Source organism: Mustela lutreola, chromosome 5 (assembly GCF_030435805.1).
Source record: "Mustela lutreola isolate mMusLut2 chromosome 5, mMusLut2.pri, whole genome shotgun sequence".
Taxonomy (NCBI): domain Eukaryota; kingdom Metazoa; phylum Chordata; class Mammalia; order Carnivora; family Mustelidae; genus Mustela; species Mustela lutreola.
The window spans coordinates 71401151-71544413 of record NC_081294.1 but is presented as its reverse complement, the minus strand read 5'-3'; the positions used below and the strand labels follow the sequence as shown (position 1 = coordinate 71544413).

Below are 143263 nucleotides of genomic sequence, written 5' to 3'. Positions count from 1 at the left end.
AAGCTTTTTGGAAAGAGGTATCATTTGTAGAAAAATCCTGATTTGGGCTAAATATGGGTTTTTAAAAATATGAATGTTGTCCCTTTTTATATTTTTATGAGAAGGTAGTAGAAAATTGCTTTTGAAAATGGGCTTCTAGGGCGCCTGGGTGGCTCAGTGGTTAAGCTGCTGCCTTTGGCTCAGGTCATGATCTCAGGGTCCTGAGATCGAGTCCCGCGTCGGGCTCTCTGCTCAGCAGGGAGCCTGCTTCCTCCTCTCTGCCTGCCTCTCTGCCTACTTGTGATTTCTCTCTGTCAAATAAATAAATAAAATCTTTAAAAAAAAAAAAAAAAAAAAAAAAAAAAAAAAGAAAATGGGCTTCTATTTAAATGTTGAAATATATGTAACAAATATTCTAAGTTTAAGGAGACTATAATTCCTTGTATGTTTTTTAGAACCATCTCCTTTCAATGATTGTAATAAATTCTCAAAACATCATTTCAAAGACTCTATACAGAATATATCAATTGACAGGTAAATTTAATAATTAATTAGACACATGTTACAATGTTGGTCATCTCCATCAGGATATTTTTAGCAGTAAAAAAAATGTGGAACAGAAAAGTGTACATAGATTGCAACACTTGGCAGTTAAATAAAACTCATCATTTGTGCTCATAGGCTAAAGCATCTATTATCTCTTTGCTGTCTTAAGATGAGCTCTTATTCTTTTTGAGGGTAAGGACATTTAAGCAAATTCTAATTATTTTTACTATTCTCTTATAAGGTATCCCTGGAGAAGTGCAGGAAGTAGGAATCCTATTCTTTTTTAGTCACACAGTTTAGTCATAACAGAATCAATGGCAAAGAAGAGTCCACAGAGTTTTTCCCTATCCTGCCAAAAAGCAAAAATGTGAAAGTTGAGTTCCTGACAAATATGTTAAATGTCTTTTTTCTCAACCACAACCATATCTTTTTTTTCTTTTTTTTTTTTTTTTTAAGATTTATTTATTTGACAGAGTTCATAAGTAGGCAGAAAGGGAGGCAGAAAGAGAGGGAGAAAGTAGGCTCCCTGCTGAGCAGAGAGACCAATGTGGGGCTCGATCCCAGGACCCTGAGATCAATGACCTGAGCCGAAGGCAGAGGCTTTCACCCACTGAGCCACCCAGGCACCCCTCAACCACAACCATATCAAGGAAAGTCATTAGATCATAGGTTTTCATTCCAAAACATTTCATTAGTATGTTCTCCTGGAATTAAAATATGGTTATAGGCCACACATTAGCCCTGGTAGTAGAAAAAAAGTACAAAGAAGGTATACTTCATGGTGCTATTTATTCTTTTAACTTTCTATTTTGAACTGATAGTAGGTTTGCAGAAATATTGCAAAAATAATTACTTTTCCATATATACCTCAACCAGCTTCCCCTTATGTTAGCATCTTCCATAACCATAGTTCACCAGCTTCCCCATTATTGTCCTTTTTCTGTCCCAGAATATCACCCAGAAAATACAGTTACTTGTAAGTCTACTATTGTCAATAGCAGTTCTTTAGTCTTCCTTGTCGTTCATACCCTTATCACTTTGAAAGACTGTTAATCAGTTGTTTTGTCTGATGTCCCTCAATTTGGGTTTATGTGGTTTTTTTTGTGATTGAACTGATACTTTCTGGAAGGATAGGACAACAATGAAGCTGTGTCCTCCATCTACCCTATCACAAGATTCCTAATGTCAATATGTCTTCTATATTAGTTGTTATGTTGACCTTGATTACTTGCTTAAGGTGGTTTCTGTCCCATTTCTCTATGTTAAAGTTCCCCTTTTACTTAATAGATACTTTGGGGGAGATGCTTTGAGACTATGCAAATTGTTCCTGCATACTCACCCACCAGTTTTAGTGGGTCTTGTCTCCAATTGTTACTGTGATGTTTTGCAAGTAGTGATGTTCTATTTCTCTCTCTCCTTCTACATTAATTGGAATCCTATAAGGTAGAGCTGTGTCTTCTCCCCCAATTTTAGAAAATTTTGTTTATCTTTATTTTTTAAAGATTTTATTAATTTGGGGCGCCTGGGTGGCTCAGTGGGTTAAGCCGCTGCCTTCGGCTCAGGTCATGAACTCAGGGTGCTGGGATCGAGTCCCACATCGGGCTCTCTGCTCAGCAGGAGCCTGCTTCCCTCTGTCTCTCTCTGCCATCTACTTGTGATTTCTCTCTGTCAAATAAATAAATAAATAAAATCTTTAAAAAAAAAAAAAGATTTTATTAATTTGAGGGGCGCCTGGGTGGCTCTGTTGGTTAGGGGTCTGCCTTTGGCTCAGGTCATGATCCCGGGGTCCTGGGATCAAATCTCATGTCCGGCTCCTTGCTCAACAGGGAACCTGCTTCTCCCTCTCCCTCTGCCCCACCCCTGCTTGTGCTCTCTCTCTTTCTCAAATAAATAAATAAATAAATAAATAAATGATTTTATTAATTTGAGAGAGAGAGAGTACACATGCTAGAGAGAGCATGAGGCGGGGGTTGGGGAGAGGGGGAGCAAGGTCAGAGGGAGAGGGGAAAGATTCCCTGCTGATCAGGGAACCTGATGTGGGGTTCCATCCCAAGACACTGGAATCATGATCTGAGCTGAAGACATACACTTAACCAACTGAGCCACCCAAGTACCTTTCTTCTCCCTCATTTTTTAATCTTAATTTGTTGAAGATGGAATTGGCTTTACTTTATTGTATTTATTTTTAAAGATTTTATTTATTTATTTGACAGACACAGCAAGATAAACACAAGAAGAGGGAGTGGGAGAGGGAGAAGCAGGTTTCCCCCAGATGCAGCCTTGATCCCAGGATCCTGAAATCATGACCTGAGCTGAATGAAGGCAGACAATCAACTGAGTCACCCAGGTGCCCCATCACTGTTTCTTTTGTTGTTCAAATTGTTCTACCTTTAGTTATGAGGAAAGCACCTTCAGGATGACTCCTTTATTCTTTTTTTTTCTTCTCTCTCTTTTTTTTTTTTTTTTTAAGATTTTATTTATTTATTTGACAAAGATCAGAAATAGGTAGAGAGGCAGGCAGAGAGAGAGGAGGAAGCAGGCTCCCTGCTGGGCAGAGAGCTGGATGTGGGGCTCCACCCCAGGACCCTGATACCATGACCGAGCTGAAGGCAGAGGCTTTAACCCACTGAGCCACCCAGGCACCCCACTACTTTATTCTTTAAACAAATCCTCATCAGTTTTCTTTTGTTTTCAGTATTTGTTTGTCTTTAGTATTAAATAAAGGGGGCTCCTATGCGGCTCAGTTGGTTAAGTGCCTGCATTCAGCTCAGGTCATGATCTAAAGATCTTGGAATCAAACCCTCTTTTGGGCTCCCTCCTCAGTGGCGAACCTGCTTCACCCTTTCCCTCTGCTGCTCCCCCTGATTGTTCTCTCTCTCTTCGGTCAAATAAATAAATAAAATTTTTAAAATAAATAAATAAAAGATGGTTTCTTTTAATATATTTTTTCTATTTAGATTTTCTATTTCTTTTATTATATATTTTCTGTTATTACTAGGCATATCCATAATAAAATCTAGGATCACAAAGCACATAAACCAATGTCATCAGATATTTGCACAATGCCAGGTGCCTGGGTGGCTCAGTCCTTAAGCATCTGTCTTTGGCTCAGGTCCTGATCTCAGGCTCCCAGGATCAAACCCCGCATGAGCTCCCTTCTTGGTGGGAAGCCCACTTCTCCCTCTCCTACTCGCCTTGCTTCTGTCCCTCTCTTGCTGTGTCTCGCTGTCAAATAAATAAAATCTTTTTTTTTCTAAAGATTTTTATTTATTTGACAGAGATCACGAGTAGACAGAGAGGCAGGCAGAGAGAGGGAAGAAAGCAGGCTCCCTGCTGAGCAGAGAGCCTGATGTGGGACTCGATCCCAGGACCCTGAGATCATGACCTGAGCCAAAGGCAACGGCTTAACCCACTGAGCCACCCAGGTGCCCCTTCAAATAAATAAAATCTTAAATGAAAAAAAAAAAGAAATAAAGAAAGAAAAGAAAAGATATTTGCATAATCCCTAACTAGTTAGCTATCTTGAAGGGAATAATGAGTGCGTGGACAAAGGAGAAAACACTTGTTATGCAAAATTTAACAGCTATCGATAAGTACCTGTCTCTGTCCTCCGAGAATTCCCAGGCTATTAATAAACAATTACAGATATTGCTTAAGTGCTACAAAGAATTTGCTGGAGAGCTTAGAGTCTGAAACAATTGCCAGAAAGAGTTTAGATAATAAGCCTTTCACGGGAGGTATGTTTTGACTGAGAAAGAATTGGTGGGAATGGCTGGAAGCCTGTTTGTGTGGGACACCAGCAGAGGTTGAGGCTGCAACGGGGGGATATATTCCCAAGACTATTCTTTTTTTTTTTTTTTTTAAAGATTTTATTTATTTATTTGACAGACAGAGATCATAAGTAGTCAGAGAGGCAGGCAGAGAGAGAGGGAGGGAAGCAGGCTCCCTGCTGAGCAGAGAGCCCGATGCGATCCCAGGACCCTGAGATCATAACCTGAGCTGAAAGCAGAGGCTTTAACCCACTGAGCCACCCAGGCGCCCCCCCCAAGTCTATTCTATGTCGGAGTAAGGAATTTGTATTTTATCTCACATTCAAAAAACATTTAAAATCTTTTTAAGAATGTTAAGACTGGAAGTAAAACCAATTGATTGACTTGATCTTAAGAAAAAGCCAAGCCCCAGAACTCCACTAAACCAAACTGTGACCCAAATTCTGTAATCTCAGTTTGTTTGAGATGGTTTACTGTTAGTGGGGTTTTTTTTTAAAGATTTTATTTTTAAATAATTTCTACACCCAAAGTGGGGCTCAAATTCGTGACCCTAAGATTAAGAGTCACATGCTCTACCAACTGAGTGAGCCAGGCACCCCTAATTTTACTTTTGTTACAGTAATATTAATGTAATTCTAGGAACAAATCAAAATATTATTAGGTCCTTCAAAAGATACCAAAAAGAAGAAAAGCATAGCAGTAGAGAGGGGATCAAAAATTAGGATAGAGATAACGAAGACATTAATAAAATCCATGATGTTAGTGTTGTGTATAAATATATATGTATGTGTGTACAATTAATACTCAATTATATGAAATGCATGGCTTCATTTAATTAATCGATCATCTTTTTTTTTAATTTTTTTTTAAGATTTTATTTATTTATTTGACAGAGGGAGATCACAAGTAGGCAGAGAGGCAGGCAGAGAGAGAGAGAGGAAGCAGTCTCCCTGCTGAGCAGAGAGCCCGATGTGGGACTTGATCCCAGGACCCTGAGATCATGACCTGAGCCGAAGGCAGCGGCTTAACCCACTGAGCCACCCAGGTGCCCTTAATCGATCATCTTTAACCAACATTTAAATGCTCAAGAAAAATTGTTTCTTCACATGTTATTAGATTTATTGGTTTATTTATTTATTTATTTTTAAAGATTTTATTTACTTATTTGTCAGAGAGTGGGAGAGAGAGAGCACAAGCAGGGGGAGGTACAGGCAGAGGGCTCAATGGGGAGCCCAACATGGGGCTGAGTTGAAGGCCGTTGCTTACCCGACTGAGCCACATAGGCATCCATAGATTTATTGTTAATACCTTTAACATTAAATTAAAAGAATGAGAGATGTTATTGCAGTTGTCCAGAAGAGAAATGAGGATCACTCCTGGGGACTTTGGTCCTCAGAACCTTGACACATCAACTTGTCCCCACCACTAAGTCCAGAGAGAATTCACCCCTTTACGGTAGAGTCTATATTGTGTGGGGTTTGTGCCCTTTCTTATAATCTATGCAAACCCAAATATTTACACACACCCAACACATTAATAATGATAGTGGAAAGGAGGGAAGCCTGGGTGGCTCAGTTTTTAAGCCTTTGGCTCAGGTCATGATCCCAGAGTCCTGGGTCCCACGTCAGGCTCCTTGGTCAGTGGGGACCCTGCTTCTCCCTCTCCCTCTCCCACTCCCCTGCTTGTGTTCCCTCTCTCGCTGTGTGTCCTCTCTCTGGCAAATAAATAAAATCTAAAAAAAAAAAATGATAGGGACGCCTGGGTGGCTCAGTGGGTAAATGCCTCTGCCTTCGGCTCAGGTCACAATCCCAGGGTCCTGGGATCGAGCCCCATGTCGGGCTCTCTGCTCTGTGGGGAGCCTGCTTCCCTCTGTCTCTGCCTGCCTGCCTCTCTGCCTACTTGTGATCTGTCAGATAAATAAATAAAATCTTTTTAAAAAAATGATAGTCAAAAGGAGGTGACAAATATTACAGAACTTAGTGATCAATTGATTACAGTGGAAAGGTATACCTGGAAGTTTCCAGTCAGATCTGTTGTTTGGATAAATATTGAAACAAAAATATCCATTCTAGTACAATAATAACAATAATAGCAACTACAATCTTCACAAATATAAATTGACCCTAGCAATGGGGGAAAGGTCAAAGTATTTTTTTTTTTTATATTTTATTTATTTGACAGTAGGATCACAAGTAGGCAGAGAGGTAGGCAGAGAGAGAAAGGAGGAAGCAGGCTCTCCGCCGAGCAGAGAACCCGATGCGGGGCTCGATCTGAGAACCCTGAGATCATGACCTGAGCCGAAGGCAGAGGCTTCAACCCACTGAGCCACCCAGGCGCCCCTCAGCATAATTATTTTGAGAACCATTCTTATACCCATCAAAGTCCCTTCCTTTTTAGCAATGACTAGTATTGCATTGTATGGGCATATGAAATTTGTTGATCTATTCATATATTAATGGACATTTAGATAGACTGTTTCTATTTGGAGGCTGGTACAAATAAAGTTGTTCTAAACATTCACGTACAGGTCTTTGCATGGCCATATGTTTTCATTTCTCCTGGCAAAAGTCCTAGGGAGGATAATGAAATATACTCTGAACCCTAAAGCAACCAAATAAAATGACAAAACAGAGAGCTATACTAATTACCAAACAAAGGAGATAAATGGAATTTTTTAAAAAGTAATTGATAAAAAAAAGACAACAAAAATCAAGTGGAACAATTGGACAAAAAATAAGATGATAGATTTAAACCTAAACACATCAATACTCTCATTAAATTTGAACGATCTAGGGCACCTGGGTGGCTCAGTGTGTTAAGCCTCTGCCTTCGGTTCAGGTCATGATCTTGGGGTCTTGGGATCGAGTCCCGCATCGGGCTCTCTGCTTGGCGGGGAGCCTGCTTCCCTCTCTCTCTTTCTCTGCCTGCCTCTCTACCTACTTGTGATTTCTCTCTCTCTCTGTGTCAAATAAACAAATAAATAAAATATTTAATAAAATAATTTTTTTGAATGATCTAAACATTCCAACTAAAAGGTATGGATTATCAGATTGGTAAAAAGAGCAAGACACGCTGCCAACCAGAAATCCACAAATAGATACACCAACGTTAGTAAACAGAAAACTAGAGAGCACATATTATATAACAGAGTAGAAATCAGAAGAACATATCACCAGGGCTAAAGAAGGTCATTTTGTATGATAATGGGGTCAATTCATCGAGAGGACATAACAATCCTAAGTATTGGTGCACTTTATACTGGATCTTGAAACTATATCAAGTAAAACTGATAGAAATAAAATAAGAAATAAACAAATTCAGGGCGCCTGGGTGGCTCAGTGGTTAAGCCGCTGCCTTCGGCTCAGGTCATGATCTCAGGGTCCTGGGATCGAGTCCCGCATCGGGCTCTCTGCTCAGCAGGGAGCCTGCTTCCTACTCTCTATCTCTCTCTGCCTGCCTCTCTGCCTACTTGTGATTTCTCTCTGTCAAATAAATAAATAAAATCTTAAAAAAAAAAAAAAGAAAGAAATTCATAGTATAGAGATTTCAATGTCCATAGTCAATAAGTGATAAAGCAAGTAGATGTAAAATCAGGAAGGATAAACAAACAATACAACCAACCAATTTGATATAAGTAGCATTTATAGAACACCAAACAATAGCAGAATACACAGTCTTTTCAAGGTACACCCAGAACATTTACTAAGGTATGTTTACCAAGGTTGCCCATATTCCTGATTATAAACCAATTCCTAATAAATAGAATTTAAGTCATGCAAGGTATATACAAGGCATATCTGACCACAGCAGAATTTAAGTAGAAATCAGTAACAGGAGCATCTTTAGAAAATCTCCCAGTGTGTGGAAACGGAATAATACACTTTTTCTTTTTTAAGAGTTTATTTATTTACCGGCGAGAGAGAGAGAGAAAGCATGAGCAGGGAGAATGAGTAGAGAGGAGTGGTACCTGCAGATTACACCCCTAACAGGGAGCCCAATGCAGGAATCTATCTCCTAGAACACTGAGATCATGACCTGAGCCCAAGTGAGAAGTTTAACCCCTAAGCCATCAAGGCACCCCTGAATAATACACTTTGATACAAACCCTGGATCAAAAAACTGTAAAGGAAAATTAGAAAATATTTTTCTAAGATGAAAGCAGAACATATCAGTATTTGTGAAATGCTCCTAAAGCAGTACTTCCAGCAAATTTATAGTGCAAATACTAGGAAAAAAAGAAAGTTCTCAATCCATGACTTTGGCTTGCACCTTAGAAAGCCAGAAAAAGAAAAAAGAAAGAAAGAAAGAAAGAAAGAAAGAAAGAAAGAAAGAAAGAAAGAAAGAAAGAAAGAAAGAAAATAATGAAGATCACAGCAGAAACCAATGAAATGGAAAATGGTACAAACAATAGAGAAAGTCAATAAGTCCAGAAGATGGTTATACAAGAAGAGCAGTCAAATTGATAAACCATTAGCCAGACTGCTCAGGATAGAACGAAAGAAGGTATAAATTACCAGTATCAGGAATGAGATGACATCACTGTAGATTCCACAGATATTAAAAAGACTATAAGGGAATATATGACTTATTCATTTAATAAATTAGTTGAAACAAAAATACTTGAAAGCCAAACTAACAAGTTTCACCCAAGATAAACAGATGACTCAAATACCCAATATTTTTTTAAATATTTTATTTATTTATTTGACACACAGATCACAAGCAGGCAGAGCAGCAGGCAGAGAGAGAGAGAAGGAAGCAGGCTCCCCGCAGAGCAGAGAGCCCGATGCGGGGCCCGATCCCAGGACCCCGAGACCACGACCTGAGCCGAAGGCAGAGGCCCAACCCACTGAGCCACCCAGGTGCCCGATTTTTAAAGAAATTAAAATTTCCCACAAACAAAAATCCATTCTTAAAGTGTTTTTGTACTTTTTTTTTTAAGATTTTATTTATTTATTTGATAGAGAGAGAGAGAGACCTCCAGTAGGCAGAGTGGAAGGGAGAGGGAGAAGTAGGCTCCCAACCGAGGAGGGAGCCTGATGTGGGGCTTGATTCCAGGACCCTGAGCTGATCATGACCTGAGCTGAAGAGAGCCAAGTGACTGAGCCATCCAGGCGCCCCATATATATATATATATATATTTTTTTGAAGATCTATTCATTTTAGAGAAAGACAGAGGGTATGTGAGCAGGGGGCAGGGAGGGGAAAGAAACTCAAGCCGACTCTGGACTCAATCCCATGACCTGAGGTCAAGCATCAGATGCTTAATCCACAGAACCACACAGGCATTCCTGGCCTGAATCCTTTTACACTTACTGAGACTTGTTTTATGATCTGGAGTATGGACTACCTTGGTAAATGTACCTTCATAGTGTACTTTGAAAAGAATGTATATTCTAGCATTGTTGGGTACAGTGTTCTATATGAATTTACACAGGTTATGCATGTGAATAAAGACTAGAAATGAAATTGGACCAATATAAAAAATTGATTTTCGTGTTCATTAATGGGTTTTTTTCCCCTCAGGTAAATGCTTAAGATCATATACAAGAGAAAACGATGATTTGTATTGGTATAATCAGCCTCTTAGATGGTTTGCAATGATCCACATTTCCTGTTATTAATGCCCTGTGTAGTCCCTACCCACAGTGAATCAGGGCTAATCTACGTGACCAGGTGAATAATACAAAAGTGACAGTGTGTGACTTCAGAGGCTAGGTCATAAAGGTATTACAGCTTCTGCCTTGCTCTTGTCTCTTGAAACACTCACTCCTTGGTATGAGGATACTCAGGCAGTCTTGTAGAGAGACCCCAGTGGAAAGGAACAGCATCTTCTATATGACAACTATGACAACCAGCAGCAACCTACAAGCCACGTCTGATGTTCCATCCCCAGTTAAGTCTTCCAATGACTACTACCTCTTCAGAGACCCCTAAGCCAGAGTTGCCTACCAAAGCCATATCTGCATTCCTGACCCACCGAAATCATGAAAGATAATAAATGGCTACTGCTCTTTTAAGCCACTAAGTTTTGAGCCATTTGTTATGCAGTAATTATGATTTAAAAACCCCAATGCTCGGGACGCCTGGGTGGCTCAGTTGGTTAAGCAGCTGCCTTCGGCTCAGGTCATGATCCCAGCGTCCTGGGATCGAGTCCCACATCGGGCTCCTTGCTCAGCAGGGAGCCTGCTTCTCCCTCTGCCTCTGCCTGCCATTCTGTCTGCCTGTGCTCGCTCTCTCCCCTTCTCTCTCTCTGATAAATAAATAAAATCTTTAAAAAAAAAAAAAAAAAAAACCCCAATGCTCAAGGGTGCCTGGGTGGCTCAGTGGGTTAAGGCCTCTGCCTTCGGCTCAGGTCATGATCTCAGGGTCCTGGAATCGAGCCCCGCGTCGGGCTCTCTGCTCGGCGGGGAGCCTGCTTCCTCCTCTCTCTCTGCCTGCCTCTATGCCTACTTGTGATCTCTCTCTGTCAAATAAATTAAAAAAAAATCTTAAAAAAAAAAAGACCATGTTTAAGTTTTTCCTTAATATTCATCTCCTTTGAGAGGTTTTTTCCTGGCCAACCTAGCTAAAATAGTATCTGTAGTCATTTTATCCCTTTTCCCTTTTTCCTCTTTGTATTTATACCTGAGAGTTGATCATATGTAAGTGTGTATTTGTGTGTCTGTGTCTTCCCTAAAATAGAAGCCCTATTAGAAAGAGAACTGTTGGGTGCCTGGGTGGCTCAGTGGGTTAAGCCGCTGCCTTCGGCTCAGGTCATGATCTCAGGGTTCTGGGATCGAGTCCCGCATCGGGCTCTCTGCTCAGCAGGGAGCCTGCTTCCCTCTCTCTCTCTCTCTGCCTGCCTCTCTGTCTACTGTGATCTCTCTCTGTCAAATAAATAAATAAAATCTTTAAAAAAAAAAAAAAAGAAAGAGAACTGTTTTGTTCACTACTGCCTCTACAGTCTAGAATGCTTATAATGTTATCTGGTAGACAATAGGCATTCAGTAGATAATTGTTAAGAGGATGAATAAATAAATGATAAATAAGATTGTTAGTATTCTCATTTGCCTTAATCGTTTACTTGGACTTCATTTCTGGGGTGAGGTGGGGTGGGGGCGATAGATATATGGAGACTATAAACCATGAGCAACTTTGTATTAACTACTTACTATTTGCATTATAATAATTACAACAAAACATGATTTATGAAATGAAAAATAATGATGACACTTGGGGTTTTTTATTGATTCAGTTAAAAGGACATTGTGGTAGGCAGCCTCTAAAATGGACTCAACTCACTCCTGACTTTTGATATTCATGTCCTTGTACATCCCTTCCCAGACTGAATAGTCCTGACTTATGCAACCAATAGAATACCATAGCCGTTGATGTGACTTCTGAGGCTGAATCATAAAAGGTATTGAAAATTTTAAATGGGGGGTGCCTCGATGGCTCAGTGGGTTAAGCCTCTGCCTTCAGCTCAGCTCTCTGCTCAGCAGGAAGCCTGCTTCCCCCTCTCTCTCTACCTGCCTCTCTGGCTCTATCCCAGGACCCTGGGATCATAACCTGAGCTGAAGGCAGAGGCTTTTTACCCACTGAGCCACCCGGGCGCCCCTGCTCTTAATTTTATTAATTTGCATTTCCCTAATGGCTTAGTGATGTTGAAGATCTTTTCATGTGCTTATTGACCATTTGCATATCTTCTTTAAAGAAATGTTGGGGCGCCTGGGCAGCTCAGTGGGTTAAGGCCTTTGCCTTCGGCTCAGCTCATGATCCCAGTCTCCTGAGATCGAGCCCCGCATCTGGCTCTCTGCTCCACAAGGAGCCTGCTCCTCCTCTCTCGCTCTCTCTGCCTGCCTCTCTCCCTACTTGTGATCTCTGTCTGTCAAATAAATAAAATCTTTAAAAAAAAAAATTCATTCAGATCTTCTGCCTACTTTTGAAAAACAGGGTATTTGTCTTCTCATTTTCTTTCTTTTTTTTTTTTTTTAAGATTTATTTATTTATTTATTTGACAGAGAGATCACAAGTAGACAGAGAGGCAGGCAGAGAGAGAAGCAGGCTCCCTGCTGAGCAGAGAGCCTGACATGGGACTCAATCCCATGATCCCGAGATCATGACCTGAGCCAAAGGCAGCGGCTTAACCCACTGAGCCACCCAGGCGCCTCTTCTCATTTTCTTGATGCTGTTCTTTGATGTACAAAAGTTTTTAATGTTGAAGAAGTCTATCTTTTTCTTTCACTGCTTGTCTTTTTGGTGTTGTATTCTTTTAAATTTCCTAGACCCGATTCCAATATGGGAGGGGTTCCCCCACACCAACACCAAGCCATTTTTGGATACCTGGTGGATGTCCAAGAATTCAGCTCAATTCTGACACTATCTACCCAGAGATAGCATCAGATTCCACACACTCAGGGCTCAGTCCTACAAGATGCCTTCTATCCCCCACTTCGGATGCCAGACACAAGCCCCAGGCTATAACTTGTGTTTCTGACCAACCAGCTACAGATTGTGGAGGGACTAAATAACCTCCTCCTTAGCTCACGGAACTCAGGGAAATAGTCGTGTTTACTGGTCTATTAAAGGATATGATAAAGGATATGACTCAACATGCAGATGAAGAGATATACAGAGCGAGGTATGGGGAAAGTGCACAGAGCTTCCACACCCTCTCCAAGTATGTAATTTTCCCCCAGAAGCTCTCAGAACCAGTACTTTTTGGTTTTTATGGAAGCTTCATTGCATAGTCATGATTGATTAAGTAACTGGCCACTGGCTTAGTCAACCTTTTCCCTTCTGGGAGGTTGGGGAGTAAGGGGTTGTGAATGGGACTGATAGTTTCAACCTTCCCATCACATAGTTGGTCTTCTTGGTAATCAGTCTCCATCCTTAGGTGAATCCCAGAAGTCACCCTATTAATAAAAGATGCCTTATCACTCTCAGCACTTAGGGAATCCCAAGGGTTTGGGAAGCTGTGAGCCAGAAATTGTGCACAAGCACCAAATATATAAGAAATACATTTGGTTATTCACATATAAATACACATTTAAATTATAAATCACAATATCACACCTTTCTAATAAACTATTGCCTAGTCTAAGTCTTAAAACTTATGCCTATGTTTTCTTTAAGAGTTTTACAGTTTTAGCTCTTAAAATTAGATCTTTGATTCATATTGAGCTGATTTTTGTATATGGCAAAAAGTAGGGGTCCAAATTCATTCTTTTGTATATGGCTATGCTGTTGCCCAGTACTCTTTGTTGAAAAGAGTATTGCTTGCCTATTGTATTACCTCGGAACCCATGTGGAAAACCAACTGATGATAAGTGTTAGGAATTATTTATAGTTTCTCAATTCTATTAATCCATGTTGTCTTCAACTCTTGATAAGCCCAGGGATGTTATGCCATTCTGTCAGTTGTTTATTCAAGGAATCAATGTTGATTTAGAAGTGACCGAAGAAATAGCCTCTAAGACTAGTCTGTGAGAATATTTTCTACGTGTGAGAATATTTTCAAAGAAATTGAGGAGACACTAATTCACTATAACTGGAAGTTGAGTGGGATAAGATGTGTTACAATCAATGGTACTAATATGTGAGAAGCAGAAAAAATTCGGTTGAACAGATTTATAAAGTTTTTGAAAATGTAAGGTGTCTAAAGCCAGCCTTAGGGCAAACATTTGAATTTATCACATGTTATTGAACCAATGGTGTCAACAATGAACTTCATTTGCTCCCTTAGATTTAACCATCATGAGTTCCAGGAATTTCTTTCAGAAATAAACCTGGTTATCCTGACTCTGCCACATTAGTTTCATGGCTTAGTAGGGGTTAAAGTATAGTCGTGATTGTTGGAGCTCAGGACATGGATGGAAATTTTTAAAAATGATGGTAAAATAGTAAAACGTAAAATTTAACATTCTAACCATTTTCAAGTGACCATTTCAGTGGTGTTAAGTACATGCACTTTGTTGTGAAACCATCTCCACCATTGTCAGTATCCATCTGCAAAACTCATCTCATCATGAGAAACAGAAACTCTATACCCATTAAACAAAGTTCCCATTCTCCTGCTCCCCGATATCCTGGCAACCATCATTCTACCTTCTGTCTTTATGAATTTGACTAGTCTTGGTACTCATAGAACTGGAATATTACAGTATTTGTCTGTTCTGTGACTGACTTATTTCACTGAGCATAACATCCTCAAGTTTCATCCATGTTACAGCATGTGTCAGAGTTTCCTTCCTTTTAAGGTTGAGTAATTAGCTCTTGTATGAGTGTACCACATTTTACTTATCCGTTCATTCATCGATGGACACTTGGGTTGCTTCCACCTTTTGGCGATCGTGAATACAAGGAGACAGAGGTTTTTATGAATGAGAATTGCCCTCATCTACTGTTGAACACGAAATAATTTGGAAATTAGCTTTTACTGAAGACTCAGTGTTGCGTCTTAATGAGTTCAACCTGGAATTACAAGGCAAACTGTTCATACGTGAAAACTTTTACCACAGTGAAGTTATTTCCGCAACAATAACTTTTTTTGAAGACAAATGATGTAAATTGCTTCACACACTTCCTGTGCTGTCAAAAGTCACAGCGAGAAGTAAAATGTGCATTACCACACAAATTTGCTGCGTATATCTTTTCTGAGTTCAGTGCCTACAGTGTTTTCTGGACTTCACTTCAGAAGTAAAGGAAATTTTCATATTTTAAAATCCACCTATCTATACAACTGAGGATCTCCCATTCAATCTTCAATTAGAGGTGATTGCCCTTCAAGGTAATGATTTGTCCTAAGGAATACATCAAGAAAAGAACTTAGTGAAATTCTATACATTTTTTTTCCAATAAATGAATATTCCTTTTTTTTTTTTTTTTTTTTTTTTTTTTTTTTTTAAAGATTTTTTTTATTTTTATTTATTTGACAGAACACAAGTAGGCAGAGAGGCAGGCAGAGAGAGAGGAGGAAGCAGGCTCCCTGCCGAGCAGAGAGCCCGACGCGGGACTCAATCCCAGGACCCTGAGATCATGACCTGAGCCGAAGGCAGTGGCTTAACCCACTGAGCCACCCAGGCGCCCCTCCTTTTTTTTTTTTTTAAAGATTTTATTTATTAGAAAGAGAGAGTGAGCATGAACTCTGAGATCAGGACCTGAGCCGAAGGCAAATGCTTATCAGACTGAGCCACCCAGGCACCCCAAGACATGCCTATTCTTAATTAATATCACATGCCAACAGATTGATATTAGTATTTGGCAGTACCCATCTGTGTGAAAAGATGTTTTCAAAAGTGAAATAGAATTTCATTACAGATAAGCATTAACAGATCAGTATTTGAAAGCACTTTTTAAAAAAATGTAAGCTCTAAAAATCAAACATGAGGTTTGAACTCAAGACCCCAAGATCAAGATTCCTATGCTCTACCACCTGAACCAGCCAGGCACCCCTGAATGCACTTCTGGTGACAGGAAACATTAATTCTGAATCCCAATCAAGTGAAATGTTATCTTCACTCCCTGCCAAAAAAGAAAAATTACTATCCTCATTAGTAGACTTGAATTACAGAGCTTACTCAAATTTTGAATTTTATCAAAAAAATTAATAGGAGCGCCTGGGTGGCTCAGTTGGTTAAGGCTCTGCCTTCGGCTCAGGTCATGATCTCGGGGTCCTGGGATCGAGCCCTGCATCGGGCTCTCTGCTTTGTGGGGAGCCTGCTTCCCCTTGCCTCTCTGCCTACTTGTGATCTCTCTCTCAAATGAATAAGTAAAATCTTTTTAAAAAAACTTAAAAAATTTAATGGAAAAAAATAAATCTATTGTTATATACCTACATAAAATCCTTGATTTTGCTGCTTGGCCTGCAATGCCTAAGCTATTTACTATCTTGCCTTTATAGAAAATGTTGGCCATCTCTGGATCTCTCCAGTGAAAGAGCTCAAAACCAAGTCTTAGGGTACTTGTATTCAGAAGTCAGAAAAAGGTAAAGGCTCTTCTGCAAATGAGCCTGAAAAGTAGCAACCAGGGGTTTTATTTTTATTTTATTTTATTTTATTTATTTATTTGACAGATAGAGATCACAAGTAGGCAGAGAAGCAGGTAGAGAGAGAGGAGGAAGCAGGCTCCCTGCTGAGCAGAGAGCCCGATGCGGGGCTCGATCCCAGGATCCTGGGATCATGACCTGAGCCGAAGGCAGAGGCTTTAACCCACTGAGCCACCCAGGCGCCCCGCAACCAGGGGTTTTAGAGAGAAATTCAATAGTGGGGCATCTCTAAAAAATACAGAAGTGTTTCAAACCAGGGGAAATGGTCAGCTGTATTAAATGTCAGTAAAGTAAAGACAAAGATTCAACTTTTGAATTTGGCAATGTGGTCATTGTTGGTGTTCTTGGTGAGTGGTTTCAGTGTCATGGTGGTAATGGACAAGACAGAGATGAAAAGGTTGGGAAGATGAAATAACACATTGAAAGTATTTAGCACTGGGGGGCCTCGATGGCTCAGTCAGTTGAGCAACTGACTCTTGGTTTCAGCTCAAGTCATGATCTCTGGGTTCAGAGATGGGGCTCCACACCCAAAGGAGAGTCTGCCTTAAGATTCTCTCCCTCAGCCCTTCCCCCACTCACAGGAGCATGCACACCCACTCTCTCTCTCTCAAATAAATAAATATTTTTTAAAAACCCCACTTATTTTATTTATATATTTTAAATTTTATTTTATTCATATATTATAAATATATATTTATATATTTTATTTTACTTATTTATTTGACAGACAGAGATCACAAGTAGGCAGAGAGGCAGGCAGAGAAGGAGGGGGGAAGCAGGTTCCCTGGAGCCCGATGCAAGGCTTGATCCCAGGATGCTGGGATTATGACCTGAGTTGAAGGCAGAGGCTTTAACCCACTGAGTCACCCAGGCACCCCTCAAAATCCCATTTAAATGAACATCAGACTGCTCAACTTTTCAGTAGATAACTTTATATTTTAACTTTTTTTTCTCTTAGTGCTGAATCTTTTCTATTTTTTCAGTAGATGACTTTAAATGACTGTGTACACTGTGGTAAACAAAATAGCAGCCCCCCAAAGTTGTGCATGTACTAATCCCTCGAAGCTTTGAATATGCTGTGTTACAGGACAAAGGGATATAGGGTGGCAGGTAGAATTAAGTTGTTAATTCAGGGGCGCCTGGGTGGCTCAGTGGGTTAAGCCACAGCCTTCGGCTCAGGTCATGATCTCAGGGTCCTGGGATCGAGTCCCGCATCGGGCTCTCTGCTTGGCAGGGAGCCTGCTTTCTCCTCTCTCTCTACCTGCCTCTCCGTCTACTTGTGATTTCTCTCTGTCAAATAAATAAATAAAATCTTTAAAAAAAAAAAAAAAAAAAAAAAAAAAAGTTGTTAATTCAGTCGACCTTAAAATAGATCTTTCTGGATTATCTGAATTGGCCCACAGTAATCACAGGGGTTCTCAAAAGTAGAAGAGGGAGCAGAAGAGAAAGTCAGAGTGCTGTGATTTAGGAAAGTACTCACCCAGCAATTGCTGACTCCGAAGATGAAAGGGGCTATAAGCTGAAGGATGTGGATAGCCTCTCCAAGCTGGAAAAGACAAAGAAAGGGATTGTCTCCTGGAGTGTCCAGAAGGATTCAATCTGCCAACAACTTGGTCTTAACCCAGCAAGATCAGTGTCAGACTTTGGACTTACAAAACTATAAGATGATAAATTTGTGCAATTTTAAGCCCCTAACTTTGTGTAGTTTGTTAGAGCAGCAATAATAGCTAATACGCTCTCCAAGACTCTTAAAACCCCCTTACTGTGTCTACTAATCCTAACCTATTATGTCATGATTGTCACCAAATCCTAATCAAACCTCCTGATTGAAGAGCCCCCTTAAACCAGACCCCAAAACCTTCCCTCTTGGAAATGTTACTGAGACTGTCAAAGTACTGATCCCTCTTACCAGTAAACAATAAAATTTTGCCTTATCACCATATTGTTTGGGTGTATTTTTTGGGAAGGGAATTTGACAATAGTTTTATCCATGTGCCTAGAATGGTACCTGCTATATACAGATGTTTAATAAATGTCAATGAATAAACTTTAAGCTTCTAAAATAATATGAAATGATATTTATGTCGATGAAGTTGTGACGTGGTATTTCCAACCTAGATGTGACTCTTAGAAAATAATTTTAGGGAAACCTGGCTGGCTCAGTAGAGCATAGAACTCTTGATCTTGGGATTGTAAGTTCAAGTCCCACACTGGATGAGCAGATTACTTAAAAATGAAATATTTTTTCTAAAAAAAACATTAATTAAAAAAACCCCTAAATTTAAAGCCTGAATGAAACTTTGCACATAGATGTTTATATCGGCTTTATTCATAATCACTACAAACTGGAAACTCAAATGTCTTTCACCTAATGAAGGGATGAACAAGCTGTGTTAAAGCCGTATAATAGATTGCCACTCAGCAATAAAAAGGAATAAATTACCGATACATGCAATGACAGTGGATGAATCTCAAAGGCATTATGCTAAGTGAAATAAGAGAGATTTAAAAGGCTACAAATTGTATGATTCCATTTATGTTATAGTCTGGAAATGGTAAAAGAATAGGGGAAGAAAGCATATCAGTGGTTGCCAGGAACTGGGGTTGAGGTGAGGTGTTTACTACAAAGGAGAATGAGGGAATGTTTTGGTGTAATGGAAATGTTATATGTCCTGATTATGGTGGTAGTTACACAACTGTACACATTTGTCTGAACTCATTAAGAAGGATGCATTTTTTTTTTAAAGATTTTATTTATTTATTTGACAGAGAGAAATCACAAGTAGATGGAGAGGCAGGCAGAGAGAGAGAGGGAAGCAGGCTCTCCGCTGAGCAGAGAGCCCGATGTGGGACTCTATCCCAGGACTCCGAGATCCTGACCTGAGCCGAAGGCAGCGGCTTAACCCACTGAGCCACCCAGGCGCCCCAAGAAGGATGCATTTTTTTTTTTTTTAAAGATTTTATTTATTTATTTGACAGAGATCACAAGTAGGCATAGAGGCACAGAGGCAGGCAGAGAGAGAGAGGAGGAAGCAGGCTCCCTGCCAAGCAGAGAGCCCGATGCGGGACTCGATCCCAGGACCCTGAGACCATGACCCGAGCCGAAGGCAGCGGCTTAACCCACTGAGCCACCCAGGCGCCCAAGAAGGATGCATTTTATTGTATGTGAATTATATCTCAAAAAATGACTTTAAAAAAAAAAACAGAACTCCGGGTGCCTGGGCAGCTCAGTTGATTGTCTGACTCTTGATTTTAGCTCAGGTCATGATCTCAGGGTCGTGAGATGGAGCCCTGAGTTGGGCTCTGCGCTGGGATTGGAGCCTGCTTAAGATTCTCTCTTCCTTTCCCTCTGCCTCTCCCCTTTCCTTCTTGCCCCCGACCTTCCCTCTTCCTCTGCCCCTCCCCCCTCTGAAAATTTTTTAAAAATAAAAATCTTAAAAACCAGAACTCTACTCAGAACTGCTACAGAACAATATATACTGAATACTTTGTTAAAATCTGGCATGTAAATATAACAATCATTTATTTCTTTGAGGTTTTTTTTCTTACAGCTCTGGTTGGTATTTTCTACTATTTCTCCATTCTGTGAAGTTGACTTACATTCTGGAACATAAAAATAGAGAAAATTCACTGTTAAAATGGATGCATCTGGGGGCGCCTGGGTGGCTCACTATGTTAAAGCCTCTGCCTTCCGCTCAGGTCCCAGGGTCCTGGGATAGAGCCCCACATCAGGCTCTCTGCTCAGCAGGGAGCCTGTTTCCCTTCCTCTGTGCCTGCCTCTCTGCTTGTGGTCTGTCTGTCAAATAAATAAATAAAATCTTAAAAAAAATGGATGCATCTGATCAAATAAAATGATGAGCTTTAAAATGTTATATATTGAGAAACAATTCTAGAAATTTTTCTTTCATTGCTGGTAGGGAAGAAAATTCTTATTTGCGGAATAATGCCAAGAAAAAGCCTCCATTTTTTAAAAAAGATTTTTATTTATGTATTTGAGAGAGAGATTGAGAGAACTAGTGGGAAGAGGGGCAGAGGGAGAAACAGACTCCCCACTGAGCAGGGAGCCAGACATGGGACTCCATCCCAGGACGCTAGGATCATGACCTGAGCCTAAGGTAGACGCTTAATTGACTGAGCCTACCAGGCACCGAAAAGTCTTCATTTTCTACTCTCAATCCCTCTTTTCTGTTTTTTAAGTAAGTTGCTCACTTTATAGTGAAAGGTTATCATGATCCTTTACAGGACAAAAAGCATCTCATCATTTGGTTAGCCAAACAATTTATTCCAAAATAAGTAAAGGAAACTTCTTGTAAAGTTTGTTTAGTATCAATTTGGCATCTTAATACTTCTTTAATTATGGTATAAAGTGATAATCTTTCTCTTACCCCTTATCATCCCTATTCTCTCCCAATATAGCCTTGTAAATCTTCCCAGGCAAAATTTGAAAGAAAGCAAATAAAATTGGTGCAACTTCTATGGAGAATAATTTTTTTTTAAAGATTTTATTTATTTATTTGATAGAGAGAGTCGCAAGTAGACGGAGAGGCAGGCAGAGAGAGAGAGAGAGGGAAGCAGGCTCCCTGCCGAACAGAGAGCCCGATGCGGGACTCGATCCCAGGACCCTGAGATCATGACCTGAACCAAAGGCAGCGGCTTAACCCACTGAGCCACCCAGGTGCCCATATGGAGAATAATTTTGCAATATCTACCAAAATTAAAAATACCTTTTGATCTAAAGCTTCCAGTCTAAGGATTTATTGGTATAGTTTCCCTTTGTGTGGTTTAATTAGTTATCAGTTGCTGCTTAGTTTGTGATGATATTGGCTTGGCAACAATCTAAATGTCCACCCACAGGCAATTGATTAAATATGATATTTGCATACAATGGAAAACTATACTGCCACTAGGAAGGATGAAGCAGTTCTTTATGCAGTGATATGCGATGATGTATAGAAGCAGAAAAATGTTCACCTTTAGCCCAGAGAGGTGATCTATAGCTTCCACAGTTTAGTTAAGTATCAAACATCGGCTGATTGCTACATTCTTAAAGGGTCTTATGACTGCCTGTAAAGCTCACTGATAGTTAATATCAGGCTGAACCATAAGCACCAGAGAAATCTTCCAAAACTAGTTTTACCAGTAGAATTTCGAGGAAGACATTTTTAATACTCGCTGCACATCCCCTCCCCCTTGAGCTCTAAGCAGATAACCACTGGCTTCATTCAGCAAAAGTGCAGCTCCTTCTGCCCACAGCTCCTGTTCTGGTGCTATAAGGTAAACACCTTTTTGCACCAAAAATGTCTCAAGAATTCTGAACTGTTTGCTTGTGGCTCAACATCAATAGGGAAGAATATCCAGGCTATTTTAAGAGAAAAAAGGAAGGAACTTAACAGTCTATATAGTACATTATCTTTCCTGTAAAAAGAAGTGTAACTATTATCATGTTTGTAACATTTCTTGGGAGGGATACATTAGGAAATGCTAAATGATTGCCTCTGAGACTATGGTAGTTGAAGGGCAAGGATGGGAGCGGGAATTATTTTTCATTCTATTTCATCATAGTCCTTTTTGGATTTTGAATTAATACACTTGTTCACTTTATAGACACATATAGATAAAATCTGTACAGATATATACAGTGAAGCTTAAAAAATAATAGGTGGTCAGTTCAGAATTTAAAAAAAATTATACTTCTATGGATGCTGGTGAATTACCATTTGTCAGGGCTGATAAAAACATTTTCTTTTTTTTTTTTTTTTTTTTTTTTTTTAAGATTTTATTTATTTACTTGTCAGAGATAGAGGGAGAGAGAGCGAGTGAGCACAGGCAGACAGAGAGGCAGGCAGAGGCAGAGGGAGAAGCAGGCTCCCTGCTGAGCAAGGAGCCCGATGTGGGACTCGATCCCAGGGTGCTGGGATCATGACCTGAGCCGAAGGCAGCTGCCCAACCAATGAGCCACCCAGGCGTCCCTGATAAAAACATTTTCGTACGCACATTCCTTATAATAGTTTATCACAAAGCTCCTTAAAAACCTTGAACCTTATCAAAAGCAATCTTTAAAATGCTTTTTTCTTCAAGTTAGTAGAAGGTAAAACAACGCAGCTTCCTGAGGCTTCTTCATAGAGGGGGAAAAAAAACCCAACAGGTAAGAGGTAGGAGATTATAAAGTGTTTTTCAAATGATGAGCTGGAGGTAGTTTCTCTGAACAGTTAACCAAACTGAGTTCTGTGAGACCCTTCGAAAATCCTGTCTGGTCTGTAACCATTATTTTACTCTCAATTAAATTACAGCTTGCCCTGACTAGCAGGATGTTAAAAGATGAAGGAAAGAGTTGAAAATGATATTCTGAAGAACAGTATTAGTGGCAGAAAACGTTTCGATGACGAACAAAAAAAGGGTTGGCGAGGTTTCATGGAGAAGTCCAAGGGAGGTTCCTAGCATCCTCCCGCGTGAGTCCTCGGAGACTTCCTTTCTCTGCCGACCTGTTGAGGGCTGCTGGACTCGGGGCATCGACGTCAGCACCGGGAAGCCGGTCCAGTGGGCTCAGGGTTCGGTTAGACCCCGGCCAGGGGCGGACAGCCTGAGCCCCGTCACCTGAGCCCCAGAACCGGTAGATCCGGCTAGGCCCGGCCCCGCCCTTCCGAACCTCGGTAGCGGCTACGTGCACAGGAGGGTGTGATCTGCAGGCCGGGTCCTGCCCGACCGCCCTGCGCCCCGCGGCCACGGGGCCCAGGAACTCGGGCCTAGGCCACCCGGGCCAGTGCTTCCGCCTGTCCCGGGTCGTCCGACCCGACAGCCGCGCAAGTCACCGCCCCGTGTCGCCTCCCGTCCCTGCAGGCCCCGCAGCCCCCAGCATTTCTGGCGGGGAGGGGCGCGGCGTCGCCACGTGACGCCTCGCCCCCGCCCGGCCCTGGTCACATGGGTGGCACGGCCGCTGCGTCAGTCGCAGTCCTGGCTGCGGGAGCCGAGTCGCCGTCGCCGCCGCCGCCTCCAGCGGACGGGGCGGGGATCCCGGTGCCAGGTCCTCGTCGGCCCGCCCCTGCCGCCTCAGTCGGCCGTCCCGGCCTGGGCCCGACCGTCATGGAGCGGGGCGGGACCTCCGCCTGTTCCGTGTGAGGCGCGTCGCCGCCGCCCCCGCCTGCTCCTTTCCAGACCTCCCGAACCTTCGCCGCCGCCCGGAGCCCCTCGCCCTTGGCAGCCTGTCGCCGCCCCCCGGGCGGGCTCGAATGCGCGTCCGGTGAAGGTGCAGGCCGGGTGCCGCCACTGCCGCAGCTGGGAGATGGTTCGGGCCTAGCGGAGCAGGGATTGGAGGTGAGAGGGGCTGACGGAACTGGCTGAGGGCCGGGCCTGGTTTGGCCGCCGGGTGGGGGTGGGGAGACGGAGAACCGGGTCCGCCTGGGGGCTCGGGGAGATCTTCCAGGCCCGGGCAGCTCGACCCGGCTTCGCCTCTCTTTTTTCCGTTTCACCGTCCCCCCTCCCCCGCCCTCGGACAAAAAAAAAAAATAAAAGGCTAACCCATCCTAACAAAAATTCCCAGAAATCCCTCTTTTCGCCGTTTCTCCTCTACGCTTTCGTTTCTTAATCCATTCCTTCCCTCAGGAATTCCAGCGACTGATTTGTTACTTTTTAATACCCTCTTCAATGGGAAGTTATTCCTAGTTAAAGAGAAAATAGGCCCAGATTCTAGCTATCATTACCCAACTAGTTCTCGCTTTCCTTCTCGCGATCCCGCGCACGTCTCCCCCCACCCCCACCTTCTCTGCAAAAAAAAAAAAAAAAAAAAAAAAGGAAAAAAAATTTTCCACCTTCGTCTAGGGAAGGGGATTGACTAGAAATGGGAATGTGGGGGGTGTAATACTTGAATACCCCCCATAACTTCGCAATCTGTCTGTTAGCTAGTTATCCCGATAGCCTGTATTTGGATATTGATGTTTAGGCCTTTCCTCCAGCTGCCTGTGCCCGGGGTTAATCTCGTAATTGACGTCAGTGCTTTGTTCCTTCCACTTTGCTGTTCTTCCACTCTTTGAGGATGGATCATGGGGTCTAGGACTTTGAGGAGTATCTTTATTGCTTTTTCTCTCACAATGGATATCATTTATAGGAAGTTGAAAGTACAAATCTGAAATGCTCGTGTATGGAGTTAAAGTGAGACGAAGAGTTCGATTTAGGGTTCTCGCAGTCAGTTGCAATTCAGAATTGTACCATCTCTTTCCTGATGGCCTTATGGAAATTTTAACCTAAGGCCAACCCCTTTTCCAGTGACCGGTATTTGTCTTGATGGCATCTAAGCTCGAAGAGTCTGTGAATAAGATGTTTTTAAATGTGACGTCTAAAATACGTGTTGATTTTTAGGACTCAGGTGTTAAAAGCTCAGAGCTTTGTCCATATTGATTCTGCAAAGCTTTGTAAAGTGCTTTTTTTATTTAACTGTACTTCGACTTATCAAAATTGAAATATTTATGAGAATTTTCTTAATTTGGCATTTGATAAAGAGCCTTTGTGGCCTGCGAATGTGCTTGGAATCATCTTTGGTCCTATGTGCATAAAGAAGTGTTGGCAGGTGGCCACTTGGTTTTTAACAAAGCTGGCTTCTTTAAATTTCTCAGGTTTATTTTCCTTATTCATCACTGCATCCTTAATTCTCTAAATATTAAAAAAATACCTCAAGAAATTAGTTTTACTTATCTTTTAGAGTCACTTTACCTGGATGCAATATATATACATATATATTTTTTAATATCAGTATTTTCATTCAGTTTGTGGTGGCTTGCATGCTGATAACTTTGGCTTTTTTGTTAGCTATGCAGGAACCGTAGGCAAATTCTACTTATAGTAAAATTTTGAGTCAGTTGGGGACAAGGTAGCAGGTCTGTGAATGGCCCAACCTTTACTGCCTGGGTAAAAAAAAAAAAAAAAGAGCTTAACTGTGTTAATTGGAAAGTGCTCAACAGTTTTGGGGTGTAAAGATGATTGTACAGTGCTTTGGTGAAGCTCTGTTATTAAGAATTACTAAAGATAGAATATTTTCATTCGATTCACTTTCTGCTTGTCAGATGACATAGATTATCTGTGTTCTTGAGCTATTGTATGGCTTTTGTAACAGTTGGTATGTTCTCCTTTTGTATTGTAATTTTCTTATAGGTCTTTTGTAGTGTGCTTAGAACAAGAACTATATTTATATTTCTCCTGTCCTCCCCAGTATTTTATACAACTATTAGATTGAATTTGAATATGATACCCAACCTAAGATTTCACAAAAGTGTAAAGAAAACTGTATGAACAAGTAAGTGATCAGTATTTGAAGGGGAAAATGTGACTTTCAGCTGCAGAAGATGACAGAAGATGAAGCCTTCTAAAAGTTCTTTATCTTACCTTTTTTGAAGAGTTAAGGTAAATGTCATGGCTTTATGTGTACCTGAGAGGAACAAAGAAAACAGGTATTTCTTCTTTTGTGGCCATCTACTGGTTTGGAATGAAGTCCAAAATGTATAAGGCCTTCTCTTCAAAGTATTTTTCATAAAATCAAAGAGGTGTTCTTATAGGTATTGAAGACACACCTGAACAATGATCCGGAAGTGCCATGTGTATTATAAGAGTTGAAGTTTTATTTTTTATTTTAGCTCTATGCTCCGGGTAGCTTACTATTAAAACTTTACTTGTGTCAAATATACTAAAAAAAAATTTTTTTTAAACTTTCCTATATAATGTACAGGTTTCCCAGCTTTTGAACTCCCAGTCCTCATTATATTTACTCATTTTCTTTTTCATTTCCTCTGATAAGTTGGAATGATTATGCTTGATTTCTGGGAGGGTGTGTGCCAGTCTCTGTTATTGTGAAATAAGGTGTAGTCAGTGATTAAAGACTGCTTAAAGGCCAACCTCACTTTGCTGCTTTTTCCTTTCATTTAAGAAAAGCACCTCTAGGGACGCCTGGGTGGCTCAGTTGGTTAAGCAGCTGCCTTCGGCTCAGGTCATGATTCCAGCGTCCTGGGATCGAGTCCCACATCGGGCTCCTTGCTCCGCAGGGAGCCTGCTTCTCCCTCTGACTCTGCCTGCCACTCTGCTTGTGCTCGCTCTTGCTCTCTCTCTCTCTCTGACAAATAAATAAATAAAATCTTTTAAAAAAAAGGCACCTCTACTTGTAGTAAGTTTTTATATTCATCTTGGTTGTTTGAAGTGATACTCTAGTACATGAGTAATGTAAGGATGAGAAGGATGTAATAAACATGACAGTTACTGAGTTTTGGCTGATCATCTGCATTCCTGTTTGTCTTTTTTTTTTTTTTTTTTAAAGATTTTATTTATTTATTTGACAGAGAGAAATCACAAGTAGATGGAGAGGCAGGCAGAGAGAGAGAGAGGGAAGCAGGCTCCCTGCTGAGCAGAGAGCCCGATGCGGGACTCGATCCCAGGACCCTGAGATCATGACCTGAGCCGAAGGCAGCGGCTTAACCCACTGAACCACCCAGGCGCCCTGCATTCCTGTTTGTCTTGATGTTCGTTTTCACTGGCATCAGATCTGAAGAATTTTAATGGTATTGGCATACAGAAAATATTAGAACCACTGAATTCATTTCCAAAATATTCCAGAAGCATTTTTAACTTTGAGACTTATTTATTGTTTTCTTTTATAGATTTTATTTATTTATTTGACAGAGAGAGAGATCACAAGTAGACAGGCAGGCAGAGAGAAAGGGGGAAGCAGGCTCCCTGCGGAGCAGGGATCCCAATGTGGGGCTGGATCCCAGGACCCTGAGATCATGACCTGAGCTGAAGGCAGAGACTTAACCCACTGAGCCACCCAGGTGCCCCATTAATTCTGTTTTTGAAGGAAAAAAATTACTCAAAATCTATCTTCATGTGGCTGAAATTCAAAAGTCGAGTGTTGGTGAAGATGTGGAAAAGGATGAACCCTTGTGTGCTGTTGGTGGGAATGCCAACTGGTATAGCCAATTAAAAGTAGAACTGTCCTACAATCCAGTAATCACACTACTAGGTATTTACCCAAAGAATATGAAAACACTGATTCAAAGAGATATATATATATACCCATTTATTTATTGCAGCATTATTTGCAATAGCCAAACTATGGAAGCAGCCCAAGTATCCATTGATATTCTCTCTCTCACACACACACACACACACAGGCGTATTACTTGGTCATAAAAAGGAATGAAATCTTGTCATTTGCAACATGGATGGAGCTAGAGAGGATAATGCTAAGCGAAATAAGTCAGAAAAAGACAAACACCATCTTATTTCACTTGTATGGAAATTAAGAAACAAAACAAATGAACAAAGGAAAGAAAAACAAAACAAAACCAAAATACAGACTTTTAACTCTGGAGAATAAATAGATGGTTACTAGAGGTGGGTTTCAGGAATGGGTAAAATAGGTGAAGGGGATTAGGAATGCACTTGTCTTTTTAAAACATTTTTATTTAATTCCAGTATAGTTAACATATAGTGCACTTGCACAGTGCACTCTGCAAGAGATGTGCACTTGCTTGATGAACACCTCAGTAATGTATAGAACTGTTTGATCACTTACTGTATACCTGAAACTAATACAACATTGTGTATTAAGTGCAGTAGAATTAAAAAAAGAAAAAGAACTAGTTGATACAATCAAAAAATAAAAATGAAATCTACCTGATTCATCAGTTATACTTTATTTTAAAAATCTGTAACCTGAGGAATGTTCTGAGGGAAGGTATTTCATGTAACTTTATCTGTGTTGGAGTGCCAAATCATGGTGATGGCTTTTAGACCAGTAGACAAAGCTTATTATTAGGTATCATTTTAAACTAATTTTTTCAATTATTTCCTAGGATGGGTTAAAGAACCTTATGCAGGGCGCCTGGGTGGCTCAGTAGTTAAGCGTCTGCCTTTGGCTCCAGTCATGATCCCAGTGTCCTGGGATCAAGCCCTGCATCCAGCTCCCTGCTCTGAGGGAAGCCTGCTTCTCCCCCTGCCACTTCTCCTGCCTGATCTCCTCTCTCAACGTCTCTCTCTGTCAAATAAATAAATAAAATCTTAAAAAAAAAACAAAGAAATTGTGCATTGTTTTTCCAAAGTTATGTGTGTGTGGCAGGAGATATCAGGGATTGACATGAATAGAGTGCCCTGGAAAGCCACTATGGTTTCGCTACCAGTTACTGTCATGATCTGTCCTGGGACTGTGTTCCCAGTGACTACTTAAGGGCTAAATGGCTGTAATCATTTTCTTAAGTTAGAGATGCCTAGTGGGTTATGATTTTTCACTTTGACTTTCCCGTTTCTTGTCATCTTATGGTAGCACCAGTTTTATGGAGTGGTGAGTGCTCTGTATTGACAGGCCTTCCCACCTCTTTGCAGTTGCTTCCATTTCTTCAATCTGAAATACCACTTTTCCTTTCTTGTTCCCTACCTGTTAAAATTTCACTGTTTTTTTAAGGCCTAGTGCAGGTACTATTGCCTTCCTAAAATTTTGCTTGACTCCTCTTGCTATCCCATTTGGCACCTACCCTCTTTGAATCTCTGCATCACTTTTTGTCATCTCTCTTGCTTGTTTTGTTAACTATGGGACTATATAGCCTGCTGGGTGACAGTCAGCACAGTCTCTCAGGGAAAACATCTTAGAGTTTTTAATACTACTACAAAATGTGTTTCTAAAGAATAAGGATTAAAATAATAATCCCACCTTTCACTGAAGAGATTTACACTAATTCCTTAGTCTCATCATGTATCTAGTCAGTGTGCAGATTTCCCTGATTACAGTTTTTGTTTTAACAGTTTGTGTGAATTAGGATCCAAATGAGATTGTATCTTTTTGTTCTTATTCTTGTTTATATTCAATTTGTTTGTTAAAGAAGCCACATTCTTCGCTCTGTGAGAATTCTCACAGTCCAGATTGTGCTGATTGCATCCCTGTGGTTTCATGTAATATGTTCCTCAGTCCCATTTTCCCTATATATTAGTAGTTACATACAGAAGCTTGATCCGATTGAGGCTTGGATTTTTATTTTTAAGTAAACTCTGTGCCCAACCTGGGGCTTGACTTCACGACCCTGTATCAAGAGTCACATGCACTACTAACTGAACCAGCCAGGCTTGAATTTTTTTTTAATGGCAAGAATACTTCATGGGTAGTGTTGTGTACTTCCTCTATACTCTTTTTTTTTTTTTTTTTTTTAAAGATTTTATTTATTTATTTGAGAGAGAGACAGTGAGAGAGAGCATGAGCGAGTCAGAGAGCGAAGCAGACTCCCCATGGAGCTGGGAGCCTGATGTGGGACTCGATCCCGGGACTCCGGGACCATGACCTGAGCAAAGGCAGTCGTCCAACCAACTGAGCCACCCAGGCGTCCCGACTTACTCTATACTCTTAAGCCTTCACTCTGGCTTATCATCCTGCCAGTGAAGTTGCTTATCAAGGCCACCTGTGACTTCTGTTTCCAAATTTTACAATCATCGCTTACTCCTTTACCTCTTCTCTACTTGCTTTTGTTTTGTTTTGTTGTAAAGATTTTATTATTTGAGAGAGAGAGAGAAAGAGAGGAGAGGGCACGAGTCGGGGGAGGGACAGAGGGGGCAGAAAGAGAAGCAGACTCCACTGAGCAGGGACTCCTACAATGACGACTACAACAGGCCTGATCCCCCAGAATCCCGGGATCCTGACCTGAGCTAAAGGCAGAAGCTTAACTGATTGAGCCACCCAGGTGCCCTCTACTTGCTTTTGTTAACCATTTTCTCCTTGATACTGTTTTCTTCTTTGACTTTTATGACTCTGTCCCTTTTCTGTCTTTCTGCCTACCAGTTGCTTTTTTACAGGCTGTTAATTCTGCTAATCCCTTGATAGATCTGGCTTTTAGCATTGGCATTCTTGTTTTCACTCTTGCGGATGATCTCACACATTTGTATTGCTTCAGGTACCATCTCTGAGTGTTGTTGTCTTTTTAAAGATTTTATTTATTTATTTGACAGAGATCACAAGTAGGCAGAGAGTCAGGTAGAGAAAGAGAGGGGGAAGCAGACTTTCCATGGAGCAGAGAGCCTGATGTGGGCCCAGCTCGATCCCAGGACCCTGGGATCATGACCTGAGCCGAAGGCAGAGGCTTTAACCCACTGAGCCACCCAGGCACCCCTATTTAGTATTTTTTTTTTTTAAAGATTTTATTTATTTCTTTGACAGACAGAGATCACAAGCAGGCAGAGAGGCAGGCAGAGAGAGAGAGAGGGAGAAGCAGGCTCCCCACTGAGCAGAGAGCCCAATGCAGGGCTCGAACCCAGGACGCTGAGACCATGACCCGAGCCTAAGGCAGAGGCTTTAACCCACTGAGCCACCCCAGCGCCCCAAGTATTTTAAAAACATAGTCTAACTATCTGTATATTTTAGCAGATACACCTAACTCTTTGATGGAGACAACCCAAATTCTATTTGGCTAACACGTCCAGAGATCATTGTTCTCTGGGTCCAGATTTGGCTGAAAATTATGGGCTAAATACTAAATTTAATCATCCCTGACATAGCTGATACACAGTTGTGGAAACAACAACAGCAACAAGAAAAGTAAAAATCTTCAGAGGGGATGGGAGGAGAGAGGAAAGTATCATTTCTCCAAAACTTGTACCCTATCTTGCTGGGTAGGTACAGTGTAAGGTAAATGATGGCAAAAGCAGCCAGTTATATCGGCCTTCGTTTGTTAACCTACTTCCTTCAAATGGAGTCAGTTCTTTGGTAAGCCAAATGAAGAATTTCAGTTTTGTCAACGAGGATTATTTTCCTTGTGTATTGTCTTAAATTATAATACTGAGGACATCTGGAAGGAGTTTTTTGGGAAGGCAGTTCTGTGTTGCCTTAGCATAAGGATTAGTTAACTATGTTTAGTAGGCCCCGTACATCCTTTTGTATGGCCTGTGAGGTGAAAATGGTTTTTACATTTTTATTTTATTTATTTATTTTTAAAGATTTTATTTATTTATTTGTCAGAGAGCGAGCGAGCGAGAGCGAGCACAGGCAGACAGAGTGGAAGGCAGAGTCAGAGGGAGAAGCAGGCTCCCTGCGGAGCAAGGAGCCCGATGTGAGACTCGATCCCAGGACGCTGGGATCATGACCTGAGCCGAAGGCAGCTGCTTAACCAACTGAGCCACCCAGGCGTCCCGGTTTTTACATTTTTAAATGGTGAGAAAAAAATCTCAATATTTTGTGGCCTGTGAAAATTACAGGAAAGTCAGATTTCAGTATCCATAAATAAAGTTTTATTGGGACACAGATTAGATACCCATTTGTTTCTATATTGTTTGTAGCTCCTTTTGTTGCTACCATGACAGAGTGTGGTGACTGTAGGGCCTACAAAACCTAAAATATTTATAGTGTCGCTTTAAAAAGGTTTGTCAACTTCTGTTTAAGCAGATTCATGGTGAATACATGGGTTTGAGGACTGTTTTAGGATTGAACATTTAGTTACACAGTCCTTGTTTACCATGGTGGTAGTTAGGGTTTTTTGATTGGAGAGAGAGAGAGAGAGAGTGTGTTTGTGTGTGTGTGTATGAGGAGATACGAATAAATTAAATATATACAGAGGGGTGTCTTGGTGGCTCAGTATATTGAGCATCTGACTCTTGATTTTGGCTCAGGTTGTAATCTCAGGATTAGGGATCGGGCCACAGCAGGGTCTTTGCTCAGTGGGGTGTCTGCGTGGGATTCTTTCTCTCTCTCTCCCTATGCCCTTTTCCTCTATCCCATGCACTCTGTCTCTCTCAAATAAATAAATCTTTAAAAAAAATATGTGTATCTATATGTATAAAGCAGGTATGGTCTGGACATTGGCTTAGCTTTAGTTATGGATTCAGCCTTTGTTAAATCTTTCAGCTGTACCCTGAAGGTAGGGTAAATGGGGAGCAAGAATATCCAGGAAAGCTGGGGAAGAGGTAAGGCTGGAAGCTGATCAGGTAGTTTATATACATGTTCATCATGTACAAATTAACTCTAGTTCTACTATTTCTCAATCCCCTAACCCTCAAATCCACTGCTTTTCCTGCCTTGGGGTACATAGCACTGTCATTGCTTTTTCCAGAAACCTGCAAAATGTCCTTGAATCCTCTGTTCTACTTCTCACATCTCTCTGGCTCCAAGATTCTACTTCCTTTAACATCTTTGAATCTAAACCCTTTCTCTACAGTATCTACATTCCTAGTATTAGTACCTTAATCCAGGCTTTCATTTCTCACCAGGATTGATTATTCCAATAGCCCTCTCGTTTGCTTCCTTACTTCTAGTAAAATAATCTACTCCACCCTGTATCATAGTAGTTTTTTCCTCTAAAATATGAATCTGATTTTGTCACTTGTTTTCTTTTTTTTTTTCTTTTCTAAAGAATTTATTTATTTGACAGAGAGTGAGAGAAGGAGAGAGAGCACAAGTGGGGGGAGTAGCAGAGGGAGGGGGGAAGCAGGCTCCCCGTTGAGCAGGGAGCCCGATGCAGGACTCGATCCCAGGATCCTGAGACCATGACCCGAGCTGAAGGCAGAGGCTCAACCCACTGAGCCACCCAGGTGCCCCTTGTCACTTGTTTTCTTAAAACTCCTTCGTAGTGTTTGATTTTCTGTAGTCCTCTTCTAACTAGGGATTCTTCCAACATTAATGAGTTTTATTCAGTGCTTTGTAGCCAGCTACTCCCTTAGGAGTTTGTTGCTGTGTTTAGATTTTGTTTATGATTGTGTTTGTGCCAAGTTATAATGCATTGTACTGGTGATTTTGCAGTGGCTCAGACAAGAAAAGATGGTAAGTAAAACTGGATCATGTCATAGTAGATCGTTAATACAGGCAGGCCAAACCCAAGAGAACCCTGGCATGTCCTTAGCCTCATGTTTTCAATGTGAAATGTATCTGCTGGATCCCATCTATGTAATTAACCAGTATGAAACAGTCTGTTTCCAGTGTCATGTTTTGTTCCAAACCTCAGCAGTGATCATATTAGACACACACTTAGTATAGATTTTAATAAGGTACTAAACTACAAAAGGACAAGTTTGCCAGAGTTAACAAGTGAAGCTTCCTTAAAATTGACATTTATGGACTGCAAGTTGGTATGGTAGTATATGGTTGTATTTCCCTAAACTAGGAAATAAACATTTGCAGTTCTTAAATCCATTTAGTATAACATATTTATAAGCATTTTCTGCACTAGTATTATTGAAGTCATGTTATAGAAGTGTTTTTTTTTTTTTAAGATTTTATTTATTTATTTGACAGAGAGAAATCACAAGTAGATGGAGAGGCAGGCAGAGAGAGAGGAAGGGAAGCAGGCTCCCTGCTGAGCAGAGAGCCCAATGCGGGACTCGATCCCAGGACCCTGAGATCATGACCTGAGCCGAAGGCAGCGGCTCAACCCACTGAGCCACCCAGTAACCCTCATCTCCAAGATTTGGTTGCAGCTAGCCTGACTAGAGTAAAGTGGCCAGAGGAAAGAAGGCAGGCAAGGTACGAAGAAGGGTATAGAAGGAGGGAGGTTGGTTCTAAGCAGAGAACAAGTGAACGGGCCAGAAGACAGAACTGCACACACGCACACACAAAGAAAAGAGGCAGATCAAGTGTAGTTGGAAAATAGGGTTGGGAGAGTGCAAAATAAAAGATAAGACTGGAGAGACACAAGGGATCGGAGTAGACTTGTGGGGTGTGTTACTCAGATCTGAAAGTTATAAAGATACCTTTTCAAAGAAAATGAACTTTCCTAGATCTTGAATGAGGACTTTATTCTGTTAATAGTAAAATATAAAATTAGGTATGAACTCATTATGTTTACAGCTCTTATGTAACTGTAAAACTGACACTTTATAAGTTAAATACACAGTAAATTTAAAATGTTACTGTAACAGATTATGTTGTTTTGCAGAAACTAGACCAATGAATGATACATTCAATCCCAGAAATATGCCATCTCAAATCTGGTTTTACATCATAAAACCACTTCTAGGGGCGCCTGGGTGGCTCAGTGGGTTGAGCCGCTGTCTTCGGCTCAGGTCATGGTCTCAGAGTCCTGGGATCGAGTCCCGCATCGGGCTCTCTGCTCAGCAGAGAGCCTGCTTCCCTGTCTCTCTCTCTGCCTGACTCTCCGTCTACTTGTGATTTCTCTCTGTCGGGTAAACAAATAAAATCTTAAAAAAAAAATATATATATATATATATAAATAAATAAAACCACTTCTAGGGGCGCCTGGGTGGCTCAGTGGGTTAAGCCGCTGCCTTCGGCTCAGGTCATGATCTCAGGGTCTTTAATTGTTGAATGAACTAGAATGTTAACATGTATTTTTATATATAGTATAGGCCTATACTGAAGAGATAGATTTTAAAATCAGGATTTTAAAGTTTTCAAAATTCTTTCTGGATTCTGTTTAAATATGTTACAAGTCTAAATTAGAAAATATTTTGAGGGGTGCCTGGGCAGCATAGTCGGTTAAGCATCCAACTGTTGTTTTAAGAATTTTTTCCTTTTTTTTTTAAAGATTTTATTTATTTGTTTGACAGAGAGAGATCACAAGTAGGCAGAGAGGCAGGCAGAGAGAGAGAGAGGAGGAAGCAGGCTCCCGCTGAGCAGAGAGCCCGATGTGGGACTCGATCCCAGGACCCTGAGATCATGACCTGAGCCGAAGGCAGCGGCTTAACCCACTGAGCCACCCAGGCACCCCTAGAATTTTTTTATTTTTTTTTTTAAATTATTTTTGCTGGGACGCCTGGGTGGCTCAGTTGGTTGGGCGGCTGCCTTCGGCTCAGGTCATGATCCCAGCGTCCTGGGATCGAGTCCCACATCAGGCTCCTTGCTCCGCCGGGAGCCTGCTTCTCCCTCTGACTGCCTTCCACTGTGTCTGCCTGTGCTCGCTCTCGCTCGCTCTCTCTCTGACAAATAAATAAATCTTTTAAAAAAAATTATTTTTGCTAACATAATGTATTATTTACCCCAAGGGTACAGGTCTGTGAATCCTCAGTTTTAAACATTTCACAGCACTTACCATAGCACATACCCTTCCAGGTGTCCATAACTCAGCCACCTCATCCCTACCCCCCAACCTTCCAGCAACCCTCAGTTTGTGAAATAAAGAGTTTCTTATGGTTTATCTCCCTCCCATTCCCATCTTGTTTCATTTTTTCCCTTCCCTACCCCAGACATCTGACTGTTTTAGCTCAGGTTGTGATCTCAGTGTTGTGAGCTCTCCCTTTCCCTCTGCCCCTCCCCACTGTGTGCATTCTGTGTCTCTCTCCCTCTCTCTTAAATAAATAAATCTTTATTAAAAAGTAGATTTAGGGGCAACTGGGTGGCTCAGTGGGTTAAAGCCTCTGCCTTCAGCTCGGCTCATGCTCCTAGGGTCCTGGGATCGAGCCCCACATTAGGCTCTCTGTTCAGCAGGGAGCCTGCTTCCTCCTCTCTGCTTGCTTGTGATGTCTGTCTGTCAAATCAAAATAAATAAATGAATAGATAAATAGATTTACTCTTATCACTCACAATTTGATCTTTCAAAGTAAATATTCTTGGTGCCATAATAAACAACTCATAATTTATGAGTTTCTATTCCAGTGATTAAAGAGCAGTCATTTAGTTAAATGATTAACCCTTAAATGGCCTTAAAGTTCTTAAAATAATGTTCCTGTGCATTTTAGTAGAACCTTATTAACAGGATATAGGTATGGGGGGTCCAATAATGGGGGTCCTGTTATTATCCAATAACAGGATATTGGGCCTGGGGCTGATTTAAATTCATAAGCCTTGAGTATTTTGCCTTCAACATTTTTTATAGTATTCTGAGGAACTAAATATATTTCAAGAAATCCAGGTACTGGGGCGCCTGGGTGGCTCAGTTGGTTAAGTGACTGCCTTTGTTTGGCTCAGCCCCACATTGGGCTCCCTGCTCTTTGGGGAACCTGCTTCTCCCTGTCCCTCATCTGTCACTCCCCCTGCTTGTGTTCTCTCTCTCTGTCAAATAAATAAATAAAACTTAAAAAAAAAAAGAAAAGAAAGAAATCCAGGATTTTGTTACCACCTGTCTTTCAGATGTGTGAATAATGATGATATTATTGAGGTAGTTCTTTTTATTGTAAACTCTAAGGAACCCTTGCTGTATAGTGTTTTTAAACTTTTGTTTAATGTGCTATCTGCATTTTTTTTTTTAAGATTTTATTTATTTATTTGACAGAGAGAAATCACAAGTAGATGGAGAGGCAGGCAGAGAGAGAGAGAGAGAGGGAAGCAGGCTCCCTGCTGAGCAGAGAGCCCAATGCGGGACTCGATCCCAGGACCCCGAGATCCTGACCTGAGCCGAAGGCAGCGGCTTAACCCACTGAGCCACCCAGGCGCCCCAACTATCTGCATTTTTAAGTAGAAAAAATGCTTTTATTTTGCAGTTTGGACTTGTATTACTTTCTTTTGGCTTCCTCAGGTACTACAAATCTAAGCAGCCTTATAGTGCTCTGTTGAACAATAATTTCTTTCTGGATGTTGTAGACTGAAACATTCAGTTTTTACACCTCAGTTTGCCAAGTATGATTCTGAGAATTTACAGTCTAGCACTTACATTTGGTGAACATTTCAGAGTACAGGGTTTAGTAAAAATAGAAATTGATCATTTCTGTACATGTGTTTTTTTTTCTTGAACATATGTTGTTTTCCTTTTTAGATAACTCCTGTAGAAAAATTGCTTTAAAAGGAACAGAATTCATTTAGTATCAATATTAATCCTTTTATTGGGTTGATAATATAGTGAATGCGGTAAAAAGAAGACCTACTCTTTTCTTGGTACCAGATATAACCAAAGTCTTAGGGAGGAAATGTGAGACTGACTGTGGGTAGAAAACGAGGGGCAACATCATCTTCTGAAACCCAGCGTTTAGTGAGTATTCACGCTGTTTGACTCTTGGGGCAGTAATGCAAGATCACAGTTGTAATCTTTATAAGATTCATCATGTTTTGAGTATCTGTTGTATGTCTGCCACTGTGTAAAGCACCGGAGAGGAAATGGTTAAGTCCAGTGATACCTATAGTTCTTACTCTCTGGAGGCTTATAATAAGGAGGTGACTAGGGAGGGCAGATAGAATAACAAAAAATAATCCCAATGTAAGGCAAGTGTTAAGTGCCAGATGAGATACAAAGAAATGCTTTGGGAAGTATATAACTTTAGTGACAAAGGAATCTCGGAGGACTTTATTTATTTATTTGACAGGCAAAGATCACAAGCAGGCGTGGCGGGCGGGGGGAGGGGGCGGCTGCCTGTTGAGCAGAGAGCCTGATGCCCGGGCTCAGTCCTGGGATCCTGGCATCATGACCTGAGCTGAAGGCAGAGGCTTAACCCACTGAGTCACCTGGCCATCCCTTGGAGGACTCTTGAAGGAAGTAGGATACGTGGTAGATTTTAAACGGTATGTATTTAGAAATGGGAAGAAGGAAGGACATTCTAATTAGAAGGACTAGTTTGAGTAAAGATCTGGGTCTGAATGTGTGTAGGTTATTTTCAGGTTCAGGTAAACCCTGAAGGTTTTATAGAAATGGCTGAGAATTGAACTGTGGATAGTTTTAAATCCTGGGATGAGAACTATGGACTTACATTTTTCATAGAGTTTGGAGTATTGATGACTTCTAAGCAGAAGAATGTCTTAAGTAGGTCCGTTTTATGAAGATAAAAAATTACCAATGCATACGTTACAGAGGTTGCCAATAAGAGACCTTTGTAGGTTTTAGATATTTGCTTGCTTTTAAAGAAACTGAATGAAAAGTTTGTTTTCTTCTTTATAAAAAGAGCTGTAAACTCTCAATTTTAACCGTTCTCTCCATCAATGTATTCATCTTCCAAGATGAAAATAGACTTCTCAATTTATTTATCCATATGCTTTTAGAATTTGTGGTAACCATTTTGAGATAAGTTTAAACTAGTTAAATTTTGTTTACATTTATCTCAAATATTAGTAAAAGAACAAGAAGTATATTTGATTTGGTTTTGATTCTGAAATAGCTACATGGCATGTAAAACAGTGCAGGACTACTGGGAGGAGGAGCTTTTAGAAGTAGTATTTAGAAAGGGAGGCAGTTTACAAGTAATATGAGATACTCATATTCTTATGTTTGCCCTTAAGTGTAAGCATATTTATGTATGTAATAAACATTTATTTTCTTCAATTAAGTCTTAAAATTGTCTAATATTTTTATTTTAAGTAGGCACCACACCCAACATAGGGCTTAAACCCACAGCCCTGATATTAAGAGTCATAGTGCTACCAACTGAGCCCGGGAGGTGCCCCTGTCTAGTGTTCAAAAAGAATAAGTTTATTAGTAATTAGTTTTAAAAATACTGTTTCAAATTAGTTGTTGAACAATCGGGTGTCTGCTTAAAGACATAGTAAACATTGATCATGGTATTGTTTGGTCCCTAAGGTGAGGAAATAAAGTTTTGCTGTATCAGTAAAAGTTTCAAGAGGAATTGAATTGAGTTATAGTTATAAAATCAGGTTGTATAGCTTGATAAATTAGTAAATGTGTTTCAATTCTGGTTGATCTAAAATAATGCAGATATGTTAAATGTCTGCTGAATTAAAATTTGTTGCAGATGGTGTCTGATTTTAGTGTAATATGAGTATTGGTTATTCCAGTTTTGAAATACTGGTATTTTGTGGTATTAGGTGAAGACTGTCATGATCTTTAGGTATTATTTTGTAGTAAATGAGATAACTCTTCCTTTCTAACTAGACTGTGAAGTTCATTAGTTTCCCTACTGAAGTGGTTGTCCACTATGTTATGTTCTAGGTATGCATTGCTGCACAAAACACACATTCCCTGATTTTCATCTAGTGGGAAAGGAAATATTAATGACCATCAAAAGAAGTGTGTAGTTAATTGTGATGAAGTACTATGAAGGAAAAGGGAATTGTCTACATGATTTTTCTGAGGCCAAAAAGAGCACTACAAGTTCAGAGAAGCAAAAAAAAAAAAAAGAAAGAAAGAAAGAAAGAAAAAATAAAGACCCTTGGTGGGAACTAGGAAAGGAGGGTAGTAAGATGTAAAATAAATATGATTGAGATAGGTGGGAGTCAAATCAAGTAGGAAGTCAGATCTTTGCTTTTGTAGGCCATACCGTATCAAGGACTTGAAGTTTATCCACAGATAAATGGAAAGCTTATTTAAAAAATTCTTAAGCAAGGGTTGGGTCACAAGATCTGGTTTGTGTTTTAAAAAGATTACTTTGGCTGCTGTATGAAATATGGATTAGTGAGATGAAATATGGATTAGGGAGAGGACAGGGGAACCAAGAATCTAATTAGAAGGCTGTAGCCTTTGTTCAAGCTGTAGATAAAGTGAAGACTTGTTTTGAACAGTGGCTGTGGAGAAAGTAGTATACATATATTTAGTAAATATATATTTAGTAAAAATATATTTAGGGAGGGGACTCCTGGGTAGCTTAGTTGGTTAAGTGTCTGCCTTTAGCTCAACTCATGATCCCAGGTCCTGGGATCAAGTCCCACATGGGGCTCCTTGCTTGGTGGGCAGTCTGTTTCTCCCTCTGCCTGCCACTCCTCCTGCTTGTGCTCTCTCTCTCTCTTTCTGGCAAATAAGTAAAATCTTAAAAAAAAAAAATTTCGTATATGTATTTTTTTTCTGGGGGGGTATGGTTATGGATTGGATGTGGAGAGCACTTAAAGGGAAGATTGAACAAAAGCAGTTGGCTTATACAATGAGGATTACTTTACCAGGAGTTGTTGTCAGTAGGGGAAAACAAATGAGGGAATCAATTTGGGATTTATTCAGATTGAGATCCCTCAAAGAACACGAGCAAACAGGTTCTCTATCTCAAAAGAGAAAGTGTGTTATGGTCCATATTTGGGTATTTGTATTAGAGGTATATAGATAGTATTTTAAGCCACAAGATTGTAGGGAAAGAATGTGGACAGAATCAAAATAAGAACCATGACTGAGCATAGAGAAGTACCAACTTCTAAGAAGTCTGGTGGGTAGAATGGGAGGAGACAGAGGTGATGGGATAACTGGGTGAGCTAGAGTTACAAAAGCCAAGAGTATATGAAGGAGGGAGCCTGGGTGTTTACACCCTGCCTTTGATGCTTTGTTGTGGTCCAAGTTGAGTGAGCTTCAGAGGTATCCAGAGGAATTCCAGTGTTTGGTGCACTAACCTCATCAGCCCACCAAGAGGGTGAACATTTGATTTCCACTTGAAATAAATTGGATTTTTTTTTTTAAGATTTTATTTATTGGGGCGCCTGGGTGGCTCAGTGAGTTAAGCTGCTGCCTTCGGCTCAGGTCATGATCTCAGGGTCCTGGGATCGAGTCCCGCATCGGGCTCTCTGCTCGGCGGGGAGCCTGCTTCCCTCTCTCTCTCTCTGCCTGCCTCTCCATCTACTTGTGATTTCTCTCTGTCAAATAAATAAATAAAATCTTTAAAAAAAAAGATTTTATTTATTTATTTGTGAGAGAAGGAGTACTAATGGCGGAGGGAGCAGAGTGAGAAGCAGACTCCCCACTGAGCAGGGAGCACAGCGTGGGGCTGCATCCCAGGACCTTGAGATCATCACCTGAGCCAAAGGCTGTTAACCAACTGAGCCACCCAGGCGCCCCAAAGTAAATTGGATTTTATACATAAGGAATTTGCCGTACAAAATTATAGCTGAAGAAATGTATGATATATATGGGAAATATGGACCTATTCTTCACATCGGAGTGGGGAACACACCCAAAACTAGAGGAACACCTTATGTAGTCTATAAAGATTTCTTTGATGCCAAGAATGTGTGTGATCACCTTTCAGAATTCAATGTTTGTAACAGATACTTGGTGGATTTGTACTATAATGCCAAGGGCAGTTCAGAGAAATGGACACAAAAAAGACCAGTTGAAGCTTCTTGAGGAGAAATATGGCATCAACACAAATCCACCAAATTAAATGTCTCCTGTATTTTCATTTCAGACTAAAACCCCATAAATGACTACTATCACCCTTTTTTTTTGTTTTTAATTAATACTGAATGTTACGATTTCTTTGAGATTCAGAACAACATGTGTAATCTTGGCAAAGTGGAGTGTGGGAAGTTGAAAACAGAAATGTTGGAAAGTTGGAAAAATAGAATGTTGAATAGTGGTTGGATACATTTTGGAAAGCAGTTTGTCTATATCTGTTATAATTGCAGATGCTCATATCCTGCACCCTAGTAATTCCACTTGTAGGTGTCTACTCTAGAAAAACTTTCACTCATTGGTATAATGAAAAATGCATAAAAATGATCATTACAGCACTGTAGTGGCAGAAAAAGGGGAAACTAAGCTAAATATCCATCAACTGGAGAGTGGTTCATAAGTTGTGTGGATACATAAATGAACTATAGCAGTAGGTATCAACATGGATGAACCTGGTAACGTAATGCTGGAAATTAAAAAGGCTCGTCTTGGGTCGCCTGGGTGGCTCAGTGGGTTAAAAGCCTCTGCCTTTGGCTCAGGTCATGATCCCAGGGTCCTGGGATCAGGTCCTGCATCGGGCTCTCTGCTCAGCGGGGAGAGTGCTTTCTCCTCTCTCTCTGCCTGCCTCTCTGCCTACTTGTGATCTCTATCTGTCAAATAAATAAATAAAATCTTAAAAAAAAAAAAAAAAGGGCTCAGTCTTTAGAACATACCCTTTTTAAAAATAAGCAGAAGAGTTCAGTGCCTTAAGGATGCATGCATAAATTATAAAAATATAAAGGGATTTATGAGAATGATTATTGCCAAAATCAGAAGAGCTGATACCACCAGTGATGTGGAAGGAGCACAGAAGATGTGGTCCGGGGAGGGTATGCAGTAGCCTTTCCCTATGTTGGCAGTGCTGTATTTCATAAGGTAGTTCATGGGTTACACCAGTGTTGACTGTATTGCTTCAGGTAGCTTTTATATGAATTGTTGGAGAGGAAGTAGAGAATCACCATGAACGAGAGCAGAGAACAGTTAGAGTGGTATCTGGAGAGAGATACAGGGTTAGGGAAGTCTTTTTATTTTTATAAAGAAGAATATGCTTTTTTTTTTTTTTCAAAGAAGAATATGTTTGAATGCTCTTGGAAAGGATTCACTAGAGAAGCAGAAGTTGAAGTTGCTAGAGAGAAATCAGTAATTGTTAAAAGTCTAGGAGAAGATAGCAAAATGGGCATTCTTGTTACTTGATAGGAAAGAGGTAAGTTCTCTCTCTCTCTATTTTTTTTTTATTTTTTTTTTTAAGATTTTACTTATTTATTTGAGAGAGAGAGAGAGACAGCATGAGAAAGGAGCGGTCCGGGGGAGAAGCAGACTCCCCACTGAGCAGGGAGCCTGATGAGGAACTTGATCCCAGGACTCTAGGATCATGACCTGAGCTGAAGACAGTTGCTTAACTGAGCTACCCAGGTGCCCTTAAGTTCTCTTTTTTAACCAAAGGAAAGAAGAGAATGGATGCAGATACTAGTAGTTCCAAAGTTGATGGTTGATTGCTGAGAGGATTTCTCTCTCCTTTTTTTTTTTTTCTTTTTTATGGAGAGAGAAGAGGAGAGGGGCAGATGGAGAGGGAGAGAAAGAGAAAATCTCAAGCAGGCTCCACATTCAGTATGGAATTTGACGCTGGGCTAAATCCCACAAACCTATCAGAGCATGACCTGAGTATGTATCAGGAGTCTGACACTTAACCAACTGCACCACCCAGGCATCCTTCTCTCTTTAATCTTTTTTTTTTTTTTTAAAGATTTTATTTATTTATTTGACAGAGAGAGATCACAAGTAGGCAGAGAGGCAGGCAGAGAGAGAGGAGGAAGCAGGCTCCCTGCTGAGCAGAGAGCCCGATGCGGGGCTCGATCCCAGGACCCTGAGATCATGACCTGAGCCGAAGGCAGCGGCTTAACCCACTGAGCCACCCAGGCGCCCCGAGTGGGGTCTTTAATCTTTAATATTCTATTTTTAGTCTTTGTTCAGTAGGACAAGGTCATTGTGGAATGCAAATAAGGAGAGAGAGTGCTAGGACTCCATGAAAATATTTGTGAGGAATAGAAAAGAGCATCCATCTGCAAAAGATAGTAAAATTTTGGGAAGCTTTGAGGGCCTAGTTGAGAGTGAATTATGAAAAATGATTATGGGAAATACAGATAATATATAAAGATACGATGAGGATAGCACAAGTCATTTGGAATTATCTTTGCTTCCATGTGTTTCCTGACAGTTTTTTTTTTTTTTTTTTTTTTTAAAGATTTTATTTTATTTATTTGACAGAGAGAAATCACAAGTACACTGAGAGGCAGGCAGAGAGAGAGGAGGAAGCAGGCTCCCTGCTGAGCAGAGAGCCCGATGCGGGACTCGATCCCAGGACCCTGAGATCATGACCTGAGCCGAAGGCAGCGGCGTAACCCACTGAGCCACCCAGGCGCCCCTTTTTTTTTTTTTTTTTTAAAGATTTTATTTATTTATCTGACAGAGAGAAATCACAAGTAGATGGAGAGGCAGGCAGAGAGAGAGAGGGAAGCAGGCTCTCTGCTGAGCAGAGAGCCCAATGCGGGACTCGATCCCAGGACTCCGAGATCACGACCTGAGCCGAAGGCAGCGGCCCAACCCACTGAGCCACCCAGGCGCCCCTCCTGACAGTTTTTTAAACCTAAAGGCTATGAAAGTCTCACTACTATTTGGGGGCAAAGGTCCTGCTCTGCAAAATAGTTTTGAGACCTGATATTTTGTTACTAGTGGCTTTGATCTCTGGTGTAGTATCTTTGTTTCCCTGCCTTTTAGGATTTAACCTCTTCAGATTTGTTGTGATCTTAGCTCAAGTCTCATTTATACTTTTGGAGTTTAAATTATTTGATAATCTGGTAGTGGAATGGCTTTGTTTGTCAGCAGTATAGTTGTTCTAAGACAGTAATTTAAAAAAAAAACAGCATTGTCAGTTCTGAACCACCTCTTGTAGGAAGCAAGTTAAAGGTCACATTTTACTTTTTAAATTTTTCAAAATAAGAAAATTTAAAGAATTCCTGGGTGGCTTAGTTGGTTAAATATATGACTCTTAATCTCAGCTCAGGTCTTAATCTCAGGGTTGTGAGCATGGAGGCTACTTAAAAAATTAAATTTGGGGTGCCTGGGTGTCTCAGTGGTTAAGTGGCTGGCTGCCTTTGGCTCTGGTGGGATTGAGCCCCGCATTGGGCTCTCTGCTTAGCGAAGAGACTGCTTCTCCCTCTCTCTCTCTGCCTGCTGCTCTGCCTACTTGTGCTCTCCCTCTCTGTCAGATAAATAAAATCTTTTTTTTTTAAATTATATTTACAGTGCTATAGACTAACACATGTATTTCTTTTTTTTTTTTTTTAAGATTTATTATTTATTTGACAGATCACAAGTAGGCAGAGAGGCAGGCATAGAGAGAGGAGGAAGCAGGCTCCCTGCTGAGCAGAGAGCCCAATGTGGGGCTCGATCCCAGGACCCTGGGATCACGACCTGAGCTGAAGGCAGAGGCTTTAACCCACTGAGCCACCCAAGCGCCCCAACACATGTATTTCTTAAGAGATTATAGAAGATGAATTTTTGGTTCATTGGGAATGTGCATTAAAATTTTACTGTGTGCTTACTGTAACTTTTGTTGTGGTAAAATATACATAACACAAAATTTATTATTTTAATCATTTTAAGTGTACAACTCAGTGGCATTAAATATATTCACAGTGTTGTGCAACCATCACCATTGTCTTTTTACAGAAAATTTTCATCATCCCAAACAGAAACTGTATTCCCATTAAACCTAATTCCCCATTTCTTCTTCTTCTTTTTTTTTTTTTTTTAAGATTTTATTTATTTATTTGACAGAGACCACAAGTAGGCAGAGAGGCAGGAAGAGACAGAGAGAGGAGGGGGAAACAGGCTCCCTGCTGAGCAGAGAGCCTGAAGTGGGGCTTGATCCCAGGACCCTGAGATCATGACCTGAGCCAAAGGCTCAGCCAAAGGCCCAGCCAAAGGCCAAAGGCTGAGGCTTTAACCCGCTGAGCCACCCATTTCTTTCTTTCTTTTTTTTTTTTTTTTTTAAGATTTTATTTATTTATTTGTCAGAGAGAGAGAGAGCAAGAGCGAGCACAGGCAGAGTGGCAGGCAGAGTCAGAGGGAGAAGCAGGCTCCCTTCGGAGCAAGGAGTCCGATGTGGGACTTGATCCCAGGACGCTGGGATCATGACCTGAGCCGAAGGCAGCTGCTTAACCAACTGAGCCACCCAGGCGTCCCCCACCCATTTCTTCTTACACCCAGCTCCTGGCAACCACAACTCTACTTCCTCTGAATTTGCCTTTTCTTTTAACCTCATATAATTGGGATCCTATAGTATTTATCTTTTTCTGACTGGCTCATTTCACTTTGTGTAATATTCTTAAGGTTTTCCATGTTGCAGCATGTCAAAATGTCATTCTTTTTTTAAGGCTGAATAATGTCCCGCATTTTGTTTATCCATTCATCTTTCAGTGGGTACTTGGGTTACTTCTGCCTATTGACTGTTGTGGATAGTGCCACTGTGAATATGGGTATACAAATACCTGAGTTCCTGCTTTCAGTTCTTTTGAGTATAGACTTAGGAGTGTGATTGCTGGGTCACACGAAATTCTATGGTATACGTTTGAGTAACCACCAAACTGTTTTTCCACTGCAACTGCACCATTTTACATTCCCACCAACAATGCACAGGGTTCCAGTTTCTCAACAGTTGAGTTCTTACCAACAGTTGTTATTTTTTTAATTTTAATTTTTGAAAATAGCCATCCTAATGGGGGGTTACATGGTAAACTATTGTGGTTTTGATTTAAGTCCTGTGTTCAGTTTTTTATTATCTTGGCACTCATTATAAATGTATGTTTCTGGACTCTCAGTTCTGTTTATTGACTTGTATGTTTGTAGTATGTTTTGAAATTGAGAAGTGTTTGTCTTCCAGCTTGCTCTTGCAAGAGTTGTTTAGTTTTGTTCTTTGAATTCCCATTGAGTTTTAGGATCAGATTGTCAGTTTCTGCGAAGAAGTTGGTTGGGATGATAGAGATTGTGTTGAATCTATAGATGAGTTTAGGAAATATGTCCATCCTAACAATAAATAAATCTGTTCCATGAATATGAGATGTCTTTCTAATTATTTAGGTCTTTTATTTCTTCGATTTTATAGTTTTCAGAGTATGGTTTCTTGTTTTTTGTTAAATATATTTCTGAGTATTTATTCCTTAAGATAATATCGTACTTGAGAAGAATGTATATTCTGTCATAGCAGAGTGTTGTATATGTATCTTTTAAGACTTGTTGGTTTATTGTAGTGTGTTCAAGTTTGATATATCAAATCTTGGGAGACTATAATGTTTGTCTTTATTTATATCCTTTATCTCTTGAGTAACACCAGATTTATTATTATTTTTTTTTTTAGATTTTATTTATTTATTTGACAGAGAGAGAGAGAGGGAGAGCACAAGCAGGGGGAGTGGCAGGGAGAGAGAGCAGCAGGCTCCCTGCTGAGCAAGGAGCCTGATGAGGGGTCTTGATCCCAGGACCCTGGGATCATGATCTGAGCTGAAGGTAGATGCTTATTTGACTGAGCCATCCAGGTGCCCCAACACCAGACTATTTTAATGATATGAGACCTCATTTGTTTCTAATAGGGAGACACACAGTTTAAGCAGGAGGTGAGGGGCCTGAATTATTTAAGGAAATGCTCTGGTCTTCAGCCCATCAGTAAGGTCTTGAAGATAGAGGAATAGTTGACGAATGGTAGTAATCAAGAATCCTTTTCAGGCTGTTAATATTTTTTTATTCTCTCTTAAAAACAGCTTTATAGAGATAAACTTTCATAAAGTTCACTTGTTTTTAAGTGTACAGTTGAGTGATTTTTAATCAGTTTGAGTATGCAGCTATCATCACAGTTTATTTTTAGAACATTTTCATCATCCCAGAATGATCTTTGTGCTCATTTGCAGTCACCCTTCATTCTTTGTTTTATAGAATTTTTTTATAGAGTTAAAAAAATTTTTTCATTTATTTATTTGACAGACAGAGATCACAAGTAGGCAGAGAGACAGGCAGAGAGAGGAGGAAGCAGGCTTGCTGCTGAGCAGAAAGCCTGATGTGGGGTTTGATCCCAGGACCCTGGGATCATGACCTGAGCTGAAGGCCTAGAGGCTTTAACCCACTGAGCCACCCATGTGCCCCCATTCTTTGTTTTAATCCTTTATTCTTGTGTACTGGTAAATACTCAGATACATTCAAATACTTCTTTCATTTAATCATTATCATCAGAGTAGTATGGATATTTTATAAAAGACAAAACTGAGATTTAGGGACATTACTTAACCTGAAACATACATCTAGTACATATATAACCAGAACTAAAAATCAGGTATCATTCTTGTCCCATTTACTAAATTATCATGCCTCAACTCTTTATAATTCAGTTGAAGTTTGGAATTTATATTACTTTATTAATGTATTTAAGGAGTAAATTAAGAAGTAATTGCCTGTGTTGGTTTTTGGTTAGTAGACATTTTATATTTGAGAATATTATTAACCAGGATATTACTCTACATCTAGATGATCAAATAGTCCTTACTTATAACTAAACCACCTGAATCACCTATGATTTGAGGTACTACGTGTTAGGAAATAAAGGCTCATCTTGAGAACTGATACCTTAACCCCTTGATGATGATTACAGAGAAATAAGGGAGGACCTCTCTTTGCCTCCAAATATTCATCCAGTAGGTGGTTATCACACACATATTGTATGTTCTGAATTGTTCTTGATACTCTTCTGAGATCGCTATTCTTTTTTTTTTTTTTTTTTAAGATTTTATTTATGTATTTGACAGAGATCACAAGGAGACAGAGAGGTAGGCAGAGAGAGAGAGAGGAGGAAGCAGGCTCCCTGTGCGGGGCTTGATCCCAGGACCCTGGCTGGGATCATGACCTGAGCTGAAGGCAGAGGCTTTAACCCACTGAGCCACCCAGGCATCCTGAGATCACTATTCTTTTTTTTTTTTTTTTTAAGATTTTATTTATTTTTTGACAGACAGAGATCACAAGTAGGCAGAGAGGCAGGCAGAGAGAAAGAGAGAAAGAGGGAAGCAGGCTCCCTGCGGAGCAGAGAGCCCGACGTGGGGCTCGATCCCAGAACCCTGAGATCATGACCTGAGCCGAAGGCAGCAGCTTAACCCACTGAGCCACCCAGGCGCCCTGAGATCGCTATTCTTAACCCCCCTTTCATTGCATACCTTTTTTCCCCAAGAGATCTTAAGGATCTTCAGAGAAATAGAAATGGCAGAGAAGTGACCTCTTTCTAATTTGCCTGCTTGCTCTAGAATTGGCTGGAGCTGCTAGTAGTGGGTGGATGAGACTTTTGTAGTAACTGTAGTGGGTGGCAGAGGCTGCTAATGAAAGCCAGCTGTTTCCTTCCTTCAGTACCCCACTCCCCCAATCCCATGTCGCCCCTAGTAGAACTCACTTTTTTTAAACTAAATAACTGAGAATTTAAGATACAGATAGCATAGTATCTATATTATTAGAATTTAAAATTCACTTAGATTAATTACAGTTAGCCCACAGAAATAAAGAATGGAAAACTCCAGAGAGGCTGAGCAATTGCAGATCAAGTTTATTTACTGTGAAGGGATTGAGGATAGTTTAGGCAGGGCTTGCCTGTAGAGTTTGAAAATGGTCTTCCAGGAGAAGAGGCAGGCAGAAGGCTTGAAAACAGGTAGTCAGAGTTGGGATGCTCACTTTGATTGAATCCTAACCTGATACTCCTCAGTTAAAATATGTGACAGATTGCGAGAGCATAGTTATCACATAATCAAAAAACTATCTCTTTAACAGAGAAACAGACAAAAGGTATGAAGACGCAGTTCACAAAAGGAGAAATATAAGTGGCTAACACACAAAATAGGTGCAATCTAACTATCAGGAAATTCAGTAGAATGCAATTGACTGTGAGGGACTATCTAAGTGTGATTCTCCATTTTATCCCTAGATTCTAGCATTGTGCCTAGCAATAGTAGATAGGCTCATATATTTGTTGGGTAGATGAAATAAACACATGAAATTAGGTTTTCCCCCTCCTAGATTGTTGGCATAACTTAAGAAGACTCCTAGTGCCTAGGATTGAAAATGGCATGATTAAAGGGCAGTCTTGTATTTTGTTGGTGGGTTGTCTATTGATACAGTCTTTTTGGAAAGCAGTCTAGTGATACACATTGAAAAGATATAGCATATACCCTTTGACACCAGAATTCCACATCTAGGAATTAATGTGAAGCTAAAATAGTTATATACAAAAGTTCACTGTAATGTTTGTAAAACTAAATTCTGGACATAACCTAATGTCTACCAGGTACTTTATGGTTAAATGAATACTATACAGTCAATAAAAGAAGGAAAATTCATATATATATTGATGTAGAATTATGTTCATTGTTTATTAAATGAAATGAGAATTATATGTGTAATAATTTTTGCATGTTTATGACCATATGTGACTCCTCACAGCATTGTTTATTTCAAGGGAGTGAAATTGTTGGTCACTTTGAATTTCTACTTGATATTAGCGATATTAGAGTTTTTGAGTGATGAGTATTGCTTTTATAGTTGGAAAAACAAAACCATTGAGGTTTATCTCTTTTGAAAAATGCATAGGTGGAAGAATACTCCTAATTCACACTTACAGGAATAGCCTAAACATTTACTGAGGGCTAAGAAAGAAGATACAGCTAAATAGGGAGACATCCTATTTCTCATGTATGAAAACTTCATATTCACATTTCCATTTTCTGGTGTTTAGCTTATGAGAGTTGAGTATTAGTTGTTACATTCTGATGTTAGTTGAGTTAGTTGTATCTAATTCTTTTTTTTTTTTTTTCTTTTAAAGATTTTATTTATTTATTTGACAGAGAGAGATCACAAGTAGGCAGAGACGCAGGCAGAGAGAGAGAGAGGAGGAAGCAGGCTCCCTGCCGAGCAGAGAGCCCGATGCGGGACTCGATCCCAGGACCCTGAGATCATGTGAGCCGAAGGCAGCGGCTTAACCCACTGAGCCACCCAGGCGCCCCAGTTGTATCTAATTCTTATCTATATCCTCAGCACCTCAACAATTCTACTTCTGAATTTATCCTAAAGAAATAGTGATCAGTCATATTACAAATGTTGTGTTCCATCTTCTTACTCTCATGTTACAGCAGTGATGGAAATTCCTCCAAGATCTTCGGCAAAGATCTGCCTTATTTGTTTTAATAAACTATGTTTTTTTTTTTTTTTAAGACTTTATTTATTTATTTGACAGAGAGATCACAAGTAGACAGAGAGGCAGGCAGAGAGGGGGAGGGGAAAGCATGGATCCCCATAAAGCAGGTAGCCCCATGTGGGGCTCTATCCCAGGACCCTGAGATCATGACCTGAGCCGAAGGCAGAAGCTTAACCCACTGAACTACCCAGGTGCCCCAGTAAACTATGGTGGAGTTTTTTTTGCTTTTGTTTTGTTTTATTTTTTTTAGAGATTTTATTTATTTATTTGACAGAGAGATCACAAGTAGATAGAGAGGCGGTAGCGTGCGGCCGGGGGTGGGGGTGCTGCGGGAAGCAGGCTCCCTGCTGAGCAGAGAGCCCAATGTAGGGCTCAGTCTCAGGACCCTGAGATCTTGACCTGAGCCCGAAGGCAGGGGCCCAACACACTGAGCCACCCAGGTGTCCCTAAACTATGGTTTTAATAAACTATTAACTCTTTTTTTCTATTCTTGGTCATCTAATTATTTTCAATTATTTTACCACTAGCAACAGTTTGTCAGTAAACATCTTTGTAACTTATGGAAATGTAAGCCATAAGCTTATAGGGTATAGCCCTGCAAGTAAGGCTGCTGGGTTGAAGGGCTTTTGGACTTATTTCTGAGTTTGGAAACACCACTTAACCATTTTAATGACTATGTCATTTTAGAGATTTTATTTATTTGAGAGAGAGAGAGAGCGAACACTCAAGCAGCATGAGGGGCAGAGGGAAAAGCAAAGTCCCTGCTGGACATGGAGCCCAGTGCGGGCCTGGATTCTGGGACTCCAGAATCACCATCTGAGCTGAAGGCAGATGCTTAACCAACTGAGCCACTCAGGCACCCCAGTGACTCTGTCATTTTAGAAAAATACTTGCTTCTTAACTGTTGTTATTAAATAGAACATTTTATTTTATTTATTTTCACATTATTATTTTTTAAATTTTTTATTTTTTAAAAGATTTTATTTGTCAGAGAGAGAGAGGGAGAGCGAGCACAGGCAGACAGAATGGCAGGCAGAGGCAGAGGGAGAAGCAGGCTCCCTGCTGAGCAAGGAGCCCGATGTGGGACTCGATCCCAGGAGGCTGGGATCATGACCTGAGCCGAAGGCAGCCGCTTAACCAACTGAGCCACCCAGGCGTCCCAAATTATTTTTATTTTTATTTTTTTAAAGTAATTTCTATACCCAGTGTGGGGCTCCAGCTCACAACCCTGAGATCAAGAGTTCCCTTCTCCACTGACTGAGTCAGCCAGACACCCTTAGAACTTTTTTTTTTCTTCAGATTTTATTTATTTGTTTGACAGAGATCATAAGTAGACAGAGAGACAGGCAGGGGGGGGGGGAAACAGGCTCCCCGCTGAGCAGTGAGCCCGATGTGGGACTTAATCCCAGGATCCTGGGATCGTGAGCTGAGCCGAAGGCAGAAGCTTTAACCCACTGAGCCACCCAGGCGCCCCACCCTTAGAACATTTTTAAAAAAATATTTTATTTGAGAGAGAGATCATGAGCATAGGAGGGTTAGAGGGAGAAGCGGACTCCCCACTAAGCAGGGAACCCCCTGCAGAACTGGATCCCAGGACCCTGGGATCATGACCTAAGCTGAAGGCAGACACTTAAAACTAACTGAGCCACCCGGGTGCCCACCTCTGGAACTTTTTATATAAAACATTCTTTCTCATTGAATTTGACTTGTTACCTGTTAAAATCCCATGTATCTTTGATTTATTTCTGGCTTCTAATTTGAAGATCATTTTGTTGATTTCTTGTTGTAATATCATGCTATTTGGATAATGATGGTTTTATATATTAATATCTGCTATGACAAATTCTTCTTGTTCTCTCTCCAATCCTAAGTATATGATAGGTGCTTATTGAATATTTGTTAAGTTAACAAATAGACTTAATAAATATTAAATATTAAATCTTTCCTTAGTTAAATTTGGCAAGCCTGTTTACTTTAGGGAAGCTGAAGCTTGGCATGTTGCTGGTGTCCCCTGCTAGCCAAGAATGGTATTACACATTTTGAAGTGTAATACACAGTGACGTAGAGGAGGAGTTGAGAATTGGATGATCACTTTATTTTTTTATTTTTTTTTTTTTTCAAAGATTTTATTTATTTATTTGACAGAGAGAGATCACAAGTAGGCAGAGAGGCAGACAGAGAGAGGAGGAAGCAGGCTCCCCACTGAGCAGAGAGCCCGATGCGGGACTCGATCCCAGGACCCTGAGATCATGACCTGAGCCGAAGGCAGCGGCTTAATCCACTGAGCCACCCAGGCGCCCTGGATGATCACTTTAAACATGGAGTTAGGAAGGGACACATGTTAGACATGACAGAAATACTTTAGGCCCTGAGAAGAGACAGTTTGATAATAAATCCCAAGGCTGAAAAATGCTAGAAAGTGCCTGTAGTGCTCTACTATATAACCTTTATAACTCTTTTCCTTCTTTTATTTAGAAAAATTTCATTTCCATATTCCCTTCACGTGGATATACCATTTGTCAGTATTTTTGCTGTAATTGTTGCAGCTGCTCCACTGTTCTCTTGTCTGTCTTCTCCCTCCTTCCTACTCCCCCCACCCTCTCTGCATGCAAGCACATACACATATACTCTTCCTCTCTTTCTGTCATTCACTTACTATCTACACATACTAGATCTGTATTCAGATGGGTGCTGAACCATTTGAGAGTTGCAGATCTGATGATGACATATCATCCATGTATGTTTTGTACATCCTGAGAACCCAGAACATTCTCCTGTATAACCAGATAGAATTATCATAGTTCAAAAACTAAACGTTTGATATGATTGTCTGAAATACCGTTCATATTCAGATGTCCCCAAGTGTCCCTATAATATCCTTCACAACCAGATTTTTCTCCCCAGATCCAGTATATGCATCATGCATTGCCTTTAGTTGTTGTCTCTCCTTGAATGTAGAAGAATATAGAAGTAATCTTTAGCCTCTTTTTTGGTTTGTTTTCATGATACTAGCATTTTTGAAGAGTCCAGGCCAATTTTTGCAGACTTAAGGTTGTCCACTTATTCCTGATGAGATTCATTTTAAATTTTTAGCAGAAAGAATACCTAGGTGGTGATATATCTTTAGTGCATCTCCTCAGAAGACATCATGTCATTTTATCCCATTATTGGTAATGTTAAGTCTGGTTGCTTGATTAAGGGTATTGTTTACTGCACTTCTCTATTTTAAAGGTTTTTTTCTAATAGTCTGTGGCCTGATACTGAAGATTCCATTCCCCCCCAACTTTTTGCCCAGTGGTTTTAGCATTTATTGATGATTTTTTTTCTGTTGATGATTCTTGTCTCAATGATTACTTTAATGGTTACAAAAAAAGTGATTTTCTAATTCTTTTATTTCTTCTGCATTTATTAGTTGACATTCTTCTCTAAAGAAGGACATTTACTCCCTGCTTTTTTTCTCTTTTATTTTTTGCTGTTATTACTCTGAACTCAGGGATTTGTGTTTTTTGGAGCATTTTGGTCTGTTTTTTAAGATTGTATTTATTTATTTGAGAGGAAGAAAGAGAGCGTGCGTGAGAGAGCGAGCATGCATGTGCACACCAGAGCACAAGAGCAAGGTGAGGGAGAAGCAGACTCCTCGCTGAGCAGGGAGCCCCATGCGGGGCTCAATCCCAGGATGCTAGTATCTTAACCTGAGCCAGAGGCTGCTTAGTCTACTGAACCACCCAGGTGTCCCTGGTTTTTTTTTTTTTTTTTTAACAAGGTTCCACACCCAACATGGTGCTTGAATTCATGACCCCAAGATCAAGAGTAGCACGCTCTACTGACTGAGATAGCCAGGGGCCCCTCAGGGACTTTTTTTACTCATTTGGTTATATTCCATTCTTGTCTTTATTTTGATGCTCATGTTTCCAAATCTGACTGGTGAGAGCACCTTCAGGCTGGTTGGCATGCCCTTTTGATGCTGTCGTCTGTTGTGCATTTTCTTGTTGTTAAGATGTTTTAAGATCTCTTTGTACTTCCTCTGCTGCAGCCTTGGATTGAACTATTTCTCCAAGAAGTCCTATTCCACTTTAGTAGGAAATGATATTAGGAATCAGAATTTGGGTGCTATGGTTGCTTCCTTCTTCTAGTATGTTGCTGTTCCTAGACTCTTTCATTGTACAGAAATGGAGAGTGTGTCTGTGTCTGTCTGTCTTGATCGGTAGACAGATTGATAGGTAAAGATTTTTTTAAAATATAAGCATGTATTCATAGTGCTATTTTTAGGTCCTAATCCCCAAAGGTTCTTTTTCTCCCTATTTCTTTGTATATTTGTACCTCTCCTCTCTCGTAGTAACATGCCTGGATCCCCCAGAATCTCAGTATATTTACTCATTTGCTCCTTTTGTAGCAATGAAATTGCTATACCATTATGCTACACCATAGAATGTTCTTAATGTATCAACTTAACATAAGTACTTAATGGGTACTGAAACAGTTTACTGTAGGTAATTAAAAATTTTTAGGTGGTGAACTCTCCTTTCTACTTGTTAATACTCTTTTAAAATTTATTTTTTTTTGACAGTCCCACGGATTTTGGTTTGATGTAGCAATTAGCTAATTTTAACCAAATTCTTTTTCAGTATTGCAAATGTCCTGAGGGAAATGCTATGAAATAGGTTTGTCTGTACAACAAAGATATACTTTAAACTGGCTTATTTAAATTTTATGTTAATTTTAGGGGAGCTCAAATTGATTACTGGAATTATTACCTTGGGGGAAACTTTATCTTAGGCAGAGATACTGATGTTTAAAGATACGGAGAAAAATGTGAATCTTTTTTTTTTTTTTTTTTTTAAAGATTTTATTTATTCATTTGACAGAGAGAGATCACAAGTAGGCAGAGAGGCAGGCAGAGAGAGAGAGAGGAGGAAGCAGGCTCCCTGCTGAGCAGAGAGCCCGATGCGGGACTCAATCCCAGGACCCTGAGATCATGACCTGAGCCGAAGGCAGCGGCTTAACCCACTGAGCCACCCAGGCGCCCGAAAAATGTGAATCTTATAAATTGGATGTGAAAATAAGGTAGATGAGAAAAAAATTTAGAGAATGAGAGCTACCCACCTGGAAATTAGTTCTTATAAATAGTCATTTATTTTTTTAAAAAAGATTTTATTTATTTATTTGACAGAGAGAGAGAGAGAGAGAGAGACAGTGAGAGAAGAAGCAAGCAGGAGGCATGGGGGAGGAAGAAGCAGGCTTCCCCTTAGCAGGGAGCCATATGCAGGGCTTGAACCCAGGACCTTGGATTAATGATCTGAGCTGGAGGCAGACGCTTAACTGACTGAGCCACCCAGGCGCCCCAGCACTCATTTAATTTTTGTTTTTTTTCTTGGCAGTCTTGTTAAAAGGAAATACTCAGTTAGATGACTTTCATTGTTTAAGAAAACACTTTTTTATTGGATTATAGGAGGAATTTTATTGTGGGAATTGTATCTCTTTCTACGATAAATGTACAAGTGTTTCTTGCATGATTATTTTAGTGCTTTAATTAAATCATAGTTTAGGGAAGGTGCTTCTTTTTTTAAGAAATTGAATGTAGGAAATGTAAGGAAATTAGTATTTTATATACTCCTTAGCCTCTTAGGATACAAATAACGTCATACATAGCAGCACTATAGTTGTAGAGGTCTATCTGAAACCTGATTGTTCGTGATACATATTTATTAGTTGGTTCAAGTGTACTGGAGGGTTATATAGGTTCTTTGGTTTTACTCTCTGAATACCAAAGTGTAGATTTTTTTAGTATTTATTAAAGAAGGAATCAATCCTACTTTTAAAAAGATTTATTTATTTATTTTAGTGAGAGTGAGAGCATGAGTGCGTAAGTGGGTATGGGGAGGGGAGGGAGGGGCAGAGAATCCCAAGCATAAGTAGGGGAGGTTTCACGAACCTGAGATTGGATATCCAACTGAATGAGCCACCCAGGCACCTTGAAAGAATCATACTTTTTACGCTTATTTAAAAAAAAATATAGATAGATAGATAGATATGTTTATTTATTTATTTATTTGAGAGAGAGAGCATGAGAAGGGGGAGGGTCAGAGGGAGAAGCAGAAGCAGACTCTCTGCTGAGCAGAGAGCCTGATGCGGGACTCGATCCGAGGACTCCAGGATCATGACCCGTTGCCTAACTAACTGAGCCACCCAGACGCCCCACTTTCTGTGCTTCGTATGGTGCTAAGTATCAGGGAGACCAAAGAAAGCACATACTATTTCTTTCTTTTTTTTTTTTAAGCACATACTATTTCAATACCTCAAAATAGCTTATACTCTTGTCTAAGTTTATTAGAATATTATACAAATAGAAAAATCTGAATATTCATTTGGAACACTTAGAATTTTTTATTTTAAGATTTTACTTATTTATTTGACAGAGATCACAAGTAGGCAGAGAGAGAGGAAGGAAAACAGGCTCCCTGCTGAGCAGAGAACCCAATGCAGGGCTCCATCCCAGAACCCTGAGATCATGACCTGAGCCAAAGGCTGAGGCTTTAACCTACTGAGTCACCCAGGCGTCCCTAGAATATTTTTTAAATACTAAATTGCTTTGATAGTAAATTTTTATTTTTGAATGTTTACTTGCACTGTTCTAACAACATAAAAATTCTCAAGAATATATTGGTTTTGGTGTCCATTCTTTTCTTCTTCTTCTTTTTTTTTTTTTTTTAAGATTTTATTTATTTGAGAAAGAGAGGGTACATGAATGGGGTAGGTGTTAGCGAAGAGAGACAGAAGGAGAGGAAGAAACAGACTCCCCGCTGACCAGGGAGCCCTTACACGGGCCTCAGTCCCAGGATTCTGAGATCAGGACCTGAGCCCAAGGCAGGCCCTTACCTGACTGAGCCACCCAAGAGCCCCTGCTGTCCATTCTGACTTTACAATTACAATTTCTTTCCAATCTTGATTTATTTTAACTTTCTGAATAGAGTTATGAATCATAAGGCTAGAAATGCTCAGCAAGTATAACCTCATTTTTTCCCTTCAGTATCCAACAGAACTCTCCACATCCCTATTCCCCACACCCCCCTCCCAAACAAAACCAAGGTAAATGGTTTACTCTCTCCAGGGAAGAATGTTGCTAGAGTCCCTGGCAATCCCTTAATCCCAGGGTTCAACAACCTTTTTCATTATTATCTGTTTAACCATAAGTCCCTACTGCTATAAAGAAACTATCTTCTTTGGTTTGTTCTTGGTGAAAATATGACATGCTGTAATGTTTATAGAAATTACACCCTTATTTTCCCCTCCATTCCAAAGACTTTCTTTTTCAGTACAATTTCCACTACTATTACTAACCCAAGTTTATTTTAGATTCTATTACTGAAAGCCTCAGTTTTGCCATTTATTGAGGTATTAATTGAAATATTAATGTATTTAGAGCAGAAATGTCGTTTTTTAGGGTATCTAGAGCAACAGCAAAGCTGAGGTCAAACTGCCATAAGGATGGACACCAAGGAAGCTGTGTTTGGGACAAAAAGAAATCAAGATAAGGTAGATGCAAAGTAGAGAAAAAGCACTGGACCCTTTGGGGGGGAGGGGAGGGAGTGGTAGGAGGGAGTGGGTTTGTGCCCCTCTAATGGCAAAGAATAGTTAGATTTCTGAAGAGGAAGCCATGAAAGGCTTATAGGAAATCTTAAGGATTTGGGTTTAAGTACTACCTTCCATCTATCTGAATGTGTAAGTTTTAACTCACTTTTAGCCAGCTGAATACTTTAAAAACTGGTAAGGTTAAATGTTTCAGTGGGGTGGATCCTTCCTACTACTGTGGGCTAGTGTTTAGTATCTGAATAGTTGTGCAAGACACTACTGGTATTAGTTGGTAAAACCATTACCGGTACCCAGCTTCAGCACTAATGTCTGTTACTACTTCGAAGTCCGAAAGGAATCTCCGAATGAAACATTAAACTCACAAAATGAGTACAGAATGTTTAATTTTAACTTTCCTTTTTGTGATACAAATATTGTGTTTCTCTTGCTAGCAACATGAACCGTGAAGACCGAAATGTGCTGCGTATGAAAGAACGGGAAAGGCGGAATCAGGAAATTCAGCAGGGTGAAGACGCCTTCCCACCTAGCTCTCCTCTCTTTGCGGAGCCATACAAAGTTGTAAGTAGTCCTGTGAATGGTTTTTCCCTCAACAGTGTGATGTTTTTGCTTTTCAAGTGTTTAAACTTGAATTTTTATAGTAGAAAAGAGTTACTCTCAGATATGCGATTTAACATTTTTCCTTTCCTCTAAATAAGTATGTATGTTTTGGGGTAAACTTATCATAGAGTATAACATACATACAGAAAAGTACACAAAACGTGTGTTTCAGCTGAAAGAATTTTCACAGCATGACAGCCTTATGTAATCAGTTCTCAAATCAAGAAACAGTATTATAAAGCATCCTAAAGTCATCCTCAAACCCAAACTTCCTCCCCTCCCTCTGTTGCTATTTCATATTCTTGAAAATGTAGTCTGAATTAGCTAAGACATCGATCTCTACATCCCAGGCTCTATACCACTAACCCTGGGTAGGCATTTCACCTTTCTGAATTAAATTAAAATTTTGTAAATGGGTATGCATTGTGTACTGTTTCCTGGGTTCTTTTGGGTATAAAGTCAATCAAACACAAATATTTCAGAGATTCTCTTGTTTCTCCCCTATTTCTTGCCATTTGCTTTCTTAGTTTCCTAAGTATTATCAGTGACTACTACTAACTTTGAATAAAATGTATCTTCAGTATCAGTCTGGTTCCTTTTTCTGATTTATACTAAATTATCTGACTTTCTTTTTATGGGGCTTAATGAACAATATCCAATTTAGAGTAAAAGCTAATTGTCAAAGATGTTCAATAAAGTGAACCAATTGCTATTTTTGTAACTGTGATTGTACTTGATTTGGGATTACATAAAACACTGAATGATAACACTTTGACAACTAACATGGCTGTAGTGGCCACAGGTGTCTCTGATGTTTGATTTGGCTTTGGATCATTTGATATCCCCTTACATTTTTAAAGGCTTGTACTGTGTATAATGGTATCGCAACAGTAATGGCCATTTTTGGTTTACGGTGTGAGACTGAGAGTGCGTTAGACTTCTTCTGATAATATAAATATAACAACATATTCTAAGTACCCTTAATAACATTTGGTGTTTGTAGAAGCTGTTGATGAGATCTGTAAAAGCCATTTTTTAAGAAGTTTTATTTATTTATTTACTTATTTGAGAGAGAAGGAGAACATAAGTGGAAAGGAAGGGCAGAGGGTGCGGGAGAAGCAGAACTCCTCCGCACTGAGCTGGGAGCCCAACGTGGGACATGATCCCAGGGCCCTGGGATTAGGACCTGAGCCAAAGGCAGATACTTAACTGACTGAGCCACCCAGGCACCCCTATTAAAGCCATTTTAAAAGTTTTTAAGGATTTTCATTTAAAGGCAGTTAGTTACACTGACATCATTTATATGCATGTAACACCAATCACACAAACCTGGGGTTTGGGATTAGAGATTAAAGGCATTCCAAAAAAAACCCCAGGAGTTTGATCCAGAATGTTTAAGTCCTACTACTATTTATTTTGTAATTACATTGTAATGAATTCGATTTGATTTCTAATCTTGATGTTGTCTACGAATTGCTATGTATTTCCCACTCTTGTTTAATAGAGGTCAGACTGATTTTCAGATAATCTAAAGTCATTATCTGTTCATGCCAACCTCAAAATATGTAGTGGTTCTGTCTTGATTTTTTCTTTAATGCAATTAGTAAGCTTACTCTCTTTCATGTTTGTGAACATGAAAGAGTCCTAAAGCTTGTAGATGTCTTGGATTTTCTTATTATCCAAGAATGATTTTTTAAACTTACAGTCTGTACCATTAACTTCAAAACTTGGAGTGTTTCTTGGTCAGAGTTAATAGAATGAATATTTGACACTATCAGTGGATTTACCATTCTTAATTTGTTGTTGACTTTTATTAGCTTAATTAGTTACAGTAACAGAAGGAATTAACATTTTTTAAAAAGTCATTTGGGTATAACATGTTTCATTAATTTTTTGTTTCTCCTTTTAACTATAACATTGAACTCCAAGCATAAATGTTTTCCTGCATTGCCATAATAATGAGTGTTGGCTAATCTGCTAACCTACAACTTAACTACATAAAGGCACATTACTTTTCCCACTTTTTAAAAAAATTTTTTCAATTTGTTTATGTTGAGAAAAACAGTATTCATTATTTTTTCACCACACCCAGTGCTCCATGCAATCTGTGCCCTCTATAATACCCACCACCTGGTACCCCAACCTCCCACCCCCCCGCCACTTCAAACCCCTCAGATTGTTTTTCAGAGTCCATAGTCTCTCGTGATTCACCTCCCCTTCCAATTTACCCCTTTTCCCACTTTTTAAAAGACTTTTACTACTGTTTCAATATATTTATTGGTGAAATTTGTTTTTTTTTCCCCCCTCCTGGAATCTTTTCTACGTACTTCTCAGTGTCCCATAGGATATTTGTGTTTTTGCATGAATTTTTTCACATTCAGTGCATTTTTTTCACTATAAAAATTATATTTGGAGTTTGCTTTTGAGATTAAGCTTAATATATGAGATGAGGCCTCCCTTTGAAAATCCCCTTTGCATTTGAAGTTTGGAAAGACCATTTAGAAGCATCTTTCATTTCTTTTTTTTTTTTTTTTATCTTTTATTTCCAGTTCTGCTAATTGTATCATTTTATTTTGCAATTTTTTATAGACTAGCAAAGAAGATAAGCTGTCAAGTCGTATTCAGAGTATGCTTGGAAACTACGATGAAATGAAGGATTTCATAGGAGACAGATCTATACCAAAGCTTGTTGCAATTCCCAAGCCTACAGTACCACCAACAGCAGATGAAAAATCTAACCCAAATTTCTTTGAACAGAGACATGGGACCTCTCATCAGAGTAGCAAATGGACTCCAGTAGGACCTGCACCCAGTACTTCTCAGTCTCAGAAACGGTCCTCAGGGTTGCAGAGTGGACATAGTAGCCAGCGGACCAGTGCAGGTGGCAGTGGTGGCACCAGTAGTAGTGGCCAGAGGCATGACCGTGACTCATACAGCAGTAGTGGAAGCAGTAGTCGGAAAAAAAGCCAGCATGGATCAGAACACTCCAAATCACGCTCTTCCAGCCCTGGGAAACCACAGGCTGTTTCTTCATTAAGCTCCAGTCATTCCAGGTCTCATGGGAATGATCACCATAGCAAGGAACATCAGCGTTCCAAATCACCTCGGGACCCTGATGCAAACTGGGATTCTCCTTCCCGTGTACCTTTTTCAAGTGGGCAGCATTCAAATCAGTCTTTCCCACCTTCATTGATGTCAAAGTCCAGTTCAATGTTACAGAAACCCACTGCCTATGTGCGGCCCATGGATGGACAGGAGTCCATGGAACCAAAGCTGTCCTCTGAGCACTACAGTAGCCAGTCCCATGGCAACAGCATGACTGAACTGAAGCCCAGTAGCAAAGCACATCTCACCAAGCTGAAAATACCTTCCCAACCATTGGATGTAAGTTATACATTATAGCCTTTAAAAAAAAAATGTATCCATTTATTTCAGATAGCAGGAGGAGGGGAAGAGGAGAGAGAATCTCCTGCCACCCCAGGATCTGGACCTGAGCCACAATCAGGAATTGGCTGATAAACTGACTTGAGCCACCCAGGAGCCCCTTAGAGCATTTAATATTATGACTCTGTGAAGCAGTTTACTGTGAAATTATAACTGAAGTTGAATTTTGTCTGTTTAATAATAAGATATATATGGTTTAAAAAAATACTTGTCATTGACTCTGAAGTGGATCAGTAGACCTGTTCACTTCCCCTGTTGGGCAATAGAGAACATGTCATTCACTGTTTTGAACTATTCAGATGGTAGGTCAATTAGAGAATAAAAAAGCATGATCTATGAAATCAGTACCTTAGATTTCCTCCTTTTAATTTTATGAAGGAATATGTCTTGTGTTCTTTTGTTTAAAAAATTAACTTGTATTCTCATTGTGATACCATGAGTGTGATGTGGGCTGTGGTTAATTATAGTAAATATTGGGATTGGGGGCAAGGGGTCCATCAAGATGGTAAATGTTATATGGTTTGGATGCCATGAGCTTTTTCTCTGTTTACACTTAAAGGTTTAAGACAGCTGCTCTAGATTCATAGTGGTGGTTTGACATTTACAGTATTAATAACTGCATATCAAAGCAGCAGAGTAACTAAAATTGAATAGTCGCTATAAAATAGTTTAAGTTTTATCTTCTATAATAAAAAAAATTTTAAATGGTGTTTGTAACTGAAAATCATAGTTCATAGCTTAAAATAGTGGTGAAGGGATCAAGAATAGGTGAAATGCTATTTTAAGAACATTTAAACATTTTTCCTGTGGCCTTGAGAAACTCCTTGATTGTGGCAGTTGTCATCTAATTACTCCTCTGAGGAGAACAGTGAAATGATTGTTCTTTCTTCAAACAACTTGATCCTTGGAGATAGACTTGAGTTCAAACTCTAGCTCTTCAATTCCTGATTGTGCTTTAGCATAAACAACTTTTCTATGATTCAGGGAAAGCTGTGTAAAATGTCCACCATATTCCAGACAAGTATTCTTTCAATAATGTTGGTTTTATTCTCTTTGTTAGTTTATGTGAAACAATGTATTTCAGTATCATGGTATATTTTTGTATCAATAAACTCAAATTTTGGACAAGTTGCTCCACCTGCAAAATAACGTTAAAAAATTTATTTCTAATCTAAATATAAGAGAGGTAAGATTTTTCAAAACTTTTGATAAATACAAAGTTCTTTAAATCCTTGTATAGTTGGTGACTAAAATTTTTTAGAGCTTGAAAAATTGGCACTTAAGGAAATTTGTCAAGATTAATGAATATTGCGGTTTAGAATAGTGAGATCATAATTATGTCTTTAAATTTAATTCATTTTCTAATAGTTTCATTGAATCTGTGCAACAAATGATAAAAATCTAATAATAAATGACCCCAAATCTAATGTGTGTTTCTTTTCCTCTTAAGGCTTCTGCTTCCGGTGATGTGAGCTGTGTGGATGAAATTCTTAAAGTAAGTCATTGTTATTGTTTTAATACTTTCTGTCTTTTTTGTTTATGATGCTCTGGTATCTTTTTGTCCTCTTCCCCCCCTGATATTTCTCAAAGGATCTAGGGCAGCAGATTGCTTACATGTGAAATGTCATTATGTCTATAAAAAATAATTGACTCTGTTATGCTTATTTTCATATTTAGTTTCTGAGTCATTGGGTTTATTTACTACTGCCCTCAAAGAACTGGTTTTGTTTGTTTTTCATTTTTAAGTAAATCAAATTCCAGTCATAATAGTTTGCCTTGAAACTAGGAAAAGAGGAAGAAAGCAAATACAACAGTACTTTGTTAGGCTTATTAGTAATTACCAGTCAAACAGTTTCATTGAAAATAGCTTGCTTTGTAATTCATTTATATCTACTGGTCAGTTCCTACAAAGAAAGACCTCCTCTGAATACTGTTCATTCTGAGTGTTGGATGGAATATGTTTAAAATCAACACATGACCAAAATGTGTGTTCCTCTTTTGGGAAAAGAGAAAGTTGTCAGCTGTAAAAAGGGAAGGTCTGGTGGATTAGTGAGTGACAGTGACTGCTTTTGGTTCAGTAGAGAAAAACCGTCAGTCACGTATTACTTGTAATTTTTGCCTAAGCTCCTGATTTTTTGTGTCTGTATCTGCATTTCACTGTGGATACTTCCGAAAGACTACTGTGTTGCTACTTCTACTTCATTCTCTCCTTTCTTTCTTCAGCCCAGCACAGTCTCTCATTTGTCTCTGTCATTTTGCTGAAGCTGTTTCACTAAGCTCATGATGTCCCTTCACTGAGGGCTTCATTTGAGTTCTCAGCTCTTTCTTCTGTTCTCAAGAATTTTTAGTTTTTCCTTCTAGAAACCTCATTCTTCCTTCCTTGACTATTATTATGCTTCACTGTTTTTATTTCCATCTACCTTTCTTATCTCTCATTCTCTGTCTTTTGGGAACCTTGGTGTCTTCTCTTTTAAATATGGGTCTTTTTTCTAGCTTCTCTGTTTTTTTCTGCTCTATCTTGATTTTCCTCTATTGTTACAGCTTCACCTGTTAACTCTTCAGTCTTTCTCATCTCTTTGGCCTCTGAGTTGTGGTTTATGTCTCTTCCTTGCTGTGTGTCCATTTGCGTATCTCCCTGCTTCTTTAGACTCAACATATCTAAAGGCAGAATTCTCAGATCTTCCTCTCCTAGTAGTACTACCAGTCTTCTGTGCTTCTCAGTATAAAATCCTAAATTTCTCTCATGCTCTGTTTAATCACAAAACTGCATGTTCGGTTTGAATTTTCCTTGAAAATACATTCCTTTATTTCCATTTCTGCCACCTTGAGTTTCAAGAATTGCAGTCTACAGGGCGCCTGGGTGGCTCAGTGGGTTAAAGCCTCTGCCTTCAGCTCAGGTCATGATCTCAGGGTCCTGGGATCGAGACCCGCATCGGGCTCTCTGCTCAGCGGGGAGCCTGCTTCCTCTTCTCTCTCTGCTTGCCTCTCTGCCTACTTGTAATCTCTGTTCTGCCTACTTGTAATCTGTCACATAAATAAATAAAATCTTTAAAAAAAAAAAAAAAGAATTGCAATCTACAGTCCTTGCTTTGCTCATCTGTCTTTTGCATTGCTGGCAGATTTTTTAATCCACTGTCTTCATAAATTAATTTCTGTTTTCGAAATTTCAGTGGCTCTTTCTCTGAGCCCCACAGAAAAAATAGTGTCCAAGTTCAACATTCTAGACCTTTCACAGACCGCTTCTACCTCTCTCACTGTTAATTCTCCACTTTTGTCAAATTGGTTTCACTAAGCCCTACACTTTCTTGCTCTTGTATCTTTTTAAATAAACTTTCATGGACTATATTTCTCCTTTGTCTTTAGTCATATACAGATTATGTTTTTTCTTAGAATCCCAATGAAATCTTTCTTTCCTCTGTGTCAGACCATCAGATTACAAAGATAACCCTTTCTTTTGAATCTCATATAGCATGCATTTTTCATTTCCCATGTATATAAAAAGTGTAATGGAACTTTATCTTTTCTCTTTGAATTCTCAAGGATACATGGCATTGTAATACCTGGAAGAATTTTAGGTATTCTCACATTTAATTATCTCTTTGATGGTACTGACCATTTAGTCTTCATTTTATATATACAGGGCTTGGCACATAGCCTTGGGTGTAACAGGTGCTCAGTCATTTAACGATGGAGTTAAATAGATTGTCTATTGAAAGTACTTTGGTATTTGAGGTGTAAAATGCCAACACTGAAAACCTAGAGTGTCTGAGTTTGTTTCCTTTCCCTGTATGCAGTGCATAAGGAACTACAGGTCCAAATTGCCTTCTTGTTTTCTTGAGATTTGTAGTCATACTGTTTCTAGGAACTCCATCATAAACTTAAAGAAGAAAATTTTAATCTAAAAATGGTAACCATTTATTGTAAAAGAGTAATTCACAGCCTGCCTGTGTCAAGCTCTTTGGATACAGTGGTGATAATGATAGTGTTGCACCCTTTGAGCTGACATTCTTGCTAGATATTGGAAATAATCAACTATTTAATATTATTTCAGAAAGCGAAATGCTGTGAAAAAATAAAGTATTTTAAGTAGATAAAGAGCAATTACAGTGCAGGTGGCTATTTTACGAAGTTCCTGTAGTAGAGACTGTATCAGGTGCCCAGGTCTCTTTCCCCTTCTGTCGTTCTGTTGTCGAGAGGTCGCCAGAGATTTTTTTCCTGCGTATTTTTTCATGTAAAGACATTTACTAGGGCATAGACTATGTTTTCTGTTTATCACTTTACAGTATATTGTGGACAACATTTCATATCAGTAGTTAAATTTCTCATTTTACTGTCTGCTTGGTGTCCTATTGTATGGCTGTCTGGTAATTTATTTAATTATTTTGTGCTGTTGGATATTTAGGTTGTTTCTGTTTTTTAAGTGTAGGCCACTTGAACACGTATCTTTATGTAGCTGTGTGGGTATAGCTAAAGAGTAAATTCCTAAAAGTTAAACTACTTTTAATTTATTGTATTTTCTCAGTCTACCTAATGACTTACTTTGAACTAAATGCCAGAAATAAAGCACTCCTTCTTTTTTTTTTTTTTTTTTTTTTTTAAAGCACTCCTTCTTTATTCCAAATCTGATATCTCTCTTTCCCCTGCTCCTTTAACCTAAACATTGTGATCTTATCCAAATCTCCACTTGAACATAGTTGGCATGTGATTAAAATTCACTAAATATGTGAATGAAATCATACTTACAGCCTTGCTTGTCTCTCTTCCTTCTCATGGGCTTTGATATCTCTCTTCTGGTTTCCTCCACCTGACTAAAAACTTCTATCAGCCATTGAGCTCTGCAGCCAGACTTCCTGAGATGAAATTTGGTGTCCATTTGTGTCCACAAATGTTTGGCCTTTAATAAATAACTTCTGTGTTTCAGTTTCATCCTACATAGAGTTAGAATAATAATGGCATCTACCTCCTAATATCATTATGAGTACTCAATGAGTAACAGACCTGTAAAACAACACAGTATCTGGCCCATTGAAGGTACACAGTAAATGTTAGCTCCTTTTCTTACTATTACCTTGCCCCTCCCGCTCTCACAGCATGCTTTTCTTCAGTAGCATTGTACTGTGTACCTTGTATTTGATTATAGGCTGATTTCTATGGCGATTAACAGGTTTCATCATCTTAGCTCTACGCTCCTTGAAGCCAGGGAGTGTATATTATTTATCTGTTTCCTGCCCCGTAGTGCCTTGCACACAGTTGTGCTTAATTAATATTTATTGATTAAATATGTATACTTTTGGAGGACCTATCATGAAACCAGCATTTATAATACAAATCTGGTTTTTAGCTATGTAATTTTTATCCTTGAACTGGTTGAAAACAAACTGTAATAATTACATTTCAGGAGATGACGCATTCATGGCCTCCCCCTCTAACGGCTATTCATACACCATGCAAAACAGAACCTTCCAAATTTCCTTTTCCAACTAAGGTAAGTAAATAACATGTGTCTTTAATACTATTAGAAAACTCTATAAATGGCTTGACTAAAATCACATGAATTCAGAGTTGTCTTGCCATTCTCATTCTAGTGGGAGACAGACAATAAATACATAATTTCAAATAGGATCATTGCTATGAGGAAAATAAAACAAGATAATGGAATCAAGAGCGACTTGGATTAAGAGGTTCTTGAAAAAGTTTTGAAGGCAATTGGGAAGAGAATTAAAAAGTGTCAGTGTTTGTTTTGGTGGTCTAGGTTATAGGTGGTAAGGGTTTCTCAAGCTCTTATCTGAGGAACCGCTTTCCATTGGACTTAGCAGTCATACTGATGTGTGTGGAAAGAGGTTCCTCAGATAATGGTTCAGGTTCAGCTACAATCAGTAGATGTGCTTTTTTTTTTTTTTTAAACATTAATTTATATTTACATGAATAATAGAAGAATATATTCTTCTTGTGGAAGTTTGACCAGGACCCCTAATAATAGCCTTTCCCAGCGTTGTCTCTTCCATCTCACCTCCATGCATACCTTTGCAAGTCTTTTCACATGAATTTGCAAACATACATATGTGATCATTATGTGTAAGCATTCTCTCTTTTACTTTATTTCTGCCCAGATGTATTGTTCTGGATTTTTAATCAGCAACAGGTCTTAGAGACCATTCTATAGTTATTCTGTGTCTTTATTATATATAGATAATAGATTACATATAAACGTATTTCATTTCTTTTCTATGCATCCATAGTATAAATGTATTTTAGTTGAATTATTTCCCTTTGGTATTTAAGTTGTTGTCAAGTTTTCATTTCCATAAATATCACTTGTGTGGGTATCTTTTTCATGCCTGTGAGTTTCATCATCATTAGTTTCATGCATATGAGTTTCTTTTGTGTAAAGTAGGAAGTAGAATTGAGTAGGTTGAGTATTGAGATGGTATATTTAATATATTCTCAAATTCCTTCTTTATCGGTTGTACCAGTCAGTACTCCCACTTGTATTTCCCCTGATTCCCCACATGCACATCACCATTTGTTATTTGAAGCACCAATATTCTGAGTGCAGAATGGCGTTTCATTTCTTAGATTGCTAGCTAGGTTTATCATCTTTACACATTTGTTCTCCATGTTACTTCTCTGTAGCTGAGTATACCTGTTTCCTCTGGTCTTGGGGTTGCATCTTTCACCTAATGAGTTTCAGGAGGATTTCTTTTTGTGTTCTTTTTGAATTCTGGATTCTATTAATTTCTTCTTCGGGCTATAAACACATCTCCTAGTTAGACTCCTTTTAAGTATTATGGTCTGGAAGATTTTAATTTTGATGAATAAGTAGATCATTCTCTTCTATGAAGCTTCTTTTTAAGTCTTTTAAAGAAGCTTTTTCCTTCCCTAGAATCATAAGCATACCCTCTTATTTTTTTACTTTAATGTAATTACAATTTTGTTTTCTGTGTTTATCTTTAGCCCAATTTATTTTTGTGAATAATGTGAGGTAGGCATGTAACTTTCTGCCTGTATGTGTGCCATCACACTCTTACACTTTTAAAATCAACCTATGCACACCTAAAAAACGTACAGTTGGAATTTGGTAGGTAGATATACCTGTGTAACCACCACCCTAATCAAGAATTAGAATATTTCTGTCACCACCCAAAAGTCCCCTCGTGGTTCTGTGCAGTCTACCTCACCTCCACCACTGGCCCCTCATAGTTACTAAGTTGTTCTATGTCAGTATAGATAAGTTGTTCTTTCTCTAAAATTTCATGTGAATGGAATCCATACAGTGTGTACTCCATTTGTGTATATGTTTGCCTTCTTTTGCTCAGCATATACTTTTGGAATTCTTCTGTGTTCAGGAATGTATTGGTAATTTGTTCTTTTTTATTCCTGAGTTCCTTTTTATTTGTATTGTATGAAAATATCAACATTTGTGTACCCAGATACCTGTTGATGAACATTTGGGGTTTTTTCCAGATTTGGGTTAAGAAGAGAGTATCTGTGGGGTGCCTGGGTGGCTCAGTGGGTTAAAGCCTCTGCCTTCAGCTCAGGTCATGATCCCAGGGTCCTGGGATCGAGCCCCACATTGGGCTCTCTGCTCAGCAGGAAGCCTGCTTCCTCTTCTCTCTGACTGCCTCTCTGCCTACTTGTAATCTCTGTCTGTCACATAAATAAATAAAATCTTTAAAAAAAAAAAGAGAGTATCTGTAAATATTCACTAAAAAAGGCTTTATGTAAACTTAAGTTTTACTTTTTCAAGGATAAATATTGGGTTATATGGTAAAAAGTAGAATTGCTCAGTCATGCGTTGAGTTCGTACTACACTAAACACTATTTTCCTGAGCTATTCTGTCGTACTCCTAGCTCGCTCTGCTCCCATCCCTCAGCAGTATATGATAGTTTGATTTGTTCTACATCCTTGTGTACATTTGGTATTATCAGTTTTTTAAGTTTTGGCCATTTTCCTGGACACATAAGGGGGTATCATACTGCTTTCAGTTTGTGATTCCTTGATGACTAATGACGTTGAACCTCTTCTTATGACCTTATTGACCATTCCTCTTTTTTAATATCTGTTCAAATCTTAGGACTTGTGTGTGGGGAGGTGTGGGGTGGTGGTGGTGGTGGTGGTGGTGGTGGTGGCGGCATCAGGATTAGGAGATGTTACATGTAATTTTCTTGTCTTTGGTTTTGGTATCAGGGTAGCTCTAGCTCTTTAAAAGGAGCAGGGAAATGTTCTCTTCATGTATGTTTACTGAACTGGTGTGTGGAATTTAGTTTCAATTCTTCCTTGAATGTGTTTGTTGGGTTTTTGTTTGTTTGTTTGTTTTTTTAAGATTTTGTATTTATTTGAGAGAGTGAGGGACAGCAAGAGAGAGCGTGAGTTGGTTTGGAGAGGCAGACTCCTTACCAAGCAGGGAGCCTGACACACTGGGCTCCCATCTCCAGACTTTGGGATCATGACCTGAGCCAAAGGCAGATGCTTAACCCACTGAGCCACCCAGGCACCCTTTGAATGTTTTAATGTACTTCAACAGTGATGCCATCTGGGCCCATAATGTTCTTTATTGAAAGTATTCAATTATAAATTCAAGCTTTTCAGTAGATGTAGCTATTCAGATTTTCTGTTCCTTGTGTCAGTCTTGTAATTTGTTCATTTCATCTAAGTAATCAAGTTTAATGGTATAGAGTTATTTATAAAATAAATACTTATTCTTTTAATATCAGTAGGATCTCTAGTAAAGTCATTTTCCTCCTGAAATTTGTGATTTGTATTTTCTCTCTTCATTTTCTTTGATTAATCTAACTAGAGTTTTGTCAGTATTGATCATTTCCAATAATTACCTTTTGATTTTTTCGGTTTTCTATTTCCTTGGTTTTTCCTTTATTGTGGTTGTCTTTTTTCTACTTATTGTGGGTTTCATTTACTTTTCTTTTAACTTCTGAGATGGAGGCTTAGGTCATTAATCGTAAACATTTCTTGTTTTCTGTATTTAAAACTATCAGCTTCCCTCTGAGACCTGCTTTAGGTGTATCTCACCGATTGTGATACATTGTGATTTTATTACCATTTAGCGTATGATATTTCCTTATTCCCTGTGTGACTTCTTCCTTGACCCATGGAAGCATGTGGTTTCATTTTCAAATATTTGAGGATTTTCCATTCTGTTACTGATTCTAATTTATTTAAGTTCTTGTTTGAGAATATAAGCTGTAGAATTTGTTTTTAAACATTTATTTTAATGTTTTATGGCCAGTTTCCATGTATGCTAAACAGAATATGTTCTTTTTTTTTTTTTTTAAAGATTTTATTTATTTAATAGAGAGAGTGTGTGAGTGAGTGAGTACAAGCAGGGAGGAGGGGCAGAGGGAGAGGAAGAAGATCTTGACTGGATCTTTTGTATCTAGCGTGATGTTTTAAAGTTTCATTCGTGTTATGTTACCAGTATTTTCCATTTTATGATTATATCACATTTTGTTTATCTCTTTACCAGTTCATTGACGTTTGGGTTATTTTCAGTTTGAGGCTATTATGAAAATTGCTGCTGTAACATTAGTATTGAGATGTGTTTTTGGTTCTCTTGGTTATTCCACCTAGGAATGTAATTCTTGGGTCATACAGTAACTGTTCAATCTGTTGAGGAACTTGCCTGATGGTTTCTCACAGTGTTTGCTACATTCTGTATTCCCACCAGCAGTGTATGAGAGCTCCAGTTTCTTCAAATCTTGGCCAAGTTGTTGTTATCCTTCTTTTTGAATAAAGATATTTTAGTGGCTGTGAAGTGGTTTATCATTGTAGTTTTGATATTAATTTCTCTGATGGCTAATGATGTTGGCAGTATTTTCATGGGTTTATGGGCCTTTGTATATCTTATTTAGAGAGAGATCTATTCAGATAATTTTGCTGATTTTTAAATTGGGTTGTCTTTTTATCATGAAGTTATAGTGTTTGTCTATCTCAGAGTCCCTTATCAGATGAACAATTTGCAAAAATTTTCCCCTATACTGTGAGTTGTCTTTTTTGCCTTTTTTTTTTTTAAAGATTTTATTTATTTGAGAGAGAGAGTGAGTGTGTACACAAGGCAGGAGAGGGGCAGAGAGAGAGAGGGCCAAGCCAACTCCCTGCTGAGCAGGAAGCCAGACATGGGGCTTGATCCTTCTCTCCCTATCCTCACTTGTTCTTTTTTTTTCTCTCTCTCTGTCAAGTAAATAAAATCTTAAATTTTTTAAAAAAGATTTTATTTATTTATTTGACAGACAGAGATCACAAGTAGGCAGAGGCAGGCAGAGAGAAAGGAAGGGAAGCAGGCTCCACGCTGAGCAGAGAGCCCGATGTGGGGCTCAATCCCAGGATGCTGGGATCATGACCTGAGCTGAAGGCAGAAGCTTTAACCCACTGAGCTACCCAGGCACCCCAAATCTTAAATTTTTTTAAAAAAACTCCAGTGTTATTAACATAGTGTGCTGTGTTAGTTTCAGGTATACAGTATAGGGATTCAGCAATTCTGTACATTACTCAGTGCTCGTCTTTTTTTTTAAGATTTTATTTATTTATTTGACAGACAGAGATCACAAGTAGGCAGAGAGGCAGGCAGAGAGAGAGAGAGGGAAGCAGGCTTCCTGCCGAGCAGGGAGCCCAATGCGGGGCTCGATCCCAGGACCCTGAGATCATGACCCGAGCCGAAGGCAGCAGCCCAAACCACTGAGCCACCCAGGCGCCCCCTCAGTGCTCGTCTTAAGTGTACATACTCTTTAACCCTTTCACCTATTTTACCTATCCCCCCCTCCTCTGGTAACCATCTGTTCTCTTTATTTCAGAGTCTCGGTTTTTTTATTTGTCCCCTTTTTCCTTGTTCATTTGTTTTCTTAAATTCTACATAATGGGTGAAATCATACAGTACTTTGTCTTTCTCAGACTGACTTCATTTAGATCCATCCATGTTGCAAATGGCAAGATTTTATTATTTTTTATGGCTGAGTAATATGTGTGTGTGTGTGTGTGTGTATATCACATCTTATTCTTCCGTTCATCTGTTGATGGTCACTTGGGTTGCTTCTGTAATTTGGCTACTGCAAATAATCCTGTAGTACACATAGGGGTGCTTGTATCTTTTTGACCTAGTATTTTCATATTCTTTGGGTGAATACCTAGTAGTGCAATTACCAGTACATAGGGTAGTTCTATTATTAATTTTTGGAGGAAACTCCATACTGTTTTCCAGAGTGGCGGCACCAGCTTGTGTTCCACCAGCAGCGTATGAGGGTATTTTTTCTCTGTATCCTCGCCAACACTTGTTGTTTCTTGTTTTTTTTTTTATTTTAGCCATTCTGAGAGGTGTGAGGTGAGATCTCATTGTGGTTTTGATTTGCATTTCCCTGATGATGAGTGATGTTGAGTATCTTTTCATGTGTTTGTGGGCCAACTGTATGTCTTCTTTAAATATATGTATGTTCTTGTCTTTCGTCCACTTTTTAAATTAGGTTGTTTGCTTTTTTGGTGTTATGTTGTATAAGTTTTTTATATATTTTATTTATTTTTTTTTTTTTAAAGATTTATTTATTTATTTATTTGACAGAGAGAAATCACAAGTAGGCAGAGAGGCAGGCAGAGAGAGAGAGGAGGAAGCAGGCTCCCTGCTGAGCAGAGAGCCCGATGCGGGACTCGATCCCAGGACCCCGAGATCATGACCTGAGCCGAAGGCAGCGGCCTAACCACTGAGCCACCCAGGCGCCCGTTTTTTATATATTTTAGATACTAACGCTTGTTGGATATATCATTTGCACATATCTTCTTCCCATTCATTAGGTTGTCTTTTTGTTTTATTGTTTTCTTTGCTGTGCAGAAGCTTTTTATTTTGATATAATCCTAACAGTTTATTTTTACTTTTGTTTTCCTTGCCTTAAGAGACACTTAGAAAAATGTTTCTGTAGCCAGAGAAATTACTGCCTATGCTCTTTCTAGGATTTTTATGGCTTCAGGTCTCACATTTAAGGCTTTAATCAATTTTTGAGTTTATTTTTATGTATAAAATGAAACTGGTGTGAAAGTGGTCTATTTCATTCTTTTGCATGTAGCTGTCTAGTTTTCCCAACACCATTTGTTGGCGAGACTTTTTCCCATTGCATATTCTTTTTTTTTTTTTTTTTTTTTAAAAGATTTACTTATTTATTCTAGAGAAAGAAAATGTGTGCAGGGGTAGGGGGAAGGGAAAGAATCTCAAGCAGACTCCCTGCTCAATGCGAAGCATGACGTGGGACACAGCCTCACAACCCATGAAATCATGACCTGAGCTGAAACCAAGACACCCAACTGACAGAGCCACCCAGGCGCCTCCCTCTCATGCACCCTTTGTTGTAGATTAATTGGCTATATAATCATGGGTTTGTTTCTGCATTCTCTGTTCTCTAAGATCTATGATCTATGTATCTATTATCTTTTTTTGTGCCAGTGCCAAACTGTTTTGATTACTACAGCTTTATGTAGCATATCTTGAAATCTGGGATTTTGATATTTCCAGGTTTTTTTTTTTTTTTTAAAGAATTTATTTATTTTATTTGACAGACAAAGATCACAAGTAGGCAGAGAGGCAGGCAGAGAGAGGAGGAAGCAGGCTTCCCCAGGAGCAGAGAGCGATGCAGGGCTTGATCCCAAGACCCTGGGATCATGACCTGAGCCGAAGGCAGAGGCTTTAACCCACTGAACCACCCAGGCACCCCACTTCTGTTCTTTTTTAAGATTGCTTTTCAGGGCCATTTGTAGTTCCATACAAATTTTAGATTATTTGTTTTAGTTCGGTGAAAAATGAGGTTGGTATTTTGACAGGGATTGCATTAAATCTGTAGATTGTTTTCCATAGTATGGACGTTTTAACAATATTTGTTCTCCTAATTCATGAGCATGGAGTTTCTTTCCATTTGTTGGTGCTGTCTTCATTTTCCTTCATCAGTGCTTTGTAGTTTTCAGAGTACAGATCTTTCACTTCCGTGGTTAAATATATTCAGGTGTTTTACTATTTTTGATCTATTTGATCTATACTATTTTGAATTTTGTAATTATAAAGGGGATTGTTTTCTTAATTTTTCTTTCTGCTACCTCATTTTTAATGTATAGAAATGTAACAGATTTCTGTATCTTAATTTTGTATCTTGCGATCTTACTGAATTCACTTATTAGTCCTAGATTTTGGTGGCATCTTCTACAATTTTCTATATATGGTACCATGTCATCTGCAAATAGTGAAAGTTTGACTTCTTCCTTACCGAATTGGATATCTTTTATATCTTTTTTTTTCTGTCTGATTGCTATGGCTAGGACTTGTAGTATACTGTGTTGAATAAAAGTGGTAAGAGTAGACATCCTTATCTCGTTCATGATCCTAGGAGGAAAGCTTTTAGTTTTCCCCATTGAGGATGATGTTCACTGTGTGTTCTCCATATAGGGCCTTTATTATGTTGAGGTATGTTCCCCCTAAACCTACTTTGTTGAAGATTTTTTTTATCACAAATGAATGTTATAATTTGTCAGATGCTTTTTGTGCATCTTTTGAAATGTTCATACGGTTTTTATCTTTCCTCTTGTTGATGTACCCCAAATGTTTCCTTATGATCCTTTATAATGTTCTCTTCCTATATAGTCTCTGCCCTTCCCATCGCTAGGTAACCACTAATCTGATTTCTGTCACAATATATTAGTTTGCATTTTTTAGAATTGCGTGCAGATGGAATGATAATACATGTATTCTTTTTGGTTTGTTTCTTTCACTTAGCACAATTACTATTTTTTTAAATATTTTATTTATTGGGGCACCTGGGTGGCTCAGTGGGTGAAGCCTCTGCCTTCGGCTCAGGTTATGATCTTATGGTTCTGGGATCGAGCCCTTCATTGGGCTCTCTGCTCAGCAGGGAGCCTGCTTTCCCCCCCTCTTTCTGCCTCCCTCTCTGCCTACTTGTGATCTCTCTGTCAAATTAGTAAATAAGATCTTTAAAAAAAAAAAAAAGATTTTTAAAAATTTATTTAAGAAAGAGAGCATGAGCTATGGGGAGGGGTGAAGGGAGAGGGGAAGCAGACTCCCTCCTGAGCACGGAGCCCCACATGGGGTTAGCTCCCAGGACCCTGAGGTCATGATCTGAGCGGAAGGCAGATGCTCAGCCGACTGAGCCACACGGGCGCCTCTCACTCAGCACAATTATTTTGAGATTCATCTATATTGTCAAATGTATAAATCATTCTTTCTTATTGCTAAGTAGTATTCAATTTCATAGTTATAGCACAGTTTATTTAGCCATTCACCTATTGATGAACATTTGGGCTCTTTCTGGTTTTTATTTATTTTTTATTTTTTTATTTTATTATTTTTTTTAAAGATTTTTTCTTTATTTATCTGACAGAGATCACTAGTAGGCAGAGAGGCAGGCAGACAGAGAGGAGGAAGCAGGCTCCCTGCAGAGCAGAGAGCCCGATGTGGGGCTCGATCCCGGGACCCTGGGATCATGACCCGAGCCGAAGGCAGAGGCTCAACCCACTGGCCACCCAGGGCCCCCTCTTTCTGGTTTTTAATTAAATAAAGCTGCTATGAATTTTTGTGTACAAGACACGGGGTACCTGGTAGCTCAGTGGGTTAAAGCCTCTGCCTTCGGCTCAGGTCATGGTCCCGGGGTCCTGGAGTTGAGCCCCACATCGGCTCTCTGTGAAGCAGGGAGTCTCCTTCCCTTCCTCTCTCTGCCTGCTTCTCTGCCTACTTGTGAACTCTGTCTGTCAAATAAATAAATAAAATCTTTAAAAAAATAAATTTCTAAATATTTGTGTACAAGTCTTTGTATGGGTACATGCTTTTATTTCTCATAAGTAAATACCTTCAAGCATAGGGTGGATATACATTTAACTTCTAGGAAAATCTCATACTGTTTTCCAAAATGATTGAACCATTATATATTCCTATGATGAGATTTTCAGTTGCTCCACATACTTATTAGAGTTTGGCATGGTCAGCCTTTATCTATTTATTTATTTATTTATCTATCTTAAAAAGATTTTATTTATTTATTTGACAGAGATCACAAGTAGGCAGAGAGGCAGGCAGAGAGAGAGAGAGAGGAGGAAGCAGGCTCCTACTGAGCAAGGAGCCTGATACGGGGCTCGATCCCATGACCCTGGGATGATGACCTGAGCCACAGGCGGAGGCTTTAACGCACTGAGCCACCGAAGCGTCCCATGGTCAGTCTTTTTAAATTTTAGACCTTTCGTCAGTTGTGTAGGAGTGCTCCATTTGTTTTTTGTTTTTTTTCCATTTGTTTTCAGTTGACATTTCTCTATGACAATTGATGTTGAAAACCTTTTCATGTACTTGGCATTTGTGTATCTTCTTTGGTGCACTATTTAAATCTTTTGCCCATCTCTTACCAGATTATTGCCCTCTCCATTTTTTTAAGAAAGATTTTATTTATTTGAGAGAGTACAAGGAGAGGGAGTAGCAGAGGGAAAAGGAGAAGCAACAGGCTCCCCACTGAGCAGGGAGCCCAACATGGGGCTCAATCCCAAGACCCCAGAATCATGACCAGAGCCAAAGGCAGATGTTCAACTGACTGAGCCACCCAGGCTCCCCTATTGTCCTCTTCATATTGAATTTGAGAATTTATATTTTCAGGATGTAGGTCCATTATCAGATATAAAATTTGCACATTTTCCCCCCTAGTAAGTAGCTTCCCTTTTATTATCTCAACTATCTTTTGAAGATGAGAAGTTGCTAATATTGATCAAAACTAATTCATCAAGGGTTTTTTTTTTGTTTACAGATCATGTTTTTGGTATCTGAAAAATTTTGCCCTACCCATGTTCTCCTCTGGTTTTGTTTGTTTGTTTGTTTTAAGACTTTTTATAGTTTTAGGCTACATTTAGATCTATGATCCATTTCAAGGTAATTTTTGTATATGGTGACAAGATATGGATCACAGTATATATATATATATTTTTTAAAGATTTTATTTTTTAAAAATTCAGGTTTTTTTTTTTTTAAAGATTTTATTTGAGTGTCTCAGTGAAATAAGCCTCTGCCTTCAGCTTAGGTCATGATACCAGGGTCCTGGGATCGAGCCCCATATTGGGCTCTCTGCTCAGCAGGGAGCCGACTCCCCCCCCCCCCCCCGCCTGTCTCTCTACCTACTTGTGATTTCTCCCTCTGTCAAATAAATAAAATCTTGAAAAAAGAGAATTTTATTTGAAAGAGAAAGAGAGTGCTAGAGAGAGAAGGCGTGAGGGGAGGGACAGGGCAGAGGGAGAAACAGACTCTTCATTGAGCAGAGAACGAATGTGAAGCTTGACCCCAGGACTCTGGGATCATGACCTGAGCTGAAGGCAGAGGCTTAACCAATTGAGCCACCCAGGCACCCTTAAAAAAAAAATTTCTTTTTAAAGAGGAAGCTAAGGTCATTGATTTGAGATCTTTCTTACTTTCTCATACAGGCTGTTAGTGCTATAAACAATTAAGTAATATTTTATTTGCATTCCATAAATTCTGAAATGTGTTGTGTTTACTGACAATACACTTTAGTTAGAAAGCTGAGGGCAAAAGAATGATTACAGGGCACATGGGTGGCTCAGTTGGTTGGACAACTGTCTTTGGCTTGGATTGTGATCCCAGGGTCCTGGAATTGAATCCCACATCAGTCTCTCTGCTGTGCAAGGAGTCTGCTTCCCCCTCTCCCTCTGCCTGCCACTCCCCCTGCTGGTGTGCACAGTCGCATGCTGTCAAATAAACAAATAAAATCTTAAAAAAAAAATGTATATATAAAGAATGATTACAGAGGCACAAAACACTGGAGACAGTGAGTATGTAAAAGAAGATTTTCTTTTGAGGAACAGAGAAATGTGATGGTGCCAAGAAGGGTATAGTGATGTTTCAGGTGAGTATTTTTATAAGATGAGAATATTTTATCATATATATATATTTAATTTATTTATTTAAATATAATTATACTTTCACTTACGTATTTACTTGTTATATAGTATGTATATCATATATATGTGTGTGTGTGTATATATATGTATATATATACACATATGTACTGATCATAATGTTTTAATAAGAAGGAAAAGCGTATGCTGCCTGGGAAAGACAGAGGGTGCCCTTAGGAAATCTCAGGAGAGCTTGAGATTCAATGCTCAAGTACAGGATATTGATTTTATTAGCTCATTTCTTATCATAGGAGGGAAAGCAGATGAGGTGGTTATAGTTGGAGGTAGGCTAGTAGATTTTCTAGTGATAGTTTGAAGCATACTAAAGCTTTTGACTGCCCTTGAACATAATTCAGTGTATGTTTGCAACAACTCCTGGCAGTGTTCTAGGTGCTTCAGAGGTATGACACTGGATCATTTGCATGTTACCCTGTTCTGAGATTGGTATTTTAAAAAGCAATTAGAATAATCTGTGCCAGTGCCTAGAATAGTTCCTGGCACCTATGGCTGTTCAGTAAATGTTTTATTGAATTTGGATATAAATACTTGGGTAATGTGTTTAGATTTTTGGTTTTTCTGAAACATTTTAGTTAGCTACTTAGTGATCATTGATTTGGTCGGGTTACTTTTACAAGTTAGGTTTTGGTTGTTTTTTTTTTTAAAGATTTATTTATTTATTTGTCACAGAGAGAGATCACAAGCAGGCAGAGAGGCAGGCTGAGAGAGAGGAGGAAGCAGGCTCCCCGCTGAGCAGAGAGCCCGATGTGGGGTTCCATCCCAGGACCCTGAGATCATGACCTGAGCCGAAGGCAGAGGCTTAACCCACTGAGCCACCGAGGTGCCCCAGGTTTTGGTTTTTTATAGCTCATCTCATTCTTTTCAGTGAGTACACCTTCATGTGTAATATAGTTTAAAGCTTTATACGAAGCTTTAATAGGTATTTTTTTCTCTTTGTGTGCTAACCATATGAACGAGGTCCACTGAGAGGACAGAGAAGGAAGAAAATTTTGATACTTAGGGAATTTGGAGATGACATCCTAAAGATGATGACAGTAACTGGGCTTAGAAGGAGAAGTAAAGCAGTGCCAGAAGCACAAGGGAAGGTAAAGAGCCCAATAGGAAGGATTTCACACTCATTAGCAAGTCTGAAACACAGTTCACATGTGGCTCGTAGTGGATGAGAAGTTGAGTTTAGGAATATGTTTGGAGAGCTGGTTTAGTGAATCCATATCATTGGCCTAAACATCCTTGATCTGACCCATTTAAAAACAACACAAAAGACTATACTTTCAGAGATCATTTCCATAGTTTGTAAAAACAACACAATACATACATATATACAGTAAGGCAAATCCCTCTGTTCATGTGATTCTCCGCCAGTCCTCCTCCTTGGAGTTGAACTTCCTTAGAGTGGTTCATATTTGAGATCTGTTCTTCTTTCCTCAGGTACTCCTCATGATAGTCTGATTGATCTTGCTTCACATGATACCTCACCAAAACCATTTTCATTATGACCACTATTGGCCCATTTTGTAGATCCAGTTTACAAAATCTAGAGTCACTTTGCTTCTCTGATGTCTTTTTCTCTTCTATCTTTGCCTCTACCAATTAATGTGAGTTTTCCAGGCATTGTGCTCGGTGCCATAAAAGAATACAAATGAAGAAATATGTTTTGCCTCAGTTTGCCCAACGTTTGGTTGTGGAAATAAAATAATACAAAAGAACGAAAAAAATTACATATTAGTGTTTACGTGGATGCGTATTTCCACACATCATGCTTAGACCTAGAATTGTCTTCTCTTTATATCCTGTTCCTCTTTACAGAGGTGTTCTACAAATTTTTCTCTTCTCTTTTCTCTTCATTTATTTTAATTCCAGATATACATCCAGCTGCATAGTTGACTCTTCTTAGATAATGAGTTTTAGGTGACTTTGAGACATCTTCCAGGGAGAACTTGTGATTCTCTCTGCTAGTTCCCAACCAGAAAGCAAGAGAAAACAAGCATGATTCTCTTTTACTATTTCCTGTCTTAATGAATCCATAAAAAACCTTTTTGGAATTATCTTTGGTACCTCCCTCTCTGTCATACCCAATAAACTGTCACCAAGTCCTAATGATTTTTACCTCCTGTAATGTGTTTTAATTCCATTCTTTATCTCCATCTTTATTCTTACCTTTATGGGAAGTCATTAGTCTCCAAAGTGGAAAGCATATGTATACTCCAGTGTTGTGTGTATTGGAGATTGGGGGAGAAACAGGATGAAAACTTTATTCTTATTTTTTAGTTTGAAAAATTCTCCATTCTTATGTCTAAGAAAACAAAATCAATGTAGTATTGCTTCTCTTCATCTGAATGGCAGATGATCACAATTTATTTCTGTGGTATTCCAGGAGAAGTTTAGGTCTTTTCATTATGGAAAAGTTGGTAGAATTGCTCTCACTCATTTGCTCTTAGTGGCTCTAGCATATTACAGTTTTAAATGGGCTCAGTTAAGATGATTTACAGATTATATTAACTGGTTTTAATTCATCTAATCTTCACTACTAGACAGGCAGCTTAAAAATATACCTGCCATGAAACTACTGAGTGAAAATAACACTAAAATGAGTTTCTGAGCAAATAAGAAAATGACAAGAGCTGAGGTTTTTCCTCTTCTGGTATGAGCTCTTAACTGTCACTGTACAAAGTAGAAACAAGGGTGACCTAAAATAAAAAAAGAAGAAAACATTCAGATTATCAATGGTAGTTTGAATATGCATTTATGTCATTAATCTTGCTTTTAGTTTAAAATGTACTTGATATACTAACTAATGAAACTATGACAGTGTCATGCTTCATACTCTTTGATATTTTGAGTTGTGTAATAATTCAATCCAGTCCTTAAATATACAGGCTTAGTAAATTGTATTAAAAATACGTTTTGAGAGTTCTCCCAGTGTTCTGTACCTTTGTCCAGAAACTTGGTCTTTCTGCTCTATTTAAAAATTAGTAAAATCCAGTAAACAGAGAATATACTAAAATTCATTTCTTTGTCGGGAAACACTTTTGAGGTAGGGTTAGAAAACACAGCTGAAGATTCAAAAAACAAATTTTAGAATAAATCATTCATTGTACAAAATTAGCTATATTGAGGTGGATGAAAGTACAGGTGCTTTAGTTATCTCAATTTATGATTTTTTTTAAAGGATTTATTTATTTATTTTTTGGGGGTGCGGGTGCACAGTAGGAGGGGAGGAGAGAGAAGGAAAGAGAGCTTGGAGCCTGAAGTGGGGCTAAATGCCAGGATCCTGAGATCATGACCTGAGCCAAAGGCAGAGGCTTAACTATCTGAGCCACCCAGGCACCCCCGCAGTATATTTTTTTGTTAGAAGTTCACATGTTTTACATTAACGTAGAACTTCACTGTTTGTTTCGTGACATGTTATCTCATGTAAAAATGAATTCTACCTCCTGCCCAACCCCTTTCTTCTCTGTCCCTCCCGCAAATCTCAAGTTTTACTTAACAGATGTGGTTGTATATGTGTGTTCTTTAATATAACCTATAAAGTCTGCATGCTTTATGATTCACCTTTTGAGGTGTTGGGTCTCATTTCTCACCACCCTTCCTTCTGTATCTTTTGTGCCCATGAACTGCCTTTAAAACCTTTATACTAAACGTTCTCCTGTCTTTCCTGCCTTTACGCATGCTGTTCTCTGTACCTTGAACACTGACCTTTCCGTTTACTTGCTACCTAGTTTAGGTCTTAACCTAAATGGCACTTGCTCTGGGAAGTCTTTGCTCATATTCCTGGCTAGATCTGTCCGTCTTCCTCTCTCCCCCTCTCCCTCCCTCTTCTCACTCTCACTAACTCACCCATTCACTCACATGCTCATGCACACCCAATTGTAAGCTCTTATATAATATTGTGTATGTATTTGCCTTTCCTTGTACTTATCACGGTTAACCTTTTTACCTTTATGTGCATGAACAGTTGCAGAGATAGTCATTGACATTATACTGATGAGTGCTAAGTTCCATGAATAGAAGCTCCTTGTTTTTATTTATCATTTGTTTTTCCAGTACTTAGGTATATGAGTGAATATCATGTCAGGGAGTTTGGCTTTCATTCCTAGGAAAAACAAAGAGCCATTGAAGGCTCCATAAAAGTAGTAGTAATGACTCATACTAGAATTTGGGCTTTAGGAAGATTAACTCAAGACTGTAGTTGAGTGAAGGAGAATTGAGTGAAGATTACAGCCAGAAAGATCCATTAGATGGCCTTTGTAAATTGAAAAATGTGAGGACCTGAAGTCTTTGCAGTGTAGATGGAGAAGAGATGTTGCATTTAGTAAATGTTTTAGAGACAGAATCCACTAGCATTTGGAGACCAGCAGACTGACTATTGTCGGAGGTGAGGACAAGGAGAGATGACTTAAAGTTCAGGCTATTAACTTTTAGGTCATTTATCAGGTAAATAAGTATAAGATAATTGGCAGTTCAAGGGGTGGAGGATTATTTGCATCTTAAAACAATTCACAGGCATGACCTTGGCCACTGCTTTATAGTTTTTTTAATAGCTTTATTGAAATACAATGCACATACCATGCCTTTTGCCCATTTCAAGTATACAATTACATGGTTTTGAGTATATTTATAGACATGTGCAACTGTCACAACATTGAATTTTAGAGCATTTTTATCACCTCAAAGAGAAACTCCCTCTTCTTCATCTATTACCCACTTTCCCTCTCCCTCCCAGCTATTTAAAACCACTCACCTTGGGATGCCTGGGTGGCTCAGTGGGTTAAAGCCTCTGCCTTTGGCTCAGGTCATGATCTCAGGGTCCTGGGATTGAGCCCCGAATCGGGCTCTCTGCTCAGCAGGGAGCCTGCTTCCCCCCCTTCTCTCTGCCTGCCTCTCTGCCTACTTGCGATCTGTCAAGTAAATAAAAAAGTAATAAAAATAATAAATAAATAAAACCACTCACCTGTTCTTTTTCTCTGTATATTTCCTTTTCTGGACATTATATGTAAATTGCATCTTACCATATATGGCCTTTTGCAACTGTATTCTTTCACTTAGCATAATGTTTCCAAGGTTATTCCAAGTTGTAGCAGGTATCAGGACTTCATTTCTTTTTGTGGCCAAATAATATTCCATTGTATGGATATATATCACATTTTGTTTATATATTCTTCAGCTGATGGACATTCAAGTTGTTTTGAGCTTTGGGCTATTGTGAAGTAATACTGCTATAAACATTTGTGTACAAGTTCTTGTATGGACATAATGTTTTTGTTTCACTTGGTTATGTACCTATGAGTAGAATTGCAAGGTCATATAGTAACTCTATGTTTAATCATTTGAGGAACTTCAGAATATTTTGCAGAGCTAGTTATACCACTTTACATTCCTGCTGGGCTTTGATTTCCTGTGCATTCCTGTCAACACTTGCTATTATCTGTGTTTTTTATCCTAGTCATCCTAGTAGGTGTGAAGTGGTGTCTTATTGTGGGTTTGATTTGCATTTTCCTCATAACCAATGATGTGGAACAACATCTTTTCATGTGCTTATTGACCATTTGTATATCTTCCTTGTAGAAATATCTCCTTAGATCCTTTGCTCATTTTTTCATTGCTTGTCTTTTTATCATGGAGTTGTAAGAGCTCTTTATGTATTGTAGATAGCCATCTCTTAAAAGATCCATGATTTGCAGATAAATTTTCCCATTCTTTGGGTTGTCTTTTCACTTTTTGATGATGTCCTTTGAAGCACAGAAGTTCTTAATTCTGCTCAAGTCCATTTTATCTATCTGTTTCTTTTGTGTTTTTTGCTTTTGGTGTCATATGTAAGAATTCTTTGCCAAATCCAAGATCATTAAAGTTTGACTGTAAATTTTCTTCTAAGAGTTTTGTAGTTTTAGCCTTACATTTGGTCTTTGATCCATTTTGAGTTATTTTTTAAATACTGTCTGAGGTAAGGATCCAGCTTCATTCTTTTGCATATGGCTGTTCAGTTGTCCCAGCACCATTTGTTAAGAAGCATATTCTTTCCCTGTTGGGTGCTCTTGGCACACTTGTTGAAATCATTTGACCACAGATATTTTTTACAGTGTTTTTGGGTTTTTTTTTTTTTCAAGATTTTATTAATTTATTTGACAGAGACAAGACACAGCGAGAAAGGGAACACAAGCAGGGGGAGCGGAGCGCAAGTGGGAAAAACAGATTTCCTGCTGAGTAGGGAGCCCAATATGGGGCTCGATACAAGGCTCAATCCCAGGACCCTGGGATGATGACCTGAGCCCAAGGCAGATGCTCAACGACTGAGCCACCCAGGCGCCCGTACAGTGTTTTTTTAAACAGTGAAACTGTATTTTAAAAAATTCATACTATGTGGATTTCTCTTTCACAGATGTTTCTGTCATTAAAGATTGTGCTTATTTTTTTTTTTTAAGATTTTATTTATTTATTTGTCAGAGAGAGAGAGAGAGAGGGAGGGTGCACAAGCAGGGAAGCTACAGGCAGAGACAGAGGAAGAAGCAGACTCACTGCTGATCAGGGAGCCCAATGTGGGGCTTGGCCTCAGGACCCTGGGATCGTGACCTGAGCTGAAGGCAGATGCTTAACTGACTGAGCCACCTAGGCTCCCAGATGGTGTTTGTTTATAAGTAGGCTTTTAGGGATGTTTGTATAATTTTAATACTATACTGTATACTACAGACTCAACCTAGAAAAATGCATAATTTACACATGTGAAAAGGGTTGTGATCATGAAAGATGAGTTTGAAAAGCCATGTTTCTTTCCCTGAGAGTGACGTTTTGGCTTCTTTTCTTATTGATATTTCCTGAGTGCTAGACACTGGACTCTAGTATACAGCTTACAGCTTAAAAAGAGTATATGACAGTCTTTTCCTCAACTTGCTAATTGTTTGTAAGATATTGGGCACGGGCAAAGGAAGGTAATAAAATGATGTGTGAATAACATGTGAGGTTTTTAGTTCATAAAGGTGGTATCTTTTGAGTCCATATAGGTTGTACAGCTTTTTTTACTGTAGTATAGGTTGTTTGTTTGTTTATTTTAGAGAGAGAGCATGTGCCTCAAGCTGGATGTAGGACTCCCCTTCCCAAGGAGAGGGAAAGAATCTTAAACAGGCTCCACATCCAGTACAGAGCCTGACACAGGGCTCGATTTGACAACCCTGAGATCAGGACCTCAGCCGAAATCAAGAGTCAGACACTTAACCAGCTGAGCTTCCCAGGTGCCCCTAGTATTACTATTATTTTGTTGTTGTTATTGTTAAACATTTTCTTAAGATCAAGAATCTTAAATTGAAGTCATTTGCTTTCCCTGGGCTCTAAATTAGAATATGAGTACCCTAAATTAGAATATGAGTACCGGGGATGCTGCTGAAAAGAAATGAATAATAAAGAGGAACTATTAGGTAGCTTGATGCTTTTTGTAGTGAGTTTTGGGAAAGTTCATTATTGACCACATGATTACTGAAGCCCATCATATGTGATCATTAAATTCTTTCAGTGTTTTTTTCTTTTCTGTATTCCTAGGAGCTCAACAGATCTTTCATTGAATTAGCTGAAATTGAATAGTTTAATTTGAAGCATTTGTCACTATGAACCTTTCTCTTAATGCCACTATATAATTTTATAATCCCCTTTTTCTTAGGAATCTCAGCAGTCCAATTTCGGCCCCGGAGAACAAAGTGAGTATTTCTTTTCCTCTTAGTTCTCAAGTTAAGCTTTTTATTGAGCATTCATTTCTCATGGTCTTATTGTACATTGCTTTTACAATTCCTTCACATGTCTTATCCCAGTTTTTATTAGTAATGAGTTAAACCAAATCTTGGTTTAAATTAAATTTAAAAATGAAGAATTATAGATTGATGGTGATCAAAATTAACTATTTTTATTAAATATTTGAAGTTCAGAGTTCATGAATTCAGTTTGATGGGTACCTCATAAACCCAAGAACCATTCTTCTATCTTCCTGTCTCCTTTTTGAAGGTAATTGGTTCTGTGAGAGTTAAATTATAAGCAGGAAGGGGTTGTAGCTTACTGTAGCTCTTCTCTTTCAGTGTCTATATTTAGTTATTCTTTTTTTTTTTTTACTGTGTTAGGTTAGTCACCATACAGTACATCATTAGTTTTTGATGTAGTGTTCCATGACCATTGTTTGCATATAACACCACCTAGTGCTCCATGCAGTCCATGTCCTCCTTAATACCCATCACCAGGCTTACCCATCTCCCCACCTCTCTCCCTTCTAAAACCCTAAGTTTGTTTCCAGGAGTCCATTGTCTCTCGTGGTTTGTCTCCCACTCCCATTTCTCCCCCTTCATTTTTCCCTTTTCCTAATGTCCTCCCTGCTATTTCTTATGTTCCACAAATAAGTGAAACCATGTGATAATTGACTTTCTCTGTTTGACTTACTTGACTCAACATAATCTCCTCCAGTCCCATCCATGTTGGTGCAAAAGTTGGGTATTCATCCTTTCTGATGGCTAACAGACACATGAAAAAGTGTTCGTCATTAGCCATCAGCGAAATTACAATCAAAACCACATTGAGATACCACCTTATACCAGTTAGAATGGCAAAAATCGACAAGGCAAGAAACAACAAATGTTGGAAAGGATGTGGAGAAAGGGGAGCCCTATTACACTGTTGGTGGAAATCCAAATTGGTGCAGCCACTATGAAAAACAGTGTGGAGGTTCCTCAAAAAATTAAAAATAGAGCTACTGTATGACCCAGCAATTGCACTACTGGGTATTTATCCCAAAGGTACAGATATAGTGAAAAGAAGGGCCATATGCACCCTAGTGTTTATAGCAGCAGTGGCCACAATAGCCAAAATGTGGAAGGAGCCAAGATGCCCTTCAGCGGACAAACGGATAAAGAAGATGTGTGTTTATTTTATTATTTTTTTTTTTTATATTTTATTTATTTGACAGAAATCACAACTAGGCAGAGAGGCAGGCAGAGAGAGAGGAGGAAGCAGACTCCCTGCGGAGCAGAGAACCTGATGCAGGGCTCAATTCCAGGACCCTGAGATCATGACCTGAGCCGAAGGCAGAGGCTTTAACCCACTGAGCCACCCAGGCGCCCCAGTGTGTTTATTTTTGCTGGGTCTTTAGGTCTGGGAAGAAAGTCTGCCATTGTAGAACCCCCTTTCACCCCCTGTCTTAGTTTCTGAGAAGAACTTGAGGGTATAATAGCCTTAGGGAATTTTTTAAAAAAGATTTTATTTATTTTAGGTGTGTCTGAGTGGCTCAGTGGCTTAAGCTTCTGCCTTTGGCTCAGGTCATGATCTCAGGGTCCTGGGATTGAGCCCCACGTCAGACTCTGCTCAGCAGGGAGCCTGCTTCCCACTTTCTCTGCCTGCCTCTCTGCCTACTTGTGATCTCTATCTGTCAAATAAATAAACTCTTCTAAAAAAAAGATTTTATTTATTTTGCAGAGAGAGGGCACAAGCAGAGGGGAGCAGAGAGCAGAGGGAGAGGGAGAAGCAGGCTCTCCATGGAGCAGGATGCCTGAGGCAGGGCTCCATCCCAGGATCCTGGGGGATCATGACCTGAGCCATCCAAGCACCCTAGCCTTAGGGAATTTAAGTCTGGTCCCAAGAGACGTTGGATATGTGAATTGATAGTGACAAGGTCAGGAACCTTGGAAATATCTAGGCTTCCCCATATAGCTCTACAACAAAATAAATGATCTTTTTGCCAAGAACAGTTAACTTCTTTAGTAAATAGATCTACACTGGTTCTGCCCTAAAGCTATAGTTGTAGGAAAAAGGGACCCACCATTGTTGATATGTATAAAATAGTTATAGGCCAGAAAGTTTGGGTTGTTTTTTTTTTTTTTTTAAAGATTTTATTTATTTATTTATTTATTTGACAGAGATCACAAGTAGGCAGAGAGGCAGGCAGAGAGTGGAGGGAGCAGGCTCCCTGTTGAGCAGAAAGCCCGATGTGGGGCTCGATCCCAGGACTCTGGGATCATGACCTGAGCTGAATGCAGAGGCTTTAACCCACTGAAGGCAGAGGCTTTAACCCAACTGAGCCACTTAGGTGCCCCCCAAAGTTTACATTTTCTATCTTAAAATCTTCTAGGAATGTCTCATCTTGGGGCACCTGGGTGGCTCAGTTGTTAAGCATCTGCCTTCTGCTCAGGTCATGATCCCAGCATCCTGAGATTGAGCCCTGTGTAGGGCTCCCTGCTCTGCAGGGAGCCTGCTTCTCCCTCTCCCATTCCCTGTTCTTGTGTTTCCTCTCTCATGCGTGTGCTCTCTCGCTCTCTCTCTCTCTGTCAAATAAATAAAATCTTAAAAAAAAAAAGAAAAAAAGAAAAAAGAATGTCTCCTCTTTAGTTCTGTCCTCCTCCCTCCATAACTAACTATTGGCAGATGGGATCATAAGTTTCTCCTACTCTTTATTACTGTGTTTTTCACTTAACTATGTCTGTATCAGTGTAAAAATTCTAGCTCATTCTTTTTAACATGAAAATTGTGTTATATTGTATGAATGTACCATAATTTAACTAGATCCCTCTTGATAGACATGTTTCTAGTTTTTGCTGTTACAAATCATACTATGATAAACATCTGTGTGTGAGTGTGTGTTTATATATTCTTCCAGATATACTTGTAAGGTAAATTTTTTTTCATCCTAATTGCTGCATCAGTGGATATGTGCATTTCCAGTATCCGTAAGATAATATTACCAGATTGCCTGCCAAAGAAATTATATGAATTTATAATCCTTCATACAGCTTCTGAGCATGCCTGTTTCCAGTATCTTCTATTTATTGGACTTTGAAGTGTTACCAATTTGATGGAGGGACAAATTCCATCTTGTGTTGATTTACATTTCTTTGAAGGTATACCGATACATATTTTATGATCTAAATGGCCATACTGTAGTTGTTAATTTCTGCATTCTTTTGTTCTAGAAAGATACAATCCTTCTTCTAAAACTTCAAATGGACACCAGTCTAAATCGTAAGTTTATTGCTTAATAAGTTTGTCTGTTTTGTTAAGAGTCTGTCTGTAGTGTGTATGTATTAGCCCAACACTTAAATATGTGTATTTAATCTTTTAAGGAAGGAGTAAGCAAACTTATGTAAAAGGCCAGACAGTGAAATAATTTAGGCCTTAGGGGCTTAGATGATTTTTGTCCCAACTAGGCAGGCAGCCCTTCTGTTGTGGTATGAAAGCAAATATAGACTGTGGGTGCGATTGTGTTCCAATAAAACTTTAACTTTTTAACTTGCCTTAATTTGCTTACACCTCCTCTAAGATTACAGTTTTTCTCATCTCTTAGAGTGTTTGTGGGTAGGTTGATACTTCGTTTTTAATAAAGAAGACCAAACAATACAGGATTCTTAGTAAGCCCTCCATTTAACTGCTTTGTGTAGAATATTAAGTCAGCATAGTTTGTACTGTCTTTTAAGTTTTCCTCCTTCTGTAGGTAAAACCAGGAATATATATCAAAATGTAATCAGGCTAATATGTTGGATGATAATAAATTCCAGCTCAGAAATGTACTCCTCAATTCCTAAGACAAGTTAACTCAGTGATTAAAACAAAATTCTGAAGAAGCTATGGCCACAGTGCTAGCTTTCAAAGCTATAACCTGTAACCTGTACTGAAAACCTCAGCCTCTTAACACTGAACAAAGGAAAAACTGAGAATGAAGTTATGTGAATGCAAGAAATCCCCCCTGCTACAGAATTGAAATTATATTCATATTTATCATATTTATTTGTATGCAAAGAACCGGTAAAAGCCTACCATGTATGTGTGAATCACTTTGGTTGCTGAGGGAACAAAAACATGCAGGACCTTGAGCCATCTGGTAAAAGCTTTGACATCTCCATGTGTGTGAACAGGTTCATTGAGCTGCCATTATTAAATCATAAGGGCTGAGAGAATTCAGAGTAAGTACATTTCCTTGCAGGATATCAGTCATAGAGATGCACTAAGCCCTTGTCCAAAAGAAAACTCTTTTTTTCTGTCCTGTTTAACTGGGCCAGCCTTAAAACACTATTCATAGTTCTGTAATCATCCGGTTACTTTGTTTCAAGGTGATCTTTTAGGGGATAATCTGAATTTGGGATCAGATATAGACACTCAGGCTAAGCTTTGAGGGGAAAGTATCAGTAGTTATTGGAGTGAAAGAAGATTTCCTTTCCACTGATTGGAGACTGTCATGAGATTTTAAGAAGAAAGGTAATAGAACTATTAGTAATGAGAAATTAAGCATTTTTCTAGTGGTTTTCCCTAAGCTTTGTATTAATTTTTGTTCTCCCGTAAAAAGGCAAAGAATATTTTATGGGTCATTACTCAGATTCTTTATTTTAATGTTGATTTTATGACCATAAGGGAAATTTAAATCTGTAATTTTACTTTGAAAAATGAATTTCAGAAACTATCAGTTTACAGAATTTATTTGTGTGTGGGGTTTTTGTTTTTTTTTGTTTTTTTTTTTTTTTTAATTTGAACTTTAATCAAGGAAGATTTAGAACCTGGAGTTTATTTTTAGTTCATACGTGGTCATTTCTATTTTATAGCTAAGTTTCTTACCCCAGATTGTTACTTCTCCAGAGAACAGTCATCTTTCATACCAAGGCGTTTATGAACTAGTGCTTGGATTTTGTGTTCTGGTTTTCACAATTACGAAGTTGTATGAATCTCTTCGTGGAATATGAGGGACACTGAAAGAGAATTGCTGATACTTTCATTTTATCTTCCTTCTTTTTTTAGGAGTTTTATCTCTAGTGGACTGTTGGGTATGAGTATGATCATTTGTTTTAATATGAATGAGTGGGTGTGGATGCAGTTAGAAAAATAGAGATAACAACTGAGTTATAAGAGTTTGTAGAAGGTGGCTTATTTAATTTGAAAAGAAGGTTACATGTTTTACTTATGGAAAAGTGAGAGCTTTTGAAATGTTTACTTCCTCCTTTCTCAGTTTTTACCCTGGCTGTGAAGCACACCAGAGTAAGACTTCCTGGTTCTTTTCTTTGTTTTTTGGTTTTTTTTTTGTTATTTTAAAAATAAATCTTTGTCTACCACCATGATTATTTCTAGAATGATTCGTAGCTATTTAATACTCTGGTGTGCCATGGTACACTGTTAGAAAATTACTAACTCTTTCTGCCTTTTCCCTCTAGCATGTTAAAAGATGACTTAAAACTAAGCAGCAGTGAAGACAGCGATGGGGAGCAGGTGTGTCTACTGCTTTATGAATTTCCAGTTTCGTACAGTATTGGTTTGCATTGTATTTTTTTTAAAGATTTTATCCATTTATTTGACAGATCACAAGTAGGCAGGGCCACAGGCAAAAGAGAGGGGGGGAAAGCAGGCTCCCTGCCAAGCACAGAGGCTGATGCTCAGCTCTATCCCAGGACCCTGAGATCATGACCTGAGCCGAAGACAGAGGCTTAACCCTGTGAACCACCCAGGCACCCCTGCATTGTATTTTATAAATACTAGAATCCAATGATACATACATGATTCATTTATTTAAAATAAGCTCCTTACTGCTTTCTGACAGTGGAATGTTGTTATATTCTGCTCTGTCTTTAAACCTTTTTTTATTTTTAAATTGGCTTTTCCATACTACTTAATCATGAATCAGAATATTCTCATGAAACGTGAGATTATTGGCAAGAACTTTTAACAAAGCTTTTCATCTTAGCATGGCAGTTAATTATTCTTTAGGTAACAACAGTGTGTCCTAAGTGTTATAGGTAAACATTGAGGCTACATTAGAGCTGCTAGTGTTCTATTAAGAATTCAGATATTGGGTGCCTTGGTGGCTCAGTTGGTTAAGCCTCTGCCTTCGATTGAGGTCATGATCTCAGTCCTAGGATCGAGTCCACATGGGGCTGTCTGCTCAGCAGGGAGCCTGCTTCCTTTCCTCTCTCTGCCTGCCTCTCTGCCTGCTTGTGATCTCTGTCAAATAAATTAAGATCTTGAAAAAAATTAATAAAAAAAATCTCAGATATTTTCACGCTAAGCAGATAGAGTGCTATTTATTCATTTGCATTCCCTCTCATGTTTTACTTTTAGGATTGTGATAAGACAATGCCAAGAAGTACACCAGGAAGGTATGCATCCTTTTATTTCTTGTTTTACTTGGAGGGGTGGGTATCACCTGATAGCATTATAGTAATATTATAATCGACCTTATAGAGTAAATATTATTGTAGTGGCGATTGTACAACCTTGTAAATTAACTAAAAATCATTGAATTGTACACTTAACATGGGTGAATTCTGTGGTATATAAGTTATACCTCAGTAGAAATCTTTTTTAAAGGTAAGAGCTAATGGCTGAGCAGCATATTAGAAACTTTTTAAGAAAGTATTTCATTTATAAATGACATTCTGGATTCATAGACCTGTAACAGCATAACAAACAGTAAACATTTTAAATAAAGTTGATTGTCAGATTTGGGTGTTTTCCTGCTGTTACTGTAAAAAAAAAAAAAAAAAAAAAAAACTTCTGGTCATTTATATGTTTTATCTCTTTTTAGTAACTCTGAACCTTCACACCATAATAGTGAAGGCGCTGATAACTCCAGGGATGATTCTAGCAGCCACAGTGGATCTGAAAGCAGCTCTGGATCTGACTCAGAGAGTGAAAGTAGCTCCAGTGACAGTGAGGCAAATGAGCCATCCCAGAGTGCATCTCCTGAGGTGAGAGGGAGGCAGGGTGTCTTCCATAGGCCTCCCATGGCCCCTGGTGATGGCCACTTAAGACCTATTCCAAATACAAAAGGTGAAGGGAAAGAAGGTTAAGAAATTGAACTGGGTATCTTAGAGGAAGCTTAGACACTTAGTTTCATTGTTATTTGAACAAACATTCAGTCTAGATTAGAAATTACTTGAGGTCATATTTCCAGTCCCTAAGATACTGGATTGGTTTAGTTTAGGCTCTCTTTTTATATCTCAGCATGGTAATTCATGTTATGTAGTTATTGTGAATAAAAGGAGTCTTATATTTTATAATTTTACTATAGGTTGGTAAAAGAAGGTTAAAAATCTCTATCAGTACCTACATCATTTGTTTACTTTTTGGAATTAAGTATATGCTGTGGTCATTTTGTAATTTTACCTTTGAAGTTAGGTTCCTGATAGGAATCTTTAATGTATGTCTGTTTGTTTATTTGTTTATTTATTAAGATTTATTTATTTATTTGACAGAGATCACAAGTAGGCAGAGAGGCATGCAGAGAGTGAGAGGGGGAAGCAGGCTCCCCGCTGAGCAGAGAGCCCAACGCCGGGCTCGATCCCAGGACCCTGAGATCATGACCCGAGCTGAAGGCAGAGGCTTTAACCTACTGAACCACCTAGATGCCACCTGTTTGTTTATTTTTAAAATATTTTATTTATTTATTTGGCAGAGAGAGACATAGCAAGAGAGGGAACACAAGCAGGGGGTGTGGGAGGGAGAGAAGCAGGCTTCCCACCAAGCAGGGAGCCAGATGCAGGGCCTGATCCCAGGACCCTGGGATCACGACCTGAGCCAAAGGTAGATGCTTAACGACTGAGCCACCCAGGTGCCCCATCTTTAATGTTTAAGGATCCTATGTAATATCAGGCTTACCTTCGCATTCAAGTGATGAGAGCTCTGACAGTCAATATTCAGCCCTTTGCTTTAGTTCAATCAGAACTGTGAATAGCAGATGCCTTTGTGGTCTTAGATGTGCTTTTTCGTCTTCCTTGAGATCGTTGAGGACGGGAGAAGCTTCATTATTGACAAAAGCATACTTATTTCTCTGTTTTTCAGCCTGAACCACCACCAACAAACAAATGGCAACTTGATAATTGGTTGAATAAGGTGAACCCACATAAAGTGTCACCAGCTTCTTCTGTGGATAGTAACATCCCATCATCTCAAGGCTATAAAAAGGAAGGCCGAGAACAGGGCACTGGGAATAGCTACCCTGATCCGAGTGGACCTAAAGAAACGAGTTCTGCTACTCCTGGACGAGACTCCAAAACTGTACAAAAGGGATCAGAAAGTGGGCGAGGGAGGCAGAAGTCCCCTGCACAGAGTGACAGCACAACACAGAGGAGAACTGTAGGCAAAAAACAACCCAAAAAGGCTGAGAAGGCAACTGCTGAAGAGCCCCGGGGAGGCCTGAAGATAGAAAGTGAAACCCCTGTAGACATGGCTTCCAGCATGCCCTCCAGCAGACATAAAGCAGCCACCAAAGGCTCAAGGAAACCCAATATTAAAAAGGAGTCCAAATCTTCCCCTCGACCTTCTGCAGAAAAAAAGAAATACAAGTCAACGAGTAAATCTTCCCAGAAATCAAGGGAAATCATAGAAACAGATACCTCATCCTCAGATTCAGATGAAAGCGAGAGTCTTCCTCCTTCCTCACAAACTCCTAAGTACCCTGAGAGTAACAGGACTCCCGTGAAACCCTCCTCAGTGGAGGAAGAAGATAGTTTTTTTCGGCAACGAATGTTCTCTCCTATGGAAGAGAAGGAACTTCTTTCACCCCTTAGTGAGCCTGATGACAGGTATCCACTTATTGTGAAGATTGACCTGAATCTCTTGACCAGAATACCAGGAAAGCCTTATAAAGAAACAGAGCCACCCAAGGGGGAAAAGAAAAATGTGCCAGAAAAGCACACAAGAGAGGCTCAGAAACAAGCCTCAGAAAAAGTTTCCAACAAAGGCAAGAGGAAACATAAGGTTTGTAAAGAGTTTTTGTTGTTTTGTTTTTAAACATCAGAATCTGAAATGCAGTGGAAATCTCAGTAAGCCAGAAAATACCTGGTTGAGTCATAGCTAGGAGAGAAAATAGAGGTTGAGCCTGAGACCCTGGGAAGGCTCCAGACCGAACCGTCTCTTGAGGACCAGTGAGCCTCTCTCTGCCTGTCTCCTTTAGTTTCTCATCCAGTAAGAAATGAGCCAGTGATTCTGTTTAGCATATGTGCTGGCCAGGGTGGAGGTGAGAGTAAAGCAGGGATTGCAAACTGGCCTTCACAATGTTCTTAATGTTTTTTTGATTTTAAATGTCTTTAGTTGGGATATATATTTTTCAGGTTGTGACAACCTTTAACATTCCCTTCTCTTTCATGCCCAGACCAAGTCACACCTTTTAAACTGCTAATTCCAGCTTCCAGATTGATTCACCAATTTGGACACATCTTTAGGAACTTACCAGTTCTCTGTACAGATCTGTGCTCCAGCTTATTTCCCTTTTCGAACACCCATGTCTACAAGTTCACGACTAAATACATTCGCTCGCACATGGCCAGCTCTTGTCCTAGATTTATCTGGGGTAATTTGGATTTAGAAGTGAAGCTTGGTATATGTTGAAGGTCAGCCTTTTTAGATCCAGGAGATGTGAAAACCCACAGATGTCTATGACTGGAAGATAAGGGACATGTAATGAAAAGAGCTGAACAACTTTCATGTATAGACAGGGATTCTTTGGGAAAAAGAGTTTGATCTTTCAGCTCTAGTGAGAAATTTTTAGAGGAAAGTAAATTTTAATGATTTATAAGAAGAATAGTATGATTTCTCCTGATACGTATGTGTGAATATGATCATATAATACCAAAGAGGTGAGCAGGTGGACAGATAGGTACCAGAATAGTTGTACCAGGTAGACTCAGAGCAAAACCCCAGTCCCAGCTGACCTTGAGAGTCTCACATGAGAGGATAGAAATAATAAAGCATTTTCTTAAAATGAAGTGAGCTGGAGGTCTTTCCTCATTTTCTTAAGACCACAGTACATTGTACAGATGATGAAGTATATTTGAACAAACTAGAATAATACCCTTTTTTCTTAGACTCTTCAAAAATTGAAGATATTTAAAAGTTTGGATTTATAGAAAACTGAAGCTTACTACTTTGGGTGATATCCCTAATGAGTTTCCATTATTGTAGTATAGGGAAGCTTTTTCGGCTGGTAAGTTTAGGCTGCTGGCCCCTCTAGAGCTACAACCTCAAGTTGCTGGACATTGTTGCAGGATTTAATTCATAGACTTATATGAAGTAAGAGCTTATAAACAATGGACTATGCTCCTTAGAAAACTAAGGAGCTTAATGGAATTGAGAATTGGTCCTCTGGTGCTTGAAAAATATTACATATTCTTTATAAGATTTTATAAAATATAAATAAAGTCTTAAAAAAAGATTTTATAAAATATAGAAATACAATATAGAGGGACGCCTGGGTGGCTCAGTTGGTTGAGCAGCTGCCTTCGGTTCAGGTCATGATCCCAGCGTCCTGGGATCGAGTCCCACATCGGGCTCCTTGCTCGGCGGAGAGCCTGCTTCTCCCTCTGCCTCTGCATGCCATTCTGTCTGCCTGTGCTCGCTCTCTCCCCCTCTCTCTCTCTGATAAATAAATAAAATCTTTAAAAAAAAAAAAAAAGAAAAAGAAATGGAAAGATCTCCTTTAAAAAAAAAAAAGAAGAAATACAATATAGAATGCCCTTTTAATTCTTTTGTTTAAAATTCTATAGTATATAACTTAAAATGGAAAACCCCCTTCTAAAAGAATTGCTCATACTCTTTCCCTTCCCCATATCTCATTGGCATGTTTTATTCCTCCCATCCTTTTTATGTCAACACGTGTAAGTTGGATTTTTTTTTTTAAGATTTTATTTATTTATTTGACAGAGATCACAAGTAGGCAGCGAGGCAGACAGAGAGAGGGGAGGAGGAAGCTGAGCAGAGAACCCAATGCGGGGCTCTATCCCAGGACCCTGGGATCGTGACCTGAGCTGAAGGCAGAGGCTTTAACCACCGAGGCGCCCCTGGATTTTGATTTTATAAAATCAGGATCAAGTCTAGAAACTTGGTAATGATTTTTGAGATTTATGGGCTTTGGTAAAATTAAGTGTCAGGGACAGTTCTTGAAGATAAAGCAGATGGTACTGAGAGGGGAATTTCAGCCAACGGTAATGAAGGATGTAGATTCTTTTGTATCATGTTTTTATGTGTCCACTTTTAATTGTTGGTGTAGAGAACAGATTCTTTTGTTATGGCAGAATGTTTTGGATTCGTGAGGTCTGATACTTAAAGCAATAGGAAAACTTAGACTCAGTCAGGAAGGTAGCTTTGGCAGTTATACATGGTCTCACAGCTTTTGTTTCAGCAAAAAGAATTTTTCACAATCGTTAGGCCTGGCTATAATAAAAAATAATGGACAGTAACAAGTATTGGCGAAGATGTGGAGGAGTTAGAATTTTCATACAGTGCTGTGAGAATATAAAATGATAGGTAACCGCTTTGGAAGTTTTGGCAGTCTTTAAAAAGTTAAACACAGGGATGCCTGGGTGGCTCAGTTGGTTGAGCGGCTACCTTTGGCTTGGGTCATGATCCCAGCGTCCTGGGATGGAGTCCCACATCTGGCTCCTTGCTCAGCAGGGAGCCTGCTTCTCTCTCTGTCTCTGCCTGCCACTCTGTCTGCCTGTGCTCGCTTACTCTCTCTCTCTGACAAATAAATAAATAAAATAGAAAAAAGAAAAAAAGTTAAACACAATGTTACTTTATGACCCAGCAATTCCACTCCATTCCACTTAGGTACATACCAGAGAAGTGAAAATAATGTCTGCACAGAGACTTACACTTGTATGTTCACAGCAGTATTACTTATATTAGCCAAAAGTGGAGACAGCCCATATGGTCATTAACTGATAAATGGATAAAAAAGTGTGATATAGGGGCGCCTGGGTGGCTCAGTGGGTTAAAGCCTCTGCCTTCAGCTCAGGTCATGATCCCAGGGTCCTGGGATCGAGCCCCATATCGGGCTCTCTGCTCAACAGGGAGCCTGCTTCCTCCTCTCTTTCTCTGCCTGCCTCTCTGCTTACTTGTGATCTCTTTCCATCAAATGAATAAATTAAAAAAAAATTTTTTTTTAAAAGAAGTGTGATACATGCATAAAATGGAATATATACAGGTATAACCACAAATGAAATCCTGATACATGCTACAGTGAACCTGAAAAATATTCTACTAAGTGAAAGGAACCAGACACAAAAGGCCACAAATGTGATTCCATTTATATGAACTGTCTAGAATAGACAGTACCATAAAGACAAATATATAGGTTAGTGATTACTAGAGTCTGGGGTCAAGGGAATGGGGGGAATGCCTGCTGAAGGGCACAGGTTGTCTATTAGATGACGAGAATGTTCTAGAATTGTTTGCAGTAATGGCTGTACACCTCTGTGAATATACTAAAAGTCATTGAATTGTGAACTTTTAAAGAGTGGATTTTATGGTATATGAATTATATCTTAATTATAATTCACACACACACACACACACACACACCCCAAATTATTAGGATGAATAGATGTCACCTAAAAGACTGTAGGAAATGTGTTTCAGTGTTTGGGCTCTGTTTATCTAAAATAGGAGACTTCTTCTCAGCCTTGAAATTCAGTTTACTGAGCCTTATTTAAATGAATTCTTTCATTTCATATTTATCTTCTTTCTGGAACTTATCAGGGATAAATTATTTGAAGGTGACTCCTGCTGGAAACTGAAATTAGACAAATAAAAATCAAATATAGTAGTTGCTTTTCTCTTTTTTTCATCTAGAATGAAGATGATACCCGAGCCAATGACAGCAAGAAACCCAAAACAGAGGACAAGAATTCGGCAGGGCACAAGCCATCCAGCAACAGAGAGTATGTCCCCAAAACATGTCACGTGTGTTAATATGTGTATGTCATTTGCCATTGGGTACTTTGTAATGTGCTCTGTATGTCATGTCCATGTAAATGTTGTACATATACCAACCAGTAGTAGAGGAGGAAGCTGTTAGCTAATTGCAATGGAAAGTTTTTAAGATTCAGTCTCTTCTTCCTTTCTTCTTTCTGTAGTGGAGTAAGGTTGAGTACATGATAAGAATTAAAGTTTTACCACTTTCTGGCTAGATGATAAGCTTATCTGGATCTGTCAAGAGACCAGTTTCTAACTTAGGAACTTCGTATCTTCATCATTCATCTTCTCATTTATGTAACTAATATTTATTGAATACTTGTGTGACAGGCCAATATTTAGGTACTGGGTATACATACAGCCAGGGGGTGGAAAACAGGTAAGATGCCTGTCCTCATGAAATGTACACTCTTACTTTGTTTTGTAGAAATCATATGTCCTAATACTTAAATAGGGAGAAATAAATTTGTCTTGAAAGCAGGCAGAGAGAAATAGAAAAAAATCCATCACCCCCATATGATGTTATTAGAGAAATGAAGGCTTTTGTTTGATTTGGCAGGTCATCTAAACAAAGTTCTGCAAAAGAAAAGGATTTGTTGCCGTCTCCCACGGGGCCTGTTCCCTCAAAAGATCCAAAAACAGAGCATGGCTCTCGGAAGAGGACTATTAGTCAGTCATCTTCTTTAAAGTCAAGTAATAATAGCAACAAGGAGAATAGTGGCAGCAGCAAAAACAGTTCCTCCACATCAAAGCAGAAGAAGACTGAAGGGAAGACTTCCAGTAGCTCGAAGGAGGTCAAGGTAAGGCATTGGGAGTGTGAGCCTTTTGAAAAGCAATCTCATTGCCTTAGGAATTCTCTGAGGTGGCATTGTGCTTTGATGATCTTGTAAAGCTCTCATTAAATTTATAGGCCTGTGCATTTTTACTCTCAAAATGTCATAATCTTGATAACTAACGTATGCAATTGACCTGAGACTGTGAAAGCAGTACTTCACCTGGCCAGGTGCGTATTAAGACAGAAACCCATAATTGGAAAAGTTGATTTTGGAAGAAAGTAGTCGATTATGATCTAATTATAAATTGCTCCAGCTCTGAGGCACCTGGGTGGCTCAGTGGGTTAAGCCTCTGCCTTCGGCTGGAGTCATGATCCCGGGGTCCTGAGAACGAGCCCCATATTGGGCTCTCTGCTTGGCAGGGAGCCTGCTTCTCCTCTCTCTGCCTGCTGCTCTACTTGTGATCTCTCTCTGTCTCTCTCTCTCTCTCTCTCTCTGTCAAATAAATAAATAAAATTAAAAATCTTTTAAAAAAATAAATAAATTTCTCCAGTTCTTATGGTTGAGTTGTCTGTGATTTGAAGTTGGCTTTGGATTTTTTAGAATTAGATTTTACAAGCAAGTGTATTACATAAAGTGATAAAGCAGCCAATCTGGCTTTGATTCATGGAGAAAATTCTTCAGCTGAGGTAGTACTGGAACTGTTCCTGGAGCATAATCTTAATATAGGGGACTGTTCTTCATGTTTTATGGGTGGAGAAGTGGGTCATAGAAGTTCTTTCAAGGCTGTACTTTATTAGACTTTCACCCTCACTTTATCTACCAGGTTATTTACATTATTTTCTAAACTGATCAGGAGCAAACTCTGACAAAATTAAAAAAACATCTAGATTTTTAAGGATAAAATTCACTGGGTTGTTATTTGTGACTTGAGTAAGCAAAGGTTTAAGAGTTGAAAAAATTGACCATTAAAGATAGTTACTCGTGCTTATTAAATGTGGCAGTTTAATGAAGTCTTTAAAATTGATGTGATTTTAACTGTGAACAGTGGCTCAAATTGAGATATACAGATGGCTTTTTCTCCACATGGACACTCTTATGTAGTAGTTTAGAGGGTTAGTCCTAGTGTCCTTAAGGAACCTGAGTATCCTCTTGGCCTCCTTCACCGTCCCAGTTCTGTGTCTACCTGCTAACTGGCTCTTTCTCCATTTTCCATATTTCACCTATGGGATTTGAGGCCTGAATGCTTATTTCTTAAAATTTCATAGCATTCTCTGTCTTTTTTAAAGATTGATTTATTTGTGGGCATCTGGGTGACTTAGATGGTTAAGCACCTGCCTTCAGCTTAGGTCATGATCCCAGGGTTCTGGGATTAAGCCCCTTAGCAGGCTCCCTGCTCAGCTGGGGCGGGGGGTGGGGGGAGGCTGCTTCTCCCTCTGCCTCTCCCTGCCTGCCAGTTCCCAGACTTGCATGCTCTCTCTCTCTGTCAAATAAATAAGTAAAATCTTTAAAAAATATATATTTATTTGAGACAGAGGGAGTGTGTGCCCGAGTTGGGCCAGGGGAGAATTTCAGGCAAACTCCCTCTTGAGCACAGAGCCCAATGTGGGGCTGAATCCCACGACCCCAGGATCATGACCTGAGCTAAAATCAAGAGTCAGAGGCCTAACTGAGCCACCCATGTGTAATCCCCTTCTCTCTTTAAATATATTCTTTAAGTGAGCTCACATGTTCGTTGGTTTTTTTGCTCTCATAGGTAAAACTGTGTCTCCTCTTTATTGGTTTGTCAGGTCCTTGAAAGCAGGGATTTGTATCTTGTTTTGTGTTTTCTCCATTGCTGCTTAGCTTACTGGGTAATCAGGAAATATTTGTTGGATCAAATGTAGATATTTGGTACTCTGTTGTTATTGAGAGAATAAAATATAAGCCCTGACCACTTTGATTTCGAGATCTTAGGGCTTTTAACAATTACTAAAATCACTAATGTTAGTCTTGGCAATTTCCAGTTTAGGCGATTATAAATGGGTTTATTAAAGAGAATCTGTAATTTAGTTGGAAGATACGCTTTTTCTTATTTTAGCAAAAGGAAAATTGCATATAATGGAAAACCAAAATTACATATAATTTTTATTTTGTTTTTTTCTGCATATTTGCTCATATTACCATATATCTGAAATATGGTTCCATAAAGTTGTTCGTTACAGTCTCTTACTATGCTTTTGGTATCTCTACTTAGGTTCCCCTTTTGTCTCTTACAGGCTCTTACTATGCTTTGGTATCTCTACTTAGGTTTCCCTTTTGTTCTTAACATTAGTTCTCTGTGCCATTTCCCTTTTTCCTTGATCAGTCTCATCAGAGGCTTATTAGTTTTCCTTGTCTTTTCAGAAAATAGCCTCTTTTACCTGTTGATTCTTTGTAGTTTATTTTTGTTTTCTATTTCAGTAACTTATAATCTTTATGATTTCCTTTTTTTTTAAAGATTTTATTTTTATTTATTTAACAGAGATCACAAGTAGGCAGAGGCAGGCAGAGAAGCAGGCGGGGGCGGGGGGAAGCAGGCTCCTTGCTGAGCAGAGAGCCCGATGTGGGACTCGATCCCAGGACCCTGGGATAATGACCTGAGCCAAAGGCAGAGGCGTTACCCCACTGAGCCACTCAGGCACCCCTATGATTTCCTTTCTTATTCTTTCTTTTTGCTTTGCTATTCTGTTTACTGACTTTTACAAATGGATACTTAGCTCATTAATCTTTAAATTAGTTTTAAGCCTTTTTTTCTTTCTCTAATATAAGCAGTTAGGCTGTATTCCTCTAAATACTACTTACATGCATCCTAGAAGATTTGGTGTGTTTTAATAACTCCGTTTAAAATCTTTTCTAATTTCCAGGATGATTTTATCTTTGACCCATGGGTTATTAAAAGCATGTTAGTCAAAAAAAAAAAAAAAGTTAGTCAATTTCCAAACATACTGAGATTTGCTAGTAGTCTTCTGATTCATGTTGCTACCTTAATTGCATTGGGGCTTGAAAGTAATCTTCATAGTAACAGTCTTTTGAAATTTGTTAATAAGATTTGTTTTATGAGAGTATGGTATATGTAGATTTTTGTAATGTTTTGTTAGCAAAGCATGTGTATTCTGCATATATTGCAGACACGGAATCTATGTAATTCAGTTAGATTAATCATCTTTTCAAACCTTCTTTATGCTGCTGTTTTTTTGTTTTTTTTTTTTTTAAAGATTTTATTTATTTATTTGACAGAGAGAAATCACAAGTAGGCAGAGAAGCAGGCAGAGAGAGGGAAGCAGGCTCCCTGCTGAGCAGAGAGCCCAATGCGGGACTCGATCCCAGGACCCTGAGATCATGACCTGAGCCGAAGGCAGCGGCTCAACCCACTGAGCCACCCAGGCACCCCTATGCTGCTGTTTTTGATGACTTTGTCCTTTTGTTCATTTTTCTACAAACATACAAGATTTGTCTTTTTTCCCCCTCTTACTTCTGCCAGTTCTTTTTAACTGAGATATAGTTGATACATAACACATTAGTTTCAGGTGCACACTGTGATCCAATATATGATATATTGTGAAATGCCCAGTACGGTAATTTTAGTTAACCTCCTTAACCACACAGTGATTTTACAAATCCCATGCATATAATTTTTATATAAGAAAAGTATGTTAAAATACATAGACAATTTCTGAACGTAATTTTAGTAATTTCAGTTTTCCTTCAGCATAATTACGCAATTGTGGAAGTACTTAGAAAACATAGAGGGAAAACTGGCCTAGTAATGTTACATTCCATCATAATATGCAGGAAGCCATTTCAGAAACATGGGAACTTGACTATAGAGAGCTTAGTATTTTCTCATATCCCAAGGCTTTTATTTTCATTCCTTGAGGTAAGCTGTATTGGGTAGAACTGAAAAGCTGTTATCGTTTAAGAAAAGAAATGGTTTATGGTTCCTTTTCAGTAGATTTTTTAGCATAAGCAGTACAATTATATATTGATTGGGTTTTTTAATGTTGAAACATGCATCTTAGGATATATTCTGCTTACTTTGTGTTTTGTTGTGGAAAGTGTATGTAGGGAAGCAGTTGAAAAGACAGACTCTCAGTCCCCACATAAAGGGCTATGTTGATAGGAGGTGCAATAAAGTTTAGGAAAGAAAGTGTCTAACCTTTTAAAATGTGACAGATCTGGATTTAAAGTCCAAATTCTAGGAATGCCACTTAAAAGCTGTTTGAATTTGGGTGAGTTACCCTCCTTGACATTGCTTTTTACTTTGTCCGCAAAGCAGTATACCTTCCAATAAGATTGTGGAAAGATTAATGACTGTGCTAAGTACCTAGTTAACTTAGTGCCTGATAAGTAGTAAGCACATAGTAAGTGTTAGATCTTATTATTGCTGTTTTCATTGACCAGTAATTATCAGTAAATTTTGTCTTAAGCAGTTCTCCTGTTCTCAAAGTAGGTTGTATCTTCCTTAGGTTTTACCTGGTGTCTAGTTCATTGCTTGGTACACAGTAGACCTCTGCTATTAGAGTGAATATTTTTAGTTATATAAAATGGACCTATTCTGTAAAAAGGGGTTTTATATTCTGAAGTTTAAAAATTTTGTAACAAGGAAATTAATTATTAAAGGCAGTGGAATTTTGTTCCCTTTCTACTAGTGGCTCAAAAAATACTTTCAGTTTAATTTTAATCACCTTAGAATTTTCAACATGCATACTTTTCCAACATTATGTATTTTCAACATTATATATTTTTTTGGTCAGGAAAAGGCTCCAAATAGCTCTTCTAACTGTCCTTCATCTACACCAACTCCTGATGCTTCTAAGCCTCGGAGAACAAAGCTTGCCTTTGATGACAGGTGAGAGAAATGTTTTTTTTATGCATTGGAGAAATCATTCCAGTCAGCATATAAGAAACTGGTAAAAATTCCTGTCAGTGACCAGAAGAATTCATACTTGTGGTGTGCTCCATAGAACATTCAGATTTTAATTTGAAAGGCACTCTACTAGTCCAGGTAGAATTCCTTTTTAACTGAGCTCTATGACTCCTAGGGGATGCAAGTAAGGTGCCTTCAAGTAGAACCTGACTGCTGCTGGTACCCTGTTTAACGTGGAGGCTTTCTTAAATAAGTAGAGGAGTGTTGAGGTTTTTCATCCATTTTGTTAAAAGGTTATTTCTCTTACCCACACATTCCTTTTATTCCAAATCTTTCAAACAACTTGGGAAAATTAGCATTTAATAAATACTAAGGAGCTTGATCTCTATTTTCCTAAGTAGAAAGTTTGTCATGAGTTGGCCAACACAAATTATGCTCTTAACCCAATAAAAACATTTGTCAGAAAACCTGGAACTGAATGTTTAGTAATGGATCATTTTCTTTACTTGAAGACATGAAAACTGAGGGATGCTAGAGAGGAAAATGGACAAGTAATATCTTACGAAAACATTTACTGTTTTATTTACTATAAAAATTTACATTGCAGAAATTATTCAGCAGACCATTATTTACAAGAAGCAAAAAAGCTAAAGCACAATGCTGATGCATTGGTATGTAAACATTCTGACATTTATTTATTTAATCAAATTAACTTAAATTTTCATTTATTGTTTGTTCTCATAGTATATCAGTATATCTCTCATTACCCTTATTCTCCTTTCTTCAGTCTGATAGGTTTGAGAAAGCTGTATACTATCTTGATGCTGTGGTATCTTTCATTGAATGTGGGAATGCATTAGAGAAAAATGCTCAGGAATCCAAATCCCCATTCCCTATGTATTCAGAGACAGTGGAGCTCATCAAGTAAGTGGGAAAACTTGGCTGTTATATCATTGGCACTATTACTTCTTTGGCTTATCTAGGAAGGGGCTGATACAGCTGTATACAGTAAAGCTGTGAAGGATCTTAATCCTTTATTGTCCTGGGATAAGGAGAATTAGATATTTCAATGGGTATTTATGCCTTTGTTTAGGTTGGGTTCTAATGTTCTGAGGACTAAGGAAGTCCTAAGATCAAGGTGAAGTACTATGTTTTGTGTAATTTGTTTGTTGCTTTAACTCACAGATACACTATGAAGCTAAAGAATTACTTAGCCCCTGATGCTACAGCTGCAGATAAAAGGCTCACGGTACTTTGGTAAGTGTTGTGTTCCAGCCTCTGCTAGATGACAGGCTGTTCCCTAAGAAATTGTGCTGTTTATGCCCTTCTGAATGTTATCCTTGATTTGGTCTTTAAAGTAGAAAATAAGTCAAAATTCGTACTGACTTAGTTGGTTTTGGTTGTTGTCAGTCTCTGATCCATTGTACTCATGGCAAAAGCCTTGTTAGGGTAGGACTGATGGTGGAACTCCGCTTGTCTCACATGGTCCCTTTTTCAGGCTCTTCTTTCAGTATCCTCTCTCCTTATTCACATATCCTCTGCCTTTCCGTAGGGAGCAAATGTTTAGCTTATTAAGAATAACGAATGTGGCTTGTTGGCTTAGTCCCAAGGCGATATTATCAGATCGTTTTTTCAGAGTATTTACTTTACCTGGCACTGGCTTTAACAGCTAGGAATGTAGTTGTGGATAAACTGACAGGGTCTTTTTTTGTCATGGAGTCTAGTATCTAGTGTGAGGAGACACAAATTAATCAAATTGTCACACAAGTATATGCATTCAGCACTTTGAAAGAAAAGTATAACTATAATAGAGTATAGAGACACTGGTCTCTGGGATATATGCAAGGGCTGGATGGTGGAAAGAAACTGGCAACTATCAAGGAACTAAAGGAACTACACATAAAGACCAAGGAGAAATGAAAGTGACTGGAGAGGTGGGCAGTGGTGAATGTGCAAAGTGTTTGCAAGCCGTTGTAAGGTTCCCATATGTTGCCTCAGATGCATAGTTGAGTTCCCTAATTTTTGTTGTTGAATTTCAGATATATATAATTTGATCTAGAGATTCTGCCCCTCAGTGATTTCTTTCTTTCTTTTTTTTTTTAAAAGATTTTATTTATTTATTTGACACAGAGAGAGAGAGAGAGAGAGATCACAAGTAGGCAGAGAGGAAGGGAAGCAGGCTCCCTGCTGAGCAGAGAGCACCATGTGGGGCTCGATCCCAGGACCCTGAGATCATGACCTGAGCCGAAGGCAGAGGCTTTAACCCACTGAGCCACCCAGGCGCCCCTCCTTAGTGATTTCTTTGAACGCATATGTTATAATGACATGTTGATGTCTTGTGGGTGAGGTTTTGATTTTTGATGGTCAACAAATAGGAGACTAGTCCTAAGGCTCTTCCCCTCCTTTTGGTATGTACCATAATCAGAACACGGCTTCCAGTTTTGCCTGAGAATTAGTGTCATTGACCTTATGCCGTGGTCTGTTCACATGAGACACTCCTCTGTTCTTGGACAATACAGAAGTTGTCTATGCATATGTGGTCAGAGTCCACTGTGCTGGTAAATAAGTTACCCTTTTCCATTGGCTAGCCTGCGATGCCAGTCTTTGCTGTACCTGAGGCTGTTCAAACTGAAGAAGGAAAATGCTCTGAAGTACTCAAAGACACTGACGGAGCACTTGAAGGTAAGTGTTGAAACAAGGAAGGTGCCTGTCCTAGGGGACAAGATTTGTTGGTGAACTTGTAAATAGGTTTGAAACTTCTTGGAAAGTTTTTAAATGTACATATATCTGATTGTAGAATCTTTGTAACCATACGCAGTAGCTCTTCCTAATATTTCTTTTTCTTTTTTTTAAGATTTTATTTATTTATTTGTCAGAGAGAGAGAGCATGCGAGCACAGGCAAACAGAGTGGCAGGCAGAGACAGAGAGAGAAGCAGGCTCCCTGCTGAGCAAGGAGCCAGATGTGGGACTCAATCCCAGGACGCTGGGATCATGACCTGAGCTGAAGGCAGCCGCTCAACCAACTGAGCCACCCAGGCATCCCTCTTCCTAGTATTTCAATGGATGGAGCCTCTTTCTGTCATGAGACCTAGTTTCTAATTAGCAGATGGCCTTCTGTTTTCACTACCATGCTTCCTCAGACTGTTCAGTTAGTTTCCTAAAATGTCTATGTGTTTTCCTCACACCCCCACATCAGTCTTCTTAAAATCCTGCCCTGGTTCTGAGTTCAGACTCTTCAGTAGCTTACTGTTGCTTGCCAGGTCAGGTCTGAGCTTCTTACCCAGACCTCAAGTCGTTGAGGTCTCTTTCTCCTGTTCCTTACCTAAACCTCTGCTCCCAGGAAACTATGGGTCACATCCATCCACAGCCTTTGCACAAAGTATGACTCACCTCTTCTCTGTCTGTTACTCATTCTCTGTCTTCCAGAACCCCTAGCTCTCACCTAAATAAGGTCTTCCTGTTGCACATTTACACACACACACACATTTTCTTGCTCTCATGCTTATATTTTGGGTTCTTAAATTTGTAAAGCATCTTAAGGAGTAATTCTGGCTCAGTGTGCTCTTGAATATATTTAATACTTCAGAAGTAGTATTTTTTTAATTATGTACATTTTATTTTTTCCACAGAATTCTTATAATAATTCTCAAGCACCATCACCTGGCTTGGGAAGGTAGGTAAATTTTAGTCTATAAAATATTTTTTGTGACAAAATGATTTATTTTTATGTAAAAGCAGGATGGGTAGGGCCCAGTTTCTAGAAATGAAAAGATGACAATTAAAAAATATTAAAACCATCTCTAATAAAGTATTTTTTAAAGTCTTCATTTTTCCTCTTTATTTTTTACTAAGTTGAAAATAACAATGAGCACAGGAGTAGGCAGGGGACATTTCACCTGTAGAAAACTGAGTTTTTTGACAGCACCTCAGTCCTTCTCAGAGTTTAATTTATTCAACTAGGGGTTTTTATCATTGAGTTTATCTTTATTTTACTCAGGTCTTGATACTGACAGAAATTAGTAACAGTGGCATGATTGTGGTTTCTCCTCCATCCCAGATCATCCCCCAAAAGGAGGACAATTACCATGACAGCTTTTGTTTTGTAATTTTTTTCTGTTCAGTTATTTTTATGTTAAATGACTTTGTCTTTGCTCTTGTGTATTTTCTGAACCAAATTTATAGTGCTGAAAGAGAAGATAAAAAAAATATTCACAACAAATCGCTTTTGTTCCCCCAACTTTTGTTTCATTTTCTTTTTTTTTATGGTCTTGGGCACTTCCACAAATTTTAGTACTGCTGAAATGAACTTCCCTGATTTCAACATGTGTTTCCTAAGAAATATTTAATGGACAGGAAGACTGAGATAAGTGCAGGTGAATGAAAAAGCTGAACCTCTTTGTCAGCTTTGAATAACTTGGTTAAACTAGGAAAGTACCAGAAATAATGGAGTTCAAAATAAGACATCCCTATCTACTACCACAGTTTTCTTGTGTTAAAATGTAAATTCCTCCCAACTTTCTACAAAACAACTTGAAAAGTACCCAGTTACTTGCCAGAATAGATGGAAAGTGTGTCCATCTGAGAGTGAGGTGAACTGCTGCTCTCAAGGTGTGTGACTTCCTCAGTTCTTTGCTGTCTTTTGTTCTGTTGCCATTCATTGAAACAGAGGGTCCAGATACAATGATTCACCATGGGCTTTAGTGAGCTAAATACTTAGAAGAGATTGTACTTCTGTGCGGGCTCTTCTAGTTTAAAAAGTCTTTATATTTTAATTTTTAAAGACTTTTTTTAAACTAGAAGAGCCCGCACAGAAGTACAGTCTCTTCTAAGTATTTATGAAGAGCCAGTAGAACATGGGTTTTGTCATGTTCACCACATTCGCATGAATAAGTTTCCTGTTTCTCTCTGTGTAGCAAAGCTGTTGGGATGCCTTCCCCTGTTTCTCCAAAGCTGTCGCCCGGCAATTCCGGAAATTACTCTTCTGGGGCCAGTAGTGCTACAGCAAGTGGTTCTTCAGTGACCATTCCACAGAGGATCCACCAGATGGCAGCCAGCTATGTTCAAGTTACGTCCAACTTCCTCTATGCCACTGAAATTTGGGACCAAGCTGAGCAGCTTTCCAAAGAGCAAAAAGGTAGGAAGTTCTCTAGAGAAACTTTGAAGGATGAAATTGTTGGAAGAGCTTTTATGATCTAATTAAGTGTCTGATCTGCATTTAGTTTATTAGGTAGTCTAGAGTTGACAGTAAAGTATTTCCTAATCACCATTGCTTACCAGTCATACAGAATGTATGGAGTTTGGTCAGAAATGCCTCTCACTGTACCAGTGATGCACACAAAACTAAAAACAGCTTTTGCTCTAGGACATATATGCCTTTGTTCTCGGCACATTAAGTGCAGCTTCAATTATAAAAATAATAAAATACCTGTTCTGTTTTAGGGTGGTTAACAGCCCTTGGCTTAGGCATAAAATTACATGCAGACATCTTGTACATATGAGATTTTTTTTTTTTAAAGATTTTATTTATTTATTTGACAGAGAGAGAGATCACAAATAGGCAGAGAGACAGAGAGAGAGATGAGGAGAAGCAGGCTCCCTGCTGAGCAGAGAGCCCCATGCGGGACTCGATCCCAGGCCCCTGGGATCATGACCTGAGCCGAAGGTAGAGGCTTAACCCACTGAGCCACCCAGGCACCCCATGAGATGTTTAATATATAAGAAATCACATTCAGGGGCACCTGGCTGGCTCAGTTGCAGGAGCATTTGACTCTTGGTCTTGGGGTCATGAGTTTGAGTCCCATGCTGGGTGTAGAGATTACTTAAAAAAAAAAATCATGCTGGAATATTGGAAAACTTGTGTGATAAAGGAGACAACAAAATATATCAGTTTCTAGCATTCTTAAATATTAGGTTATATGACGCTTTTGTACCTTAAGTTTGTTATCTCCCAAAATAAGAATTGATAATTATAAAGTATTTAAAGGTCCCAGAGAAGAATCACTATATTGTACACTGAAATAAATGTAACAACATGTTACCTATACTGGATTTTATTTTATTTATTTTTTTAAAGAGCGTGCACGCATGTGAAGCGTCTTGGGGAGGCAGAAGGAGAAGGAAGGAGGCAGAAGGAGAAAGAGAATTCCAGGCAGGCTCTACACCCAGTGCGGAGCCCCAAGTAGGGCTTAAACTCATGACCTGGGCCAAAAATCAAAAGTTAGACACTTGACCGTCTGACTCACCAGGGCGCCCCAACTATACTAGATTTTATTTTATTATTATTTTTAAGATTTTATTTATCTGTTAGAGAAAGGCAGTGAGAAAGGGAATATAGGCACAGAGAGTTGGGGGGTGGGGAGAAGCAGGCTTCCCTCTGAGCAGGAAGCCCGATGTGGGGCTCCATCCCTGGACCCTGGGATCATGACATGAGCCAAAGGCAGATGCTTAACTGACTGAGCCACCCAGGCGCCCCTATATTGGATTTTAAATTTAAAAATAAGTAAATAAAGGATCCTAGGCAAAAGTACTATATAAACACCATCTTATTTTCATAGTTGTTATTAGCGAATATATGTGTGTGTGGCAGCTGTTCAGATAGACCCTTTGTAGAGAAACACTGCACTGGTCAATCAAGTCTCCTTTTTTCATAGAGTGTATTTAAATATGTTTAATATAAACAGGTAATGAGATGAAGATGAAGATTCTTACCCCTAAGGAATGATAATGGTGGGAGAAACGTAGAAGAGGAACCTCAGCATCTAACATAAAATTGTGTCCCTGAAAACCTGATTCTTTCCTAAAATTTTAAATATTGTCACTATTGCTCAGGAAAGGTTACAAAAGCAGGAATTCTTACTAAATCACTCCTGCTTTACTTTCCATTTTTCTTCCCTATGCCTGTTTTCTAGCCTTGTTTTTTTTTTGTCCTTTCATTCTCTTTGTCCTTTCACTTTTACTTTTTGTGTGGTACTTTTCAAATGTTGACTAAAGGGAAGATAATGGCACAATGATCCCTGAGCATCTTTCATTCAACACATTTTCCTAATTTTGTTTCACCTCACCCTCTCTCTGAATCATACTTTTCTTGCCCTGCTGGAGTATTTAAAGCATTTCCCCTGAACATACTTAGGTGTATGCATCGTTGGGTGATACGGATTTTTCAAGGACATGATCGTCATGCCTTTTTTTTTTTTTTTTCTTTTTTAAGATTTTATTTATTTATTTGACAAAGATCACAAGTAGGCAGAGAGGCAGGCAGAGAGGGGGTGAGGAAGCAGACTCCCTGCTGAGCAGAGAGCCTGATGTGGGGCTCTATCCCAGGACTCTGGGATCATGACCTGAGCCAAAGGCAGAGGCTTTAACCCACTGAGCCACCCAGGCTCCCAATCGTCGTGCCTTTAACACAGCCACCAAAATTAACAGAAATTCCTTTCTGTCACCCAATACCTAGTCTGTCCTCCAATTTTCCTGTTATTGCAAATATGTCTTTTTTTTTCTTCTTTACTGTTTGTTTTTAACAGGGTCCAAACATTCCTTCAGCAGTGCCCAAAGTCTGTCTCCTTCTTCTAGGTTTTGGTGTTTGGGGGAATGGGGCACTGTGCCATTTTTGTTGAGGAGGAAATGAGTCCTATTATGGATTTGATTGATTGCTTCCTCTTGGTATCATTTAGCTTGCTACTCTGTCCCCCTTATTTCCTTCATACTGATAGTTATATTTTTGAGACTCAATTAGATTCAGGTTTTTAACATTTCGTAGGTGCTGCTCTAGATCTCCTATTATTGATATTATTGAGGCATTTAATTAATGGTTGTCTCTTGTTTAGTGATACTTGGATTTGGCCATTGACACAATCCAGGTGGTTTCAGCCTGACCCAATTTGATGTAAGATTCCGTATTAAACTTTAACTTAGGTTATTACTTACATCCATTATTGCACTAGGAAATAGGAATTTTCAGGGCACCTGGGTGGCTCAGTCGATGAAGTGTTTGGGTCTCAATCTCAGCTCAGGTCATGATCTCAGGGTCATGAGTCCAGGTCCCACATTGGATCCTACTTTAAAAACAAACAAACAAACAAAAAAAGGAAACAGGAATGTTCTATTCTGTTACTGCACCTGAATTTATTATCTGGAATTCTATAAAGAAGACCCTTTTCTCCTCCTCTTTGATTGCTTCTATTTGAGTAGGCCCAGGTGTTTATCATGAGAATGATCCCTTTTTCTCTGCATGTATAAAAACTCTCCTTTCTGAGTCCTACATCCCTCTCTTTTCTCCCAAAATTGCATCGGGATCAAATGTTAGGACACTGTCCTTCCTTCCTCCTTTCTGCACCCACGTCACATGCAGATCAGCCTTTATTTGGTCACACAGGAAGAATCCTTTCATTTCCATCCTTTGCATTTTTAAACATTACTGTCGAAAACATGGGATAATTTATCAGTGTTACATGGCATATGATTACAGCAAAAAGTTTGTCATAAATGTCTAATCTCACAGGAGCGCTTACGGAGAACCGTTCTAAGAACTTTTTGTATCACTTGCTTCTTACACAAAAGCAGTACATACAGACTGTTTCCAGTAATACTACAATGTAGTACATTGTCTCCATTTTAGTAATGTGTACTCCATATTAGCAATCGATAGTTTCCATCAGTGGAATTCTGCTTTTATGTATAACACTCAATTCCTAACTATACAGTCTGTTTGAAAAGTTTCATGACCCAGGCAAAATACTAGAACTTGAAAGGCAGACTGTGGGTTGGTTTGTTCTAAAACAGGGGTGGTCATCATTGTAGTGCAGGAGGGAGTGTTTTTTTTTACTTCATTTGACTACCATTTTAGAATCTAGCCTAAAACTTTTAAAGCAGCATTTCAAGAGACTGTGTACATCATTTAATGACTGTTTTTGGTTTTCTAGAATTCTTTGCTGAACTGGATAAAGCAATGGGCCCTCTCATCTTTAATGCGAGCATCATGACAGACCTCGTTCGATACACCCGCCAGGGACTGCACTGGCTTCGCCAGGATGCCAAGCTAATATCTTGAACTGAACACATTCTCGTTGCCTCTGATTTTCTCCACAACACTGTGTCACATCACAAAGGAAAACTGCCATAACATACCACCTAGTCGACACTAAGAATGAGGAATGGTTTTCTCCTCCCTGGTTCATGTGTTGTTGTTATTTATAACCCAAAGCCACGATGTCAGTTGACCCCTTTAATATTCCCAATATGAAAAGTTACTTAAATGTTTTTAAATCTGCAGCACATTGATAAGATGGTGTCAGTGATCTGTAATAAGCTTGAAATTCCAGTTGCAATTCATAACTAATCAATTGAAATTCTATTTATTTTATTTTTTTAAGTTCCCAGACTGGGGCTAGTATAAAACTTAGTTATTTCTGCCTATAAATTTACTTTGTTGAACATTAAGTGTAAATTTAAGGTAGGCATTTTTTATTTATATACTTAGGGAGCTTTGTTACCTAATGTCTTTTTGTGGTAGCTCTTCTAAGAGTAAGAGTTGGTTGATCTAAAATATGGACATGTTCTTTCCGTACCTACTACCTGATATTATTTTAAATCTTAACTACAGTTTTATTGCAGAATTTATGCTTAGTATTAAGGATATTCTACACATGAAAAATCATTTAAATATGAGAAGATGGCATTCTACAGATAGAAAATGAAATGCGTCTGAGTTGATATGCATTATGTCAAGAACTGTGAATGTGTTAATAACACTATAGCAATCACAAGGTGACTATAGGTTGCATTTAATGCATTACAAAAGAGGGCAGGCAAACTTTGTAGGAGAAGGATATCATGTCAAGGGTTTCATAAAAGGACAATCTTGAACTTCATGGATTGTATTAAAACCGTGTGTTCTTTTTTATTGCTAATAATTTGACAGTTAATTGAAAAAGAGTAAGTTACTATGGAACAAAGGATGACTCCCCCTCCTAAGGGTTGCCGCTTACGTCTCTTTCAGTGATGATGTTTGAAGGGTTGACTCTCTCTTCAGAATTCTTATTTGTAAACTGTTTTTTGCCACACTAGATCATGATGCTCTTATGGGAGCATGCAGTGACTGATGCAGGAGTGGGCTGGAGCTTTGCTGCGCGTGCTTTTGCTACACAATTTAAGGTATAATGCCCGAGCTAGAGATGACGTTCTCCTTTTAAACTTGTCTTGTACTGACTCCCTTTGTATTATGAAGGCCCTCACCTATGATTTATATTTCTGATGGGATGAGAAAATTGACACTAGAAAAGTTCCTAATTTGGTTCAGTGTTAGCTCTCTTGGGAAGGGAAGGGGAGGGGAGCAAGGGTAGCGCTTAAGCCAGCTCTGTAAGAGTTGTATATCAGAGTACCTTTCCCTGTAAGGTGCATATTGGAGTCAAAGGTGAGAAATGTGCCCTCTGTCGTGCCCTTGTCATGTGCCCCTATCATGTCTGGTGTGCCTTAAATCTTACCTTTGAATGAAAACTCTATGGATTGTTTACAGATATTTTACACTAGGACCAGATCACCCAGTATGGTTGGTCTTTGGCAGTAGTAATGTTCAGTACTCTTTCTTTTTTAATCTTCCTTTAGGGTCACATAAAGATGAATTAGTTTAGAAAAGCTAATGCTTTGGTACATGACTTAGTCTAATTGGGTAATGGCTGCTCCAAAAAAATTGTTTGTCTTTCTCCCTATTCCAAAAATGAATTCATCCAATCAGAAAAGAAGATTGCCCTGCTGTTTATAGATGATTGCTAAGGTTTGAAGTGGGAAAGAAAGGATAGAATATCTCCCAAGCCAGTGGTGCAGTGAATCCTCTGTATATGAGTCATTTTTACATTTATTTCTGAAGCTAATGAACTTTCGTTGTCCTGTAGCTTCATATTTACAGAACTTTTTAACTGCCCTGTATCTCAGGTGATTTTTGCATGTCGTTAGGGATTAGAATCCAGAAATTATGCCGAAATTAATCTTTTTCTCTTGGAGACATTGCCTCTGAAATCTTGCTCTAACTTATTAGTATGTTTTAGGAACAGTTTTCCTTAAGAGGACAACTTCTCAGTGATTAGGGTAGTTATTCGATGAGAGACTGGGCCCTGTTGATCAAGTAGCTGTATGTCCTGTCCTCTGATTGCTCTTACTCTGATTCCTTACTTTGCAGTGATGTCTTAGAAGTGGATAAGCTTTCAGCCACAGCAGCCAGCAGGGCACCTCTGAGTTCCAGTGTATTCTAATCTCTTGTGTGTCCTGAAAGGCAGCAGGAGTGTTTCTGGGGTCACACTGATAATTTTGTTAAAAACTAGTTTCCTGCATGTTTTATGGTGCTGTTCTAAGTTAATTCTCTCTCTGGAACTGTGTTAATTCTTTGGGAATGAATCTTTCAAGCTTTTCATTGTGGAGGGATTTTCCCACCAGGTGGTAACGGACAGTGGATCAGAATCCTGTCCTAAATAATTGAATTTTCAATGTCTTAGTCTATGGAAGCACCACTCCCTTTCCTCTGTGTCCATCTCCTCAAAAGTTTTCTGTGTCTTCATCTGCTCCAGTGCATACTTTGGACTCCCTTTGTAGGCCACCATTCCTCCTTCCTCAATAGGTGTCTTCGCTGTTCTCTGACCATTTAAAACTGAATTTGACAAGTGGCTAAAAACTTACTTCATCTGAGACTTGTACTTAATATATAGTTAATTATAGAAATAGCAGCTATTTAAAAAATCACTCTGTTGACTGCTTTTTAAGACCACACTTGTATGCCAGGAGGCAGCAGCCTGCGCCCCCGGACTCTTCACGGGCAGCCAGTGAACAGTGGATGAAGTCATGTGGTAATATTGCCCAGCCTGGGCTGGGCTGTGGGGAGCACTCCCCTCCAGGTGATCCACCCGCCACAGTCCAGCCTGGGTCCAGTCTTGCTGGGAGTGTTCAGCCTGTTTCTTGCCTCAGTGCCACCTTTTCCTGGGCAAGTAGCCAAGAACTAACTTTAAAAGCGATGAGTACTCCAGATAAATCTTTAGCTATAGTTGCTGAAGAGTGGAGAAGGTTGACCATCTCCTGATTTAATTCTACAGTGAAAAGGTGGTGTAGAGTAATGTGTGCATGTGCCCAACATGCCTGTGCTCTGGCTAGCTCTCCCACTGGCGGGTCCATAGGCATCTGGGCCGCACTTTGCATTCACTTGTGGCTTTATTAGATTCACTGTTGTTGTTGTTGTTGTTGTTGTTTTTAATTGTTGTTCGTTTCTTTTTATTAAAGAAAGGTTAATCAGCTAAATCAGACAAGCATCATTTTGTATTTAATGACAGAAACTTTGGGAACTTACTTCATTGAGAGAGCTTGCATTGTGAAGCAAGAGCCTACAGAAGGCACCTGTTCTAAATGAAAGTTCTGGTTCTGGAGGCTGGCAGAACCCTGGAGTTTCAGAGCAGCCAGTGGTCGCTCCAGTCAGTGATGCCTGATTGTGTAGAGGAGAGGTACACTGTGCACTCTTCTAGGTGTGAGGGTATGCAGCTTTGGATTTTAAAATTATGTACACATACACACTTTATATATATGTATGTATGTATGAAAACATGAAATTAGTTTGTCAACAATGTGTGTGTTTAGTATTTTAGCTTAGTGCAACTATTTCCATATTATTTATTAAATTGATCTAAGACACTTTCTTGTTGACACCTTGAATATTAATGTTCAGGGGTGCAATGTGTATTCCTTTTAGATTGTTAAAGCTTAATTACTATGATTTGTAGTAAATTAACTTTTAAAATATATTTGAGCCCTTCTGTAGTATAATAGGGCTCTTACAGGGTGGGAAGGATTTTAATTTTCCAGTTGCTAATTGAATAAAATGGCCTCATTATGTATTTTCAATTTTAGGAGTTTGCCTCTGGGTCCCAGGAACATCTAAGGGAATGACAGTTTTAGGCAGATTGTGATGATTTTTTTCTTTAAGTAAGTTGGGAAGCAAAGCATTTCACATCCATGTAGACTCCTATCATCCATATTTCCTAATTATGTGGAGCACAGATTTCATTTTGATTTTACATATTAATGTGTTGAGAGAGGCAGACATTTTTCCAGAAACAAATAACACTGCACTTCTAAGGTTGCTGTTCAGTAAAATAAAGAGAAAATTGTCAAATGATTTGGAATATGTAGAGGAAGAGGCCAAGTTGGTCATGTCTTTTGCATGCTTATCTTGCACATACTCCGTGATGGAGAAATTCAGTTTAGACTTATAGACCTTAGAATCAAGCTGGCAAGTGACCAGAAGTAAGTTACTACTGGTAGGTAAAGCACATGCTGATTCTCTTCATTTGAACCGCATGGTTAGTTAAAAAGTCACTTTCTCTAGAAAAGCAATGGAAAAATCTTTCCACCTCTTCTTTTTGATGGAATCTGGTCACAGAATAAGGCATTATAGTTAAGTCTAAACTGAGTCTTCTCGATGTTTAAGTATCCTGAAATAGCAGCCTAAAAGCAATCATTGTGTAATGAAGTTGACTTTAGGAATGTCAGCATTGACCTCTCTGTGCCACCATTGCTCAGCTAAGCATAAATTGCCATCCTTAAAAAAAGAAACAAAAAAGCTCTCTAAATGTGCACAGGGAAGAAAAGCTCCCACCCAGAAATTCTAGTAATCTGCAGTTTTGACCTGTTACCGCTTACACGTGGGGTTTCTTTTCAGCTTTTAACCACTGGAATTTTCTACCTGCTATGTTTTCCTCCCTGGAAAATATGTTTGGAAATGCTGCCTTTCACATCTCTGCCATGGTTATCCATACTGTTGAGTTTGTTGTTGCTGTTCAAGAAGTGTCCCCATTTTATAACTTTATGCACACACCTGGCAAATCATTGACATGAGCATTCAACAGTACTGGGGTTGGGGTGAAGCGAGATGGGGCTCGCCACCAGAGCTGGCCCAATTGGCAATGCCTGAAAAGGCACTACTTTGGAGGACCAGATGTGAGGTTGGTTAGCACGGTTATGAAAATTTCTATCTAGCCTCCGTTTTGAATGGTTTTACGAAATTTTGTATATGGAGGATGGAAATGCTTATATATTTATTGAATCCTTTTATCTTATTTGAAATTAAAATGATTTGGTGAATAATGGTTTGATATTTGGGGAGGGTTTTGGAGGGGAAGTAATGCCACTGATAAATTAAAAGCCTTGTTGATTTTGCAGAAAGGTACTGTTAGTGTCTGGTAGGATGCCTTTGTTTTTTACATGATCCAAATCTTTGTTTTACATTTCTTTTATCCAAAATATTTAGGCATCTGACATTTTCAACCAAAATTTCAATTATATACTGTGATTTTTATTTGTTGCAATACATTAAAATTTCAGAGGTACTTTGGGGCTCAAAAGCTAGGATTTCTAAGTATGTGCATTTCACATAATAAAGCTGTTAATGGTGAGCAAAGTATTATATACTAACTAGATTTTTCCACATCTGTATAGTATATTATATGTATTTTGTGGTATTGAGATTATAGAAAGTTTAGAGTGTCAAACATGCGTTTAATGTGTATTTTTAAACAAATTTATGGCAATTAAAATATTTGGAGACAAGGGTATCACATTTCAATTTGTAAAGATCTTTTTAACTCTACTGTGTCATTAAGATGCTTTGTATAATGCCAAACCATAGCTGGAGAAACTAAGTTTAATAAATATCAAATAGATTTTCTGTATTAAAGTTTATAAACACTGTGCTCTTTAAACTTCTTCAACTCTTACTTTGCTTTTTCAATGTAATTTCTGATTTGTATCTTAGTGTCCACTGCTACTCTGCCTGAAAAATCTGGACCCCCAGTCCAGCTCTCATTTCCTGATTACAGAAATTCTGAACTTGATGGCCATGCATCCTTTTGCATAGATCACAGTTTGCCCTGCTCCAGCAGAAATCCAAAAAAGTCTTTTCTGCTGTTCTTGGGGGCGTGGGTTTTTATTGTTTTATTAAACTAGATTCTTATTCCAGTTCTTCCTTCAGTTAAGTCCTAGACAAATGTGGGCACATCATCAGGTCACAAATGCCAGTCCATCTCTGGCAACTCACTGGAGAGTTCTGACACAGAGTGAAGAACTAGGATCAGGGCCAGGGCCATAGCATGTGAACTTGCCAAGGCTAAACACGTGGCTATTAGGAAACTCGTCTTTCAGCCTCTCATCATGTTCTTTGTTTCTTAAATGTTCACTTTAACTGTTCACTTTACAGACTGTTAAGTCTGCTCTTAGGCAATGCTTGTTTTTTTTTTCCTGTAGCATACAAAATGAATTCTTTTCAAACCCTTAAAAGTTTGAATTCCAGACTGCAAAAATGTTGAGACATTTAATAGTATACATAGAAAAATAAACTCTTAAATTGACAAGTTTAGTAATGCTTAGCTACATAACATTCTAAGAAGAAACGGAGACCAGTTTAAAGCGTACATCTGTCTTTAAATATTAAAAATAACAAGACTGCCTCACTTAAGTGTCTCCAGCCAAAATGCAGTTAATCAATATTCCATAGAACGGAGCATTGTTGTAGGTGAGCGCTGTCCTCTTTTCCCCTGGTTTGTACATCATTCCTGGGCCACAGTTAGGGAACAGCGTCTTTTTCTAAAGGAAAAGAAAGGGTGGTTTTTAAGACAAAGGTCTAGCAGTGCCCAGAGCCAGTCACCTCTTTGCATTTTCTTGCTCTGCTTGCTCTAGCCAACCTCAGGGTAAACTGCAGAAAGCAAAGGAACCACTCTCTAGTGGTACCTTTGTGGAGCTGTTCTTGGTTCTTGAATCCCTCAGGATTCACCAGGGAGCTCCAGGCTACAACCCAGGCAATCGCCTGTTCCACTTTTATTCTCAGGGAAGTGTGCTGATCCTTCCTTGGCCTGTGCTCAAGTTTGTGGAATACCTGCATAGCCTTGTGATACACTCGGAATCATCCCGGCAAGAGGATCCAATGGGCCTGAGGGAGACCCCTCTCCAAAACGGGGTCATTCTCCGTGACCTTCTCTTTGTTGAACTCAGTTCCAGTACCGGGGAGCCATCTGCCTGTAGGGCAAAGAATTAACCTCAGGTATGGAAGTGCTGACACCCATCTGCACACCTTGGGCGAATGATGCTGTAGACTCCAGAGCAGAGGGACCCTTCCTCAGGGCTGAGTCCTGTTCTCAAGGTCTGCTTACAATTTCCCCACCAGCACAGTCCCTGCTTGTCCACTTCCTACCTGGTTCAACAGCAGCAAGCAGATCATGAGCACTGCAAAGAGCTTGAGGTGCCACATCTTGCCGGAGGGAGGTTGTTGGAACCCAGAATCTAGTGACAGTTCCCACTTGCTTTTATAGACTGAAATTCACCTCTTTTATGGTTGCCAGGTGAGATGGGGGCAAAGTTTATATTTGCAGTCAGGGTCAATTTAATAAGTTAATGTCTACCAGAGGAATGTGCTCAAGGCCTGCCTTTTAGGCACGTTGTATTTACTGATCCCTCATCTGGACTTTGAGTGATTATGTTGCTGGCTTGGACCATTTTACCAAAAGTCAGCACCACCCCTCCTTCCCTTTGAAAGCCACGTGAAGCCACTGAGGGAAGCCAGGCACCTAGCCACATTTTGATTCCAAAATAGCTCAGTGAGATCACTGTAATACAAAATAGAAGTCTCATAATGAGGTCTTCGTGTTGACGCCTTTCAACCTTGTCTGGGAAAGAAGCACCAATCTGATGTTACTGGCAACTGGATAAGGCCCTTATCTCCCTACTGTGGGAAGTTGCTTCAGCAAGTGTGACCCAACAGTGCCCCAGATCCCCCTTCTTCATAGATGATTTGTCCTGTTTCCTGCTCCAGATCTTCTCCCTAGAAGAATGGACCGAGCTGTGGCAAGTTCAAAGTCTAGCCTATCTGCCTTCGCCCAGGGCAAAGGCAATCAATACTGATGCAGGACTTGAACTGGGGTTGAATAGAATGGAATATGGGGTTTTTGTTTTGTTTTTAAATGTGTGAATGAAGAGTTAGCAGGGGCTCCTAAGCCACTGGGATTGCCTGATGGTGGTGACAAATCACACTGCAATCTTTGAATTAATGGGTTTTCCTCACAGTAGTTGACTAGGTCCTTCCGCAGAGCATAGCCTTCCAGCAGCTTCAGGGAAACAGACCAAGCACTGAGATGTCGCTAGAGCCCCAAACGTCCATCAGCTTAAGTAAGAACTATGGCAGATCACTAGAACAAGAAAGGGCATGTACTAAGTTGTGAGGTATTGTGGGTAATCATTAAATGACCTGGGCATTTTCATAAATTTGGGGGAATAGTGTAACTTTTGAGTATGAATTATAGGACTTAAGAGCTTCCTGTGACTGGAAGGATGAGCCAATAAGACGAAGGTAACAAGATTATTTCTGACTGGTGTCTCTGTAAGAAGGTGACTGATACCTCTTCCCAAGGCCTGTATCATTTTCAGGGGTCGGATATTTGGTTTGAGCCTGCCTGTTCCACAAGTTAGAGTGGAGGAGATGAGGCTCAGCTGAACGTGGAACAGGATGGTCGCCAATCCTCTTGTCAAGGGAGAAGAGAGTGGTAAGGTGAACCTCAGAACTGGGACAGGGGAGGATGGGGGTGTGACTCCACAGATCTGTCTGTCCTGGTTCTGGTCAGTTAAAGACCATGGAGCCAAGCCCAGAGGGAGACACCACTGCTTGCACTTGAGGAACATGGAGAAGCAGATTAGTCAGCTGCTCCTTCCCTTTACCCCTGTGCTTGAATGTTGAATCACCCCATGTAGGGGCTTAACTAGGAACCTCTGTGGGGTGGGGAAGAAGCTATGTGATGACCTAGTGAACATTGGGTAAGAACACAAACCTGATTAGATAAGCAAGAGACTGAACAACGTGATGTCCTAGAGACAGTTTGGTCTGATGTGGCCTCAGTGCCAGCCTGTTCTTAAGAGAGGGATTTGCCAAATGGGATTTGGAAACTGTTAGTTCCAAACACAGGTACTTTCTCCTAATCCTCCATTTCTGCCTCCCGCTACTCCAAGCAAAATCAAATTAGCCTTTTGCGTTAATTTATTATACAGTCAGTACCCCAGCCAAGGAAAGGGCCTGAGGCTCCAGTGTGCATAGGGGAAAAGAATAAACCATTCATTAACATGAATGTGACAACACTGCAGAAGCCTTTAGGGTTTGAGCCTCTAATTTTGTATGCCGCTTCTCCTCCCTAAAGAAAAAAGCCTATCAGTTACTGCCCACAGAAGGGACCACTGCTAGGAAAAATATTTCTTTTGTTGTTGTTGCTATTGTTAGATACAGAGAGAGAACAAGCAGGAGGAGCGGCAGGCAGAGGGAGAAGCGGGGAGCTTCTCCCTGCTCAGCAGGGAGCCAGACGCAGAGCTCAATCCCAGGACCCTGAGACCTTGACCTGAGCCAAAGGCAGATGCTTCACCGACTGAACCTCTCACCCAGGCATCTCAGGAAAGGTATTTCAGTGTATGTCTACATTACCTCTGTCACTGTTTTAAATCAGCCATGTAGCAAAAATCAGCTTTGAAAGTGAAGTGGCATCCAGACAATTGTCCACAGCCATCCCACAGTCCTTGAATAGTTGTGAAATCCTACTCTTGAAATTAATAATTTTGGGCGCCTGGGTGGCTCAGTGGGTTAAGCCGCTGCCTTCGGCTCAGGTCATGATCTCAGAGTCCTGGGATCGAGTCCCGCATCGGGCTCTCTGCTCAGCAGAGAGCCTGCTTCCCTCTCTCTCTCTCTGGCTGCCTCTCCATCTACTTGTGATTTCTCTCTGTCAAATTAATAAATAAAATCTTTAAAAAAAAAAAAAAAAGAAATTAATAATTTTAAAAAATTCATGGGCTCTCTACAGTGAAGTATTTCACTGAATGAATAAACATACAACTCCATATTCCTTCTTCCAGCAAAAAGGTTTAATTTAAGCAGCATTTACTAATTTTAGCCATAGAGAGAACACTTACTTGGCTGGGAGGCAGGAGCGAGGGTTCTACATTAACCACAAGCTAACCCTTTCCCTTAGAGCTTTATTCTTTTTTCTCCCAATGAGATGGCTGAGGCCTCTCAGCCACTGACATTTGGGGGTTCAAATGATTAATTTACAGGAAGAAAATGAGAAGCATGTTTGATAGCTGATTGCTTGGTAACAACTCTCAGGGATTTTCCACCACTGGGGTTAAGTGCGGAGGATGAAATGGGAGAAAGTGCGTGTAGCTCCGTGAGCAGTTTGAAACACATTCCAGGGGGAGAGGAGACCATGAAGTCTCGGCAGTAACTGGAGACTTTTCTGCTGTCCCTGAGTAGGACGTCCCTAATAAAAAATGAAAGACTCTGAAATGGAGAAACTTCCAGGTAAACTGCAAGGGTCAAAGTGTATTTGCTTTTCTGGGGCTGGACCTGGCACAGACTTCACAGCCTACACTAGAGGCCTGCATCTCTGGGACTGGGTTGGCAACCTGGAGTCCACTTTGCCACATTGTACAGGGCAGAGATAAAAGCCCTGGTGGGGGCAGGGCCCCGCTGAGGACAGCAGAGTGAAATGAGTAGCTGTGCCCTGGAAGCAGAGGAAGGCGCCACACCCCAGGGCTAGAGGCTCCACGTGGATGGTTACAGGCATTGCGGCCCACAGCAGTGGTCCCTTTCTTCCTTGAGAGATTTCACTCATGTTTTCCTTTTCTTTGTAGATTTTGGCAGACAGAGTGGTCCCTAAAATCATCCCAGATCCCATGTCACATACAGGAGCAGTGAGCTATACAACTCACCACGTTCCAGCCTCCCCACCTACCTCAGCACCCTGCTACACAGGGTGCCCTCCAGCTTAGAGAAGTAAGCCCTTTGGGGAGAGACAGGCTTACAGCACACTTTCATAATTTCCTTCAAAGGCAGAAGCTCAGCAGGTAACAGGGCTTACAGCAGGGTCTTCTCAGAGTGCTACTGGGATAGAAAGGATTCAGACCCATACTTGGTGCCTGGTCACCTGACCTGAGCTGAGAAAGGGTACATTTGCTTTTCAGCTGTTATATCCAAAGGAGCCAAGGAACAGGAAGAAATAAAGTCTTGTGGTAAAATGAAGCCAAGAGGATGGGAGAGGGTAGCCATCTCCTCAAAGCTCAGGGCTAGCCAGAGGGAGAAAGATGAAAGGCCTTTGGCTCAGGACATGATGCTAGAGTCCCCAGGACAGAGTCCCATGTTGGATTCCCTGCTCAGCGGGAAGTGTGCTTCTCCCTCTGATCCTCGCCACTGGGCACCAGCCCCCTACCCTGTACTCTCCCTCCCAAATAAGTAAAATCTTAAAAACAAAAACAAGAACTATGTAGAATGAAAGATGGGTGGTGCATTTACATCTTCAGGTCCACAGCTTCATCAGATCCTCAACAGTCTATGACCCAAACATGTAACAAACCCTGAGAACAAATACAGAGAGCCCAGGAAAACTGGACCATGTTGGGTGAGGCAGGAGTTTTCATCGTAGTTGTTGTCTGTTAAACCTGCCAGACTCCTACAGATCACTCACTCCACCATTACCACACCCTATGGCTTTGTATTAATACATCGTCTTACAACAAAAAGGTCAAAGCTCAGGAACACAGGTTTCTTTCTTGTATCATACAGTTGAAGCAGCACAGGTTAAGGGTATGGGCCTAAATTCACCAGACTCGGGTTCTTTATCCTGCCTCCCAATCAATGCAATTTTATTACCATTTTGTTTGTTTTGAAGCATTTTAAACTTCACTTCCTAACAGATGAGAATAATCATTAGAATAAGAAAAAAATTATAGCCAGAAGCTGAACTACACTGTAAAAGTTACTGCTCTGGACAAGCAGCAAGTATCCTTAGAAGTGAGGAAATTTCTGAAATTGGAGCAGAGAACCAGAAGCATAAAACTACCAACATCTACCTCTACCATTTCCAGGTAGAGGAAGGGTAGCTTTCTACTAAAAAGATCATTTAAAGGCTCTAAAACAGGGGAAAACTTTTCAGTAAAGGGCCAGAGAGTAAACATTTTTAGCATTATGGCCTACTATTACCAACCTGGTACAAACACAGGCAGTTTAGCTCTAGAGGCCAAGGGGTGACCTCACCCCCCCTTTTTATTTTTTAAGTTTTTATTTATTTATTTGACAGAGAGATCACAAGTAGGCAGAGAGGCAGGCAGAGAGAGAGAGGAAGGGAAGCAGACTCCCCTCTGAGCAGAGAGCCCGATGTAGGGCTCCATCCCAGGACCTTGGGATCATGACCTGAGCCAAAGACAGAGACCATAACCCACTGATCCACCCAGGTGCCCCTCACCCCCTCCTCTTATAGCTGACTTCCTTCCCCTTGGGCTAAGGCAGACCTGTCTTAGAAGAAAGGCAGTCTAGTATAGCTTTAAGAGCAAAAACTTTAGTGCCAGACTCCACCATTGATTAGCTGAGTCATTTTGGTCAAATTACTTACTCTCACTGCGCTCCCGGGTCCTCATGTGCAAAATGACTGCAATAACGATACCTAATTCAAAGGTAGTTGTGAAGTTTACAAGTACTTATTTGTGTAAAGAGCTAAGTACTTGAAACAGTAATTATAGTTACCAAAATCTTGTTGTTATTGGAGGAGACCACTGGGAACCAACCCCCGAGTTCATCCCACACACAAGTGAAAAGCTGCAGGAGTAGATGCCGCTAATTTCTTGTACATTATAGAGCAAGCACTGAGTCCAGATCCTTTACCAGACTCGCAGACCAGCCAAACTGTTCAGGACTCAGGCTAGGAACGGGAGGTCATGAACTTAAGCTTCAGCAGTCACACCAGGGACTTGCTCACAAAAACGCAAAATTACAACAGTGCAGTCCATAATAAGTTTATTATGTCTTCAAGACACTACAGTGTAGACTCCTCTCCCAGAGAAGGGTCCCTCATACACCGGTAATCACTATTCAGATGAATGGCTCACTTGTCATTTTCATAGGCAGCTGGATTCTTCCTCTTGGATTTCTCAAACTCCTCGGTCCCCCAAGTGTAGACAAGATAAAACGCTACAAACGCTTTAAAAATAAAAAGTGAGAGTAAGTAGCAAGCCCATGGAAGACACCAGGGTCCTCAGTCTTCTTTTCTGACTCACTGCAGGCTCCGCCCTACTGTCTCTAGTTTCCAAGAAGCCACTTTTAAACCAGATGATCAAGGACGGTTACACCACACTCCCATTTTACAGGTGACCAAAAGGACGGCCCATTCCAGGAAAATCCATCACCAAAACTTCCCTCTCTCCCCCCAGATGCACATTTAAAAATGTTAGTGAGATAGATGAGATGTAATGCACGTAACATACACTTCGCCCTTTAACACGCCAGTGCACACTTCTTTGGGGTTTGGGGTTTTTTTTGGACAATTCACAATGCTCTGTAACCATCATTACTATCTGCTACCCATTTCACACAGAACAGTTCATCGCTACGAAGTGGGTCAAGATGACCTCAGAGAGAGATGCCAGAATCACACAAGTGACCTTGGGCCCGCTGTTCGTGACTCGGTTTGCTCCTCTGTGAGATGGGGAGGATACACTTGTGCTGAAATAATGGAAAACGTGTGTGTGGCAAGCAGAGGGAGCTCAGTGAGGGGGCCCGCGGTCACTCAGTGTCTAACCGGAGTCCAGCCCCCCAACCCGGCCAAGGCACTCACGGGGCACGACGCGAAGAGCGCACGCCCGCGTGCGGCGGAGCACGTTGGGGATGCCCTTGCTGAAGTAGTGCGGGAAGGCGCGCTGCTCGAAGGGCGACAAGCTATAGGTGATCACATGCCGCATGCGGGTCAGATTCCCAAACGTGCGGCCCATGGTCGCGGCGGCGTCTGCAAGACGAGGGTGGACGGGCGCTTGCCTCAGTCCCGGGACGCGCCGTCCTGGACCCAAGACGCCCTCCCCAGAGTTCCTCACCCTTCCCCGCCCAGGCGGCGCCCCCACCCTCCCACGGACTCCCACTACCGCGCGCCTGGACTTCACTCCCGCGCGGGGGTCACCTCGCCCTCCACAGTCGCGGGAACCAGCGGCCTCCGCCCGTCACTTCCGCTAGGTTTGGAAGCCGCTCCAGGAAGCCGTGAAGTCACTTCCGGGGAGTACCATTTTCCGACCGTCTCCAGGGGGAGGCGCCGTTGCTGCCTCTTCCAGCTTCTGCAGGGAAGCGGCCCGGCGGGTCGTGGTGGCCCGGGAGGGGGCGGGGCCCAACCTGAGGCCCGGAGTACGCAATGGGATTTGCGGCCTCGGGCAGCCGCGGGAGGCTCCCTTGCTTCCTTTCAGCCTCCTTCCCGGCTGTGGAGCCGCAGGAAGCGGTCGGGCTGGGAGGCAGAGAGAGGTGGTGAGAGGGGGGCCAGCCGGCGTCGAGGGCGCGTTGTCCCGGCCGGGCCCTGAGGGCCTGCGAGCCCAGCGCCAGTGGAGAGCACCCTGAGGCCGGAGGAGGGGCCGCCGCTCGCAGCCTTCTGTGCTCTGGTCCAAGCGCTAAAGGGGTCGGTTCTTTTCAGAACATCAGCGACCCAGTACCAGGATCAGGGACGTGCATCTGGGGCTTCTCTCGGCTGCCGCGGTCCGAGAATCCGCTGGCGGGTCTCGGGCTTTCCCCGGGTAGAATAAAAGCGTTTCCTCAAATTGCGCCCCACGAAGAGTTCCCAAGGAACGGGCAAACATATGATAACCGGCCGTGGGTGGCGGTAGGAGAAACGAGGCGACCTCCACGAGTCGCCGGCTTGCCACCACCTCCCACCCAGGTCTGGCCGGGGGCAGGCTGCGGTGCCGCGTGGGGCGTGTCTGCCGCCCGCGCTTCACTGCCGCCGGGGCGTTCTCGGCGTTTCCGAAAGCACTTTCTACGGAAGGATGCTGCGGGCCTGGCCTTTCTGCCTGACGCAGAGCGTCTGTAAATGTTTCTGTTCATGGAATTGCCAGCCATATGTGATGTTGGAGTAAGCTGTCATTCAACAGTCTGCGTGTGTTTTATGGAACCCTGCCTCCTAGCCTGGGGCCAGGGAGTCTTGGCAGGCAATGAGTTTAAAACGTGCAGAACGTCCCTCAGTTTCATCAACGTAGGTACTGCACTGACTGCTTCTGGATCTTGTACCATGAGTGTGGGTTGACTTCCTTCCAGCATGGTCTCCTCACGGGTGCACTGACTGGATATGCCCTCATTTCAGTCTCTCATGGTGTACCTCGTTTTCCTAAAACATCATCTCTAGCTTTGTCTCAGCTCCAAAAGCATAAGTCCTATACCAAGGACAAGAGCACTCTAGCGATGTCCTTTTTAAAGAATATTTCAGTATTCCAAGTACATATTCTGTAGGAAGCTCCCTGAAAACTGGGCAACCCAATAGTTCTCTACTCTATGGAATTTCAATGCCAATTGTGACTTTTTCTCACTCTCCAAATCAGCATGCAACAAGTAATTATTCTAAGCACCTGGAAGCCAGAGAGGTGAGGAGGATGAAAGAAGAGGAAGAGTGAATCCAATACACTGCATATCAACAAATCTTCCTATTACCATGAATAGCTTTCCCATTTCTTTGAAAGTTTCAGCAAGCGCCTAAGGAACATTTTAAGAATCTTAGTCTCAAAAAATGGGTGATTTTGAGATCATTTCTCAATTCTCTTGGCCTTTTGGTTTGCATAACTAGTCCATTGGTGTAACAATAACTTAAAGAGTTTTAAATAAATCTCTCTTTAAAGGGGGGTGGTGGTTGCCTGAGTGGCTCAGTGGATTAAAGCCTCTGCCTTCTGCTCAGGTCATGGTCTAGGGTCGTAGGATCGAGCCCCACATCAGGCTCTCTGCTCAGCAGGAAGCCTGTCTTCCTCTCTCTGCCTGCCTACTTGTGATCTCTGTCAAATAAATAAATAAAATCTTTAAAAATAAAATAAAAGGAGGGAGGAGAAGAAAGAGAAATAACCAGAATGCATCCATATCTAAATGAGGACAAATTGGATAAATAAGACGTTATCAGCAGTTAGATGCACAGCTGACAAAAATTATCTTCAGCTAGGCGTCCTTGAGGTCTGATTACAGAAGTTACCCTAGCCTACCTACACACCTAAAATTTATTTAAAAGACTGAGCTAGGCCCTTCCTGGCTTTTTAGCAAGAAGACTGGTAGGGGGAAATGTATCCCTTGCTAGTTCTTCCAGGCCATGGCGCTTCTCAGCAACTTCTTCCTTTGGTTTTTCTGCTTTTCCTGGCTGTGTTTTCCTACTAGGCTTGGTTCTCAGGCTTCTAGAGGAGAAACTCAGATTGCAGCTGGTGCTGAGTTGAAGTCTAAGGCTGAGCCTTGGTCCTTGCTGCGGCCTCTAGATGAAAGAGACAGATCTGACTTCCTTTCTCCTGTTTTCAGGGTACTGTATGATGGGCAAGGTGGCACCCCTAGACTGCAGCCAGACTCCAGAGCTTTGCGCTACATGAAGAGGCTCTATAAGGCATATGCAACCAAGGAGGGAATCCCTAAATCTAACAGAAGTCCTTTCTACAACACTGTTCGGCTCTTCACATCCTGTGCCCAGCGCAAGCAGGCTCCTGGGGACCAGGCAACAGGTATGTAGAAGCAGATTGGGTAATGGGAGGTGGGAAGATGATACAGTTGTCTGTTTCAGTTACAGAATGGAGCTGGGCCTTACTCCTTAAATTACTTCTTATTTTGCATGATTATTTTTTATTTTGCATGATTACTTTTTATTTTGCATGAATACTTTTTATTTTGTGTGATACTCAGTACCCCCACTCTGAAACAAATCTGGTAGTTGACCTTCCTGTTTTTTTTTTTCATGCCCTCATGGATTAACGTGGGCTCATATGGTAGAAGTTTATCTTTTTTTGATATTTTATGTATTTGAGAGAAGGGGAAAGAAAGAGAGAGAGAACATGATAGGGGAGAGAGTCAGAGGGAGAAGCAGGCTCCCCACTGAGGGACTTGATCCTGACACTCCTGGATCATGACCTGAGCTGAAGGCAGGCGCTTTTTTTTTTTTTTTTTTAAAGATTTTATTTATTTATTTGACAGAAAGAGAGATCACAAGTAGGCAGAGAGACAGGCAGAGAGAGAGGAGGAAGCAGGCTCCCCGCGGAGCAGAGAACCCGATGCGGGACCCGATCCCAGGACCCTAAGATCATGACCTGAGCCGAAGGCAGCGGCTTAACCCACTGAGCCACCCAGGCGCCCCCATATGGTAGAACTTTAGAGCTAGAAGCGACTTAATGGCTCTAAAGACTGAGCAGAGTGTTGCTGGAGGTCAGCATCTTCTCCAATGTCACAAAATCAAGTCTGGAAACCAAGTATTTTAACTTCTGTTTTCTTATTCTCATTCTATCCATGCTGACCTGGAAATATGTCTAAAACGTCTCCTAGCTACTGGTGTATTGTGTTAAATAGGATGTTTTCCCCTTGTTTGCTTTCTGTGTGAGGAAAGCGGAAGACCGCATTTGTAACAGTAGGTCCTCCCAAGAACAAAGTGTTAGTCATCAGTCTGACCCAGTACCTTGAAGTCCTGTGTGTGTGTGAGAGAGAAAGGAGTGGTGCTTTAAAACAAACCTGGATTCACTAGCTCATGACCAAAACCGTTCTAACTTAGTGGATCAACTGTGGCTGTTTAAAGCCTTCCCATCTTCCTTGAGGTCTTATTCTACTAGAGTGGTTTTAAAGCTTCCATTTGTTGTCAATCTCAAGTGTTCCAAATTAGACCATTATGTTCTTCATTGACTCTGTTCATTAGGTCTTAGAAAGTTTTCTTAACAAGGCTGGTAAATGTGTTTATTACAGTTACCTCTCTAGAGACTCTCCAAGAGAAAAATAGAATTTACTAGCTTCTTCTATGTTTGGAGCCAATGGCTGAGCTTGGGAAACCAGAGATTGGGAAATGTAATGATTCTCCATTGTTTTGTTCACCACCAAAACTGTTGTGAATTTCTGGTGATAAAATAGCCAGTCATACTCGCTGGCAGTTATTTATGATGTCTGTGCCCTGTATTTTCTCTAAAACTCACCCCCCCCCCAACTCCCTTTCTTAAGGCTGGAGGAAGTGGGGAAAGAGAAGGGAGAAAAAGCATGATGAAGGACACATGCCTTGATATGACTTGCTGTTTGGTTTTTGTATTAAAGCACTGCTGGTGGGTTGTTTTTCTTCTCAGGATCCGTTCCATCAGTGGATCTGCTGTTTAACCTGGATCGTGTTACTGCCGTTGAAAACTTACTGAAGTCAGTCTTGCTCTATACTTTCAGCAACTCCATTTCTTTTCCCTCTGCTGTTAAATGTGTGTGCAACCTGGTGATCAAAGAGCCAGAATTTTCTAGCAGGACCTCCAGTAGAGCTCAGTCCTCATTTAACTTTAACTTACAGTTTGAAATTAAAAAGAAATACAGATGGTTTGAGGTTGATGTGACCACTCCTCTTCGGCCTCTAGTGGCCTCCAACAAGAGAAGTATTCACATGTCTGTCAATTTAACCTGCGAGAGAGGCCAGGGGCAGGATTCTTCAGCCTGGGACAAGCCATTTAACGTGACTCTTCTAGTGCCCCCCTCACTGCTTTTATATCTGAATGACACAAGTGCTCAGGCTTATCACGGGTGGTATTCCCTTCGCTACAAACGGAGGCCTTCACAGCGTGCTGACCAGAATGGTGGTCTGTCTGTCTGCTCCAAGGGAAAAGGGTCGGCTGAGGGTGTAAGATCTTCCCGCCACCGGAGAGGTCGGGAAACTGTCAGCTTGGCATTGAACAAGACTCTGGTTCCAACTTCTTTGAATCTGAGTGAGTACTTTAAACAGTTTGTTTTTCCCCAACATGAGTGCGAGCTCCATGACTTCAGGCTTAGCTTCAGCCAGCTGAAGTGGGACAACTGGATCGTGGCCCCGCACAGATACAACCCTCGATACTGCAAAGGGGAGTGTCCCAGGGCTGTTGGATATCGGTATGGCTCACCACTTCACACCATGGTGCAAAACATCATCCATGAGAAGCTCGACTCCTCAGTGCCAAGACCGTCATGTGTTCCTGCTAAATACAGCCCTCTCAGTGTTCTGACCATTGAGCCAGATGGCTCAATCGCTTACAAAGAATATGAAGACATGATAGCCACTCAGTGCACCTGTCGTTAACATACGGTTCTGTAAGCTAAAACCTTGAGCCTCTTCTGCAAAGGACACACTGTGTGCCTCTCTGTGCCTTCAAGGGAGAGCGCTGTGTCAAATGGCTGTAACCTGCTCTGTGATGCGTAAGGATGTTGTGAGCCCATCCTGGGGCCTCCATCAGTGTTAAGTAGTAACATCTGCCTTTATTTTCAAATGTAAAAGAAATTTCTTTGGAGGGCTTTAAATTTTTGTTCCTGAGCGATTTATTTTTTCTTTGCATTGGAGTCTTGTTTTTGATATAAGAAAAAAAATCTTAATGTAAATCTTGGTTGGAATTGCAGCTCTAAATGAACAGTTCAGAGGGCTATAGTTTTATTTAATAGAAGAATAAATTCCTCTCAGTGGCATTAATTGACCATGTGTGTGCTTTTTTTTTTTTTTTCTTTTTAAAGATTGCTTTTAAATGGTCTTTGGGGAGGGAGAAGAAGTATAATCTGTAAGCTAGACTTGGCATAACTTTTTAGCTAAGAGAGGTTAGCTTTTCTACCTAAAACCTGGTGAAGGACATTTACTGGGACTGGAAGCATGTAACCTATTGTATTAGTGCGATAGGCTAATTCAGCTCTTAGGATGGCATGTAGAAACATCACACAAAGTAACATTTGTCCCATTTATTTAATGGAAATTGCCTTGCAGATTTTTACAAGAAGATTTTTTGAATATTTTCTCCTTTATGTATTTCAAACCTCTGACCCTACGGAAGGAAGTCAGGGAACATTTTTTTCCTCTTTTCATTTTTGTTTGTTTTTGCAGATTTCCCTCAACTCCCATCACTCCACCCCCAGAAGTTTTTTCCAGGTGGATTTGGGAGTGCTGCCATTAAAGGAACCTGGCAGTGATTAGGTTACATTACAGAACAGGCCTGGTTTGTATATTAGGGCTTACATGCGAGTTTTCAATAAATCCTACCTTGGAAGAGTCTTAGAGGCCAGAGTTAGGACTAATGCAGTGTTGCTTGTTACAGGTTCATAACACCCTAATCTATAAAGTAACTCCTAAATGCAAGATATACTGTTATTTTTTTTTAAGGTTTTTTTTTTTTTTTTTTTTTTTTTTTTTTTTTTTTTTTACTTGAGCAGCCTCTTAGCCTAACATGGGGCTTGAACTCAGAACTGTAAGATCCAGAGTCACATTCTTCCAAATGAGCCAACCAGGCAACCATACTTTTCATTCTTTTTTTTTTTTTTTTCTTTCAAAGGTTTTCTTTATGTGACACAGAGAGAGAAAGAGAGAAAGCACACAAGCAGGGAGAGCTGGAGGGAGAGGGAGAAACAGGGAGCCTGATGCAGGGCTCAATCCCAGGACCCTGGGATCATGACCTGAGCCTGGAGGTAGATACTTAACCCATTGAGCACCCCAGGCGCCCCTTCTCATTCTTGTAAATCATCTTTTCTTAGTGGTTAGTGCTTACTGTCTGAGGAAGCCAGCTGGGACATTGATCAGGATTGTTTTGAATCTGTAGATCAGTTGGAAAGTACTGGCATTTTAACAATGTTAAATCTTGTAATCCATGAGTATGGGAAGTTTTTCCCTAGACTGAGGTCGTCTTTGATTGCTCCTAACAATGTTCTGTACTTTTCGAGTATCAGTTTTGCACTTTTTATTATTAAATTCTAGGTATTCTTGATGTGACTGAGAATAGAATTCTTTTTTTTTTTTTTTTTTTTTTTTTTTTAAAGATTTTATTTATTTATTTTGTCAGAGAGAGAGCGAGCGAGAGCGAGCACAGGCAGACAGAGTGGAAGGCAGAGTCACAGGGAGAAGCAGGCTCCCTGCGGAGCAAGGAGCCCGATGTGGGACTCGATCCCAGGATGCTGGGATCATGACCTGAGCTGAAGGCAGCTACCTAACCAACTGAGCCACCCAGGCGTCCCGAGAATAGAATTCTTAATTTCCTTTTCAGTTGTTTCCTGGTGTGGTGCTAACTTACATACAGGTCACAAGCCTGCACATACTGACAAAAATGCTCTTTTAGCTGCTCAAAAACATTTTTAAGAAAAATTAGCCTGGAGGTGTCTAGGTGGCTCAGTTGGTTAAGCATCTGCCTTCATCTCAGTTCAAGGTCCAGGGTCCTGGGATGGAGCCCCCCATCAGGCTCCCTCCTCTGCAGGGAGTCTGCTTCTCTTTCTCCCCTTTCTCTACTTCTCTGCTTTCTCTGCTTCTCTTTCTCCCTTTCTCTGGCCACCCCCCACCACTTGTGCTCACACTCATGTTTGCTCTCTCTTGCTCTCAAAATCTTTTCTTTTTTTAAATTCCTTTTTTCATGCTAAGTCTTCAAGATCTAGAATGTCTTATTTTTTTTTAAGATTTTATTTATTTATTTGACAGAGATCACAGTAGGTAGAGAGGCAGGCAGAGAGAGGTGAGGGGAAGGAAGCAGGCCTCCGCAGAGCAAAGAGCCCGATGCGGGACTCGATCCCAGGACACTGAGATCATGACCTGAGCCGAAGACAGCGGCTTAACCCACTGAGCCACCCAGGCGCCCTGTCTTATTTTATTTTATTTTTAAAGATTTTTACTTATTTATTTGACAGACAGAGATCACAAGTAGGCAGAGAGGCAGGCAGAGAGAGAGAGAGGAGGAAGCAGGCTCCCCACTGAGCAGAGAGAGCCCAATTCGGAACTCAATCCCAGGACCCTGAGATCATGACCTGAGCTGAAGGCAGCGCCTTAACCCACTGAGCCACCCAGGCGCCCTAGAATTGGTTTTTTAAAGAAATATATATTTTCTTTATTGGGGCACCTGAGTGGCTCAATCAGTTAAACCTCTGCCTCAAGCTCAGGTCATGATCCTGGAGTCTCTGGATTGAACCCCATGTCGGGATCCCTGCTTCCTTCCTCTGCCCTTCCCTCTGCCCTTCCCTCCTCTCTTGCTCTCTCTCTCTCACTCTCTCAAATAAATAAAATCCTTTTTTTAAAAAAATATTTTATTTGACAGAGATCACAAGTAGGCAGAAAGGCAGGCAGAGAGAGAGGAGGAAGCAGGCTCCCCGTTGAGCAGAGAGAGCCCAATGCGGTGCTCAATTTCAGGACCCTGAGAACATGACCTGAGCTGAAGGCAGAGGCTTAACCCACTGAGCCACCCAGGAGCCCCAAATAAATAAAATCTGTTAAAAAAAATTTATTCATTAGAGCACAAACAGGGGGAGGGGCAGAGGGAAAGGGAGAAGCAGGCTCCCTACTGAACTTGGGCTCTGGGCATGGGGCTCCATTCCACAACCTTGAGATCTTGACTTAAGCTAAAGGCAGACACTTAAACCTGGGAGCCACCCAGGCACCCCTAAAATCTTAAAAAAAAAAAAAAAAGGTAGTTTTAGATGGTCCAGTTTCCAAGTAACTTTGCCATCTTGTTTAACCTGAAGGAGTCTATTCTGTTGTGCATGAGGCTGCCAGTCTAAGAGATGGTGTTTCAAGGGTTTTTGTCTCATCTTCTGTCATTCTTCAGGGTAAAAAGTAACTGGCCTGGAAAGGGCATGAGTAACAGTGGCGATGTGCAATTGAATTTACTTGAAGGTAAGTCTCCCTTAAAGATGACTGTTTTCAGGGTGCCTGGGTGACTCAGTCATTAGGCAGCTGCCTACAGCTCAGGTCATGATCCCAGAGTCCTAGGTTGAAACCCTGCACCAGGCTTCCTGCTCAGCAGGGGAAACTGTAATCCCTTTGTAATCTGCAAATATGTTCTCTGATGGCTTCCCTGAACTTCTCCACCTCATCCTTGAGGTGACCATCAAGTCAGTTTTAGTTAAGGAAAGTAGAATTACTACTTTTTTTTAATTTTTAATTTTTTGAATTTTATTTTATTTTATTTTTTAGCAGACCTACTTTTAAGGCAGGAGAACATCCACTATTATGATGGCATGCCATATTTAAGATGAAAAAAAAAACCTTCATTAGATAGTATTAAATAAAGCCCAGTTTACTTGCCAATAGGCAGTTGGAAGTTTTGCCTCAATGTAGAAAAGCTGAGTTCAGTTGTACCTTTAAGAAGGGGAAAATGGGGTGCCTGGGTATCTCAGTCGTAAAGCATCTGCCTTAAGTTCAGGTCATGATCCCAGGGTTCTGGGATCGAGCCCGCATTAGGAAGCCTGCTTCTCCCTCTCCCACTTCCCCTGCTTGTGTTCCCTCTCCCGCTGTGTATCTCTCTGTCAAATAAATAAAATCTTAAAAAAAAAAAAAAAAAAGCTGTTTTCAAATGGACCACATGAAATACATATTAAGTTAAAGTATTCCTTGTAATTCCAATAAACTGAAAGTTTTCTCCCCCAAAACAGGAGTTTGTTTTACTTTTTTTTCATAGCCTAGTTCTGGTTGAGTATGGATATGGTCTGCAGTCTGAAGGTTTAGAAAAGAAGAAAAGGAGTTATTCGGATGGCAGTTAAGTATTAGGGTCAATACCAAAATTAGAGGCAGAAAGAGAGTTCATCTTTACAGGTAATTTCTAAAGTTGACTTGTGACTAGTCCTGAGAGCCTATAGTTGTGCAGTGATAACATGAAGAACTGTTAAGTTTGGCTTCCCTGTTATTTTGGTAGGGTTTTTTATTTTTTCCCCCCTCTTTAAGCTTTACTTGTACATGTAGTTTCTTCATTCATAGGATAGTGTTAATGTTAAGAGATTATATATTTGCTAAATTTAAGCTCCAGAGATTCTTTTCTGCACAACAGAGGAGGCTATACGAGTCTCCCAACTGCCTCCTCCAAATGAAACCTGTTTTTCTTTGGTGACTCTTAGAAATGCTGCCACTTTAGAAAAGAAATGAAAAAGAACAATGGTGATACAAATCTGGAAATTCAAGGATGAGGCTACATGTGCCTTAAAGAGATGCATTCAGCGTTGGTATTTAGTTCAGATGAGATAGGAGGTCAGCTAATGGGATGACCATTTAGTATGCCAAGGAACAATGGGGCACATCAAGAGCTGGTTTTACCTTCAGCTCTGAGTTTCCTGCTCCTTATCTGTTTAAATCAACTCCTGTGTTAAATTGAATACTTGGTATTCAGTTGAACTCACCAGGTTCAAGGATAGCAGCCACTGGACTTGGTTTAGATCTCAGTTTGGACGGTCTGTGGGGAAATGTGAGGTAAAGGAGGAAGTGTTCATGGTTACATAAGTGATCAAAGAAAAATGCTCAGAGCTTGGTATAAGTCCCCAATTTTAATTTGTAACTTTAGGATTGTAAGTGATAAAATAAGTGAAATTAAAATACTTCAGACACTCTTTTAGAGGATGTTATGTTTGTCCCTCAAACATTTCTTAATATGTCATTGGCTGAAGGGATTGATAAAATAAAAAAGCATTCTGTTTTATCCATCAACTGTTCTCTAATAGAAGGAAAAAATCAACACAACCAGGAGATTGACACTTCATCCTTGACCAGAATTGATAAGTAGGTACTCTTTGTGTAATTACTTCTTGATGCAATTGTCCTTCCCAAACCACAAATTTACAAGTTAATGTTTGGAAAGGGCCCTTATATGCTAGACCAGGGCTATTTCAGTAATTAAAGAATAGGATTTTTTAAGTGGTCTGACAGTATTTCTTTGTCCTACTTTTTTTTTTTTTTTTTTTTTAAGATTTTATTTGTTTGACAGAGAGAGAGAGAGAGATCACAAGTAGGCAGAGAGGCAGGCAGAGAGAGGGGGAAGCAGGCTTCCCGCAGAGCAGAGAGCCCAATGCAGGGCTCAAACCCAGGACCCTGAGATCATGACCTGAGCTAAAGGCAGAGGCTCAATCCATTGAGACTCTCTTTGTCCTACTTTAGTGTGTAGTGCAATTTGTAGGGAACAATTGAGTAATATATGTGGGTAAGGGTCAACTGTGCATTTGGGGCATTTTGTTGCTTAAGCATAGTGTTATGTTTAGAGTTGGTGTCTTTCCCTGTTGGAATGCTGTGACAGGCAGTGTTAGGAGTTCACAGCCTGTGCCTTGGTCATTTTGGCTTTCTCAGAAATAATTAGCTCACTGAATAAATATTTATTGAACACCGACTATGGACCAGGTGCTATGTGTGTTTAAGAACGGAGTCTGATGTCCTGAGCTGCAAGAAAAATATATCACGTACCGGAAACAGAGACTTCCTTTATTACTCTAAATTCCAAGAGGGAGCTTTTATCACCAGAGAATAATCATCAGATGAATACATTTTGGGGTGGTACTACAGAAGCAGGCTGAATGAATAGTATCTTTAGATTAGAATTTTTTTTTAAATAAATTTTATTTTAGGGTAGCTGTAGATTAATATGAAATAGTAAGAAATGCCAGAGAGATCATATTTATCTTCTGTCCAGTTTTTGCAATGATAATATCTTGCAAACCTGTAGCATACTATCATAATTAGGATACTGTCATTGATAGATTTTTTTTTTTTTTTTACATTGAAACCTCCTTGGTCAAGGGAAATGTTAATCCTAACATCAATAAAGTTTTGCTAGGGGCACCTGGGTGGCTCAGTGGGTTAAAGCCTCTGCCTTCAGCTCAGGTCATGATCCCAGGGTCCTGGGATAGAGCCCCATATCAGGCTCTCTGCTCTGCAGGGATCCTGCTTCCTCCTCTCTCTCTGCCTGCCTCTCTGCCTACTTGTGATCTCTGTCTCTCAAATAAATAAATAAAATCTTTATTTTTAAAAACGTTTTGCTAGATCCTGGTGTTTTTTTTTAAAACAAATCTTTTTTTTTTTTTTTTTTAAAGATTTCATTTATCTATTTGACAGAGAGAGATTACAAGTAGGCAGAGAGGCAGTCAGAGAGAGAGGGGGAAGCAAGCTCCCTGTTGAGCAGAGAGCCCGATGCGAGACTCAATCCCAGGACCCTGAGATCATGACCTGAGCTGAAGGCAGCGGCTCAACCCACTGAGCCACCCAGGCTCCCGATCCTGGTGTTTTGATAAATTAATATTTTGATATTATTTAATGGTTTAATATTTTTTTCATCTTCTGCCATTTTACCCTTACCCTTAAAACTTTGAGGACTTTACGCTATAGTTTTATTAATTCAGTAAGTACGTCTTGGGCATATACCACACATTAGATACTCTTGTAAGTGGTGTAACAGCAGTAAATAAGAGAAACATGGTACTTGTTTTCATGGAACTTTGTATCAGTGAGGGGAGACGGACAATATACAAATACCATGAGCAGCCAAATCCAGGAGCCTCTAGGCAGAACAGAGGTGAGAATGAACTTGTGTTCTAAGAACAGAAAGAACTGGGTGTGATTGGCAAGTAGGAAACAAGGAGGAGAGGGTGGAGTGCCAAGTGGAGTAGGAGGACAAGAGCAGAAGAAGCTGACAGACCAAGACAGATGGTAAAAGACCTTGTTAGGCCAACACAAGGGGATTGGCTAAGAAGCCATGGAGAATGTTAAATCAGGGATTGGAAATGGTTAGATTCATCTTTTTCTTAAATATCTCTCTAAATATTACACGTAGGGTTATTTGGCAGAAATTAGTCTCGGGGCGCCTGGGTGGCTCAGTTCGTTAAGGGTCTTCGTTCTGCTCAGGTCATGATCCCAAGATTGAGTCCTGTGTTGGGCTTCCTGCTCAGCAGGGAGTCTGCTCCCTCCGCCCCACTTCCCTCCCTCAGTCTCCCTCTGCCCCTCCCTACTGCTCCTGTGAGAGTTTGCTCTCTCTCTCTCTCTCTCTTTGTTTCTCTCTCTCTCTCTCTCACTCTCTCAAATAAGTCTAAAGCCTGAAGACCCTCTGGATTCTAGGGGGCTGTTGTCAGGGTCCAAGGGAAAGATGCTGACTTGGATTATGTCAGTGGAGATGGGGATGCAGAGAGATAAAGAACTTGGCATTATTTTTATGGGTTCTTGGTTTTGTTACTCAGCAGATCTCTGAGGTTGTAGGATGGCAACCTTTCAGAGTAGAAACTCTGGTCCACATGAACTGCCCCTGAATTACAGTTTTTCTTTGTTCTGTTTGTTTTATTCTTGAAAATTTCCTAGGAGTTTAATTTGTGTGGGGGTGCCTGTGTGGCTAAATTGATTAAAAGTCTGCCTTCTGCTCAGGTCATGATCTCGGGGTCTTGGCATGGAGCCCCAGTCCGGCTCCCTGCTCTGTGGGGAGTCTGCCGACTTTCTCCCTCTGCCTCTCCCCCACTACTCAGGCATATTTACACTCTCTCTCTCAAATAAAAATTTTTTTTTCTTAAAGATTTTATTTATTTATTTGATAGAGACCGTGAGAGAGGGAACACAAGCAGGGGAAGTGGGAGAGGGAAAAGCAGACCTCCCACGAGTGGGAAGCCCAATGTAGGCCTAGATCCTAGGATCCTAGGATCATGACCTAAGCAGAAGGCAGACGCTTAATGACTAAGCCACCCATGCTACCCTCAAAAAATCTTTAAAAAGAAAAGGGGAAGTTTTTTTAAAAGTTCAGTTTTGGTCTTTGTCTTTTATGTTAGAGGCATTTCAAAACAAACAAACTTCTGTTGTGCATCTGTAAGTGTATGGCCCTAGAAAATGGAGACAATGTCTTCTGCGTGAGAGGCCACAGGTGTTAATAGGTTCTTGGGTTTGAGGTTGCTTCTTTTTTTATTTTTTCTTTTAAAGATTTTATTTATTTATTTGACAAAGAGAGAGAGAGATCACAAATAGGCAGACAGCAGGCAGAGAGAGGGGGAAGCAGGCTCCCCGCCGAGCAGAGAGCCCGATGTGGGACTCCATCCCAGGACCCTGGGATCATGACCCGAGCTGAAGGCAGAGGCTTTAACCCACTGAGCCACCCAGGCACCCGGGTTTGAGGCTTCTAACAGATGCTACAAGTTTCTGCACAGAACAATTAACTGTTATATTTTATTTTTTTAAAGATTTTATTTATTTATTTGACACAGAGAGACACGGTGAGAGAGGGAACACAAGCAGGGTGAGTTGGAGTGGGAGAAGCAGGCTCCCTGCTGAGCAGGGAGACCAATATGGGCCTCGATCATGACCTGAGCCAAAGGCAGACGCTTAAGGACTGAGCCACCCAGGTGCCCAATTATTGTATCTTTTGGTGGGAGGAAGAGGGAACAAAATACAGACTTAGCAGCTGGTGGTTTTAGACCCCCGTAATACAAGAGGCTATGAGCTTTCACCAAATCTTGTTATCCCAATATATCGGTGGCTTTCAATCTCTGCCACACCTGCAGCTGGTGCTCTGGAGCCTCTTTGATTCTGTACTTCCACAGATTTCACCCTCCTTCTCCTCTATTGGGGCAGTTGGTCACCTAGCTGTTTGGGATGGGGACAGTGTACATGGGGTCTAATTATTATATCTACAGACTCTGTCAATACCCAATTAGGATCCTAGGGGACACCATTGCCTTCCATGGTACATGGACTCTTCCTTTCCTGAGGTTTTCCTGGCTTCTGTGTGCTCCTCAGGTAGCTTCTTGTTGATAAGCTCACCTATAGCAGCTTTAGATTTCCTTTTTCATGAGCTCAGCTCACACTTGAGGCCAGTTTCCACCTCCCAAAAATTTGTTCACACTCATCTGCTAAGCTCTCCTTACCTACTCTTTGCCTTTAGGTGGTGTATTTGATAATCACTTGTTCTAATGGCAGTGGGAGGAAGTAGAGATGAAGGCATGTGTTCAATGCCCCACATCAAGAAGAGGTACTTCTTTAATGTGTACATCTTTTTGCTTTTAGACATTAACACTTAAAATATCA

At 40.0% G+C, this 143263-nt stretch overlaps 4 protein-coding genes across 10 annotated transcripts; 2 read left to right on the top strand and 2 right to left on the bottom strand.

Annotated features, from left to right (window-relative positions):
* The first annotated feature begins 23493 nt into the window (after positions 1 to 23493).
* AFF4 (ALF transcription elongation factor 4) lies at positions 23494 to 120223 on the top strand. 3 transcript variants are annotated; one of them, XM_059174565.1, is made up of 22 exons: positions 23511 to 23634; positions 58001 to 58092; positions 58581 to 58707; positions 61336 to 62130; positions 63641 to 63685; positions 67589 to 67675; positions 86793 to 86829; positions 90076 to 90124; positions 92299 to 92353; positions 93200 to 93237; positions 93666 to 93828; positions 94922 to 95839; positions 99710 to 99798; positions 100392 to 100632; positions 105381 to 105475; positions 106101 to 106164; positions 106281 to 106417; positions 106679 to 106750; positions 108082 to 108175; positions 109124 to 109167; positions 110408 to 110628; positions 114413 to 120223. In XM_059174565.1, exons 3-22 carry the CDS (start codon positions 58585 to 58587, stop codon positions 114538 to 114540), a joined length of 3495 nt encoding a protein of 1164 aa, XP_059030548.1. In that variant the 5' UTR covers positions 23511 to 23634; positions 58001 to 58092; positions 58581 to 58584; the 3' UTR covers positions 114541 to 120223. The 3 variants fall into 3 exon arrangements, with proteins under 3 accessions (XP_059030547.1, XP_059030549.1, XP_059030548.1); XM_059174564.1 differs by lacking the exon at positions 58001 to 58092 and having other exon boundaries at positions 23494 to 23634; XM_059174566.1 differs by lacking the exons at positions 58001 to 58092; positions 67589 to 67675 and having other exon boundaries at positions 23494 to 23634.
* Positions 120224 to 120817: 594 nt separating this feature from the next.
* LEAP2 (liver enriched antimicrobial peptide 2) lies at positions 120818 to 121856 on the bottom strand. Its single transcript, XM_059174567.1, has 3 exons — positions 121708 to 121856; positions 121393 to 121532; positions 120818 to 121103 (listed from the first exon to the last, which is right to left on the bottom strand). Exons 1-3 carry the CDS (start codon positions 121762 to 121764, stop codon positions 121067 to 121069), a joined length of 234 nt encoding a protein of 77 aa, XP_059030550.1. The 5' UTR covers positions 121765 to 121856; the 3' UTR covers positions 120818 to 121066.
* A 5459-nt stretch (positions 121857 to 127315) lies between these two features.
* On the bottom strand, positions 127316 to 128625 carry LOC131832029 (cytochrome b-c1 complex subunit 8). The gene is made up of 3 exons (XM_059174563.1): positions 128486 to 128625; positions 128150 to 128317; positions 127316 to 127515 (listed from the first exon to the last, which is right to left on the bottom strand). Exons 2-3 carry the CDS (start codon positions 128301 to 128303, stop codon positions 127421 to 127423), a joined length of 249 nt encoding a protein of 82 aa, XP_059030546.1. The 5' UTR covers positions 128304 to 128317; positions 128486 to 128625; the 3' UTR covers positions 127316 to 127420.
* Positions 128626 to 128762: 137 nt separating this feature from the next.
* Positions 128763 to 133981, top strand: GDF9 (growth differentiation factor 9). 5 transcript variants are annotated; one of them, XM_059174559.1, is made up of 4 exons: positions 128763 to 129542; positions 129882 to 129923; positions 130831 to 131027; positions 132618 to 133980. In XM_059174559.1, exons 2-4 carry the CDS (start codon positions 129883 to 129885, stop codon positions 133580 to 133582), a joined length of 1203 nt encoding a protein of 400 aa, XP_059030542.1. In that variant the 5' UTR covers positions 128763 to 129542; position 129882; the 3' UTR covers positions 133583 to 133980. The 5 variants fall into 5 exon arrangements, with proteins under 5 accessions (XP_059030542.1, XP_059030545.1, XP_059030543.1 ...); XM_059174562.1 differs by lacking the exon at positions 129882 to 129923 and having other exon boundaries at positions 128763 to 128968; XM_059174560.1 differs by lacking the exon at positions 129882 to 129923 and having other exon boundaries at positions 128763 to 129538.
* The last annotated feature ends 9282 nt before the right edge of the window (positions 133982 to 143263 follow it).

What these genes read in the sequence shown, in the direction of transcription:
- AFF4 (XM_059174564.1), top strand. Translation starts at nt 58,585, where the DNA reads ATGAACCGTGAAGACCGAAATGTGCTGCGTATGAAAGAACGGGAAAGG. An exon ending in AATGGACACCAGTCTAAATC is followed by an intron (nt 90,125 to 92,298) that starts GTAAGTTTATTG and finishes TTTTCCCTCTAG; the next exon opens with CATGTTAAAAGATGACTTAA. An exon ending in GAGACAGTGGAGCTCATCAA is followed by an intron (nt 106,418 to 106,678) that starts GTAAGTGGGAAA and finishes TTTAACTCACAG; the next exon opens with ATACACTATGAAGCTAAAGA.
- LEAP2 (XM_059174567.1), bottom strand. Translation starts at nt 121,764, where the DNA reads ATGTGGCACCTCAAGCTCTTTGCAGTGCTCATGATCTGCTTGCTGCTG. An exon ending in GCTTGCTGCTGTTGAACCAG is followed by an intron (nt 121,533 to 121,707) that starts GTAGGAAGTGGA and finishes TTTGCCCTACAG; the next exon opens with GCAGATGGCTCCCCGGTACT. An exon ending in TGTATCACAAGGCTATGCAG is followed by an intron (nt 121,104 to 121,392) that starts GTATTCCACAAA and finishes CTTTTCCTTTAG; the next exon opens with AAAAAGACGCTGTTCCCTAA.
- LOC131832029 (XM_059174563.1), bottom strand. Translation starts at nt 128,303, where the DNA reads ATGGGCCGCACGTTTGGGAATCTGACCCGCATGCGGCATGTGATCACC. An exon ending in CGCTCTTCGCGTCGTGCCCC is followed by an intron (nt 127,516 to 128,149) that starts GTGAGTGCCTTG and finishes TTATTTTTAAAG; the next exon opens with CGTTTGTAGCGTTTTATCTT.
- GDF9 (XM_059174558.1), top strand. Translation starts at nt 130,631, where the DNA reads ATGGCGCTTCTCAGCAACTTCTTCCTTTGGTTTTTCTGCTTTTCCTGG. An exon ending in TCCTGGGGACCAGGCAACAG is followed by an intron (nt 131,028 to 132,617) that starts GTATGTAGAAGC and finishes TTTTCTTCTCAG; the next exon opens with GATCCGTTCCATCAGTGGAT.